This window comes from Motacilla alba, chromosome 3 (genome assembly GCF_015832195.1).
Source record: "Motacilla alba alba isolate MOTALB_02 chromosome 3, Motacilla_alba_V1.0_pri, whole genome shotgun sequence".
NCBI lineage: Eukaryota > Metazoa > Chordata > Aves > Passeriformes > Motacillidae > Motacilla > Motacilla alba.
The window spans coordinates 25,584,498-25,695,114 of NC_052018.1; the positions used below are offsets into that span (position 1 = coordinate 25,584,498).

The 110,617-nt window shown below is 38.9% G+C and overlaps 1 protein-coding gene across 1 annotated transcript; it reads left to right on the top strand.

The window, feature by feature from the left end:
• The first annotated feature begins 796 nt into the window (after positions 1–796).
• Positions 797–89,314, top strand: PRIM2 (DNA primase subunit 2). Its single transcript, XM_038132919.1, has 13 exons — positions 797–1,103; positions 1,790–1,893; positions 2,212–2,291; positions 7,685–7,805; positions 23,235–23,330; positions 24,172–24,309; positions 52,372–52,439; positions 55,219–55,291; positions 56,238–56,423; positions 76,012–76,138; positions 76,976–77,058; positions 83,742–83,810; positions 88,724–89,314. Exons 1-13 carry the CDS (start codon positions 950–952, stop codon positions 88,949–88,951), a joined length of 1,527 nt encoding a protein of 508 aa, XP_037988847.1. The 5' UTR covers positions 797–949; the 3' UTR covers positions 88,952–89,314.
• Positions 89,315–110,617: the final 21,303 nt, after the last annotated feature.

The window sequence follows — 110,617 nt, forward strand, 5'->3', positions numbered from 1 at the left end:
CTCAGCAGCACGTTTAATCTGTTGGTGCAGAGGCAGGCTGCAGTTCCAGGGCACGGTTTGTTAAAGCCGCGGTCTGTCAGATCACCCGGGAGTGTCCCGGGAACACGGGACGAGTGCGTGTCCTGATCCATGATCCTTTCGCTGCTCTTAAGAACTTGGCAGCCTAAACTACTGATTGTCCTCACTTTGTTGGCACAAACTGTATGCCAGTTCTCATTTCCCACCCTTTCACGCTCCGAACTTCCCGCAAGATCATTAAACAACCTCCGGAAAAAATTGGTAAGTAGCATTTTGTGGCAGGGGCATAAAACAACATACGGAGCTGCGGCAAAACTGCCAACACAGCAGCAAAAATAGCGAATCCTGCAGTTCTCTTGGAAAACTGACAAAATTATAAAACTGCAGAACAGTGGAGAATGTGTCAGTGCCCGAAGCGGCCGTGCCAAGTGCGGACACCTGCCAGGATCTCCCAGCGCGTGCCGGGACCGCCATGCCGGGTGTGGGCACTGCCGGAGCCGGAGCCGCCATGCCGGGTGTGGGCACTGCCTATCCCGGGACCGCCATGCCAGGTGTGGGCAGTGCCGGAGCCGGAGCCACCATGCCGGGTGTGGGCACTGCCTGTGCCGGGACCGCCATGCCGGGTGTGAGCACGGAGCCGCCATGATGGGTGTGGGCACTGCCTGTGCCGGGACCGCCATGACGGGTGTGAGCACGGAGCCGCCATGACGGGTGTGGGCACTGCCATCACGCTCCGCCCCCATCGCTGCAGCAGCCAATGGGCGCCCAGGAGGTGCGGCCCTGTGCGGAAGTAGGCGGGGCCGGCGGAGCGCGGGAAGTCGGGGCGCGGGCCGGGCGCGCTCAGGTCGGGGTCCCGCCGGGTCGGGCGGAGCGGCGGGAGCGGGGCTCGGGCGGTGGGGACGGGGCCAGAGGCAGCCCCGGGGCGAGGGAGATGGAGTTCTCCAGTCGAGCGAGGCAGAGGCATGCGCGGCTGGCTGGGGACCGGAGGGAGCAGTACCCTCACAGCCTGCAGTTTTACCTGGAGCCCCCCACGGAAAGCATCTCCCTGGTGGAGTTTGAGAGCTTTGCCATCGACCGCCTGAGGCGTGAGTAGCGTCTCCCTCCTTCCTCCCCCGCTTCTCCCCTTTCCCTTCTCCTTCCTCCCGTCCCTTCCCTCCCTCGATGAATCCTTCCTGTGGTGGCTGTGTGTAGATGGCCTGGATGTTGTGTTCGCCTGACATAAACGGGAGCTGGGCTGGCTGCTCGTGCTGCCCCGAGCTCCCGTTAAAGGAAAACGCGTTGCTTTGGGCGTTTCGGAGAGCTGAGACACATTACACAATGAGGTTTATTGTAACGCTCGGGATTGTGTAGTTTTGGTTTACTCGGAGGTGGTTTATGAGCGCGTTTCACGTTCTGTAGATGTTGTGACATATTTGATGTCTCAGTATTGTATTTCGAGTCATTGTGGCTAGCAGCCAGGGGTTCTCCTGGAGTCCTGGATCACTGGATCCAAGTTTCCATTAGAGTTGAAACCGATATTTCAACTGAGACTGGTCCATCACAGTTAGCTGTCTCCTTTTCCATGTTGACAGGATGGATCCCAGAATTGGGCCAGCTGTTCAGGACTCACGGGCCACACTTTATCCTCCCTATTTCTCACCCTTTTGCTCCTCACGCCATTAAAAGTAATTCCTGTGGCCTTACTCCAGTTTGTGCCTTTCCCAAGCTGTCATACATTTAGTTTGATTTCATCATATTGTCTCTAACATGGACATTTTCTTTTTTTGCCCAGTGCTTAAAGTAATTGAAAATCTCGGTGTGAGCTATGTAAGAACTTCTGATGTATACAAAATTAAGTTGGAGGCTGAGCTCCGGAAACTGAAGTTTCCCTACAGAGTAAGTAAAGATCACGACATGCAACTCTCTTGCACTTTATTCTCTTTATACCATTCAAGAATAACGAATAAAAGTAAAGGTGATGAAATGCTCTTTCTAAAACTGCAGTTCTGACATTTTGTCAGAGGTGTAGTTTTTCTTTGAAGGGCTTTCTTTGAAGTTTTTCTTCCTTTAGGGTAATCCCTTTCCTCAGTAAATTGGCATTTATTGTCTAAAAGATGACTATTAATTCGCTGTTGAACATCAATGGTAAATTGATTGTGAATCTTTAATCTGGGAGAGATTATTTCTCAGAAATAATAAGAATATGTTCTACAGGCTTTGGCTGAGGATGATTACGAGGCAAGAAGAAAAGATCATATCTCTCATTTCATACTCCGCCTTGCCTACTGCCAGTCGTAAGTACTTTTTGGATTATGCTGTATTCTTATTATCACTTTTAAATGTATACAGTTACTGCAGTGCTTTATTATAGACATTGCAGCTGCTTTAGAGTTGCATGGCTACTAAAGAGAGAGGTAGACTCAAAGAGGATTTTTTTCTAGGAATCCGATTTCAACTGTGATGAAAAGGGATATGTGTAATCAATTAAAATCTGGATTTTGTGATAACTAGAAAATTTACAAACTTTTGGCTCTTAAACACATGCAATTGATTTGAGTCTCTTGATAGCTTTTTTCTAAATGTATGCACATCAGTATTAATTGTTTGTCAGGCATTTGCAGTGATTGATAGCATAGTTTAGCTTCTGTATACGCTAACTGTTGATAACTGACCAAAGGCCTGACTATTTAAATAGGCCTATTATTGTATAGAGAGCACTATTTCTGACTGACTGAAAATACCATCTGAGTATGAGGTTGCATCTACTGCTCCTGTTTTTTGTCCATATTTGTTGCTGTGGCTGGTTGTACTGCAATTTTTTTATTATGTCAAATTTCAAGCAAAATGTTGACCCTGTAAAACACATGCTTTTGTAGTTTTTGGATGAAATTAGAGATTGTCAGTGCTTCATGTATGCAAGTAATTTTGTTATACATTTGTATGAACTCTTTACTTCTTATCATTGTGGGCTTTTTAGAATTAAAACTGGCAGATATGAAGTGTGTTGAACTGATTAAATTGCACTAAAGGCTGCAATACAGTTCATTTTAATTAGGTGACTGTGATAGAATGCACATTATGATACTGTGATAGCTGACATGACTGCAGTGCTGCTATGGATACAGATTTGTAAGCAAAAACAGACAGGGAAGCTGAGTAGGAGGGATTGTGGTCTATGACCTCTATATAGGTCCTATCCTATATATGTGGATATAGGGCTTTTCTTTGAAATGACTTTGGCTTCCTGCTGCAGAACATCCGATCAGAGTAGGAAGTAGCAAAGATCTCAAAAGCCTGCCTCCAGATGGATGAAACCTTACCATGACGGGCCCTGGGTGACTTTTAAACACCCTGCAATCTTCCAGATTATTCATGTCCTATCCTGTTGTCCTTTCAAAAGACATCTGGGCTGTGCTGAAGACAGTTTGTCAATGTGTGTAATCAATGAGCCTGCTAGATCCATGATGCATGTACCATGAGGAACAGGTTGTGGGTGGGGAGATCAATACCAGCTTTCACTGCAGTGACTCTGATAGTGTAGCTCGAAATCCTGAAATAAGGGACAAGACTGAATAACAGAATTGCAACTGATATCTCTTTGTATTCTACATGCATAATTTGTGATTGCAAATAATAAGTGTAATATTGCCTTCTTTCTAGTGCCCCTGTTCATTGTATTTTTATAAACTCCTTTAATCATACTAGTCCTGCTGACTTTGACGATATCTTTCTTTACATGTATTGTAAGTTTACCAAAACCCCCTAAAAGGTAGTATCTTCAAGTAGTCTGGGGTCTAAAAGGCCCCTGAAAACAAAGTGGTTTGTATTCGTGGCATTTTGAATAATCAGTTTGGCTTAATTACAAAGCCAAAATTTTACTTTGAACATTTTGCTATTATTTAGACTTTTTTTTTTTTTTTTTTGGTGGGAGGTGAGATGCTTTGAGGGTCTTGGTAGTTGATGAAAATTCTGCTCCTATGAAAGATGAGAATTTGACTGAAGTTCTTGCTTAGGCAATGAATTGCAGATATTGTTCAAACCCTGTGTTTCAGGGAAGTATCTTAAAAATTAGACTATGGGCAGGGCAGAAATGGGCAGCTTGATGAATAGGAACTGCTGTGCAGAAATGAATATAAATTATTGTGGGCCACAGAATCAGCAGGAAAGAGCCTGGCTTTGTAATCTGAGGGGAAAGACATCTTTAGAGGAGGGGTTTTGAATAGAGCTCTGGGACACTGTTTAGGCAATTTGCAGTTGCCATTTCATGTTCCCATTTATATGTACTTGCTGCATTTTGATAAAGCAGCTTTTGGTCAGCTTTTTGGCTTTCTACTTGTACTTTGAAAAGGTGGATTTAGTTCTTACTGATAACATGGAAAATAGCATTCTAAGAACTATGAGGTGTGCCAGTAGCCCAGTGTTCTCTAGTCTCTCTTGAACAGCAACTACTGTGGTGATATTTCTGTTGTCCACAGCTGGCAAGCTCCTAAAAGATAAAATTGGGAGGCAAATAGAATGTACTGTACTTCAAGTTTCTATCATACTAGGTCAGAAAAATAAGATTGGCACAAATCATTAGGTTAACTGAAGAAAGTTGTTAAAGTAGAAGTGATTGAAAAAGTGCACTTAAATAGACATAACTGCAAGCAAGGTTGAATTCACTTCCTGAGGCAGCTGTGTACATGTGTTTACGTTTTCCTGTGATAGTGCTTTTTCAGTTTTTAGTTGGTCAACAGTGCCATCCAGGGGTAAAAGTTTTTAACGATTTTTCTTTTCTAGTCTCTATCAGTCCTCACTTGTAAATTGGATTGTTTTGATTTGGTTTTCATGAGATCTGAAGTGACCAGCTGCACCATTCTGATCAGTTAAATTTGTAAGACAGTCATCATCTCTTGACTTTTCTTCTTCTGCTTTCTGACATCCAAGACTTTAAAGCTTATTCCCATATGACAGGGTCTTTACAATCTCAAGAGAACAGTCTCATCCATACTCTTCTTTCAAACCTCTTCCAATGTCACGTAGATCTGTCAAGACCAGGAAACAGAATAATCTTGTTGCATTTGCTTTCATGGCAAATGTAGATGCAAAGATAATTTCATGTGCGTGTGGTCAGGAGTGTGAATTTTTGCTTTTGTTTATTGCAGCTCTTGTCACTTCAGCAAATCAGCAGTGAAGAACCTCTAAAATCACAGGAGCATAATTTTCACTTTACTTTCTTAAGATGGAAGAAATAAATTTTACCTCTGCTCTGACAGCAAAACCCTTTTATCCAGGAAACTTTCAAACGTACTTTTATGCCTTTTTAAATTTTTTTTTGTTTGATTTGTATCTGTGTCACATAACAAGGACATAAATTCTATTTCAGACTTAGCAAGGCCTGTTCACTACTGCCTGACATTTTTTTTTCCTAAATGATAAATTAGACTTCTCTGCTAAAATAGCTCCCTCTTTGTTGAGTAGCATCTCCTTTTGTGTGTTATCTGTTCTACCCATGTTCCCCTTGCTGTCTAGTCTTTGAAACTTAAACTCTGAGTAATGCATTGGTGTTGATTGCCTAGTAAAGCAGTGATCTGGCCCATACCCAGAGTTTTCATAAATCACCGTTAAGTTGTTGGAGCTCATGTGAATTGTGGAATGTGAGCTACTAGTCTTAAATTCCAGATTTACAAGCATTTGCATGCTTTCTCTAAAGTACTTCTATGTTCATGCTTCCTAACAATTATGCTGATTTTTCCTACCCCTCCTTGGGGTAGGAAAGAGTATTTCTATTCCAACCCCAGCCCCTCAAGCGCTGTTCCCTATATGAAAGAGACTGTTTTCTTATATTATTTTTAGATTTGGGAATCTATGAACTGGTTTAAACTGCTAAGTAATCTGCACACCAGAATGTTAAGTGGCAAAAAAATGAGGAGGTATTCCTAACATCTACACGTCAGTGACCTGCTACTCCCTTAACTACCCAAGCTGCTGCTGAAGCTATCTAATGTCAGTGATATTCCTTTTCAGTTAAGTGTGGGGTGTTGTTAAAGAGTATTATTCCTTACTATGAGTTTGAGGTGAGAGTGTACAATTTTTTTCTTGTGAATAATGAGTATAAAATATGGTTTGGCTTTAGAAGTGATGTACAATGCCATAATGATGATGATCCTTGGAAAGTCAGTTTAAAAGTATTTGCTGGACATATACAGAAGATATGAGGTGTGAGGTCAGCTGTTTTGTCAGCTGTAGGGAGAATCCACCTAGGTGTGTGTATAAAAGATAAAATAGTATTTTCTTGTTATGATAACTTAAGTAGGTGGGTGGGATTACAGCCTTTGATCTGCTTTCCTGAAGGAAAGGAACAACAGACTGGCTGGTCTCCAAAGCAATTATATATAATCATGTTTGTGGTTTGTTTTGTGTGTGTGTGTGTGGTGGTGTTGTTTTGTTTGGTTCCCCCCACAGGAAAACAAATGTGCTGTAAATCAAGGAAAATGGAAAAAATTGTCACATTCCAGGATTTAACTACAGTCTAAGATGGCCACAGAAGAACTGCAACAGATCAGTCATTAAAGCATTAACTTCCATTTTAAGTTGCACTGATTATTATTACATCCCAAGCACTGACACTGCCCACAGGATTATATTTCACAGAGCACCTTAACAGCCTTTCTGTTTGGCTGTTCTGTGTAATAATTACTTTTCTTCAAACCATATTTCAAGCAGAGGTTTTGTCCACAAAACCACAAACAACTCTGTTGTGATTCACATATTCCTTATGGGAAAAGATGCATAAATATTGTAAAGAGAACATATATAAGACTGCAGTATTTCTGTGCTCTGTGAATTCCAAGGGCAGTGGCCCACAGGGTAGCTCTCAGAGGACAGTTTAAGAGAGTGGTACCCTGTGGTAGTGAGGTACAGCATCATCTGCATTCTGTGCTTGCACATGTGGGGTGGCTTTTTTTACTGGTACTCTGGTACCTACTGGCTGTAGCTTGGAGTAATGTGCTGATGCCTAGGAATCTGAGCACTAGGATGTGAAGAACACTTAAAGTACTTGGATTGGTTTCAGTGTTGTTTTATTTTGTTTTCTTACTCCTGTCCCTGTGTTGCTGTTTGTTCTTGTACTTGTTCACCTGCAGTTGCTAAGCCCCTTTTTGTCTTCTGTCAGGAGTTAGATGTTATATTTGTGTTCCTCACCCAACTTCCTTGCCATATATTTTCCTTTTGCCTGTTTCCAGACTATTTTTGCCTAGAATAGAGTTCACTCTTATAATTTACTGAGATGTATGATGTATGCATATTTCTTCAGCTGGAGATACAACAAAAATGAGAATTAAAAGAAGTAGCCGTCAAAATATATTTGCCTCATCACATTAATTGTGATGTAAATTGTACAATGAAGAAATATTGTGCCATGTTGTAGAAAAAAACCTGTCCTTTAAATACCAAGGGGGAATGTTACCTACAATTATTTTTATCCAAAACAAGTAAAAGGTATTGTCTCTCCACAAGTCTTTTCTGATTGAGTGTGCGTTACTGAAGGTTTCCTACCTTCACTTCCAAGCTTCTCAGTGTGCTTGGGTCACATGCTAAAGTCAGCATTAGTGTTGTGTTCACTAGGTTTGTGGTCTAGTTTTCAAGCAAAAAAATAATGTATATTCAAAAAATGTTTAGTTTTTTTTAAAAATTATTTTATTTGCAGTGAGGATCTCAGGCGTTGGTTTCTTCAGCAAGAAATGGATCTCTTCCGATATCGCTTCAATGAACTAACTGAAAGTTTAATGCAGAAATTCCTGGAACATGTTAACTTATCATTTGAAGCTGTAAGTATGTTACTTTCTGTATTCATCTTGCACATGTCTGTTGTTTTTTAAAATTCTTATTAAGATAGTTTTAGCAATCGTGTTTAAAAATTAGAAAGTGCAGTTATGGTTTTAAAAAACCTAACCACACAGAACTTCTAAACTTGGGGAATAGTGTGTGTGAGGATTACGTGGTGTAATTTTGTGCTACAACAAGAGAAGTTCAGTCTGCTTCAGTCTACAAACACAGCTGAAAAAATGTGTGATTACACAGGTAAGTTAACAAGGTTTACTAAAGCTGTTAAGTATTTTTGAATCAAAATTTTGGGTGGATTAGATCATAGGTCATAGGATGGTTTGAGTTGGAAGGGACCCTTAAATATCATCTAGTTCCAACTCCCTGCTGTGGGCAGGGACACTTTCCAGTAGACCAGGTTGCTCAGAGTCCCATCCAACCTTGTCTTGAACGCTTCCAGCAAAGGAACATCCATGGCTCCTCTCGGCAGCCTATTCTAGGATATCACTGCCCTCACAGCAAAGAATTTTTTCCTCCTCTAAACTTACTTCTTATCTAAACCTACTCTCCTTGAGTTTGAATCCATCTCCCCTTGTCCTTTGACCACATGGCCCTTGTAAAAAGTCCCTCTCATTCTTCAAGGCTTCCTTCAAGTACTGGAGGCCACAATTAGGTCACCCCAAAGCCTTCTCTTTTCCAGGCTGAACAATTCCAATTCTTCCAGCCTTTCCTAACATAAGAGGTGTTGTATCCCTCTGTCATCTTTATGTCCTTCCCTGGACTCATTCCAACAGATCCATGTCCTTCCTGTGCTGAGGACCCCGGAGCTGGATGCAGCACTGCAGGTGGGGTCTCACCAGAGTAAAGCAGAAGGGCAGGATCACAGAACTGTTAGGGTTGGAAGGGATCTCTGGAGATCATCCAGTCCAATCACCCTGCCAAGGCAGAGTCACCTAGAGCAGGTTACACAGGAACCAGGTGAGTTTTGAATGTCTCCATAGAGGGAGACTCCACAGCCTTCCTGGGCAGCCTCTTACAGTGATCTGCAGCCCTCGGCGTTAAGAAGTTCTTCCTCATGTAGAGTTGAAACTTCCTGTGTTTTAGTTGACCATTGACCACTACCCTTTGAATGTAGATGTCCAGCCAATTCCTTATCCATCTAATGGCTCTCCCATTGCAACAATTTCTCTCCAGTTTGGAGAGGTGGATGTTGTGGGGGACTGTGTCAAAGCTTTACAGAAATGCAGATAAATGTCATCTGTAGCCTCTCCCTTGTATGCTGATGTAGTCATCGTAGAAGGACACTAGTTTGGTCAGGCAGGACTGCCCTTAGTGAAGCCATGTTGGCTGTCCCAAATGACTTTCCTGTTACCCTTGTGCCTTAGCACAGCTTCTAGGAGGATCTGTTCCATGATCTTTCCAGGCACAGAGGTGAGGCTGACTGGTTGGTAGTTCACAGGGTTTTCTCTAAGCTTTTTAAAGATGAGTACAACATTTGCCTTTTTTCCTTCTCCTGGGACTTCTGACTGTCATGACTTTTCAAATATCACGGGGAGTGGCTTGACAACTACATCGTCCAAGTCTCTCAGGACTCTGGGATGCATCTTATCAGGTCCCTAGTTTGTGTTCAGATAAGAGCTTAGTTTGGCTTCTTCTGATAAGGTCTTACCTACCTTTTCTGGCCATCTGGACCAAATAACATCATGGACTGATGTTAAAGATAACCTTGCTTTCTTGGTGAATTGTGTGATAATTCACCCTAAACGTTTCAGTAATAAGGAAAGCAATGGCTGCACTTGTTTCTTCCATGAATTATATGTGCAGTCTGTTCTCCTCACATTATTGACTTCAGTTGAAAAATAATTGTGGTCAAAATATGTTTTTATTAATAAACTTTGCTCTAGAACCTTTTCAATCTTCTAACTATTAAGATGTGGCTTCTTGCTACAGAAACCACAGCAACTACAGTGACCTGGGGACTTCGTGCATTGTTCCTTTTGTAAACACTGACTTCTGAAAAACTATGTGGAAGAGAAAAATAAGTGCATTCAATGAATGCTTATGATAGCTGTTGAGGACGTAGTTAAAATTTAATAATCCAAGTATGAAAATCCTGTATGGATTGCTAAAAAATGTAGCTTTCTGTGCTACTGTCACCATGGGGACATGCAATGTTTGTGCATGCCAAAAACCATTTTGACTCTTCTTGTTTGTGCATATTATGCGAGTTACTGGATTTCTAGATGTGTAACCAAGATCATGAGTTAGCTTAAATAACACAAAATTAGAGGCTGGTGCTAAATACAGTAGCTACAAATTGTGGTTAAGGATTATTTATAATTTTAATAGAACTGATGTTCAATTATATAAGTTTCATTGTAACTTAGACTTTAAACATGCACATACATGTATATTATCCTATTTTCTTTTAATGGACAATTTGATTTTTGCCCATTAAGTATGTGCTATGGAGAATGCAGTATATAAGGTGTCCAGACTTCTGAAAATGCTCTCATTCCTCAGTTGTTGTTTTATCATGATAATTTAGATTAAAAACTTTTCCCCTTTGACTTAAACTCATTCTGTTTATTTTGATGAAAAACCTAGAAAATGCAAAATCTATTTAGACAAACAACTGTTGTTGGTGTTTTAGGCATATTACAAAAGAGTTCCTGTTGCTATATACTATTTTGTTTGTCTGAGTTGATTAAAGGAGAATGTCTATTGCAGTGTCTTCATTAATGATTTTAATAGTATTTTGCACTGCAGCTATGAACTGTTTTGTTGGGAAACTCCAGCTTTGTCTGTAGCTCTCATTGTAAACTTGAGTGAATAAAAATTATCGTGCAATCATCACTCCACTGAGAAAGCCTTTCTCTTAAAATACTGCTTATTAGAATAACTTAAATATACTGAGATATGTGGCTGATGTGTTGCTGGACTGAAATATCTGGTGTCAGTGCATGTTGGTAAAATAGGATTTCTGCAGTATTAAGAGTAACAGAGGCTTTCCTGTGTCTTTGAGAGACTATTAGAAATGCCTTTCAGTGAAAGGTGTGCTTGTGGAGCTGTATTTTTGTTGCTTATTCCCCAACCTCATATTCTCCCGTCACAGTTTCAGCATTTGGGGTTGTAAGAATAAATTAATGTTGGCAGGTTGCTGGAAACAGCTAGGAGTATGGCTTGATTCCATGCTACTGAATGTGCCTTCATTATGTCAAAATGATTAAGAAGGTATTACTTTCTTACTCCTGTTGAGGCAAAAAAGCATAATTTCAGTGAAAATCTACTTCCCTGCTTCTGCTTTCACCCCCTGCTTCCAGTTCTCATGGGAATTTAGGCATATCCTTCCTTGCACTATCACGTATAAAACATTTGAATATTACTAATGAATTCCATATGTTTTTGAAACAGGTGTAAATGCTATGGATCTAGGTAGAGGCCACTACAAAAGTAAGGCCACTGTAAAAGCAGTATTATTTTTCTGAAGGTTCTATTTGTAAAAGGAGACACTTCTTTTGAAAAGGAAATTAGGATGAACTATTCTCCTCATGCTTCCCTGTTAGAAGTTTCAATGTTTTCATGCCTTATTATGCGTAAAAGAAGACGGAAATCAAACTTTGTGCTCTACCTGGTAGAAAAAAAAGATGGTCTTTAGAAAAGGAAGTAAGTTCTGATGTTACAATCCATTTTCTATATGGGTAAATGGAGAGAAATTCTGTTTCTTAATCTTTCAATTGCTTATGATGCACTAAGAAACTTGTAGTTAAATTTCTTTAATCAGAAGAGAGGTGCCTTGCATTTTCTAGATACTGGTTCTGATTTCAGAACTGTAATCTGAGAAAGGTCACAGCTGCTAAAGCTTGACCTTGGTGTAGTCTGGCCTAGCAATGTTAACAATTCTAAGAACCACTGTAAGAAATGATTCTCAGTATTTATTAGAAGAGTCAACTCTTTTATGGGGCGGAGGAATAAATGGATTGTCTTCTACAGTTTTTCACTGTTGTCATCTTTTACAGCACCAACAAAGTGAACCTAAAATTCAGAATTCAGTAACTGTCACCTCTCACCTTTTCTTATTTGCATACATGCAGGAGAAAGTCATACTCACATATGTATTTTGCAGGGGTTTTGCAGATTAATTTCTGAGATTTTTTTGAATTGTGGATTGAGAATTATTGCTTTATAGAATCCAGAAATCTTCAATCCCACTTATAGATAATACTTACGAAGTTGTTAGGATCTTTCTGTATTTAGGGTCTGTGAATACTTAACAAAAAGGTCTTATTTAGCAAATTTTGGAAAGAGTGAAATTGTTAACAACTAGAGGAAAAAACCCAGATTTCAAAAGCTTTGTTCATGTGATAGTCAGCTGTAGAGAGTTTGATAGGATAGTTCTCATCTCATGGTTAAAGAAGTTTTTAATCAAAGAGCAAGACCTTTCTGTAATTAAAAATAGAAATGGAATGTAAGGAAAACGAATGTTTTCATTTTTTAATAGGATTTCTTATGTCTAGTGGCTGACATTTGTGTTGCTGATGGAGCAAAGTATGTGGCACAATGTTTATTACAGTTAGTAAATGCCTGCTCTGGGGAGTTTTACCTGATTATAAAAATGCCCTTCACTTAAAAAAGGAAGGCTGTAAACTTCATGATAATCAAGCTAAACATGATTACTTCAGTATGATGCATATGTCTGAACATGCATAGGATTATTACAATTCAAAATTTTTACAATATTTGTGAAAATAAGCCTATCTACATTTAATATAAATCATGGACATTGGAAGGTTATGCAAGTTCTTCCTTAGAAAGTTTTTGCAAAGCTGACACTGGATTAAGTTAGTCCATCTTTAGTATTCTGTAAGAAGCCTCTGGGACCTGGATTTCTTGGGAAAAAAAAATGAAGCTTGATTTGAGTTTGTATTTGAGATACTTTTTTGAACTACTAACGTGTAGATTGCATTTTAATCACTTGTAGGAACAGCTTTGGCCAGTCTCTTCTCTGGCAAGTGTGGAAGATGCCTGGACTGGTGCTGCCCAGCCTAGTGGAACATTGCTTGGGTGCTCAAAAATTTTACTATACTCTGAAATATTACAGTTTTTACCTACCAATCTATATGCCAGCGTGAGTGAGAGGTAGAGTGCATGATACTGAATAAAATGTCGAGAAAGGATGAGGGTAAAAGGAAAGCAAGAATAAATCTGTGCTTTAAGAGTATTTCCCCTGATGCATTGATTGGTTTTCTATCACAGTGAAAGGAGAATAATGGAATGGTTCTGAAGGTACTTCAGAATGTTTTTAGTCTGTTCTATACTTTAAATATTAGAAAAAAGGAAAGATTAAGGTGTTTAAGGGACAGTACTCTCATGATCCAGATAAATACGAAAGCTTTTTATGTATGGCATGTCATTTTCAGCACTCAAGGCATATTAAATAGTCTTTGTGCAAAGTCAGTCACATAGGGAGCATCAGAAATCCTTAAGCAGGACTCAAGAGGAGTAACTGCTGACATTTCAGGTGACAGAGCCCATCAAAGAGAATATGCAAACACAGGTGTGCAGTTGAGATTTACATCAATTTAGGAGATTATAGTATTAAAATCTTACTGAAAATGAGTAATTATATCAATGATGCCTGACAGTTTCTGGCAGTAAAAGGCACTAACAGATTTAACGATTTTTAAAGGGAAATTTGTGACTATTTTAAATATTGTAGTCATTGAAGAAAATATTTTAATCTCAAAGTAAGTTGTTCAGGATATGAAGGAATTATATAAAATATATGGTTTTACAGGTAAGTGATACTTGGACTTCAACTACAAAGCTGTTCTTGACATGGTCAGAAATACCTCCTTTGAAGCCCTCAATCTGACTTTCAGCCTTTGGTCTACTTTGCCTTGCATAATTTTAAATCTCCAAGACCTGCCATGTGTTCTTAGACAGCAAATGGAAGATATGTCCTTTTAGCATCTGCAGCTGTAGGTCTGTGATACATCTTGTTGTACATCTGTGATACATGTGCTGATTTGGAGCATCTAATGAACTTCTGGGTCCATTCCATTTGGTTCTTGTGAAAACTTGCCACAAAACCTGTTCAGGTTCAGCAGTCACTCTTTCTCTCTCAGGGGTTGGTCTTTGGGTCTCTTCTGTTCAGGTGGACAAAATGTTCTGTGGTTACTTTCAAAGTGCTGTGTGTGTGTGGGGAGTTTTGTTTGGGTTTTTTTTTCCCCTTCAGCACTTTCAACAGCATTTTGAAAACGACAGTAGTTCCATTTGCCTTGTCCATGAAAATATCACAGCTTTGCTTGCAAAGTTCCCTGCATCTGTATATTTAAGTCTCACAGTGGTGGTCATCATTCTGCTGCTTTTACTTTCCTTTTAACTTTTTTAAAACAATGTCGAGCCTAACATATTTCTTCTTGTTCTATCCACTAGTTGAGAAGGGTAGGGCTTTTTTTCCTGTTTGTTTGTTTGTTTGTTTCCTTCTCTTCTTATTTGCCTTCTATATGTTATTATACTTTCTTGTTTCTTATTTAAGCCTTTCTTTGTGTGATGTTTTGTCATTTCTGTTGATTGTCCTCTGCCATTTTTACAGCCTTCAATTTTAGATCAGATTTTTCTTCTCTGATCCTGTTCTCAAGAGCTCTTGCAATACCCACAGCCTCATGGCCTTTTAGTATGTGATCTGCTCCTGTTTTAATATACAGCTTAGGATATGAAGTATTAAATTTTTGTTTGGTTGTGGAACTTGGCTTAAGACATCCTTCTTCTCTTTTGAGTTAAATTCTTCTACACATGTCTCTTCCAATGGGTTTTTAAACCGAGGTTATAGAAGATTCACTGGAACTGTTTGGAACTGTTTGGTCATTTGCATGTGAAGGTGTATTCTGGTGCCTTCAGGGGTGTTTGACACAATATGACACCTGCTTTTTTTATGCCCCTGGGGTCTGTGCACTGTGATAAAGGCTGTGAAATCAGCTTAACACAGTTGGGGTTTTTTGACACAGGTGTGTTGCTGCTTCTCTCATGTTTTTTTCCTAAGTACTTTTGGATGATTTGATTTGTTGCTGCACCTTTCCAGGAACTTAACTTACATACTAGAGTATGGAATAGAGTAGAATGCAAAATTTAATTTTGAATTTCTTTTTTGGTGTTGTTCTGGTCATTGTTTTGAATGTTCTGGTTTCTTTATCTTCAGGCTGTTAGTACCTCTTTGTTGCTTCCAGAAGAAATGAAAATTAATAGGCATTATCATGTCTTAATCTGTGGTGTAAGAATGTTGTATAATTGGATTTATATTTCCTGCAATGCTTCTGTTCACTATTGTCTTTCTGCATTGTGCAAAAGAAAAAACGTCTAAGTTTAGTATATTTCATCTTGAATACATCTGCGTTGCTGTTTTCACTCCACAGAGCAAAAAAAAATTCATGTTTAAATTGAACTTTTTTACTTCTGAATAGCCTCTTGAAATTTAAAAAATATTATGACCTTTTAAATAACTTCTAGTTTTGGTGCCTTATTTTTTGGGTAACAGGCAGTTATTGCAGAATCAGATGTCCTAATTTTTAGATGCTGTTATAAAGCACAGTATTTTAAGAAATGCTTTGGATCATAGTAATGGGGAAGGAATGGCAGATGGGAATAGTCAGCTGGGGGAGCTAAAGGTCTTCAGTGCATCTGCAGGCATTTGAGAGGAAGGAATAAGAACTGCAAAATGAAATGGAAAGAGCAAAATGCATTAGCGATAGAATTTTTTTTCACAGTAGCTCTTTGATGATGTAGTTGAAGTGCTTTTTTAGCTGCTTTAAGCAGTAGAAATTAAACTTCTTTAATTTCCATTTTTATGATCAGAGTAGTCCTATGAGAGACTTTCTGATATCACTATTATGCTTTCTTCAAAAACCTTTATCTTGGTAGTAGGGCAGTTGTATAAATATTCGCAGTTCAGCTTCTTGAGAAAATGTTTTATGACTGCCTTTATTTGGTACAGAAGATCCTAAAGTCAGATGTGGATTAATGAGAATGGGGACTAGTTTGTGTCCCTATTAAGGACAGATACATTTGAGAGAATATTCAATATGTCTAACCATTAAAGGGCTGTGATGATCACTATCCATTTTGGAACAGGTGTTTAATCCAGAATGTTCTTCTGACAGGGTTTATGGCTTTTCATTTCAGGGCTATCAAATAATATTTCTTCCTTTCCCAAACAGGATGGGAAAAAGTAGAAACTGTCTGGAGTCGATACTACTGTGTGGAAACTTATGCCAAGATAAGACAATAACTATGCAAGTAGGCTGTGGTTTACATTTGCTAAGGAAATGGTTCTGAATTGTATCTTACTTTTCCACGACTTAAATCTTGTATTTGTCCCTTTGCTTGAAAACCAGTGATGCTTATCTTAGAGTTGACAGCAAAAGTCATAAGGGATGCATGCCTAAGTGGGAAATGTGCCTTACTGCCAAAAGTGTGTATTCTGTCATTTAACTTCATGCTTAGAGTCATAACAGAAACAAAATTGTATATGGAAAGGCTTAGGAGTAGGGTGGATTTTTAAGTGCTAGACTTTGTTAGATAGAAGTGAAACATATATTATGAGTGCTTTAACAAACATAGTGAATTATTCTCATCTGAAAGTAATTGGGGTGATTGCCAAGCAGCCTGGGTATTCTAGTGAGCTAACATTTTGAGGGATGGGTAGATGGGATGAGGTTTGATTAAAATATTTAAGCTTAAAATAAGTGGTAATACTCTCTCACAGAGTTTTAAAATAAAGCTTGATTAAAAAAAATTTTTTTTTTTGGTGCACTGGCAGGATGTATGGGGGCTTTACTCTTCTCTAATGGATCCTTGAGCTCTAAGCATTACTTTATTATTAGTTATGGAGAAAACAGGTGCATTTTGCTGCAGTAATTCTAGTTACATGTATTTATTTGCACATATGGTGTTGGTGATATTCTATGAAATTGTAGAATTGAGTAATAGATGTGATTAAAGAATATATAGCTACTGGGGATGTCCTTTTTCACCTTCATAAACTTAATGAACAACAGTTTGTAAATGATGCAAAATGCTAATTAAAATTTTAATTTGGCAATCATCTCAGTTTGATTAAAAGCAGATGCTGATTATCTGCAGAAATCTAAATGGACCCTTAGAAGGTCTTCCTTATTGCTTAAAATTGACTTGTAGAAGTAAAGTCAAACTACACAACAAAATTTGCAGTTACTTAGGCCCCTTTAGAGCACTGGGGCACTATGATTCTTACTAAATAGCTTTGTGTAATTCATCATTTGAGTTAAATAGGAACTTTACAGTCCACTGTAAAGGCTGAATCCTTCTGCCCTAGGTACTATATACGTTCTTTTTGGATGAAGTACATCTCTAACTGCTTTGAAAAAGTTACGTGCTTTGACATAAAAGTTGCAGAAAAGGCTGCAGTAAAGATTTGATAAATAAAAACATTATTCCTCTTAATCTAGCTGAAAGCAGCTAGACAACATTTGGAATACAGTCTGAATCCTGAGGCAGATGTTCTGCTGTAACTCTGGATTTCTAAAGTAAAATTGAAATGGCAGCTGTGCCAAAAATGTAGTGGAAAATAGGGTCTTGTACACCAGGCTCTTCAGCTTAAGGTAGGAGAAGTGGAAAGGGGAAGCACACTACTTGTGTGATTATGTGCTCTAGCACTCAGTAGTTGAGCAGGTCATACTTGACTGCCATTTATCTAAAGGCTTGGAAAAGGTGAAAAAATAGCAAATCCTAATCTTATCCTTACAGATTTTCAGTTCTTAGCAGTTGGTAATTTTGGATTCTTGGAAGAAACTTAGTATAGACTAGCAGAAAGGTGTCATCAATTGTCTTCTCTTTTTTTCTATAAATATTTTAGAGATTCTTTTGGGGAATGAGAAAAGAGAAAATTGGGAAATCAATAGTGTATTTTAAAAAATGATACCCATATGTTGTACAAGAATAATTTTTTTTGAATAATCAAGGTGTTAAGTTCTTTTGTAGTGGTTAAAGTTCATAATGTTTGAAAAATGAATTTATTTTTTTCATAACAGTGAATGCAGTAGCTTTGGAGATGTTTATATTGTTCCTTAATACAGCAGCATAAAAGCTGATAGGATGGTTTCTGCAGGATGTAATTACTCTGCAAGTAGAATTTACTAGCTGCTGTTTGAAATAAGCTTCAGAAAATGGTCTGCCAACTTTGAAACACTCTTCCTGGCTAATCCTATGATTGCATCTTGAGAAACATTTGTTAACAAGTTTCTTTAAAATTGCATCTGATGTTACTATCCAGATTTTTAAATGAAAGAAAACTTGTTGATGCATTTATCAGAGGAGTTTTCTGTTAGCGTTACAGTCATGTGTGACTCTAACTTGTATGTGGTAGTGTTTCTAGGTAATTCTATAGTAATTATTTTGTTCAGTTTTCCTTTAAATGGATATTGGGAAATGTTTGTTAGGAATGTAGGAGACTGAACCTGTATCTCTGAGTTTCTCTGTCATTGTGGTAACCATGAATGAGCTGCAGAGTGAGGCAGATCATAAAATGTTCTTTCTCTGCCCACTCTTGACTCTAAAAAAAGCCCAAACAACGTTCCATTTGATGGATAAGAATAGATAATTCCATGTGCTGGCCCTTTATATTTTTATGTATGCCAACAAGCTGAACTTCAGCTAAGATATAAAGTTGTAGTATTTTGGAAGATAAAATTTTCTTCTTAGTTTGTGCTTGTCCAAAATGAAATTAATAATCATCAGGTTTGTGAATGACAGATTTACAAGCCTCTGGAATGTTTTCTTTAAGACTCTTCATCTTTTTAATTGGTAAGAGAGCTGGGAATGGTGTCCTTTGCTAATCAAGCAATTCATTTACTGGCTGATTACACTTTATATTCTCAAATTTAATGGTAGCTAGGTTAATACTTTGGTATTCTAGTGCTAACTTAGTTTGTAGTGTGATGTGTGGCAAAGGAGAAGATTGATTAGGAAATTATTATTTTTTCTGCTTCATGCCTGGAATTGCAATTCAGCAAAGTACAGATTGACAACACTCGTTTTTGGGAAGGGTGTTGTGCCATTACAAAGTACTGAGTGCTTTGTAACTAAAAACAAATTTTAGGAACTTCACTTTCTAAGGACACCAGTGGCATGTGCACATAAATACCTGAAGCTGAGCCTTGGAAAAGGAAAGGACTTTGTGCATGGAGTTCTTGTTCCTTACTGGGAGACTTAGTAAAACTAAGTGTTGTGCATATATAGCAGTACAATGTGGGCACACATCTTTATCTCTTTGTTAAAACAGAGTAGTGATATCAATTTTATTTTGAAGTTTTCAGGCTACCTCACTGACTGTGTTTGTTTAGCCAAGCCCTGCATATTAAATTATTCATTTTTTAATTTAAATTTATGTGTCTTTGTGTTTCCAGGACAGTTCTGTGATTAAAAGTCAATGAATAAACTGCATGTAGAAAGCATGTAACCTAGAAATAATGGAACTTGTGCTGAGTACTTGCTTCTTTCCCTTCCTCTCTTTTTCGTCTTTATTTTTCCAAAGTCTCAGGAATTTGCAATGAATTGTTGAATTTCAAGCTATGCTACCTGACCCGTGTCAGTGAAAGGGAAGATTTTTCCCTGGTGTTCTTTGCTTGTGCAAAGCAAAGTCTGACACAGTGATAAGCAGCTTGCTAAACTGGCTGCGAATGAACAACTCGAAACTAGTGAATTCTTTTCTGTGAGGTGAGTTTGATCAGTTCTGTGTGGAAGGTCAGATGATGACCTGGTGAGACCCTCAGAGGACTCTGTTTTTTTTTTTCAATATTTTGAGCAACAGTGTTTTATCTGGTGAAGATCACCAAGTTCTGTCAGAAGTTAAGCAGCCTGTTTATCTTTCTAATCTCGGTTAGAATCCTAAAAGCTGTATTTGATTATATCTAATTTTTTAATGATTACTGGAATGTGTATTTGCAGGTGCTATTTTAGGATGAAATTATTAAATATGCAAACTGAAGTACTCTTATTTAAATAATTAAAAACCCTAAAAACAACAGTAAAAAAAGAAGCTTTTCTAGCTTCTGTGAACTAAGAAAAATGGGGATACATGTTTCATGATGCTCTGGATGCAGCAATACGGGCATGGCCTAACTGAAAGCTTGAGTCTGACTTTAGACTATGGGTAGTGTATTTCTTTGCATCGCACCTTCAGTCAATCTGATGTGAAAATGGTGAAATCATTAATGCAAATGGAAGGTTATTTTTCATGTTTCAATCTTTAGGGAAGCCAGTTTTATTTTTGAGTGCATTCTGGAGTCATTTTCCACCTTTAGGTAGGGGCTAGGATTATCCTTGTTTCTTCTTCCTCTTTCTGTTGGCTGAAAAGATGAAGGCAGTGTGAATTTGGAGGAGCAAAGTGGTGGTGGGGCTGCTGAATGCTTGCCTAACCTATAAGATACTTGAGCCTATAAGAAGTAAATTATTTAACAGCTTTATGTATATAATTTATGTACATAATAAATAATGTTTTGCAATTATATTAGTGTTAGTTTGAAAAATAAAATTTCTGATAAAACTGTGTTTTTGGTCACACTGTCCACAGTCTTACCTAAGTCTTTAGTCATGCCAAATTAACCTGTTTTCTGTGAGGGTTCACCAGGATCACTTTTACCCCAACAATGTTAAATTATTTGCTAGTGACATGCAAGAAAATCTAAAATGATTGTCATTACCTCTGTACAAAATTTATATGGTCAAATTACTGATAAAGAAGGATGTAGATAGCTTGTGAAGTTTGGAATAAATCCCCCTTGAAATAAAATGTAATACTGGAAAAAATGGTTTTGTTGATAAAATTAAGCTGATTTGTGTTAGAAGAGCAAATAAAAAAGGAATCCTTGCCTTTCCCTCTTCTTGTTCTCCCCTCAATATTGCTGGCCTGTCTGTAATACAATTTCTGGACTCCTTTAATAGCTCTCTGGAAAAAAAACTCTGCTCTGTTCTTGGCTTAGTTTGTTTGGTGGAGTTATTTTTATTAAGATATCCTACAAGAAATAGTGAAATTGTAACCATCATTGCTATACAATGTGTTGTACTGTTTTTATTTGGTCAGTGTATGTACATGGTCAGTGGGGGTTTGGAATGACATGGTGGACAGGCTCTCCTAAGGAAATTCTACTAAGAATGCATAAAACTGTTACATTTGAAAATGGACGCCACTATTTTTGAATTAAAGTGAAAACTTTGGTCTCTGGTAGGTGAAGGGCAGGCTGCAGGCTGATGCAGTGACTTTACTTAGACATTTATACTTACTTAGACAAGAAATAGATCATCTGGAAGGAATAATGGAGTTTTGGTACCACTGTGTAAAATTTGTGTATAGTTTCAATGTGTCATGAAAAGCAGGAGTTTTTCAAAGTCTAACAAGAATCAGATTGTTAATGAGAGTACTTTATAGAAAGTATTTTCTCGTTTCATTTACAGAAACAAATTTAATTGTTTTGATACAGCTATTTCGTTAAAGAAGAATGCTTTCTTTACACGCTGCTGAGCTTTACATTTTTACATGCAGAAATAGTATGCTGTTGTGTATTTCCTTTCTCTTCAGAGCTGCATTCTTCTGCCTTGCTGGCATCTTTATTATTTTTAAAGCCGGTTTTTCCTAGGAGAATACTACAGAGTGCATCAAGATGCAGACAGAGTAACCATAAGCCTTCTCAACACTGCTGCCTTGGCTATTTCATATGCATATATCAAATCACTGTTTTTCACTAAGCTACTTGTCCAAGTTTGAAATTAAATGGTCCTTCCTATGACTTCCAAGAGAAGCAGAGGTTTTTTTGTTTTCTTGGGTTTTTCAGTTGAAAAGGAAAAAAGTTTTGTTGAAATGCCCATTTAGCTGTATATCAGTGTTGGTCAACAAATTAGGTATTCTACTCCATTCAGAGAATAAAACTGCTTAAGCACATCCCCTCCCATGGAGAGGAAAGACATCGGGTGACTTTATCTTGCGTTTGGAGTCTGCACATCTATTGCATGTGATGGCTTGGACTTGGTTCCTGACTAGTCTCTAGAAACTACCTTGACTGCAGCCTTGTATCAGCTCACAGCAGGTACTGAGCACACACATCCAGCTCGTGGAGAGCAGTGTCACACAGCGTGTTATGTTTTGGTGACACTCCTGTCTGTCTACGTTTTGAGAAGGTATTCTGCCTTCCTTAACATTTAAAATCCTTTCAGTCAGGGACTACTCCCATTATACTTCATCAAAAGCACATTATGCGTGGATTTGGGTGCCACAATATAAGAAAGATATAAAGTTATTAGAGAGTGTCCAAAGGAGGCCACGAGGATGGTGAAAGGTCTGGAGGTGAAGCTGTTCGAGGAGCAGCTGAGATCACTTGGTCTGTTCAGCCTGGAGGAGACTGAGGGGAGACCTCATTGGGATCTGCAACTCCCTCATCATGGGAAGAGCAGGGGCAGACACTGATCTGTTCTCTGTGGTGATCAGTGACAGGACCCAAGGGAATGGCCTGAAGCTGTAACAGGAGGTTTAGGTTGGATATTACAAAAAGGTTCTTCACCCAGAGGGTGGTTGGGCACTGGAACAGCTCCCCAGGGCAGTGGTCACAGCACCAGCCTGACAGAGTTCAGGAAGTGTTTGGACAATGCTTTCAGGTACATGGGGTGACTCTTGGGGTGTCCTGTGCAGGGCCAGGAAGTGAACTTCATGATCCTGATGGGTGCCTTCCCATTCAGCATATTCTATGATGTGTATTTATGTATATGTACTATTTAAGTGTTTTTATTAGGAAATGTAACACTGTGATTTTCAAGTACTTCAAGCTGTTAAATTAGAGCATTGCTGCTTTACTCACATGTTTCAAGAACTGCAAAAGCACTAACACTTAAAGGACAATAAAGATACCATTGTTCTCACTCCTTAGAAAAAGTTAAATTCCTGAGTATAAGATTAGATATAGTTTTGTTAAATCTGTATTTAAAAATAAGCTGAAATGGTTCTTTTTGTTAAAATCTGTTGAAGTTCTTACTAACTCCCATTTATTCATCTTGATTTGTTTTAATGCATATCTAGAGATAAGCAAAGATTGTCACAAGTTTTATTTTAGAGAAATTGACTTCTAAAAAGTGTGTTTTACAGCTCTTGTTAATGCTTAAAGGGCAGATTTTAAACTACAATAATTTTTACTTCAGAGGGAAGGTTGCTTAACATTATTGACCACTAATGTTTTGCTGGTCTCTGTTTAATTAATTATTAGTGATCACTTACTGAATATGTAGCTCTTTTTCTCTTTTCAACTAAACTGATAATATTACAAGTTAAGTAATATTTTAGCTCATGCTAATAAAATAAAGAAGCCTTTGTCCTAAAGTACTTCAACAGTATTAAAATAAATTCTTAATTTTAGATTGGTGAAGACCTGAAAAATCAATTGGCTAATGAGCTGAGTGCATCAACTCCTGGCTTCAGTCTGCCTAAAGTAAAAGAACAAATGTTCTATAAGGTAAGTAAAAAATTGATGAGTCCCACAGATCTGTATTCATTTTTTCTCAGTTAAATGCAAAGTTACTAATTTTAGGTTTACCTAATAGCCACAGTAAGTCCAAGTATCTAAAAGACTAATGAGAGTTCCTCTACTTCATGTAAGTATAAGGGTGGAGGGAGGGACTGGGAAAATGAAGGAAACTTCAAACTACTAATAATGTCTTCCGTCCTCTTCTGCCATCCCTTACTTTTTCTACAAAAATGATCTTAAGTTTTGATGTTTCCCAGACAAATGACTTAATTTACCTGGCTGTCAGATTGTTCAGGATGGAGACATTGTCAAACATCTGTTGCTGAAATTAGGTTTGGTCTGATTGTATTAGTCAGAAATTCATTTTGCAAGAGAGCAAGGGGAGAGGAAAAAATTTGTAATGTGGCCCGCTGATTCTTTGAAGTGAAGCTGGTTGGGTTACAGATGAGATTGCAAAGCCTTTTGTGAATCAAATATTTCCAGATGTTAGAAACAGAAATCCATTTTCAAAAATCAGTGAGTGATGCAAAGCTGCATAATTGGATCAATACTTGTGGACACAAACTTTGAAGTGCCTTATTTTGCCTAGTTGCATGATTTGCCTAGTTGCATGACTTTCTGTAAGCAAGCAATATTTTCCCACCAAAATAATTATTAGCTATTCCTAAGTCAAGATTTAATTTCTCAGACTTTGAGTTTTGTCTGGAGACAATGTTAAAAGACAGAAAATGACTTAAAGCTTTGCTGGTCCATCTTGAATCTTAGGCCTGTAAACATTGTTACTGTGTTATTTTTCTATTACACAATGTGGGTTTTTCTTCTTTCTCAGGTTGGACTTGCAGATGCTGTGGATTTATTTAGAGCCAGAAGAGTATTTATTAAAGATGGCTTTGCCTATGTGCCCTTTAAGGAGATTGATGTGATTGTTTTAAATAACTATAGAACAAAATTGTCTAAAGCACTGGCGGTAAGTCAGATGAAGTCTGATTTTCACAACTCTTGTGGTATTTCTTGGTGACACTCCTGGACAATAACCTTTTTGGGTTTAAAATGTATATGCTTCCATCTGGAGAATAACAGAAACCTTTCTACAAGTACTGGTAGCACTAAAAAATGTTCATTGTGAGCTGTGTCCATTAACTTCAAATGGTACTCAGCATATAATGTACATTCTAAAGAAATTTGTGCTAGAGGATTTTAGCAATTGTTTCACAAAGAGATAGTAACATGCCCTTTCATTCAACATGTTAGCTCTATGCACACAACTGTTTTTTCTGCTAGTGTCTATCTTTCCTCCCACAACATTTTGCAACAGTTTTTTGTTTGAACAAATAAAACAGTTGTGGGTTTTTACTCTATGTTCTGTTGGTGAGGACTAAGATTAGCTCACTTGGTTAGAGCATGGTGCTAGTAATGTCAAGGTCTTGAGTTCAGTCTCTGTACAGGTCACCCACTTAAGAGCTGGGCTAGGAGGTCCTTGTGGGTCCCTTTTAACAGTGAATATTCAATGAACACAAATGAGGATAAGCCAGAATATGTCAGGCAAAGGTAAAGTTTTTGTTGCATGAACATTTGAGTTACCTTATCTAGTTAGGACATCTGTGGTAAACACTGTATGTGAATGTCTTTCTGTTAGTAATTCAGTGATCAGTTCAGGAATTGCTTGTTTTACGATATCTCTGAGACTCTTCACAGGGTTTAAAAGGGGGTGTTCATGTCTAATACACAAAATTTTAGTCATAGAAAATGCAGCATTGAATAACATGAAGACAGTTTGGATTGCTCTTCAAAAATGTTTTCAAAGCCTTGTATTGTTATATTACATTAATGCCAAGGTTGACCATGAGCATTTAGTAAACAAACAGTGGGAAGCAAAAATTCATGCCTTTATCAAATTAGAAAATTAGCATACTGCAGTCTTATCAATTTTGAATATAACTGGAGTTTGTGGAATTATTTAATATACAGTGAAAATTGTGATAGTCTTATGTGAGCATTTTCATTAGAACTCTTTAACAGAACTGCAACTAGAGGTGCCTGTATTTGAGTTGATGCATAATGTTTTTGCTGAAAGCTGATAACACTTGTGTGGGATTTAAAAGGAAAGAACGTATTCCACAGAAATGTAGCTAAATATGGACGTTATCTGCATCTATTCAAAATACTTTGAAGAAGCTTTGTGAACATCTGAAAATTGTGTGTTGTGTGAATAGCTGAGAAGTCTGAAAAACAGTAAGAACTGCAATGAGTAGGCCCTGGCTTAGTTTGAGGAGAAACCTGAGAACACACACTATCTTACATATTATTAATTTACTATCTTACATATTATTCATTTCACCCAGATTGCATCCTTAAAGGCAATAACTGCATTATAGGAAAGAAGTACTTCTTTATATGATACTTAGTAGTTGTGCTTTAAAAATTTGAACACTCATGACCTAGGAAAACTATCTTCTAGAGAACTGTATTTGAAGTTATTGTGGTGCTTCACATTAGTCTTGGTTCGCATTAGTCTTTTAATATATAAGCTTTGTTTAATAAAGTTCACCATGTTTTTTAGGTAAGGGATAAAAGATTAGTGATTTCTGTCCTATTCCAAAGCTCCTAATTGAACTTGTGGGGTTTTGATTACTAACTTACTAATTTAGAAACTGTATTTAGTAAACTGCTTCTGTTGTGAGAGTTGCAGGGGTCCCAGGATGAGGGAAGACATGAGAATCTTGACTCCATGTTTCAGAAGGCTGATTTATTATATTATGATATATATTATATTAAAATGCTATATTAAAACTATACTAAAAGAATAGGGAGAAAGGCTGGACAGGAATAGAAAGGAATGAGTAACAAAGGCTCATGACTGACCAGAGAGTCTTGCCTAGCTGCATCCTTGATTGGTTATTAAGTGGAAACACCTCACATGGACCAATCACAGATGCACCTGTTGCATTCCACAGCAGCAGGTACTTATTGTTTACATTTCTTTCCTGAGGCTCCTCAGCTTCTCAGGAGAAGAAAATCCTGACAAAAGGATTTTCATAAAAATGTCATGGTGACATGTTTCAGCTAATTTTAGCCGGCACAGTGCACAGCTGAGAGATGCTAGGGATAATATTGAGTCTTTGGAAATGAAGGTTGAAGTTCCAGCATGTTTTACTGAGGTTAGTCTAATGTTAACTCTGTTACACCAGAGGCTTAATTGAAGTGTGATACTTGGGAGCTGGATACTTAGTGTAGTTTTCACTGGAACAAAGCTATAAACATCAATTACATTTCAGTGAACCTGTAAGAATACACATTTTTCAAGAAAGGATTGTGTATATATAAATCCATAGAATAATCTTAACAATTTTTCTCAGCCATATCTGGACTGAAGAGGCAGAAGTTATGATGCAGTAGCACAATTCAAGTATTGTTTGTGAAAAGTAGTTGTTGAAGTACTGTTTGTTCTGGGCCCAAGTTCTGCAAGTACAGCTGGTTTAGCTGTGCTTTTTTAGGACATGGATGCTTTTTTGTGTCCTCTGCAAAAGAGCAATCAGACAAGAGAAATGTGTTTCATTTCAGGCACTCTGGTGATACAGAGGTCTTCACGACTTTGCACAGAAGTTGTGCATCATGGCCAGACTTAATTAAGAAGTAATAAAGCCTTGAACATCACCACCTGTTTTTTTTTTTAATTTGTCTCTTAATGAGTATATCTGATAACATTACCACTTTGGTAAGCATTACTTGTATGTTCTTTTGGGAGTATGTTTTAGTGGTTTTGCAGCATTTGGTTGTTCACACTTTGTTCTCAGCACTTTCTAGTGGACAATCCTTGTATTAGAATTTGAGAATTTAAGACTGTAATGGCGTGATAATCTGAATTAGGCTTACGCTATTTCTAAAGAAGAGGTTTGTAAATTCATGAATGGCATCAAGCTGGGTTGGAGTGTGATCTGCTGGAATGTAGGAAGGCTCTGCAGATCTGGGTAGGCTGGATAGATGGGTGGAGATGAGGGGTATGAGGTTCAACAAAGCCAAGTGCTGGATCCTACACTTGGCTCACACCACCCACAGGCAGAGCCACAGGCTGGGGGCAGGGTGGCTGGAAAGCTGCCCTGCAGAAAAGCCCTGAAGGTGCTGGTTTACTGCCAGCTGAACGAGATCCAGTCTGTGCCCAGGTGGCCATGAAGGCCTTGGGCATCCTGGTTTGTATCAGCAATAGTGTGGCCAGCAGGCCCAGGGCGGTGATTGTCTCCCTGTACTCAGCACTGCTGAGGTCACACCTCAAGTCCTGTGTCCAGTTCTGGGCCCCTCAATTCAAAAAAAGACATTGAGGTGTGTTCAGAGAAGGGCAACAGAGCTGATGAAGAGTCTGCAGGACAAGTCCCGTCAGGAATGGCTGAGGGAGCTGGGGTTGTTTAACCTGAAGAAGTGGGAGCTCAGGGGAAACCCTATTGTTCTCTACAGCTGCCTGAAAGGAGGCTGTAGCAAGGTTGACCTCTACTTCCAGGTGATTAGTGACAGGATAAGAAGACATAGCCTCAAGCTGCACTAGGGGAGGTTTAGGTTGGATAGCAGAAGGAATTTCTTCACTGAAGAAGTGATTAGATATTGGAGTGGGTTACCCAGGGAGGTTGTGGAGTCACTGTCCCTGGAGGTGTTTAAGGAAAGACTGAACATGGCACTTGGTGCCATGGTCTGTTTGATGAGGTTGTTTGGTCATAGGTTAGACTTGATCAAATGACAGGTTTTATCTCAGGTCTTTTGTAGCGTAATTGATTCTGCGATTCTGTGACATTGAGCAATACTTCTGGTTTTGACAATCTGCTCCATACTTCTAATGTACAAAATACCCTGGTTACAGATATTGGGGAGATGGTTTTTCAAGCGTGTAGTTTCTTACAGCTCTCATTAGTAGCATAATTTTTCAATGTTAAAGCACCATAGGTTTCCAGTGTGGGTTGTTTGTGCACTATTATTGATTATTTGTACTTGATCTATGTTTTGCTTCATGGAGCTGATTTGGTGCTACTCTAAGTAATCACATGCACAGGTTGTTGGAAGGAGTTATGCCTATGCAGGAACGATATTATGATGGCCTGCTCTGTCTTTTCCAAGGTGTTCTGCTGTTGTACACCTTATGGGAATGTGCTTGTGCTAAAGATGCTCTTCTTAGGTCTCCAAATGATTGAATAATTTGGGTGGCTACCTAGCCTTGTTATATTGCTTACTGCATTGCAGATGTATGTCACCATCCTGCATACTAGAGTGATTCTACTTGGGGTTGTAAGGGAAGAATAGAATGAGAGTGAATTGATGTGTTGACACTGAGCTTTGAAAGAAGAGTAAATAATTCATAGCACTGACTTTTAAAAAAAGTTTTATGTTGACACTGGCAGAAATTCAGTTCAGTTCAGTTACACTTTAATCACTTACTAGTCAAGCCCATGAAGCATTCAGATGTTCTCTTTCGTTATTTAAAAACAAGTTTGACATCCCAACTGTGGCTATTTCTTGAGGCTTTATAATAAGAGGAGTTGATATTAGTCAAGCCTTCTTGGCAGTTCCAAGTGCAACTGAAGATGTTAATTTTATGTGTGAAATCAATACTGCAAAAGCCTTCTTTATGTATTCTCTGACCCATTTGATAGTAAATAATTTCCTTGTGCCATTAATGATGATTAAACTGTAGAAAGCTTAAACATTTTCTGTAATGTGAGCTGTAATGTTAGCTCAACAATTGTTTTATAATGTAACACAATTTAAATTCATGGAAGTTTGCTTAATGTTTTATTCATGAGGGTTTCACTGCATTTACACTAAGATAGAAAATTATGCATCTCATATTTGGGGAAAGTAGTTTTAAATTTTGATTTATAAAAGAAAAAAAAATCAGAATATTCAGCTTAGTGTCATGGCACAGACACTAATCACAGATCTACATCAGAGCTGTATTGGACTCAGTACTGCATAAAACAGGATTGCTCCAGAGAAATCTGAAGTGAGACAAAAGGGGGAGAGGATGGAAGAAGCAGCCAACACATGGACACAGGATGAAAGGAGGAACCCACACAGAAGCAGGTGGAGAGTCCTGAAGGAACCACAGCCTGTGGAGAACCCATGCTTAAGCATGGGTTTTTTGTTTTTGTTTTCCTGGAGGACTGCATCCCATGGGAGAAAGCCCATGCCAGAGTGGGGGGATCCTGAGCAGGCAGGAGCTGTGGAGAGGAGCTGTTCTGGACCGGTCACAGCTGCCCTGGGGGAGGAGAGGGAATCTGGGGTGAAGGGACACAGTGCAGCTGATGGGAGAGGGAAGCAAAGGCCTTGTCTTGTTTGTCTTTGCTTCTCAGTACCTGAGTCTAATTGACAGTAAATTACACTTATTTCTCTCATGTTGAGTCTGTTTCACTTGCAGGGATAATTGTTCATCAATCTCCCTGTCTTTATCTGTGTGGGAATTTGGCCCTTAGGTTGGGGTGAGTTATCTGTGGCTGTTCTTCTAATATTTTGTCATGGGGCTTGTAGTTCTGCTGAGGTTGGATGCTGGAGGGAAGGAGGCTCAGCACTCTGGTTCTAGCTCACACAGCCATGTTAGCTTCTGTGTTTTCTGGGCTCTTTCTCTGGAAGAGCTCCCTGATAAATTCAAGATGCGGGGATCCTAGATACTGAAAAACCCGACTCTGACTGGGATGCCTCCCAGTAGTGTTTGAATCAAATAGATTGAATCTTTGTCATTTTACCTTAATTCAGGAAATGCTTTGTCCTAAAGTTTAGTGGTTTTTGAACAATATATTTTAAAGCTGTAAGCTGATGCTTGAGAATGTGTAAATATTCCTGCTGTGTGAGTGCTTTTATGGTGTGTTGAAGAGTTTATTTTACAAAGACTTGTAATTATCTATGCTAGCATTACTGAGCCATAGATTTATCGTACTTGTTTTTAAATACTGCCCCTTTTTTTGCCTAGCAATTGAAGTAATAACTTGGCTGGTCTCTAAATTACTGCAAAAAGGTTGCTTTTGTGAAAACTCTTTGCCAGAACATCATATAACATCTTACTGTTTGCAAATTAAAATATAACCTAGCAATAGCACTAATTGGTGCCGTAAGAAATTGATACCAATATTAATACATACAATCTTGACAGAGTGTTTTTCTTCCTAATTTAATACCAGTACTTTTAAACTTTGAATTACTATCTTTTGTAATCTGAAAAAATGTCTACAAATAAAATTGCTGGGTTTTGAGGACTCACTGCAAAAGGAAGACCTCACTGGTGTTTTCTAATTTTCTATATTTTTTCTTGATTCTGTTCCTGATTTGGCATGTAATTTTTAAACAGTTAGAAATGGGAATCAAATTAGTTGCATTACTAATATTCGTAATGATTTGTCTTTTAAAATGAAATATTAGTCAAACAAATATGCTATTTTGGTTGACTTATGTGTCCTAATACGACATGAAAAGACAACACGGACACTGCTGCTCTCCAGGTGAACAAAAAAGAGGGACCTTTATTTTCTGACTCTAACATTTATAGTTTTCCAAAAGTGACAGTGGATTGGAGGATGACAGTGCCACCTCTCCAATGACACTGAATAGACTAAGAGTCCATCAATTCTCTCCTCCTCCATGAAAGAATGCAAAACATAAGTTGTTTACAGAACTGTGTGTGAGAAAGTTTGTTACAAGAATGCAAACATCAGAAGGCTTAGCAAGGTCTTCGAAAATCAGGGTGACACTTAGGCTATAGTTACAAAGAACCTCCTAATTCAGAAAAGTATCAGTATACATAGCACCATCTGTGAAACATTTTCTTCCTAAAACACCTATATTTTTAAGCAGTGGAGCAGAAGGCTTTATGTGGTGGCATTAATGTTGAGAAAGTATGATTGATGATGGTCTTGTCACTTGAAATTCACTTCAGGTGTTGTGTTCCCAATGTTAACTTAAAGTAATTCACTGTAACATAAATGGATGATTTTTATAATATGCACACACAAGGTTAGTAAGGTAATAACTTAGGCAGTGTAAGGTAAAACGTGATTACAGTGACTTTGTCCTCTGAATCTTTCAGGTAAAGTTTGCAGTGAGAATTTTGCAGAGAAGCAGCTGGTCTTGGTTTCTGAGTATTACAAGGGCATTGTCTAAGGCACAGGTCAACTGAATAAAATGGTGATATTTTGAGTGGGAGAAGTGATATTCAGGGAAATTATTTAGAGAGTGAGTGTGTGTCTGTGTGTGTGTGTCAAGAGAAGACTGAAGCTTGTATGTGGATTTGTTACTGGACTTTCCTTTGTGGATTTTTTTTGGCCACTGTCCCATTGCTATTTTCTAAAATACATCCTTCAGTGTTTTATCTCCTGTACTAACTGAAGTACATGTGTTCCTTCTAGAGGCCACATGGATTGCTAACATAATTATAAATAATGTTAGGAGGCTAAATGAAATTTGATTGTATTCAGCATTTTTTCTTTCTATTTCTTCTCTTGTCTTCTTGCATCTTTCATACAGAGTATAAGAGTTTAAGTACAAAATTTGCAGCATAAACAATTGCTGTGGTCTCTGCATAGTCCTGTCTGGTTTGATTTGTATGCAAATGCTTCAATCTTCAAATCCACAACGATATTTCATGATAGTCAAGCTAACAAAACAAGATTTGCAGTATTTGAAGCATGTGGAAGTCTTGCCTAACTAAGTAAGTTGTTCCCCAAATTTCAGAAAAAATTTGGAATTGAATAAATTAGTTGGAAGTGCAATTTTATTTCTATGTTGTGTGGTAGATGTGGTAACCTGAAAACTCGTCACTTAATGTGGCACTATTAAATGTCATTTATTAATATGCTGGTAACAGTAATTTGTGAATGATGCCCTTTAGTCAGTGAGAAAGAGCTGCAATGGCATATGCAATTGCTGAGTAAACAAAAGTCTGGATCTCAGGATGACACTGTGCTACAAATTTGCATTTTTCCTGATATTTTCTGATAGTGGCCTGTGACCCACAGCCATTGGCTGTGTGATAGCTGTGGCAGTATCTATCTGGAGTTGATTTCATCCACTGTACTCTGACTTAGCAAGTTCATGGAGCAGGCAGAAAGAAATGGGGTGAATCACTAAAAATTGTGATGACTACCTCTCCAATTACATGATTTTTTCCCCCACACATTTTGCAATAAAATATAGAGAATGGCTGTTCTCCTTAGTTAAGTATTATGATGTCCTAAGCCAAGGAATGTACATTGCACATGTGACATTAACATGTTTGTTGCCTTTCCTACTAATGATAAAGATGGGCTGACCTTTGGGGAAGGGCTAAATTTTAAATAATTTTTTCAGGTAGAAGGAAAAATTGGAAATGACTGTCAGTAGATCAAAATCAGACTTGAAATAAATTGAACACCTGGTAGTCATCTCAGGTCTTGGCAGATTAACTTATAGAATCTTCTTAGAGGTTGGAGCACTCCTTAAAGCAGTGAGTTTCAGAGTAAAGTATGCACAAGTTTTATCTCAGCAATGCCTTTGCCAAGATGTGTTTAAAAGAAATTCTACTGTAAACTAATTTTAAAAAGCCCCACTAATTTTACTGATTACACAACTCAAGTGTTTTGAACTCTTTTAAAGAAAAAAGTAGCAATATGCTTTTGGAACTTACTGAATATTTATTTTCAGACTTAAATATAGACAAAGTAAATATTTTTAGAAATGCTTGTCACTGTCAGTGTTGCTGCAGCTAATTTCTGCAGCAACAGAATGAGGGTGGCCTCATTGTATGACTTTCCATTTTACTGCAGTTTCCCAAAGGAAATTTTATCTGTTAATGTATTGCTTCTTAAATTAATTGCTAATTTGCATACCTATGCTATAGAGGAAGTGGACTTTTTTGTAGTTCTTGTAAATGAAGATTATTTTTCAGAATAACTTTTTCCTAATAATAGGAAAGTAGGGTGTGTTTCAGAGGGTGTATATTTGAACAGAATTTTTAGAACAGAAAATATTCCTGAAACATGATTTAATTAGGCTGCAAATAAGAGTTAGAATAGTTAAACTTGGCTGTGGTAGCATTGGAATCCTGCCCCCCACCCCTTCCCAGCTGTGGCTTCATTTTGCACCTCTGGCTTGAAAAGAAGCAGGTCCCTGCTTGGATAATGACTTGTCTCCAGGAAAGCATCAGGTGCCTCTGCACTGCCTGTGCTCTGCTGCCAGGCTCCTACTGGATCATCACTTTCCTTCTAGTGGCCACTGACCTCCCTGCCTCGGGAGTGTACCGCTATATCCCGGGATGTTTGGACTGCAGGGATGTTTTAAAGTAGGATAATCATTGATTTGGGGCTTCTTTTGATTTGATTTCCTGTTGGATTATTCTGTAGATCTTACATGAGTTATGTATGTTTGGTAGAGTCAACATATGTAAATGTTTTCTATCATCTCATTGGTCTGATGGTAACTGTGTGAGGGAGGAGGCATGAAGTACTGTAATATAAATATTTTGTTGTTAAAATGGATTTTGGAAGGTGATGATGTATTTGGAAGTTTCCAGTTCCATGTGAAAATTTGTAAAATCTTGTATGTGCTCTGTAGATTTTTGCAGGGACACTGAACTAGCTGTCCAGTGTCTGAGTTGTAGAAAGGCAGAAAATAAGGTGAAGTATCAGGGAAAAACAGACCAATGAAGATCTACTCAGTTTCAATTTACATGTAGCTTGTGAAAGATTTTTTTGGCTATAATTTTTTTCTGTGTTTATGTAAACAAATTTCTTTTCATGTAAATACTAGTATTTCTCTGTTTGTAAGGATTGATGTTTAATTTAAATAATCTGTATTCTTGAGCAAATATCAGAAAGCAAAGGTCTTTTTATTACCATCTGTTGCAAGTTAAGCAAAATGACTTGGTTTATTAATGACTGCAGCCTTTGTTATGCGTGTCCACATGAAAAAAAATTGATTGAATTTGGATGTACTGCTTAGAGCTTTAAGAAACAGAAAAACCAATGCATTTTCCCTGGGTTTTTTTTTTGTAGCTGCAATGGCAAAGTGAGGTGAAGGTTGTTCTGTTATCAGATTTCTTAATACCAAGCATTATTTGTGTTTCTTTTTCATCCATCCTTTTGATTTATAGACAGTAAAAATAAAATTTAAAAATATGGTTGGAAATCCCAACACACTGCCCCCCACCCTCTCTCTTTAAAACTGAAGTGTGAATCAGGAGAACCTTCTTTGGGGATGGTGGAAATGTAGAATTACTTTTCTTCAAAGTAAGGAGAATGCCACCAGTTGTCAGAATAAATGAATAAAACTATTAATCACTTCTTACTCCAGATGACAGGCTTTTAAAGTAATTTTTGGAGGAGTTGAGTCTCCCAGGCAGTATGTAGAATGCTAGGCATGTGACACCCCTTGCTGACAGAAAGCAAATACTTGTTTTTAAATAAAAGCTGATGATAGCTCATAGTGCATGAGCAAGTAAATAAAAGAAATGTAATAGGAAAAAATAAAAGCAATGAATTTAATTTAGCATATATTTAAATTTAAAATCAGTCTCTTATTTGTCACACACAATACATTTTGCTGTGTTAGACACTTTAATAAGTGTGATTTCAAAGGCAAATTACACTATTTCTTTTGAAATATGATTCTAAACTTTACTAAAATTCTTTCTCTAGATTGTTGCTATTGAACAAATATCTTGGGGTGAATCGGCTTTTAAATTTGGTATGTTCTCTGATGTTAGTGTCTAAGAAACAAAAGGATTTGGAGAGCAGGCATCTTGATGCCCGTAGTTAGCTTTTCTTTCTTCCCTGTCAGTGCTTTTATCACTCATAGTACAAGTAGCCAATTTTAGACTAACCAGTTTTAAATAGCAAATGCAGTTGGACTTTTGATCTTAAGTTATTTCAGGAGGAATAAGTGTAGTGGTTCATTTGAGGATGTGCTTTTGCCAAAATTAAGGCTGTGGAATAATCCCTGGTTTTCATCATTAGTGCCTTTTCTAGTGGAAAGCTATTAGACATTTAGATTAATCTATATTTTTTTTTATATTCTAGAATAATTACTGTTAGAGCCTGCAATAACAACAGAGATGACTGAACTAATAATTAGAGAAGCAATAATAAAAAATTCTTCAAGCTACATGTTTTTCAAACCAGCTCCGTGTTTAGATCTGTGACTTTGGGAATTTATAATGGCTCCAAGACAATGGGTAATTATTATGAAATGAAGTTCACAACTTGGTACTCAGCTCTTAAGAGAGTTGGATTTTTTCAGGCACATTCAGGATGTGGGATACTTGAATTCGGTTGGTGCAAGGGAGAATACAGGGTGTGAACATGAACCTGTGCTCTGCTGCTGAGGGATTCAGGAGTAGATGTAGAGTAGTGGAGGATGAAAGCTCCTGTCCTGCTCAGTGCAGCGTGCTCTGCCAGCACTGCTGGCAAATCTGTGCAGAAGTTGTGTGAGGGTCATTGTGAGCACTTCTTTCAGGTGGACAACCTTTCCCCAGGCATGAATGCTATTACAAGCAGGAGAGGGATATGAGATATTTGAAAAAAAGAAATCCATTTTATTTTCTTTCATAATGTCCTTTGCCTTTGTGACAGTGTCTAGAAGCCACAGAGAGTGTCTCAGGGAAATAATCAGCTTTTGGTTTTGTGTGTTGGGTTTTTTTTTTATTTTTTATTTTTAAGATGTGGCTGACCACAGAAACATAATACTTTACATAATACTTTGTATAGTAAATGGTAACATACTCTTGTCAGACAAGTGATTACTCTGAGCTCAGGATTAGTTCTTCAGCTCTTTTCCTTACGTGTTTTTTTCCTGAATGTTGGGGAGCACTATTGAAATCAGTCACAGTCACCAAGATTTTCCGTGGTCACTGATGTGTGTTCCTTCAGCCACTTACATAGCAATAGCAAAAGCAACCACAGTGAGATCATGTGATGCTGTTGCTTAAACTTTTGGTACAAGTGTTGCAGTTTGTATTGAGTGTAGTTCACATCCAAGCAAACAGTAGTTTCAGTGTATGCCAGCAAAGTGCCCTGGCAGCAGAGAAGGTCAGCAGCAGCTTGGGCTGTACGGACAGAAGTGTGGCAGGTAGGTAGAGGGAACTGATTCCTCCTTTACACTTAATAGACCAATTTTGAATATTATGTCTAGTTTGGGGGCTCACAGCACAAGATGTTGATAAACTGGGGCAAGTTTTGTAAACTGTGTTTTCTACCTGTCTTTACTGGGGAAGTTGAACCTACTGGTCACCAGATTTTCAGCTCTTTTTTGGAAGAGCTGTTCTCCAGTGAGTTGGCCATCATCCTATACCATTCTGTTATATGTACAGGACTTCTCAGTTGTGCTTGGTGAATTTCAATTACAATTAGTCACCTGAATTTCTCCTGCTGCCAAGGAATATGGTTGTCACAACACTAGCCCAGGCAACACACGCAGTGTAGAACAGTCCAGGCTTGGCTTACTCAGGTTCAGTGTAAGTAGAATCCTTAGCTGCTTGCATTTTACAGTGAGCAGTTTGCTGGTTGCTATCACTCCAACCTTCCAACAGCTTTTCATCTATCTAATTTAACCTGGACTATAAAGTTGCAGCTTAAATATCCATTATCAAAAGTCTTGTCAAAGCCAAGGCAAATGACATCTGCTGTTCCTTACTCACAGATGTACTTGTTTTTGTGACAGAAGGCAACCATGTTGGTTAAAAACAAATTAATTATAAATGCATTTCAAGAATTCTAAGATCTGTGACTTTGCCAGGGTCTAGAGTGAGACTGCTTGGCCTGTTCCCCACTCATCCTTACTGCTCCATCAGAAGATGGATGGAGGACTTGCCTTTAAGTCATCAGGAGCCTCTCCTGATGAGAGTAGCCTTTCAGCAAAGGGGGAGAGTGGGTTCATAATTTCAGCTCTCAGTACCCTCAGGTACATCCTGTCAGATTTCACAGACTTGGCATTAGAGGACATTTCTTGCTAGATCTCTTACTGAATCCTGATCCTGCTTGGTAGTTCTTTGCTTCCATAAATAATCTTTATAAGGTGTAAATGTCTGGAAATTTATCAGTAAAGATGAGTGAAAAATGTGAAGGTTAGAATTGCTCTCAAACTTGCATTTGTCTCTAATTTGTGGTACTATTAGATGCTGAAATACTTTAAATCTAATTGATTTCTGTTTACTTTTGGAAATTTGGAAAGTCAATATGCAGTACTCCTTTTTTTTTTTTGTTCACTATATCCTGTCACTTAGCAAACATAATTAAACTATGCACTTTAAATATTACATGGAAATGCTATAGCAATTAAATTTCAGTGACCTCATAATTGGACTCAAAAGTTCCCTGTATTTGCAGGTTTCAAAAGGCAGAGCGTGGGAATTTCAAAATACTTTTGGATAATTTCTGTCAGTTTTCAAGTTAGGTTGTTTTGTCCTCTGAAGTCTTTTTTCAGCTCGTTAAAGTGAGCTCTGTGAATGCACTGTTTTCTGTGTTGGGCTCGAATTTAAGGCAACTTTCAGAAAACAAGCTCAAGCAACATATTAAAAATCAAATTCTTTGTATGAATTTTCTCTGCAGGCTGCTGCAGTTCCACAGCTTACATCCCAATTGGACATTTTTACCCACCCAGTGTGGAGTTTGGAGCGGCTTCCTCAGTTTGCTGTTTTGTGAGCTGACTCTCTTTACAAGCCGCGGTGGCAGGTTTAGTTCTGGTCAGCACACGGGTGATGCGGTGAGCTCTGGGAGCCTTCCTCTGAGCTTGCTGTGCCTTAGGCAGAGCCTGCCCGAGCGTTTTCCCTGCGGGGAACTCTGCGTTTTTTCCTGCAGGAAAGGGAAGCGCCGCGGGCGAGGCTGCGGCTGCAGTTGCCGGGCGCGGCCGGCGGAGGGCGCTGCGGCAGCGCCGAGCGGGCGCGCTGGGACGGCGTTGCCGAGGCCTCGGAGTGTTCGTCATCTGTAGCTCCATCTTTTACCTCTGGTGCTTTCAAAGTTTGCGGTGTCCTAGGCAATATTTTGTTTTGTCCATGATGTTAGGACTATACAGGTTAATCTTTCAGTCTTAGTATCAATTAAACCAAGTATCTGACCATAAATGAGCCATTACATTTTTCTTGTTTATTATGGTTGAGACTGCTTACCGTTGATTTCTATGGTCAATTCAGTGTTCTTATTTTCTTTCCCTAGTGTTTTAGTTAATTTTCTTCCTGATGTTATTGTATATTTACTAAATGGACATATGTTCCTTTTCTAATAATCTATGTTAAAAGCTTTTTGTCATCTTTAAAAGATGAGTGGTTCTTTCTGTCTGTTTATTTTTTACCAACTAATGTTGATCCTGGAAAATAATGCTATCTGGATTTACCAAAAAAAGCAGAAAACTGTTACTACTTAGTTGGATACTCATTTGTTTCGAAAACTGCTTCTGTTTGCCTGTCTTTTCAGCTTTCTGAGGTCATTGCTTGAGCATTTTCTCTCAAGTCCTCTATAACCTGAAAGACTGCAGATGTATCATCATCAGTGGACAGCTGGCTGTAAAAGTCATCCTGTGTTCAGAGCATTGTTTTTTGCTTCAGTGTGGTTATATTGATCACACCTAACCTTAATATGACCAGTATTCTAGTTTAAGATCTCTGTGTTTGATCTTTTCTTGCAAATATTGCGTATTGGATCTCCATAGATATCGTTTTACCAGCTGGATATTGAGAACATTGTCCTGCATTCAATATTGTAAGAAGAGCACAGTCTATTCCTGTTACTCTGGGCCACAGTGGCACAGGGGTTCAGTCACAGATTTTTATTCTTGTCAGGTATGAAATTATGTGTCACGTTCCTTGTAGAAAAATACATATTCCAGGTTTTAGCTAATATCTCAAGATTATGTCTAAAACTTTTCAAGGAGATGATGTAGCATCTTACAATCTTGTTCGTCCCAGACTTGTGTTCTAGTTGAATTCTCTTCATTGTCAGATGTAGCTTATGTTGAGTTGTGTGTTTCCTGCCTGGCAACAAAGGCAAGCTTAAAAAAACCAAACCACGATTCTACTATAGGCTGCAATAAAAGTAAATAAACAAGCCATGTTTGTAGAGCCACAGCCTTAAAAAATGGTTATACTAGTTGGTAACTGTGCAGCTTACTGCAGAGATAACAAAATTAGTGACACGTGGCTCTATTACCTTTCACAGTATATCTGTGTTATGCCAAGCTATGACTGAGAAGTAGATGAAAGTGGCAACAGGGTACCATGCTAACATGATGATTTTATCCTTAGGGCTTGTGGTGGTATCTCTAGTAAAAGCTCTGTGTGTTTAGCTCACGTGGAGGTATGTACATTCTGAAAATCATTCTACATAATATGGCTTTTCTGCATGTGAACTTTAATATAGTGCAAGCATAGTTCAGATTTGCTTCTACTTCAGCTCATGTCTACCTGATTTAAATGGCAATATAAATTTAGGTTGTCTCACACATCAGGAACTAGCTGAAACCCTGTTACTGTCTATGTTCTAGCTGGTAAACCAATGAAGAAATAGAGGATTGAGTAAAAAAATATATCAGTTTGGAATGCTTCTGCAGTTGTCTGCTCTAGCAGCAAGATAAAGCAATAAAATAGCTTTGAAAAACATTTGACACATTTTCTGACATAATTTCTCTGTCAGCAACGATTCCTATATAGCTCAGTTTTGCTGTTTTCCTCCTGTAACAACATTTCCTCCTGCAGTCTGCAATAGTCTTTCTCAAAATAATAAAACTAATAAGAGGCATAGTACTTCCTGAGTAGTAGAGATCTGACTTTATAAATCCTAACCCTGTTAGTGATATCTTCACAATAAAAATTCTTTTCTGTCTTTTCCTGGCCTTGCCATTTTAAGCCTTGTTTGTGAAGTTTCAGTCAGAATAGCACTGCTGTATACACTTGTGTACTGTGTTGAATTTAAAATATAGTTTAATCAACTCTTATGAGCTGGTTATGCAGCATTAAATTGGTAGGCCCCACAAGTGTTTAGAAACAGGCACCTGTTTAAAAAAGCACAGATAGGTGAAGATACTTTGAGCGCTTGTAAAGATTTTTTTCATGCCTCTTGCTGACCATGGACCCATGAAACTGCAGGTCTGTAATGAAGAAGAACAGTGTCAGATATACTTACATACTTTTATTTTAAAAAAGATTTTATTTATCTGCAAGATGAAGTTAAAGATCTTTGGTATATGAAGTGATTCTAAACCAACCCTAAAACTACACTGTATGACTTAAAACAAGTATTCTAAGTTGCTCAAGCTAGTCCTAATAAATGATATTTTTCTTACAAAAAATGTTAATGGCTATTTGTTGGTGTATCTTACAGTGCATTTAAATGCTTATAATGACTAATTAATGGAGTTTTTAATATATATGTGTGTATATATACAAATATAATATTTTTATTCTTGTGTTTTATAATTTAAAATTTGAATCAAAAGAATATGTAATTTTAGGAAAATAAAACAGACCTATCAGTGTTGTCACTGAGTTTAGAACGCTGTTAAGTAAAGTAGAAGATACGTGTCACTGATGTGGTTGGACAGTCATTATGGAGAAGACATATTCACTTGGTGTTTGAATATTGAAGTTCTGGATGTGTGTGTCATTCCTTAAGCAAGATTTGCCTCGTTAATGAACCAAGGTGAATGGTGAGAATGGTTTATGTTTTTGTTGGCTTATTTTACCTTTTCACATTACCCATCAGTCCTGAGTACTTTTCTCAAAAAGGGTAAGGATTTACTCAGTCTTTGTTATATCAACTAAGTCATTAAAAAGTCTTAGGAACACATAAGGAAGATTAAATCCAAACAGATTATTTCAAACAACCATTCCAACCTAGTTCATTCTGTGAACTTAAAGTTTATGGGGTTTTGAAAGAGATTCCGGGGGGGGTGTTTGTGCATAATAGACTGTTATGTAAAGCTCTTTTTGTTTTGAGTGGAGGGGTTTGTTTGGTTTTCTGGTGAGTGTGTTTAAGTGTACTTGGTAAACCATTAGGACTATATGAAAATTATAGTTGCATTTTCATTGAAAACACATGTAGGAATTGACAATCTTGTTACTGATTATTTGATGGTATGCAAAAATGAAGCATGCTATTTTAAACATCTTTGCTGTGTTTTGGTTCAAAAAGAGCTTGAGATATTTTAGGATTTGAAATATAATGTGTGAGTTAAGCAATGATGTTTTATGGAGACTGTCTTGATTTTTATTTTAAATTTTGTGGCGTCTAGACTTGACTGTTTAGCCTGGTATAACTTGTGTTCTATCCCCTGTTTCTACCCAGAAGCCCTAATGGAGTTCTGTGACTTTCCTTGCGTGTTGCTTTTGATCTCTGATCTCTTTTGGTCTCTTTGATACTTGTTTGGTGCAAGGTTGGCACATCTTGCTATCCAGTTGTATTTCCATAGTGGTAATAGTCTTGAAAAATATTGATCTGGCCTATGGTAGCTTCACACTGTTGAAAAGTGCTTTAGCAATGGTCAGCTCAAGAGCAAGGCAAATGTTCCCACACAATATCACTATGTGCTGTAAAAGGGGCCTAGTTTGCTGAAAATTGTGATCCTTGTCTTTATCCAAGCTTCAGACTGTCTCAGGCAAACAAAATTACATAGTCCATGTACGCATTGCCTTCTTCATCTGGAGTACTTTATAGATATAACATTCAGTGAAGAACAGCTGAAGTGGCAGTGGATGTCAGAGACAGAGCTGAAGTGGCTCTTTCTGAAAATAAGAAGTATTTGGCCTTACTTGGCAGAAAACAGCTTCTTGATAGATATTACAGAAGAGCTGGTCATCTTTAATACTGCTTCACTGGTAGTAAATGTTCTGTGGTTTTTGTTCATATATCGATTATATAATTGAAAAATATAGTAAAAGATAAATAATTGGCTAATTAAAACCTAAGAAATACAGCTGAAAAATCTGCATGACAATTTAGTGTGTCTTTTAGAGCACACGGTTAACAACATTGCAATCTCTTAGAACACTGCACGCTGGTTTTGATTTACTCTCTTCATTTTCCTTTCACCTTACACCACTTGGTAGGGCTGGGTAATGAAATTGGGCATACAGGAGTGAAACTGAGCTTGGGAAGAAGAGGAGGGTCACAGCAAGGTTGTGGTTTGGTTTTTTGTTTTTGTTTCCCAGCACCCAAATCTATTTTTATTGTCAATACATGAGCATTTCCCCAGGTTGAGTCTGTTTTGCCCGTAATGGCAATTAATAAGTAATTCCTGGACTTATAGATGTATTTTCTCCCACCTTCATGTTGAGGAAGGGAAGTGTGTGAATGGCTGGGTGGGAGTTTGGTGCTTAGCCAAGGTCTGCCCACCAAATGGTTCTATGCCCAGCTCTCACATTCTTTGAAGAAAAGAGAGTTACATCAAACAAATCTCCTCTTGTCAAGCTGTGGCTGGTACCATGGACTGAGCAGGGCACTCCCAGTAAGGTCAGGTCTTGGCTGGTGGCTTAGCTTCTATGCATAGTGGTTCCCTCTTGGCCTCAGCCTCGTGCAGTGTTCAGTGTTCATGGGTGAGTCACCTCCTGCTATTCAGGGCTATTATTTTTTATTTATTTGTTGCATTCTAATATAGGCACTTGGCATAAGCTGTCAGTGACCTCCTTGGTGATGTTGTCTCTTTGACCTTGTCTGTATCTAAAGCCCACCTGCTGTTGTTACTTGAGGTGCTGTCATTGTTCTGCATTTTGGCCCAAGTGTAAGAATGCAAAGCTCTTATGAGTTCGTCCATTCTTCTTGTTTTTGTCCCACCCTTACCTAAACCATTTGAAGAAGGTAGATGTTGTTCTTCGGGCAAGCTTACACCAGTCATCTGTCCTTTCCTCATTTTACCAGTGTATACTGGTATCATCTAAAGAGCTAGAGCTGGACAAATGTAGTCAAATTCTTATCTTCTGAGTGACGCTTCCAAGCACACTTGGACACTACACAGTTGTTTCTGTCACTTCTTGAAGGCATTAGGAACAGAAAGTTTGAATAAAGGAAAATAAGGATGTCTTGTTGCATGTGTTCTTCTATTTTGACTTCATGAATTGACCTTAAAGAAAATAGATAATATTTTAGATAAATAATTTCTCATTTAACTTTGCTTTCTAAAACAATATTCTATATAGGCTGAGGAGTGACTGTGGTTGCTCTGGCATTTTGTGGGAATTGTTTTCTGCTTTTTCCTAACCTCTTCCATTATCTCTTGCGCATAGATGAAAACAATATGATTTTCCCAGCCTTGGTAACCTTATTGTCCCTGATAATTTTCCTCCTGCTGGAGTATTCTGCACAGGCTTAGCCATGGTAAAGTCACAAGTTGTGTGAAAAGAAGCTAATTTTCTTAAGCAAAATGGACTTTAAGCTTTGGAGCCATTTTGGTGTCCAAGGGTTATGCCAAACCAATCTGCAAAAAAATTATTTAAAAAATTACTCTCATTGGTAAGTGATGTTTTAATTTTTATTTGCTGTTGCTGTCTTGATAAACTACCCAGAATATGACTGGTATGATATGTATTTGGATCCAGTAATTTCTAACTTTTAATTGTGTGTAGACCTTACTTGTTTTATACTATATTTAACAATGTCTTTGCTGAACTATGTAGAAAGTAGCTTTTTATGTACTTTATGTATGCTTTCTCTACACGGGTTATTTTCTGTTATGAGAGCGTGCTGCAAGTAATTGTGAGCAGCTTAGAGATCCTTTAGGGCTTTATAATTACTCAGCAGCCATAGTGAAACAGATTTGATGCTAGCAGCAAGAGTTCCTTGGCTAATATAAATACTTGAACTACTGATTACAGCCTCTGATCCTCTGCCAGTAGTAATTACATCCTCTATTTCTCTGCCCTGAGGGTGCTGAACTGGTGTGGCTCAGGAGAAACCAAACTTCTGCAGTCTGTTGCCAGACACTTGGCCAATGCCATTGGATATTTTCATGGCTCCCAATGGATCATAAACTGTGGTTTGAAGAATGTTAGAGTGATACAAGAGTACAAAGGACATTTGGTAATAGGTTTTTCTTAACAATATGTTCTTGCTTCAGCAAATGGATACCAGATATGTTCAAAGACTAATGTTAGGAGAGTACATTCTTCATAAAAACTCTTTTTTAGTACTTCCTGTATTTGAAGGCAGTACTGTAAAGTAGCTTACCATACCTTCTGAAATGCACTTGCAGTACCTGATGTAGTATTTATTTGGGTTGGTTTTCCTTTGCACATTCATCTGGCTTCAAACAACTTATGACTTTCAATCCTGTACTTTTGGTTGCTGGACTCCATAGTCTTTTGGTGCCCGTTTTTTTTGTGTGTGGAGTTCTTGAGGTGGCCAGCAATGTCTTCACAGTGTGTGTGTATGAGAAGTACATGGTCAGCCTGGCTGGGGTCAGGAGCTGGGAAGGAGAACATCCCTGGGGCTTGATGCCATCAGCTTCAGCTTCTCTTCAGCAGCTTGCTGTGTGCACTTCTGCTCTGAAAGGCACTGAGACACAGGCCTTCATAAGGGTCAAATGGAGGTCCCACTTCCATAGTTAAGTTCTAAGGCAGCAATATTTCTGTTTTATAAATAAGTAGCTATTTTGAAGGCTTGCTTTTCTGCTTTGTGAAATTTACTCCCGGGGGAAGTGGTTTTATGTGTATTTGTTTTTTCGGAACATTTGTAATAATTGTAAATGCAAATAATAATTAAAAAAAAAGCTTAGAGCATTGCATGTCATTGGAGTTGCTAATAGTTTTCTTTGAAACAAGTGTCCTTTTCTGTTTTGGAAAGAAAAGACTTTAATTCTTACTTAGGTCTGAGAAATTGTTACTGGCAATTGAGAATTGAAATGAAGTAAAATGTAGGAAAATGATGATAAGCAGGCTCAGATTAATGCTGGGTTTTAGCCATATGAAATTTGAGTGCCTGTCCTGTTTTTAGCTCTACTCACTAAAGATAAGAATGTAATCACTGGTGCTTGAACATATGGGAAACTGGCGCTTAAAACTCTGTCAAAGGCTGGCAAGATTTGATTTTGCTTCTTAATAAGAGATAATCAATATTTTAAAACATGCACAAATGAGCAAAAGTGTTCTAAATACCTTTTGCTTTTAAAAGGTGGATATTTTCCCAAGTTTTAGCACCAAAACAATTATTTTCAAGCAGTACCATATATTGAGAGAATTAAACAGTTGAAATTCAAATGCTGCCTTCTGAGTTTTGAAATTAAGAGATTGGTGTCATGCGGGCTGTTGTAATAAAATCTTTTCTATGTTGTTTGTTTCTAAAGATCAGGTATGGAATTCCTAAGGATTATTTAAACTTACTTGAAATAGTATAGTAAATTTGTCAAGGGAAAAAGGTAAATATATGGAGATTTGAGAAGCTCATTAAACACAGAAAAATGTTTTGTAATAGTATCCTTTTTGCCTAGATGTTAGTGTCTCTATCTTATTGTTTAAGGACTGAATTAAGAGCAGAGCCTTGATAGGAGTCAACTTCAGGAATTACTCCTGGTCTTTAGGAACAAGTGATTTAAAGATATTTTAAAAATAATTTTTTATTGAAGGAAATTTAAGAGTAAAATGATCTTGTTTCAAAAAAAAAAAATCCCTTTATTTTTCATCCTCCTGAAAAAGGGCTTGACAATCTTGTTAGAATTTGTTAGGAAAACCTTGAGTAACTAGAGAGATGGAGAGAGAAGAATGGAAACTCTTATATGTAAAACAGGAAGGCTTAGTAGTTCAGAAATATTTGATACTGTACTGTGGACTGTATTATGTATTTGATTTTCAGCAGGTTACCCAGGGAGATTGCAGAGTCCCCATCCTTGGAGATATTCAAACCCTGCCTGGACAGTCCTGGTCAGACAGCTCTAGATGCCCCCCCTTGATCTGAGGGCTTGGACCAAATGATCTTCAGAGGTGTATTCAAACCTCAGCCACATTGTGAATCACAGTTGTTGAAAACCAAATGCACGATACATAATACAGACAGTCTTTCTTGGTGTTCAGATGGGATCTTCTGTGTTTCCGTTTGTTGTCCACATTTCATGTAGTCCTGTCACTGGTCCCCCATGGAAAGAGCCCAGCTCTGTCCTATTTGCACCTTCCATTCAGATGCTTATATGCGTTGGTAGACTCCTCCAGAGCCTTCTTTCCTCCATGCTGAACAGTTCCAACTCTCCCAGCCTTTCCTCATAGCAGATGCTCATCTGTGTGGCCCTGTGCTGGTCTTTCTCTGGTATGTCCATCTCTCTTTTTAGAGGGGAGCCTAGAGCTTGGACACATAATTGATTCCCAGCAGTAAAATCCTATTACTAATAAAATCTTAAATATCTCTTCTGAAGTTCTGTAATAAAACTGATTCATAGTACCCGATTTTTATGCAGTAGCAGACTTTGATTTCCTGTAGTGCATAGGGCTTTAGTAATAGGGTTTGTAAAGATGAAACACGTAAGAGTTTTGAACTGAAGGGTTTTATGAAGGCATACATTGATGAAGCCCTGTAGTAGTATGATGACTATGGAAAATGAGCTTTTAATCAAGTATATTGGATGGGTATATAGAGAGTTGTTTCTTCTCTTTTTGATGATATAGCCTTCAGCATCAGAGGACTTTTGCTAGTGTGGTTGTTCTTAAAGCAGTTTTGGAGCACAGTGCTAGACTGATGAGGTCTGTGATGGGAAACACCTTCCATGGTTTGTGACAGTGACTTTGAGGGTCTTTAATAATTTTTCATACGTTCTAACCAATTGCTTCTTGTGTGATATTGGCTAGTAGCTTCTACCACAATGAAAATATTTTGGCTTTCTTACTTTCCTTCTCACAAATGAAGTGCAAGGGGCAGGGTGTGTGTGTGAAACGTGAAAATCATAACTTTAAGACCCTGGGGAAATCACTGCTGTCTGAGTTACCTTCTCCCACATCAGTAATGCTCCATGGATGCAAGTTAATTAAAGCATCATGGTACTGTTGAACTGAGGAATACATTCCAGGTTACTTTAGAGTACTGCTATCACCATTTAGTCTGTGAACCTGGGAGAAGGACTGGAAAAGCAACAAACTGTTCATGAATAATGCTAGAAGAAGAAACAAAAAATCTGCATGCAGCCAAAGAATAGTAAGCAGTAATGAAGAGATGAAGAACTGTTTGCATGAATCAGAAGTTCATGGTGAAATAAAATGAAATGAAAAGAAATTATCTCATTTTCCATGCTTGCTGCAAAGGCGAGTGTTTCAGTACACTGTTTATTTGGTTTGAAAATAACTAGGTATCTGGAAGTTGATACAAAAAAAGGACTCAGGACTAAATTAAAAGCTGAGAAAGCTCTCTGTGAAGGCCAAGTCAGTGGTGAACAGTTGATGAAAACACTGAAGAGCGTTCACAACTATGGGAAGCAGTATTATTTAACAGAAGATTTGGATTTTTCTGACAAGATAGCTTCTTAAGTGTCTTCTTCAATCTACATATAATTGAAGCCTGAAATACAATATGCACTATTGTAAGAAAGATGGAATCAATAACTTATTTTGGGGGGAAAATATCTAATGAGCATCTTCATAACTGTCAACTTCTGCTTTATTTTAGTATGCAAAAAAGTACAAGAGATGACTTCATTTACATGCTGTCACCCTCACATGCAAGTGAAATGATTATATGCACAAGTAATAATGCTGCAAAACCCAGCAACAGTTGCTTTGGCAATTAAACAAGGTTTAATGATTGAAAAATTTTGCTTTAAAGACTAAATATGAGACTCTAATCCAGGTGTTATTTATACCTCAGTGTGAATATGAAAGCCTAGACATTTCCAAATGGGAAAAAGAAATCAATTACTTTCAGAAGCAAGTGCCTCAGGAAAACATTAATTATTATTCTGAGTGCATTTGACAAATGCTGAACTGGAATTAGTGGACTTTGGTTTCTTCAGAATTCCTAAAGCATTAGGTAAATATCTCGGACATGCTGGCAAGGACACTTTTCACAACTCTTAATTTGTTTCTTCTCTTACGGAAAATTTTTCATTTGACAGCTTGAATTAACTGGCAAAATGAAAAGAAGACATTATATATGTAATATTTATAATTTAGAATATATTTTACAACATGATTTCTATTTTGTTATACTTGTATATAGGTTTTAAATGTTCAGATATAGCATCTAAGCAACATTGTAACTACTGTGCCCTGCCTTTTAGAGTCCAATAAGAAAATGAGGGTCCTAATAATATAACTTTAATTCTTTTGTTTGTTTGTTTTTAAATAAGTTAGTTGCTGCCTTTGATTTGCTTTCCTTAAACATAGAAGGCCACTTAGTGTTCTGTGTGATTTTCTTTTGGCTGGCTTGTGTTACTGTGAACAGGGGGGGTGTGTGAGAAGTTTGGTGGGGAGTTTTATGTAATCAAATAACAAAACAAAAGCAAACCCACAAAACCAAGTTCAGCCTTACATTGACACTCAAATCATCTGCTAGGGATTCAAGAGGGAAATTTTTTCCTGTTCTTTAGAAATATCAGAGTTGTTATATTTGTACTAAAAGCCCAGTAATGCTAGTCTGTATTATTTATTTCCTTTCTTTCATAAATTTGGTGGTACTAGATGGAAATAATCTAAATGCTTTATGTATTGAATTATATTGACCAATTAAAAAGAAAAGTTTCATAATGTTTTGTAGAATGTTATTTGCTGTTATATAGGTTGTGTGTTGTGGAGTAGATGTAACATTAATTGTTTGGTGTATTTTTATTGAGCATATTTCAGTGTTAAGTGCTGCTGAAATAACTTTTAATAGCTGAAGAAGCCTTAGCAAAAATTACTTATTAATTTTGTACAGTGCTTGAGATTTGTAAGATGCTGTGAAAGGTTAAATCCCAACTTTTTTCAAAAGAAAATTGATCAGTGTTAAAATGTCAACTGTCTAGGTACAGCAGCATACTGGCATGCAAACACTGCTCTCTCGTTCCAGGTTCCCCAGCTGCATAGCATTTGCATTGTGACATTTTCTAACAACATTAGCACCATAGCTGATGTTTCAAAATCAATCAGTTTCTGTTGGTATGAGACAGCCTGCAGCCTAGTTGGATGTTGGAGGTGTTTCTGTGGAGCATAATTAAATTGAATTCTTGGGTTCTGGCAATGTCTGCATCTCATGACTTCTTAGTGCAAAATCATACAAACCAGGTAATATAATTCTGAAATGTCTTTTAAAAAATAAATTAGGGCAAACCAAAGTAATAATAAGGCTTTTTCAGAAGTACAAAACCTTTCTAGACATTGAGTCTGAAATTTAATCTAAAGCAAGTATTTTGGTGCCTGGTGCATTAAAATGCCTTACTGGAGAATTCATATCTTTTAATACTACATTTTAGAGAATAGCCAGCTAAAATTCAAACTTTGTTTTAAAGTTTTAGAGTTCCTATTCATCAACAGTGCTTCTAATCAGGGAGAAATGCATTAAGAAGTCTTTTGCAACTATTACTTCCTCTATTTAGGCTGAATTCTAGAATAAAATGTACATGAAAACTATTTTTTGTTGCTAAAGGCAGATTGCAATGGAAAAGAGATTTTACATGAATGATTTATGTTTCAAATGTCATTGTATGGTAGAGTTTCCATTTTTATATAGAGGCATGGCCTTATATATGGACTCATGGACTCTGTGTAAAGTGGAACTGAGACTTAAAGGCCTGCTATTTATTCTAATCTTGCTGGATATTTGCAGAATCAATGTTCTAGACCAGGTTGGATGGGGCTCTAGTCTAGTGAAAGGTATCACTGCCCATGACAGAGAGTTTGGAGCTAGATGAGCTTTGAGGCCCTTTCCAGCCCAAACTGTCCTGTGATTCTGTGTTGATCCTATAAATATGTAAAGAGTACTCTGAGATGTGTGTAGAGTATCTATAACAATATAGTAAATATTATGACACAGTCTTTGAGAAGAACTAAAATGTTTCTACAGCATTATTTTTAACCTGTTCTCTATCTTAAAATGGGAATGAGGAGCAGAAAGTTTTCCAAGGCTTTTGTAGCATGTCCTGAAGATTGTTTTTTCTTTTGATCAAATGTGTACTCCAGAAGGATAGCTAATGTAGATAAACTAGGGTTAAGGACAAAAATCTGGAATTAAGGTAAAAACTTTTACAGAAAGCATCTTACTGTCTTCTTTTGTTTCTCAGTTACTCCTGGTGAAGGGGGAAAGCTGGGATCTGTTATTCTGACTTTCAGATATGGCATGGCTACAGTAAACTCAATTAAAAAAAACATATATAGTTTGATTACATAAAATTTGATATTCTGTTAGATTGACTACATTTAGAAAACATCTTAAAATGCTGGCCAAACAGATCTTTGAATAAAGTTTGTCTAGTATTAATGAGTTAGTTGGAACAAGTGTAGTGCCTATTAATGTTAAATAGCTATCGCTAAAGGCAGTCTCTGTTTCAAAAAGTTCAAGAGAAAGACCTGAATAGGTAAAGTAGTGCTGGATTAGTAGAGCAAAAAGTAATTTTATTTCATTCCACTAAAGATAATTTCTAATTGTATACCATTCCTCTAGATGAGATACTGCTGCAGGTACTACTATGATGTTATATTTTACTCATATCTTTGTTTCCATGTTTATGGAAAGAAGCTTCTACCTTCTTTCCCTCTTGCACTTGGCCACTGTGCAGGCTCATACTCAACTGGGTGATGCATTTAATGGGAACAAATAGCCCATAGTGCGTTTGTTGGGCACAGATGGGTCAGGCAGTAAGTTGGGACAGGCCCTGCAGAGAGACCTTGACAAATTAGAGGGCTGGGCGGTCACCAGCCATGAAATTTAACAAGGGAAAGTGCACCTGGGATGGGGCAACCCTGGTTGTGTGCATTGACTGGGGATGAGAGGCTGGAGAGCAGCGCTGTGGAATGGGACTTGGAGGTTCTGGATGACTGAAAGTCAAATCTGACTCCTCTCCTTTACTTGGTGGATGGTGCTGTGAGCTTGCAGTGCACGTTTCAAATTTCGTCCCAGTCTGACTTCTGCCCAGCAGCAAAGGCTGTGAAATGGATGGAATGGGTGGTCTTTCAGGAGTACAGATTTCTAATTAGTATGTATAATAATTTGATTAATTAATACTGCATGCTGTTTTTGAGTTTCCTGTAAAATACTTAAGACCTTGATGCTTATTTATACAGTGTGAAATATCTTGAAATTTCTACTTTGTTCAGAGGTAGTTTTCAAAATGCAGCCTAAGAAACATGGCAGCCACAGAATCATGAAATGCATGTTTATGTTCAGTATTTTAAGTTAGATGTATCTCAGAATTATCCAAAGTGCTATATTTGTAGCTTTTATAGGTGAAGGTGGCGACCTTATATACAAATACTAAGCAAATCTAATACATGTATTTTTCCAGTTATTTTAGTTAATACACCAATTAACTAATATAGTACAGTAGTCTGATATGTATTTGATCTGTAGATTGATATGTATTTGATCTGTAGTTGATCTGTAGATTGCTAGGTTTATTTTTGCAGAAAAAGTTGAATGGTTTAACAAGTCATATGAGTTAGAATGAAAAAATATTTTAGAACAATCAAATTGCAAAATATGTTATGCCAATTTAAAAGGAAACAGTGTACACAGAGGCATGTTTATATAAAAGTCCCATAGTGCTAAATACTATGTAAATTGCTTTTATATAAATGTAAATTATATATAATTTGGCTTCATGAATTATATTTACATTGGTAGAAGGCTGTCTAGGCACAACATCACTTCTAGTTCAAATATGCTTGGAAAAACGTATACCACTTACAATGATGTCTTGCTATTTAATTCTAATAGCATTGTAATTTTAGAAAAATGATTTTTCACTGTTTGTTAACTTGTAAATATTTCTGCTAGCTTGAGATTCTGGAAGGCTGTGCTTAATTATTTTTAATAGGAGAAATTATTTCTTATCCAATGTTGTATAAAGTTGTAACAATGCAGTGTGACTTCTAACATAATTCTTGCCTTGTGCTATCAATTTTTTTAAGCTAATATTTTATTAATTGTACTCATTTTTTTCCCAGCTGACAGCACGATCACTACCTTCCATACAGTCCGATGAGAGACTTCAACCTTTGCTTAATCATCTCAGGTAGTATAAAGTGAAAGCATAACTATATTCCTTCATACAGATTAAAGTAATGGTTTTGGTAGAATGCCTTAGGTACAGGTTTTTTACAGACCTCATCTGTGTGATTGGCTTTGAAAAAAACCCCCAAAGTAATTTTTCAATTTAACAAAAGTTTTATAAATTACATGGAACATAGTTTATAGAACTAGTGTTGCTTTTAAGTAACAAAAAATAGTTGTAGCTTTTATAAAGGTTGGGGTTTTTTTGGTGTTTTTTTTTTTTTTTAATAGCAAGTACAAAGTTGTTAAGCTCCTTTATAAACAAAACAGATTCCAAATTACAGTGCTCAGAGCATGGGCCTTCCTTGTTGCAAATACTCTATGCTCCCTGCCTGCTCTTTTTGGGAGATTTTGCTGTCATTGATGAATGGAGTACTAATTTGTTCTTTAAATGGACCTGTGTAGATTGCTGAAAATGTGAACCATTAGAGTGAATAGTTTGCCTCCCTCTTAGTTGTGTGCATGTGTTTAGACATACATATATATATATATATATATATGTGTGTGTGTGTGTGTGTATATAAGCTTTCTACTTTATTTGTAGAAGAAGGTAAGTAGAGAACTCTGGTCTCTTTCTTATATATATGATTGCTTTTTACCACTTTATATGGGAGACTTTTCTTACTGTGGTCATATGCAGGAGGACAAGGTCCATACAATTAGAGGGAGCTGGTTTAGAATCATGGAATAATTTAGCTTGAAATGAACCTCTGGAGATGGTTTAATCTAGCCCGTGCTCAATGCAGATCTGGTTAGATCAAGTTGTTCAGGTGTTTGTTTTTGTAGAATTTTAAATGTCTCTAGAGATAAAAATTTACTTAAATATTGAATGTCAGAAATGAAAGCTGTTTCTGAACGCATACATATTGGCATTAAGATCATTGAAATTATGCTGGATGAATTAGAAATGAAAGTGTTGAGGCTCTATCATGGCAGTACTGCATGGGGAATTGGGATGCAGATCTAGTTTGCTGGATCATGCTGCCTTATTTTCTGCAGTGCTCTACTGCTTGAGCAAACCCAAACCCTGACATTTTATTTTGATTTTAAAAAGTCTCATAATTTTTTATTATATAGGAAGAGTTTTATGTTTTGTTGTTTTTAGTGTAAATCAGAGTAGGAGAAATAGCTTTCATTGTATCTCTGCCTATTTACAAATGACTGAACTTTGTTCAAGAGCAATGAATGAAAACTGGGATTGCAGTTCTATTGTTACTGTTACATAACTGGGGGTACTTCTGAATGCCAATAACCTTCCATGATTTTATTACCCTGCATCTTACTGGGGTTGTAAAAATATGTCTCAGTGGTATGCCTTTCTTAATTTGAAGATCAAGAGCAATTCAGTTAGGTTTTTATAAACTGCGCTCTCTAGGAGTAATTGCTGAGAAATTGAAAATTTCTTTTGATGTATGCTTTGTTCTGTGTAAGTGGAACAGTCCTTCAGTATCACCATCAGTCCTGTCTGTGCTTTTTTTTTTTTTAATATGGAAAAAGGAAAGGTTCCAAAAGAAGGAATTTCAACAGGGATGCTATACCCCACATTTATGCCAACTGGTATTTTTGTACATTCTTATGTTACCTTGGGTATGCATGTTATACAGCTGGTAAATCACTTCCATTTTGCCTTTTTGAAAATGGAGGGACTGTTTCCAGTTTATTTTGTTTCCAGTTTATTTTGTCACAAAAAAGTGATACAAATGCTTCCAAGTTGCCTGTTTGGAAGTTCCTTTAAAATGAACAGAATATATCAGACTTGCAACTTGAAAAGCAACCTCTGGCAGTGAACAGACAGGTGACCAAAGGGAATTTAGATGCTTCTATAGTAAAATTAGTAATAATAGATGCACATGGTTTAAATACTTTAAATTATTTATCCCTTTTGTGTGATGAAAAACTATTGAGTAATCCCTAGTGGAGTACCTAGGGTCCTATCTTTTTTACCTTCTACTTTATTGCCTTGGGTGATGGAATTGAGTGTGTACTTAGCAAGACTCACATGATATAAAACTGGGGAGAATGGTTTGCACCAGACGAGTGCTCTGCCTTTGATGGACTTGGGCAGGAGGGAGAAATGGGCTGCCAGGAACCCCGAGAAGAGACTGAGAAAACTTGTTCAGCCTGGAGGAGATAAATTTCAGGAAGTGTGTGTGTGCATTTTATCAGTGCATGTAAATAGGTGTCTGATAAGGAGTAAAAAAAGAGTGAGAGTTTTCTCAGTGGTATCTAGTGATAGGCCAGGAGGCAATGGGCAGAGACTGATATACAGGAAATTCTGCCTAAACATAAGAAAACACTTATTTTTTTTTTTTTTTTTTTTGGACAGGATTTTGATTGGAGCAGGTTGCTCAGAAGGTTATGAGTCTCTGTCCTTGGATATGCTTAAAATCCAGCTTTATGAGATCCTAAGCAACCTGCTGTAGCAAACACCGTTTTGAGCAGGGGTTGGACTAGATGATCTTCAGTGGTCTCTCTGATCTAAATGCTATATGATCCCTCACCTCTCCTATCAGATGAAGGGAAAGAGCGTTCCTTTGCCGTGTTTGCTATAATGTTTTATGACATTATTTTATGACTCATAAAGCTCTAATGCTTTATGAGTCCTAATTACTTGGTTTCTAGTTTTTGCCTGATATGAAATATTTGCAGCCTATAATTGATAAATTGTTTTCTTTCTAAATTTGTAAACTTAAAAACATTTTGGAGCTGCTTTAAATGATGCCATACTGTTTCTTTTTCAGCCATTCTTATGTTGGCCCAGATTACAGCATCCAAAAGAGCACTGGAAAAATTTCTCTAGAGCAAATTGACGCTGTAAGTTGTGTTTCTGGAGTCATACACAATGTTGAAGTATAACATTTTAAATTCAAGTACTCTATGTACAAACTAAATATAAAGCCTTTATCTTCTTTTTATTCATGTTTGCTTTGTAAATGTTGAATGAAATTGCATTGAAGTTCAAGATGGAGCAGAATTAGCTGAAATGCATCTAATCAGGATTCAGATTCAGAGTGCAGTTGCAATGAAATGCTTAATTTGTTGTTCAATTTTGTGTACTTTCACAAATACTTAACATAATTGTAAGCAGAATACAACAAAATTTTCTTATTTAACAGTCTTGCAAGCCATGAAGTTTATGATTACTGTGTTGCAGTATTAGTCTTTCCAATGGTGGTTTTTGATTTTTGACTTACAGGCAGGGTTTTGAAAACGAGGAAGTAAATAAAATGGAAGTAAAACATGGGGTTTAAAACACCATGCATAAATTGTACAGGATCCATTCAAAATCCATTCCTTAATCAGAATTTTAGGAACTGTGTGTTTTCAGCATCCATCTTAACCATGATAGTGTTTCTCTGGCAGTGAATTAAAATCCCCTGCCCTTCCCCAATCCCCAAAACTCTATAAAAGGTCATTTTGCCATTTCAGATGCTAAAAAAAAGCAGAGTCAAGAAATACTGTAATGCAAGTGTGGGTATATTTTTCCTGACAGCAGTTAAACGTGTAACTTTGTAGCTGGAGACAGTCTGATAATTCCAGCTGTATTACTCTGTCCTCTGGATTTTGTTCTTGAGATGGTTGTTGGATTGGATAGTTCATGGACTCATTGTGCTATGAATATGATAAGCTCTCAGTACGTGCCTATCTTTTCTTCCAGCCATTGGCATTTCCAAATGGAGCTAATTAATAATCGCAGTAAACACATATCCTACAAATTAAATGATTAGTGTGCCTAAAACAGAAATTCTTCTCTTGTCAGCTCTCTGTGAAGTCATTCCCTCTGTGCATGCGGCAGCTGCACAGAGCCCTCCGTGACAGCCACCACCTCCGGCACGGAGGCCGGATGCAGTACGGGCTCTTCCTGAAAGGCATCGGCCTGACTCTGGAACAGGCACTGGAATTTTGGAAGAAAGAATTTATCAGAGGAAAAGTGGATGCAGATAAGGTAATTGAACAAAATGTAAATGTGGGGATGTAGTTAATGGGTATGTTGTGCTACAGATTTGAATAGATGCTTTTTGAAGTAGAAAATTGGGCAAAAGGTGCACCTTTTTAAAGGTGGGAGGGTTTTTGTTTTGGTCTCTTTGCTTGTAATTTTAGTCATTTTTTTGGGTATTGACCTGAACTATGGGTAAAAAAGGCAAGCCATAAAGAGGCTTTTATAAGTGTGGACTGGAAAAACCTTACCAGTAAATTACTAGAAAACCAGGGTCCTTTACAAATTACAGGTACTATGTAACTAAATTAATTCACCAAGCAGATCAGTGACCAAACCCAATACTGTCTGAAAGACAAGGTTAGACTTTTTTGTTGTTTATTAAAAAAAATATTAGTTGGACAGCTCTGTGTGAAGTAGTCTTGCCTTAGCAAATTTACAGTTGAAGAATGAAAGAAGAAACTGGGGACAGAGGACAGAAGAATATGTTCAAGGAAATAGTGAGAAAATACTATTCAGTGCAATGGGAGGTATTACTGACATGTTAGTCATTGACCTCACTCTTGCCAATATTTTTGGGAGTATTGTGGATGAGAAAGATGTAATGTTTAATTTTTGGAGGATTGTGGACTGCTCCTTATCTTGAACAATTCAGGTACCATGAAGCAGGCTTCCTCTCTCATCTTTTTCTGCCTGGCCTGTGGTATGTGTTAGGGCAATGTTTCAGACTTTATCTCAGTTTTGTGTGGAATATGATACTTTGTATTTAATGTTGTGAGATCTCAGCCTTCCAGAGTACCGTGAAGTATTTTTGGAGTGCTTGGTAGACAGTCTTTCCTTATCTTATGTTCTCTGGGCCACGGCTATTTATAGAAGATACAAGGCAAAAAATAAGGTTGGCTAAAATGAATTATGGTACATATGCCTCTTTCAAGACCCAGAAGATAGATCTACTTGTCTGCAAATTTTTTGGGAACGAGAAAGGGTATTAAAGGTATGATTTGAATGAGTATCTAAACTTCTTTCCATCTAGGTCCTTAAATAGAAATTGATTTAAAAGGAGATAGGTGATTTGTTAAAAGAGCCTTCAAAATGCATTTTTTTACAAAGGTCTCAAGAACATCTCAGAAGAGTGTCTGTAAATCTTGCAGTGAAATGGCAATTAATTACTAGTTGTATTGGGTTTATGTGGCCAGGTTTTGGTAGTGCATGGGGCTGCAGGGTTAGGTTATGTGAGAAGCTGGCAGAAGCTTCCCCCATTGTCCAATAGAACTAAAGCCAACTGGCTCCAAGAGGGAGCCCTGTGGACAGGGCTGAGCCCATTAGCAGTGATGGGTGGTACCTCTGGGATAACACATTTGAGAAAAGGGAGTAAAAATCCCCTTCACAATAACAGCTTCAGCCAGTGAGAGGAGAGTGAGAATATGCGAGAGGAACAGCTCTGCAGACACCAAGGTCAGTGCAAAAGAAGGAGAAGGTGCACCCGGTGCCAGAGCTGAGGATCCCCTGCAGCCTGTGCTGCAGCCATGGTGAGGCAGCTGTGCCCCTGCAGCCCATGGAGAACCAAGGTGGAAAAGAGATCCACCTGCATCCCATGGAGGACCTCATACCAGAGCAGAGGGATGCCTGGAGCTGGTTGTGACCCAGTAGGAAGCCCATCCTGGAACAGGCTCCTGGCAGGACCTGTGGCCCTATGAAGAGAGGAACCTACTGTGGAGCAGGTTTGCTGGCAGGATTTGTGACCCCATAGGGACTCACACTGGAGCAGGCTGCTCCTGACGGACAGCACACCAAGGAAGAGACTATGCTGGAGCAGTTTGTGAACAACTGCAGCATGTGGGAAGATTCAGCATTGGAGAAGTTCATGGAGGACTGTTTCCTGTGGGAGGGACCCCACTCTGGAGCAGGGGAATAGTGTAAAGAGTCCTCCCCTGAGAAGGGAGGAGTGGCAGAAATGTGTGGTGAACTCCCATTTCCTGTCAGCCTGCACCACCTGTGGGAGGAGGTAGAGGAATCAGGAGTTAAGTCAAAATTGGAAGACAAAAGGGATGAGGGGAAGGTGTTGTAAGATTTGTTTTTATTCCTCATTTCCCTCCTCTGATTTGATTTGTAATAAATTACTTTTCCCAAGTCAAGTTTGTTTTGCCTGTGACGGTAACTCATGAGTGATCCCTCTGTGTGCTTGAGTCCTTCATTGTATTTTCTCACCCCTGTCCACCTGAGGAGGGGAGTGATAGATGTGCGTGGGCACCTGACAACCATCCAGGGTCAACCCACAGCACTACCTGAATTCAGGAAAATCCAGAATTTTCAGTTGCCATATCCTGTGCTTAAAGGAACTGAAAAAATTAAACTATTAGAAATTATAACAGTATAAAGACACAAAATTGTTATTTCCGTTTTCAAAAAATATTGAGAGAACACATCTGATTCCACCTGCTTGTGCTTTGGCCAAATATGTACATGCACATGTATGAAGATATGTATACACCTTGGATCCTGTTTTCAATCACAGGGTTATGACTTTCTATTATAGTATCTCTGTTGATAGGCCCTAAAAATAGATGAAGTTTTATAATCCTGTGTTTAGCTTCAATAGTTAGAAAGCATATTGTGATTCAAACAAGGGGTTTTGTTACTGCATTTTTCACAAGCAAGCTGCTGCTTCCGTGTAATTTTGGTCCTTTTCAAGTTCTAGATAACCAGCTTCAATATTGAATAAAAGAGCAAACTGATTTTTCATGTCTCTAACTGAGGTTGGTGGCCTGTGATTTTTCACAGTAGTGTCATATGATGTTTAATGTCCTGAAAAAAGGAAGATGAATACAATTCTTATAGCTATTTTCTTCTTTTGGCATTTTTATTTTCTGGCATTCATGCCATTGTTCTTTTCCTGTAGAGTGGAGATAATTAATTACACTGTTTCATTTTACTGGAGCATTGTGAAGATATATGCATGATACTTTGTAAAGATTAAGGTTAATGATGTATTACCTATTGACTCTTACATTGCAAAGAGGGAGTGTTCAATTTGCTGGAAATGGTTATGATTTCAAAATTGTTTGTTCATTTTTGTCTTTAATGGCTGCAGCATCTATGGCAATTTTCAATCCTAGGAATTCTTGGCATGCACCTTCAGTCTTCAGCAGGAAGGAAGTTACCATGAACGCGTTAGCAGCGAACTGGCTAAGCATGGTCTCCAGGCTGAGCATAGGCATATGGACAATTTGCCCCAAAAAGAACTCCTCCTGTGCTCTGAATAACTGATTCAGGCATACCTCAGGCCTCATTGATACAAACACTGTAGAAAAGTTTTTAAGAAATTATATTTTACCTTTAGAGAGGAATCTGTGAAGTATGAATGAAGTGTGAAACCATGTAGTCAGTGGGGAGAAAAAAAATCAAGTAACACCTACAAAGCAAGAAGGTAGAGATGCTCTCTGTTGGTGGAGTGGGGGAGAATGGTCATGTATTGGCATATTCACAACAGGGTTAAATGCATAACGCAAAATAAAACATTTTCTAATTTAGGCACTGCAATTAAAATTTCTCTGCAAATTGCTAGGTTAAGAGTGCCTAAATGGTAAATTGTTGTTTTTCAGATGAAAGGTTTAACTGCCAAATAGGAGTAGATGCATTACTTCTGAATGAATGGTTGTGCCAGTTGGGTTCATAACTTCCGTGTTATTTTAAGACTGTCTTTTTTTTCCATAAATTGAAATCTTACTCTAAACAGATAATGATTCTCATGGACTCTTTCACTGTTCTTGCTTAAAAAGTAACTCCCGACCTTGTCCAAAAAAAGAACCACAAAAAAAATGGTGGGGGGATGTAACTCCAGTGTGATTTAATAATGCACAAAGGTAGTAAGATGACAAGACAAATTAAATAATTAGAGTGCAGATGTAAGAATGCTTTCATAGTTGAAAATAAAGTCCTCTAACAGATATCATTGTAGTGGAGTTTGTTACTGTTTTCAGATATTTTTTGTATGATTAACCTGTGAATGTGAACAGGAAGAGTTGAAAGATAATGCAGTATTTTGAACAAATGAAAGAAGGAATGCAGAGTCAGTTTCTTTAAGGTGTTATTCAGTTACTTCTTTAGTTAATAGCCTGGATCTGAGATTTTTATACAGATGGAAGGCTTTAAGGCAGCTCTTCACTTTTTGCTTCCCATTGCTACCTATGCTTGTGATACATATTATTTTTTCTTAGCAGTTATTGGTGTATGGTGGTACAAAATGCTCCCTTCTAGTACTCTGATTTTTTACCTCTTTGTGCAGAAGTAACAATTGCTGGTTATACACTCCTGTGTTGAAAAGTAATTCCTTTGGTGCTGCAGTTTGATGTTGCACTAGTTTTAATTATTGTTGCATAAGCTACTGAAGCGTATCTTGAAATTATGCAAGAGCATGGGGGTTCATTTATTCAAGAAATCTCTGAAACTGAAGTATTACTATATTTACAAAATTATCTTCTGTGATAGAACAGCTTTCTTGTCTGTGTGACTTCTTACAGCACTTTAGCCCCTGTGTTCTAGGGCTCTTTCTTTAGAGATGTGGTGGGCACTCAGGCTGGCAAAGCCTCTTATTCATCCTGACTCAGTCTCCCAGATTACCTTACTGTAGTTTCATAAGGCATGTTGTTTTCTCTTGCAGTTGATTGCAAATGGCAAGGAGCAGGTTGTTTTCTAGTTGTCTGAGGTATGCCCCTTCATCCCTTTTTGCCGATGAAGGTACTCATGACAGATGTTTTGCTGGAAGAAGGAAGAAAAAGTTCACTCAAATTCAACCTTGCTCAGAGTCTGCTATTGGTAAAGAAGCAAACCCTTCACAATGAAGCTTTTGAACTTGAGTTGATCATTGATATATTGTACATGTTTCTTCCACACATGGTGGTCATGTATGAGGACAGATAATGTGACAGCCATATACTGCATCAATATGCAAAGAAATATGTCTCCTACTCAGTTAAAAAAACAATAAAACTTTGGGATGATGATACATCCCAAATCATAGTTCCAGTGACTTTATTTTCCTGGCTCTTTGATTTCTTTTCCAAATGATCTGAGGAGGTTCTTTGAGTCTGGATTCAAGAGTGAGCCTTTACCTTGATTGCAAAGAGCTGGTGAGGAATGTTTCTATCAAGGCCAACCAGAAATTCCTTGAGGGTGAGCATGGACTAGGGACCTCCTGAGGTCCTGTCCAGCCTGAATTACCCTGTGATTCTGCAGAAGGGCTGAAGCCAGGTAGAAGCCCGTGTTTGTAAGAGCCAGCCACTAGAGGGAGACAAGATAGTATGGAATAAAGAAATATAATGTATAGATGTAAATTAGAAGTGTTTATGCTCTAATGTATTGTAAGTCTACACAATTATTTTAAAAGCCCTTTGTATTTAAATGAAAGTAGAAGTAGGCAGTTGGCAATCTTCAGGCCAGTGCTTTTAAGCACATACAACTGTCCCCAGTGCAATTTATAATGCTTGGATGATATGGTGGTTCTTTAAAACAACCTTCACCTGCTCAAATCCTCAGGAATATTTTCTCTATCAATCAGTTGGTTACGTTTGGGCTTCATATTTTACTTTCTCATTTCTTAGAGATTTGTGGGTTGTTTTGCTCTTAGATTTTTTTTTTCTTACTTGCCCCCTTTATATTGGGTATTGCTGGCTACTATTTTAGGGAAGTTTTGATTCATAAATCAGAAAGGGATCTTTATTCTCTCATATTTTTAATTATAATTTTCTATTTGAATGTTATGTGCTATTTTTATTCTTGAATTATTTAAACTTTACAATTCTGCAAGCCACAATATTTAGCATCTAAGAGATAAGGGTAAAATTGAAATGCCTCTATATGGATTAAAATCTCATTTAAAAAAATTGTATGTCAGTAGTACTGTAATGTAAATTGGTGGCCAGGCTTGAATTCTCCTGAGATGTATAAAGAGTGAAATAGAACTTGAAGAATATGTTCTTTTCTCTTCTAGGATATATAAAACAAAATTGTAATAAAAGTGCAACATATATTGGCAGTAAGATTTTCTGCAGTGAAGGACTCTGTCATGGTAACAAAGTGTTAATATAGTAAAGAATGTTGTTGTTGATTTGATTGGTTGTCAGGGGCCTAGATATTCACATTATTGATTAAATTGTGGTTTTGTGTTAAACTTACCATAAAATCACAAAGTTTTTTTTCCTTCCACCAATGACTAAAAATTAGCTTCAGTAGGACCACTTACTATCTGTATTTGTCTTCAATTATTTGGAATTTGATTTCATACTCTAGTTGTAGTGAAATAGACCAAGTGAATTTTAAAGATTTTGAGTGAATAATTTTTATTATGTTTTGGCAAAATTGCATTCCATTAATAACATTATTATATGTCGAACAGCAATACTTACATAGTATAACTTCATGTTTCAAACAGTATGTTTCAAAATGTGTTTTGTATTCTACAAAGTTAGCTCTTGAAATTCCTTTAATAACAGGTTTAAAGTGATTTAATTGTCAGAAGAAACATGAAAATGCATTTTTCATTTGCATGACTCATTTTTATTCCCAAATGTTCTGTTTAATGTACATTAAATCTTTTCTTTCCATGCAAGTTCAAAGAAAAATACAGTAATGTTCAGTTGTTAGGGGTCTCAAGACAGTAAGTAGATGGTCCAAAGCCTACATACTAGGCATGTAGGCTTGAACTAAAAATGAATATTTAGTTTGAATTTACCCCCAAAGGCTAAAGAAAAGAGCCAGGTAAAGAGAAGAAAGCCAAGTCTATGAAATCAGAGTATTTGTGCATAACTGTGAAGTGACTCAAACAAGATGTTGAGTTATATGTCGGGATGGTTGTTAGGAATTGAACAGCCTCTGAGACAGTGATACACTGAACACCAAGTTAAAAAATTATTCCAAGTTAAAAATTATTCATGTTGGTTTCCAGAAATCAGCTTAATATCAGTGAATCAAGCATCAGGAGATCTGCTCTTTTCATATAACTTCCCTAGTGTTTTTTTTTGCATACAAATTGCAGCCTGGAGGAGGAGAGGTGTGTTGTTCAAATGGGACTTAACTGTTTTTATAGGTGATATTCACATGAAGACGGATGGCTGCTGAGATCAGTGCCTTGATCCTGGCTGAAGAGAATAGTCTGGAGTCCCTTTTGTATTTTAATAAGCAATATGCAGAAGAGGTGTTTTGAGTGAATTTGTTTTATAGTAAAAATTTATACAACCAGCCATGAGAATTAAAAGCATGACTTCAAGCTATAAATACATGGATTACTGGTGTTACATAGTGTTCTTGTTGGTTGAATCTGGAAAAAGACTTTATTTGCCTTTGGCTGTGGTAGTTTGCTAATTAGCAGTGAGGAGTAAGACTAAAATAACTGAAAATCCTGAGGGCTTATGTTGTGCGCAGCTATTGTTCTTCACCATGTGGTTCCATATGAATAGCTGGAGCTGAGCCTGACAAGTAGGATTTTCTTGACAAACCTCTGTCATCTGGCCATGGAGTTTAGAATCATAGAATCATAAAATTGTAATGTCTTACTTAAGCTGAATGAAAATAAGCTTCAATTGCCGTTAAAATTGGGTTGGTTTTGGCTTTACAGCTATCACAGTATGTTTGTTAAGTCTGTGCGAGATTCTTGCTGTCATATATTATTATCTAAAGTTGTGTTTTATAGTTGGGAATTTGTCTTCTGTTTCCTTCATGTCCTGTGTGTCCTGGGCACATTTGCTTATGCTTGCTAGCATTCTGTTCCCTTTTCTTGTGGAGTGCTTCAGAATTTTGTAAGCTCATCGGAGTCCTGTTGGTGGATTACTGACACACTGGTCTGCTTGGTTTGGTTTTGTCAATTTGTTGTGTGTGCCTATTGACTACAGCAGTAGGAAGGAGATCTGTAGTGGATTCTGGAAGTGAGAGGACTGAGAAAGCATGCTCACAGGGGTTGCATTTGATTGTATTTCAAGAAGGAGAGTGCCTAGGGACATGGCTTAGTGTTGGATTTGGCAGTGTTAAATTTATGATTGGACTCAATCTTGAAGGTATTTTCTAACATAAATGATTCTATGTTTTTGTGATCATACTTCAATAATTTCTTGCAGAGTCTTGTTAAATTCTGCCAGATCCTAGGAAGGAACTGGGACAAAATTCCTTCCTTGCTATATCAGAAGTGGAGATGATTAACAATACCTATAAAGATATAACTGTGGCTAGAGGGAAGTCCTTATTAGCGCTGTCAGTGTTACTTGTGTTTAGTCTTGTGTACACAGTGATTCTGGAAAGACTGCAGAAAATTAGCTCATCTAATCAGAGCTAGAGATAGCTGTTTTTTCCTGTTTAATTAAGCATCGTGAGATCAAATCAAAATTGTTTCAAGTTGTTTGCATCAGATAATGATTTTTATTAGGACTTAGATATAAATAATGGTATGGAATTGCTGTCATTAAAATAACATGCCATGTTGCATTTGTGGATGTTGCTGCCTGATGTAATTAATAGTACAAGTTTTACAAAGCAGTTGATAACCATTTCTTCTTTCCTGATGGCTAAAAAAATTCTGACTTTGCTGAAAAGAGATTTACCAGTAACATCTACATTGTTCACAGTTCTCACACAAATATGTTTGTAGATATTGCTGCTCTAACCTCTTTACTAAACAAAAAAATACAGACTTGTTCTGTGGCTTTCTCTTATAGTTTGTTTTACTTTTGGTTCCAAATTAGACAAGTAAACAGATCGTGTCATAATTTCAGTTGTCACATAAGAAGTCAGATGATGAAAAATTAGATGTAAATATAAGAGTACATATTCCACTAATTTCAGGAAATTAGGATGAAAGAATTTTTTTTTCTTCATTTCTGCCCATATGCTATTTATGTAATTGACACTGCAAAGGTGCTGTTAACTTACATCTTTATGTAAACATAAATACACATGCACACCCCTTCCAAGGGTAGATGCTGCACCAGTTCCTTTTGGTAGGGGAATAATCTGTAACTTCACTTGATACTGTCTTCTTTCAGTTTGCATATAATTTCTTTTATGACTGCCACACTGGAATTTTTGAGCGCTAGAAGGCATAAAAACAAAGCAAACCCTTCTTTACGTTTTACATGAAAGAATTTATTTTAAACAATATTGCCTGACCTTTTAAACCCAGGGTGCTTACAGGATTATCAGTGAAGTTAAGGATGCTAAGGAAGAAATGTCTTTGGGACATAATTATATTTTAATCATGCCCTGTAGCTAATGATACATATTAAACTCAACTGTATTTCTGTTTATTTCCCTCTGAAACTTTCCTTTCTCAAGCCAAAAATCATCATATCAGTGTCTTACAGTTATCTAAGCCTAGGAATATTGACAAAAATCTGTTTCACTTTCATTTTATAACTGTTTTACATAAGAGAGTATTTTTGTTACAGAAACTTCTAATTAAAAAACCACTAGTTTTTGCATAATAGATTAAAAGTCTTAAAGCAGTATTTCTTAAATGAAATGAATCTGGTATAGACCCATTATTTTTTACCATAGTTTTGTTTCATTGGTGTTATTCCACTGAATCCCAACTGAAGATGAGGTACTAGAAAACATTGAAGAGTATTAGACTGTAATAGACATGAAGGCTATAGTGTGCTCATAAATATTTGAGGAATCACAGTCGTAAATTACATTAAAAATGGGTGCTCTTTCACTCCAAATTCAATCCCCTTTTCAGTTTTCCCAGTTATTCTAGTTGAAACTGGAACTCTGCAGTCTTTGTTGTAATTCTGAAGTTATGCTGGCGTTTGCCTATGATTATGCACTTTAAAGTACTTTAATTAGTTCAGTATTTTTTTTTAACCTGTTAAAAATGTATGATTTTCAGTTTTCATCTTCTGAATTATGTTAAAAAGGAAGATTTTGTGCAGTCTTTCAGCCTGTGGCGTGTCTTAGGTGTAGAGAAGAGCTTTAGCTATAATCTCTCTTCCAGGACATTAACAATGCTGGCGTAGTTTTTGTGATGTTTAACTGTGCTAGCTACCATAAAAAGAAAGAGGATCACTTTTTGTTGTTACATAGTAGACACAGAAATCTGCATTTAATAATCTAATGTATGAGCTGGTTGGTAATAAGGTTCTTGCAGTGAGGAAAGTGAAAGCAATAATTATCTTTCCTGTACTAAAACTAATTTAGATCAGAATCTGCTCTCTTATGACTTGTTTTATTCTCAGCAACACACATTGCTGTAGATATTCCTTGATGTAGTGTCTAGTTAGAACTGCATGTATAAAAATGAATGGTGAAGCCCGACCTTTAATTTTCTAAGATTCCTTTTGTAGTTTTGAATCACTTGTCAGTCCTTGCACTTCATCATAAGTGTAGATGGACTGCACTTGTCAGAAGAGGTTTCTGTTTTATTGGCCCTTGCAGCAGCAGCAAGAAAGTCATTCCATGACATTTTAAGAAGAGTAATAGACATATTTGCCTATGTGGCTGATAAATTTCTCTGTTGAGGGATAGTGAAGTACCTGTGTCGCTAAATGTAGAGCTTTTAGCAGACTCTTTTGAATAACCATAATTAACAATACATAACAATAATTAACCATACTGTTCTAACCATCTGCTGAAAAGCGCCTGCTGCACGTTGCTGCACACAGCACTGGTAATGTCTTTAAGCTCTTTGGCTATTTACCCCAAGTTCTGACGCAGGGGTTAGTGGTTTTTGAGATGCAAATCTTTTCATCCACGTCTTTTTACTACTTTCCAGGACAAGCTGAATGACACAGTGGGTGTCGTCCAGTTTTGTTCCTGTGCTTTTTGAACAGAAAAGTTTTGGTAGAATTTTTTTTAATCTTAATACTCTTAATTGAAATAATGCTTTAAAATAATTTTGTCAAACATTCAGATATCCTGGAATTGTATAAACTGTTTTCAAAAACAAAACCCAGGATTCTGAATACTTTTTTTTTTTTTAATGTCCATGTAATTGCTGTAACGTCATATAGCTGTCATATTCAGTCTATACTCAGCCAATAAATCATGGCTGTGTTTCATTTTCCGTCATCCAGAAAAGCAGCATATTGTATCAAATTGATATATCACAATAGGCATGATGTAAATAAAAATGTACTTTCGCTTTCAGAATTCATTTAGCCTTCTGCCTCATGTCTTCGAAATCTGTTGGATCTCATAAATAAAGACAGAATAGCTCTTCATACATTATTTCTTCTATGTGCAATTTATGTTTTGGAAATTTAATATACTGATTTAGGAAAGGGAAATGATGATAGGGCTCAAGTATTGCAACATTATAGGTGTTACTACTTCTTGAAAGAAGGTTGGATTCTAATTTTATATGACATGTACAATGCTCTTTAGTTGTGAAACTGAATTCCGTAGGCTAGGCTTTTATGTCTCCTTGCATACCCTCTTAAGTCCACTTACAAAGAAGAAAAACAAAATGTCCTTAAATACAGAGTTTTTGTGGGGTTTTTGAGATTTTGGATTTTTTGTTTGTTCATTTGTTTTCTGTTTCCCTGTTTTTCTTTTGGTCACCTACTGTACATGTAGGAGTGGAAACGTGGTCTTTATGTCAAGTTTTGCTGTTTAAATTCCAGTTTATTTTGTTTGGTTTGTTTTTTTTTTTTCATGTACTTAATGAATTTGAATTTGGGTCATGAGAACTGAGGCAATACTAGTGAATTCTAAAAAACTTTAAAAAAAATAAATCAATTACAGTACTTGGGCTTCTTGTACTTTGTTACCACAGTTATTTCCCTGGTTTTACAAGTTTACAGCAGGCACTGAAAGTGAGATATGTGTTACTTCTTCTGAGACAGTTTAGAGCAGTCTGGCAGTGGAGCTTCTTTATTTTTCTGTTCCCATTTTCTCTGCAGTCAAGTAATCTTTTAGTCAGAAAAAGCCTAAAAGGATAGGAAAATAGCCTTGCGTATTTTTGAAACAAGCTTTCTTTTGTTGAGTGCAGAAAGGCTCTTGTAATTGCAGTCTGGAGTTGAAATATGTCTTGATTATAGTGCGCTTTGCATAAGATAGAATATAAAATGCTCTTTGTATGTAAGAAGTTCTCTTTATTTATTATGACAGCAAGGGCTGATACCTGGTTTTCTGCGCTTCTGTTTGATCATTACCTTAAAATGTGATTTTGTCTTTAATTGTCCTGTTAATAAATTTAAAAATCCGGTTTTACAGCAGGGTTTTTAGGGAAAGAATGCCGGTGATCTTGAGCGAAACAATGCTGTTAGGAGAGTTCCAATGTCTGGTTTACTCTGTGTTCAAGAGGGTTAATAAACATCAACTATCCATGTACTGTTTTGTGTTTCATTGCCTTGCTTTTGTCATTCTTTTACAACTGCCTCAAAAAAGCTAAGTTTATATGTTTCTAGAGTAGACATAATGAATACTTATCAGCCTGAGGAAATTTATTCATTACTCAATCTCCTTGTAATTTTATATTAAGAATTATTTGATTTTTTTTTGTCAAATGATGAATAAATCCAGAAAATAAATCAAATTTTAAAAATTTGCACTTACGCTGAAGATCTGCTGCCATCTTGAAACATATGGTTGGGACTTAATATCCTTTTGTTCTGTCACTGATCCAAAAGGTTTAACCATATCTCAGTAAAAGACAGGGGTTTTTGTCACAGTTGTATCAAATTTTGATAACTACGTTGCTGTGGTTGAAGGCATGTTTTGCAGTCACTAAATCTCTTTGAGTGATGCTGCCATGTTTGAAAATCTGAGGCTTAGGGTAAAATTCAAATAAAATTATAGAACATTGTATGAGAACATTCTTATTTAAGGAATTGATAGGACTTGGACTAGCAGTAGGAAATTAGTTTTTAGACTTTGGATCCCTGGCCAGTCTTCATGCTCTTCTCTGTAAATCTGTAATACATGGTGCTGTGGTATACATGTAAGTATGGATTTCTCTCAGTTTTGATACAGACGTAGTAAATTTCTTTTCTCCTGAGTATACATTCTCTTTTACAATTGGATTGTAAACTGCCATTATGACCAATAGAAATCTAGCCTATATAGTCAATAGTGTCTAGAGAATGATTTATTTAATGAGCCTCCAGAGCAAATGGAATTGCTCCCCAGACTCCTCTGATTGCATTGACCACCATTGATGATTATGAGAGATGTCTGGATTTAGATGTTCAGAGTGGAATCTTATTTCTGCAGATGCAGTTAGTTGCTATTCTACTTCTGTTGAACATTCTTAGTTATCAAAATAAAATAGAGAGAGGACCCCCTCCCTCTATCTGCCCCCAATCCCCCCAAAATCTCAACACCCCCCCGCAACAAGCCACAAGTGATACATAGTAAATGTGCTCACCACATGCTGAGCAGTGTGTCCCCCCCAGTCCCTGAGCAGTGACCAGCAGCACCCACACAGCTTAGAGCAGTTTATGTACTGAGCATGATTTCTGTGGTCTGGAATATCCCTTAGCTAACTGTCCTGTCAGTTCTTCTTGCCAGCTTCTGGCGTACCTCCTCACTGGCAGAGCATGGGAAACTGAGAAGTCCTTGACTCTAGAGTAAGCACTAATTGTAAACAACCAAAACATCAATGTGTTAACAGCATCATTCTCATGCTAAATCCAAAACACAGCACTGTACCCGCTACTGGAAAGAAAATTAACTTTGTCCCAACTGAAACCATTAGAATAATTTAGATACAGAAAGAAATATTGCCATGTTTTGAAGTAGCTAATAAAATCTTTTGTAGGTGACCAAGCATGTGCCTAAGAAAAATTCAGTTGTTGTAGAGAAGGCTTTAAGATGTGCTGTGCTGATAATTTGATGCAGTGTCTTGAGGCAGAAGACAGCCTGCTGTGGTTTATGTTTTACTTTTCCTTTTCAAAGTCTTGGTGCACGTAAAGGTGTGAAAAAATTTGTGTACATAAATTGTGTATTTAGCTAAATTATGTGAAGGCAAGCTTAGACTGCTGAAATTAAAAGCCTACTGTATCAGATTTTAGTTAGTTCATTAGCCCCACACTTTATGCTCATATGGGTAGCATACAAGGTGTTTGCTATAAAAAGTTTTTGATTTTCTTATAGCAGATAAAACCATCTCCAACGCTAAGTGGTTCTTGCCTCATGTAGTTTGATAATCCTGGAACCGGAGGGGAAAAGGTTTTTTATACTGCTGTGAATTGGTCTGTGCTGACTGCTACACAATGCAAGCGTTTTCCAGCTCAGTTTTAGATGATGTCTCTGATCTGTACCTTTGAGGTAGAAATTGGGCTACAGGATGGTAATTTAGGACAAGTTTTTGTTGTTGGCAGATAGAGAAGTATTTATTTGTGCTCCTAAATACAACTGTGCTTGCAAAAAGATAATCTCAAGTTGAGGTTATTTCAAGAATGAGCTTAAAAAAAGAAGAGTTGCTTGGATAAAGATATGCCAACTAAGCAGTGTCAACAGTAATGATTTGAGTGACTGCCTAGGAAATGAATGAAAAAGAGAACCAATTATTTCAGCAGATACATGACTGTGTGTGATAAATTTATGAATCTGAAGCTGTTATCTACACAGACTCAACAATTTTAGACAGGAAATTACCCAATGACTGTTTAAAAAAATGTGTTAAGCCATTACTTCTTTGAATTTTGCAGACTTGGAACTAATCAGGTGGTCAGTCAAGAAGGTAGACAAAGTTAGTGCACCATTTTACTTAATTAATAGATTTTAAATAAATAAATTTCCCAGTACTGTAAGGAATAGATGCATAAAATCCTTCAAGAATATATAAAAGTGGTTTTAACTGAAACATGAAAGTTTTGTGGAAGTGTGAACCTGAGCATACAGGGCTTGGAAGACCTTTGAACAAATTATTTTCCATCTTAAAATGGAATGCATCCTGAATATCAGATGCATGCTGAATATCAGATTTGATAACAAATTTCATGGGGCGCTTAGTTATATTTACAGATACTAATCTGCAAATATGGCAAGGGATAGAGGGAAGGTAGCTGTCAGTGATGACATGATGCCTATTGTTCAGTGACTGGGGTGGCTGGGGAACATAATTTCTTGTAGCTTTGAAAGTGTATTCTGTTATATCAAACTGATAATTAAGGGGCAGACATGACCCATGCTTTCCTGCTCTGTCTGTTGAAAACTTTCCTTCGAAGGAGAGCATACACCTGCCAAATGGTCCTTTTACGGTCCATCCTCTTTCCATATCTAAAGATCTTGTATGTGTTTATGTGATCAGAACTTGTTGAAAAAAGCTTTTCCTATCTGGAGCTTCCTATCTGGAATATGGTAATATGGTATTAGGCTATACCAGTTGCAGACTTACAGCTTTTAGATGTCTGTATCTGTATCTATCCTTTTTTATTTCTACTATAATTTATAACTTTTTATATCTTCTAGTAAAGGCTATCTGGCGCAGTTCGTGTGTCTTAACTAACATTTATTAGAAAAATTAATCTTCATTACCCAGATACTCATGTGAATGTACCACATAAAAGCAAAAGATAAGTTCCTTGCTACAGTACACTTATCTATACCAAGTGAACTGTCTCCCAAGCCTCCTTAGTTCTGGCTGTGGACTATTGGCTTTGTCCCACTTATCATTACCCAGAGTTTTGTTTCTTATAGGGAGAAGTTGTCTAAGAAAGCTTCAGTGTCACCAGGATACCTGGTGTCACCGTTAGCACATTCAGTATCATACAAACGGCATGTCAGTTCATTACAGCAGAGACTGGTGTGTGAAACCTCAGAACTACCCTCTTGTCTGGTCTGAAGTGCTCTGCTGATGACATCACCTGCTGCCTACAGCCACGCCTAAAGGAAAGAGAGGTCCCTAAAAAACTCTGTCTTTAGTGATCAAGTTAAAGCTTGGAGATTTGACTTGCAGTTTTTTTAAAAACAAAAATTCACACTGCTGCTAATGCACATTCCAAGATCCAAGTGACAATTTTTGGTAGGGCTGCCTTTATCTGAGCTTCTTGGCCTCAGTGTGAGTCAGTTCATTGCTTAAATGAGATACATTCCTTGATCTCTTTCTCCCTTGCCAAAGCCGTGGCCCATTCACCTCACACATAAATTATAAATGTGTTGCAGATTCTAGAAAACTCAGAGAGCTAAACAGAAGCAAATAAGTGAGATAGTCCTGATGCGGGCCATACAATTAAAAAGTTGGAGAGAGTCCTTGTTGGCAAGTATGACCAGCAGTAGATCATCTCAATAGCGTAATGATGCTGCTTCAGTATTACTGTTTCATAGTAACTTTGGCAATTTTTGTTGATATTTTAGCACAACTGTGGGGGAATGTGTAGAACATACCCATCTTTTCTATGAAAAATTTCTTTGTTTTGTGCTTGTTTCATCTCAGTGAAAACTGTCACGCAGAGTACAAGGGAAATGTACTTGCTCCTGCAGCATCATTACTGTTGAACAAGTTCATATCAGGGTTCAATAAAACCCTCAAAATTTCATACAGAAAAAACACCAAAAATTTTTGGTGATTTTTCAAATCACTTGAGTCTGACCTTTTACAGGTTGTTGCCATAATGCCCTTTTAATAGATTGCAGTTAGAATGGATGGCAATGGTAGTTTTGTGGGTTTTTAAGCTGTTTCTCTAAAATAGTTTAAAACTAAGCAATTATAATGATCCTGCAAACATCTACATGCATAATATGTGCTGTCTATAATTTATTTTGTTGAATGAACTTTAATTGAACCACTTATATTTGGTGCATTAGAATAAATAGGAAGGAACAGATCCCTCTGCCTTCTTGTTTCTGCCAACATGTTTAACTGGGCCTTGGTGCTTTTTCTAGCAAAACAGGTTGCTCCTTGTGTTTGTTTTTTTTTTTCTTTATGAACGTCCTAGAGTAAAGGTATTAGGAAAGAATGAGGCTGACCATGGAGTTCACTCCCCAGTGTACAAGAAGGCTATTCTGCAGGATGCATATTCTAGAAGGAAACGCCCCAATTCATGGCTTCTTCCCACTATGAATGACCACACAGCCTGTCAGATACTGAACCTGCCAAAATCCTGTTTCCTTGATCAATGATAAGAAAAGCTGAATCACAGGGATGAGGGAGCTCTCAGTGATGTGTGTAACTCCACATGTGCCAACTTGCGCCACGTAGCTGTGTTGTTCTCTGCCATCTGCCACTGCAAAAGGAGAGAACCAAACAGGCTTACAAGAAAGCAGCGAGAAAATACCCAACCTGTCCCAAGGCTGTGTTGTGTTACTATGTAGCTGTTGTTTCTATTTACTGCAAGGGCTGCTTCTCAGCATAAAGTAATGAGTTAGGCACTAAAAGTAATTTCTGTGGGCATTAAGGCAAGTGATGTGAAAAGTACAGCTCAAGATTTTAGTGTACAGAGCTGTTAAAGAGGGGTGTTAATTTTCTAGGAAACTAAGCAGTACATCCTGAAGCATTCATGATTTGCTTTACCCTTGGGAAAAAATTTAGTCTAACTTAATTGCTTGCTCAAATATCCTTTGTTAAGGAGACGAAATGTGCTTCAATTCATCTTTTGTAAAGGAGGAAATATTCCAGAGCTTCTGGGTAGAAGAACAGGTGGCTACAGGATCACAGATTCTATCTTCAGTTTAACAGGTTCATGCAGAGATTGGAAATTAAAATGCAGACATCTTTGTATTTGATCTTTGCTGTTTCTCAGGAGTAACCAGACCATTTGCAGCTCCAACAGGAGCAGCAGCAGGACTTGGCCAGCAGCTGCTGGTGTCCCGTGAAGGGGTGGGGAGCTGTTCCCTAGCCCTTCCGAGTGTGAGCACACACCCAGAGAATTCTCTCTAGCGACAAGTTGATGAGCCTCACTCTGTTGCTAGAAAAAATGGTGTTCATTTGCTGTTTAACCAACCAGTTCTTTTATCTCCTGGGCAGAAAGTTTGACTAGACAGGAAGGAGTATTCCCACGTGCTTGATCCTGCTTGTGGCTATGCTGGAAAACAAAATGCTATTTTTCTCTCTTTTCTTCCCCTTCCTGCTTTTTAAAAAGTCTTCTGAAGTAAAGTCACTTTGTCAAATGCACAGTATAGATTAATTAGTCAATATTTGTTCAGAGCTTTGGATGTCTTAAGCCTTATTAGGGACAAGTGCTGAATTTTAGTCTTCTTGTATTGACTTGATTATGAGCAGCATCTTGATGGAGAAGTTTCTTTTTTACTCTTTGAGTCAGGTGCAATTTAGGATTTTATTCTCAAAGTTTGTATGTATTTTTATACACATTTATAATGTATATTTGCATATTATGTCATGGAGTTCTAAGTAAATATATTTTCAAAATCATTAAAGTGTTTTGTATGAAAAAAATACATTTATGTTTCTATTTTTTTTTTTTTGTCATGTTTAGGCCAGTCAAGAGATTTCTTAGGTATATGAAAATTCTGAAGTACTCTTTGGACATCCATAGGCCAAATAGGGAACTACTTTTATCAGTAGAATTGAGAGTATCCTTGCAGTAGGTGTGTTAGCAGTGGTATGTTTGAATGATTTTTCTCAGTATATTACATTGTCTTCTATTGATAAAATACCAGAGTCAGAGTAAAAAATTAATTTAAAATGGTTTTTGAGAAGAAAACTTAAATTATTATAGGAATTGTCTATATTTAGATGGAGAATTTGAGATTAATGCTATAATTTTGAATTGAGCAAGAGCAGAGTTGTTCCTTTTATGTATTGTCATAGTTCTTTCTTGAGGCAAAGAGAGACTGAAGAGGTGTAATTCTAAATATGATGCTTCATTATTTTATCATATTTGTGGGTTTTAGAATTTGAAGTATGTTATTTGAACAAATGTTCCTTGATGTCTTATAGTAACTAATGCAATTTAATGTGATCTGTATATTGAGTAATCTGATTTCTCTACAGATTTTATGTCACCTATTACCACGTTAAAAATGACCCAAGCTCATGTAATTGAATGGTTTCCACAGGACTTATCTAAAATGATATACTGATAGCTTTGTGCTCAGCTATAAAGACAAATGTTAGATTACATCTGTGTTCTTTGGAAGATTTCATTTTTTTTGGAGGAGTTGTTAGTCTATTGGTAGACATAAGAGAAAATCTTTTTTATACAAGAAAAGTATACATCATTTTAGAATCTGAAGACTAGAACTTCAGTGCTGAAGCAAAGTCTAGGTGCAACATTATACTTTGGGAGAACAAGAACATGAACCTGAGTAAAGAAATCTGAATTTCTATTTGTTTTTTCAGGCAATCAATTGATGGACATTTGTGAAAGATTTTAAATTACCATGTTTTGTCCATTTACTAATACTGTGGGGTACAAAATTTAGATCCTTATATCCTCTTATTTTTAAAGACATTACAGAATCAGCTGAAAAGACCTTAAATGAATGCAGTTGCACACTTCTCTTGAGTTGTGTCTGTAAAGCACATTTATGTACAAATGTGAGATCGTGTAATATAAAACTCAAAGCTAGCAGCAAGCAACTAGGTTTTTTATTTTGCTCAGTTTGGTTATGTTTGGAAAATTTATTTTGTTATTCAATATTTCTATTTGCAGAGAAGGTAGAATTACTGACCCAATATATAAGAATTTATTCTTCTGTTTTTATTCAGTTTGACAAAGGATATGCTTACAGCATTCGCCACAGCTATGGGAAAGAAGGAAAGAGGACTGATTATACCCCATACAGCTGCATGAAGATTATCATGTCCAATCCACCAAGTCAAGGGGATTATCATGGTGAGTTCCTTAAGGGGAAAAAACTCAAGCATTTACAAATAGCAGAATCTCTAGGCTGGAGAAGTTACTCCCTCCTGCAGTCTCTTAAATTGTGTATTTAGTTTCCTGACCATATTGGTCTTGAGCTATTCTCTTTAGATCAGACTTGGTAACTGCTTCTTTTACATACATTGTGTCATGCAGCTCAAGGAGACTTTAAATGTGCAGATGCTTTAAGAAATGGCCAATTAGAGGTGTTCTGAGATACGAATTCAATCGTACAGGAATTCTGAAGTTGGCTAGGGTGTTTTAAAAACTCCTACAACTGTATGATTAAATATGGGAAACCTACACTTCCTTCACTGTGGTTATGCTGATACTAAGTCGTTCATTCAGTTGTGTCTCAAAACTCACTGTGGGACAAAAAAATCCACTTAGGTGGTGGAACTTTCTAAGTTTCTTATAAGGTGATATTTTTACAATGGACTATGCTTTTAAAGACCAGTTGACCCTCATTACTTTTATTTTCTTGGGTTTTTTCCACAGCTATTAAATGTACCAACACTCATTGTTAGTAAGGAACTAAGTTAAACTCTTTTCCTGTCAGTGAATAAGAATTGTGGCCTCTTTATGGTGGGTTATTTTATGTGACTCTTGAGCCTCTGGTGCCCTGATAACTCTGCAGTAAAGTAATTATTTAAAGAAAAAAAAAGGCAATTGTACACATGGGTAATTAACTTTCCTATTAATAAGCTGTTAGACAATTAGGAACAGCTTAGCTGGTCTCTTGAGTGCCTTACTGCACTAACTCCTGAGTAAACAGCCTTGTTTGTGAGCTTGCTTATTTTTTACTGTCAGGGTGCCCATTCCGCCACAGTGATCCCGAGCTACTGAAGCAAAAGCTGCAGTCATACAAGATCCCTCCCAGTGGAATAGCTCAGGTAAGGCATGTTTTGCTTGATACTTTCATTAATAAGGCCCTGCTTTTCAATTCTACTTTCTATTTGTGTAGGAATGCCATATGCAATTTGTCACTGTGTATTGTGAAATATTTCTTCTTATAAAGGTTTTATACCAGAATTTTGGCTTTGTGGCTGCAGTGCTCCCACTGATGTGATGATTATTGTCACCACCTTTTATTGTTTAATATTGTGAGGAGGTTTATTCCAATAGTGGATACAATCCAGAATGTTTTTATACTTTGTTTTACTGCACTGTGATTAGAAAAGAAGTTTAAATGAATCTGGCAGTGTGTTGGAAAATTTATTTTAATTCTTGCAGTGACTTGTGGATCACTACTATGTAGTCAATGCACAAATGTAGTTCTTTTCTATAATAAACTTCTAAAGCCCATACATTCCTCATTATCAGTTGTACTGACTTCCTCTGAACAACAAAAGCACATAAACACCTAATGAAATTAAGGAGAAATTTTTATCAGCTTTTAAAAAACGTAAACTTAAATTGAAAAATCTATCTTGTATAGCAAAAAGCAGTGTAGGAATTGGAACCTTGAGATGTGTCCTGAAGAACTGTGTCTCCCACTACATTCTCTAGCAAGAGCTTAAGGCAGTAAGAGGATGTCATCATTTTCATTCAAAGAAGAGGTACTGGTGAGATTTAAGCTGACACCGAACAGTTCTGTGTATTAACTGGCTGGAACCTGCTTTAGGTCCTTAGGAAAAACTTGCTTTAAGTTGTTGTATTTAGTTCATATGGAGTGTCACCATTGTTTGTCAGGCATCAACACACTGTTGTACCAGATGGAAAAGAATGTGAAAGTTCCACTTAAAGCAGTCTCCCTTGGAAGGACTAATTAAGATACAAATTAAAAAGGAATAGTTTTAAAGAGTTTATTGTTCACTATAGTAATTCTTGAAAAATTCCTGAAATACTCATACATTTTTGTAGTGGTATTTTTCCTTTTTCTCTTTTTTCCCTGTTTTCTTCTGGCTCATATCAATAAGCATCAATGTATTTGACACGTCCTAGAGATACTTTCCTTTGGCTTTTTTTCACCTATATATATATATATATATATATAAACAATTGATGCTGGTCTAGGATTTTTTATCCTGCTAATCATCGGAAAGATTGGTGAGGATTTACTGGCTTAGATGCCTTGCTGTATGTGGGGTAGCATTTAGCAGAGGTTATTTTTCAGTGAATTTGCACAGTAAGACAGTATCTTGATATTTAATGTAGTTCCTTATTTAATGTGAATTGTGGTTTTATTTTTGTGTGTGTATGTGTTTAAGGGGTTTTGTTCGGTTTTTTTTGTAAAGTAGAATTTGGATTCACTAGCAGTCGTATGTTTTCTTATCAAAAGTGGCTAAGAAAAACTGTCTCCATCAACATCTGCTTTGCCCAGAAATGGATGTTGTCCTGTCCATGACTTTTGTGGTGTTTAAGTGCAATTAGGATAAAGGGCTCTTCAGTGTCCACTCCTAGTGTTAAACAAAAAATCCCACAAAATTATACACCCTCTATGCAAAACCTAATAAAAATAAAATAATGTAAAATAAAATGTTGGCTGTGCCTGGCTTCTGAGAAATTAATCTGTTACATCAGACAGTCCTTGAGATATTTAGTAGGGGAAGAAAAATAGTTGCCATCAGTCTCCAAGTTGTCTTTATTGCTGCCCCTCCTTTTTGCTCCGTTTTCATGGTCCAGTAATGTTTGTGTGACTAAGAACAGCTCAGCATCCTTCAGTCCAGACAGGGCTTTTAGGAGTCTTCTCTGATGTTGATGATGGTTGCTAAGTATCAGAAATGTTTTTTTTCCTTTAGCTCTGTGAATAGATATTAGGGGTGGATGGTTTTCCAGTCTTTCATTGGTCTCATGTAACTAGACTGGCATTCACTCAAACCATACCCTTTGACTCTTAGGCTTCCTGTTAACTCCAGGGCCAACGAGAGCTCCCTTACAAACTGGTAGATACCTATTTTTAATGAATGATTTGGAGCTTCACCTTTCAGCTATGTATTTCAATAAATGGTATGTTTTTTTCTAGGGCTCAGGACCTCTGATGCTCGTTCCTTGCTCTGTTCCAAAATTCTGGGAATGATGCATAATTTTTCAAACATCTATTTTGAGTTTAGCTATGCACTGATGAATTGGTACCCCACAGGGATTTTTTATCTTTTGGTTATAGTACTCATGTCTTCCCTCTAAACCTACAAACAAGGCCCTTCCTTGTCTTTGAAGCTTGTTCCTCATGGCTATTATGTGAGCCCCAATGGGAGCTAGTGTCTAGCCCTAATGGCTGTTGTGGTTTTACCCAAGATGTTCAGTTTTCTTGTCTTGTTCTCAGCCTTCTGTTTCTGGGGCTGTCCATACTCTTGATATGCACCCTTTCCTTTAAGGTTCATAAGAGTTTCTGAGTTTTTCCAATAAAGATAAAGCATTTGACTGCTGTATGGTAGAACAAACCCCATCCTAAAGGGCTTTTTCTCAAGACTGGGTGTGAAAAGGGAAAGATGATGTGATGATGGTAAAGAGCAAATACTGCCAGACCTCACATGACTTCAGTAGTCATTAGAAAGCGTTAGACTGCTTTCATTGCATTCATTTTGTAGTGCTGTCAGTAATGAAAAAAGGGATTCAAAGCATTTGAATATGTGAATCTGCTTGCTGTGAAGTATTTGGATCCAACCTGTTGTTCCAGTCTAGATTTTCTAAGGCTGTATCTCGTCTAGGATTGTATCTGCTGAAGTAATCACCTCAAAGTAATGCAGCAGATGATTACAGATCTTGCCTAGTTATCAAAGTGCTTGAAGCAGAGAGCTAATCCTGATGTTTATTCCAAGAACTGAATTATTTAACTTGGATTAATTTCACATTTTCCTTAGGTTGGTCTATATTTGTGATAGTAGCTTTTTTTTAAATACTTCTTGGAGAAAGAAGCATTAGCTGAGCATCTGATGTGTGGATGTGTAAGTGCATAGCATTTGAATTTATAGTGTATAATTTTTCATTTCTCTTTCTGGTATACTGCTAATTAGGTAAAATCCTGTGAAAATGAAAATTGATAACAGCTAATCAATTTGAAGAATATAAAGATTAAAGAAGATGCTAAGATATGTTTTTACATATGAGACATTGAACAAGTGCATGTAGTGACAGGAAAAGGGGGAATGACTTCAAACTGAGAGAGGGAGGTTTATATTAGATATAAGGAGGAAATTCTTTACTGTGAGGATGATGAGTCACTGGAGCAGGTTGTTCAGAGAATTTGTGGATGTCCCATCCCAGGAAGTGCTCAAGGCCAGGTTGGATGGGACATTGAGCAATCTGGTCTAGTGAAAGGTGTCTCTACCAATGGCAGGTGAATCTGAGCCAGATGATCTTTAAGGTCCCTTCCAACTCAAACCATTTTATGATTCTGATTAATACATCTGTTGTGATGCTGTACTAAATGCACTGTAATTTGTTGCCTGCACATGTTACATATAAAGAGATAGCAATGATAGGCTTTAAATTAGTTATTTCAAAATATCTGTTATTTGTTTCAGAAAGTTTTCTTGGAGAAATGACCTTCTTCCCGAATCTTGTCAATAATAATAGCAAAAGCAAAAAGTAGTAAAAATTTCTGGTTCCACAAACAGGAAAAACAAAGAGTCTAGACTAGTTCTTTTAGCTTTTCTACTAGGAATAAAAGCATTTTAGGGAAAAATACTTATGTTGATGAACATCAGATAATAGAAGAAAGCTTGTTCTTTCTAGTAGAATTTTTCTCTTAATTTAAAAATCTTTTCCTATAAGTGGTTAAATTAAAGGTTTTGATTAAGTCACTCACTGAACTTTGTGTAATATTCTTCAACAGATTTAGTGTTTCGGTGGGTTGGAGATTCCTCACAGAGATGGAAATAAATAAACCAGTCTATGCCTAGGCCTCTGGTACGGCTGTATGTTTCTATGAATGAAAAAAATCCCATCAAAACACCAAACAAAAAACAGCCAAACCTGCAAAAAAAGCCCACCACAAGACCACCACAGTGGAAAAAAAACTTAGCACTCTCCCTGTTGATCTAATATTGTAAAAGTTTTGGGTATTGCTGTCTGTAAAAATATTTTCTCTTGCAGCTAAAGTTTTCTCTTGCAGCTAAAGTTTCCAGGAAAAGTTAGAAATTAATCACACATAACTGAGTCTATCGTGGGAATATTTTCATAGTAAGTTAATTCTGCAGCATAAAAAAAACCCAAACCCAAACTCACTTTGAGTAAGTTGAAAATAGCAGCAGATAATTACAGAACTCCAACTGTCCTGCTATGCAACATCTTTACTTTGAGTGCTGAGGATCTATAAAAGCAGGTGGCTGCATACATCTGCCAAACATCATCTCAGCCTCATTAGCAGTCAGTAGAGCAGCATCAGAAAAGCAAGTTGCAGATGGCAGTGAAGAAAAAGACACATAAGGACTAGCAGGAAAAGTCCTTGAGTGTGTACCTTTACTTACAAAATAAAGCAATGCAGTGTAAATGGCTTAATGTACGAAGAGGCAAAAGATTGCTGCTGTGAATTAAACTTTGAGTGGAGGTCTGTTTTTGGGAAATACTAGGGAAAAACGGCTGCAAGCTTGCTTTCATTATGGACAGAAATGTAGTAGGAAAGATAATATTTATTAGGGATGGTAAATCTGGTTTTTTTTAATAGAGGGTTGTTAGTTTCTCTCACAGAGAGGACTCCTTTCTAGCTGGGCTCCATTCTATTGCAGTGTTTAACCTTTTTTGTTTCCTCTTAGCAACTTCTTCCCTGATAAAGCAGGGTAATCTACTAAAGCTATTCTTCTTCAAATATGTTAAATGTGCCCCTTATTCCCCTCCCTTTCATATATGCAGAAGGGGAACCCGGTCCTCCATGATGTGGCCAGTTGAAACATACATATATACTAACTTTTTTATCTCTTGGGGTTTACACTAAGAATTAGTGCATACCTGAGTTTGTTTGCTCAATTAAGGTTCTGACATTTAAATGTATTTACACCTAAATTTAGAAAATATTTATATCAGAAAATATTTATATAACTAAAATGTTATATCATTTTAGTACATGTAATCTTGATTAAATAAGAAGAATTTTGAGAAAACCTTAAGTATTTATGAGCTAGATTGAATTAGCTGACTTATTTCAACTGGAAAATTCAGGTTAGACAGGTCTGAATGCTACAGAATATCATGAATGTTTCTTTTAACTAACCAACAGACAAATAGGTCTTCTGATAATTACTCAGTATTAGGTGAAAAACACTTTTTAAGAAAGTAGATACATATAACATAGTTAGCATTTTCTTTAAAATAGAGATGGCTCTTTTGTATGGCATAAATTATATTGTAAAGAGCAAACAAGCAAATGTAGGGCAATATGAAATTGAGGTGTTAAAAATAGATGAGTTTTTTCAATCCTTAACTACTATCTTTTTCAGTCAATTTCAAGGAGAGAAGAGAAAAAATGGAATATATTTATGTACACGGATAGTGGCAGATTTCAGACTTCATTGCCTAGCTGGCCTTGGCCTTTGTGTTTTACAGAAGGTTTCACAGGAGGTGGCAGGAGGGATAGAAATGTAATCAGTTGGGCTATTACAGAGAAATAATGGGGCTAAATACTTTCCTGGCAGTGTGTTGCTGTTTTTATCCATTCAGCAAATGTAATTTATTTATATATCTGTCAATAAATACAAGGCAGCATCCGATAATGAGTACAGCAGGGATTTAAGCTGTATATTGCTGTGTTTGACACAAAGGTCAGCCTTGGGAAATGGCTTGAAATTAACATTTCTTGAAAACTATTTTTCCTTCCACTGAGGCTATCTCTTAATTCCAGCAATTTTCTCTGTTTGATAAGTAGAGAGCATACATTTTGATTATATAAAGGAGGGAGGAGGTAATGAAACTTTAAAATATTTCAACCAGCATTGCATTCTGGTGATAAGAATGGGACTTCATGCAGCACAGAAGAGATTACCTGAAGTAGAATTGGAAAGCAAATTGTATTTACAAAAGATGGCATGATTTTCCTAATACGTGTTCAAAACAGCCTATTCACTCACATATTCTGCTGAGCTTGACTAGAAATAGCTTCATTTCTAAAAGGACAAATCTGATTGAAGGTAAAAGCATTCCCCTCTCACAGATACTTGTCTAAAGGATTTGCATTAAATTTTCTTGATGGGAGCACAGTAGTAGTTTGCTCTGCATCTGCATGAACTGGTAATGTGGAAAATAAAAATACAAATCATGTCCTTGATTGCTTCATGCTTCAACCACTTGAATTGCTAAATTTATGTCTGCAATTATAGAAGAGATGTTGCAATATGATAGTTTGACAATAACTGTCACAATCATATTACCAAAATATAGATTGAACTTATTCTTGAAGTTAAGAGTATTGAAATTACATTTTAAGGGTCGGGCGTACCTTCCTGTGGTTTTATCTTGTTTTTAACATAGCCAGGGCATTTTAAAATGTCATCAGTTTTTTGTAGGATTCTCAGGTGTCGTGTGCTGCAAATGTCCATGAGCTGTTGTACAAGGCTGTCCTGGAACACCTTGTTGTTGCAAGTGTCAGTAAGTTGAATGTGTGCTGCATATGAGTGTGTCTCGTTGCTCTCCCTCCGTGCAGATCCTGGAGCTGGTGAAGGGCATGCATTACCAGCTGGCTTGTCAGAAGTACTTCGAGCTGACCCATGACGTGAGTAGCTACTGCTCTTTGTTCAGCTGTTATCACCCACTTTGTCTTGAGGAAGGCCTTGGAACTCATTAATGAAGCCCAGAGACTATTTTCAGTTTGCCCATGCATCATTAGCTGTTTTGCCTTGTTAGTTATCTTTTCAGTAATTTCAAATATTCCTTTGTAATTTTCTGCATTTATATATTGATGTTGTTAATACCCTCAATATTACAAGATGTCATGAAATATTGTGCTGTCTTCCTGAAAAGGTCAATATTGTTGAATCTTATCTATTTCAAGTCAGTTAGCTTTTTCAATATCCTGCTTTTAATCAAATTTTTACTCTTTAATACACTGAGCAAGTTTGATGTGTTTAGATAAAACATCTAAAAACTTACTAAAAATATTAAAACATTTTAAAAAAATAAAGGAAGAGTATCTAAAACCTCTTAATTTAATCTCCCAGCATTTTCATAGTACCTTTTGTTAACTTTTATTTGGTTTTTTTTCACATTTGTAGTCGTGTGTGATTATTTTTTTAAATCGAGATGGGCATTCTCGGAGCTTTCCCATTTGCTTAATTGTAAGCAAAGTTATCTTAAAATTTTCTCCAAAAATGTTTAAGATAACAAATGGCCACTCTCCATCTCCCATGTGATTTCTTGATTGAAAGAACCAGCTTTTGCCCTGGTTCAAGATTCCTTGTCATCAAAAAACCCCAGTGAAGCAGAGCTCTTCTTATAGCTTTGTTCTCTTCACAAACCATAAAAATGGAAGCACCTCTTTCAAACAGCAGACTATGGAACAGCCTTACTAAGGCTATGGATGAGGATTAGATGACCCACCCAGAGGCATTTGCCACTGACTTTTTTGGTCTTACCAGTTTTCACAATTGATTTAAGTTGAACTAGTTGTCTCCACGTATTTCCAGCAGTCATATGTGTGAATGTATAGCAAAGGGGTACCCTGAACCTGTGTCCAGTGTTGTTTTGGCAGCTGTATTTTGAGAGGAACACTTTGTCTTACGGTCTTAGAAAATGTGAGAAAAAGTCTACTAATCTGGAAGGAAATTCAAAATAATATACAATTTTAAATTTAGGTAACGCTTGCTCTGTGTAAGCTCATGTCAGTAGAAATAATATTTTCTCAAGATGACTGTAGACCCCAAGGTCAACATTCATCAAAAGATAAATCAGTACTATGCATTTTAGGAAAGCAGTCTTTCCATTCCTCTCTAGGAAATTCCAGAAAAGCATTATTTTTTATCAAATTTGTGGTAATATAAATATCTGTCTTTGCTCCTTGCACTCACAATCGTCTTTCTTTTGCCCTTGATATTATTTCAGTAAGAGAAAGGAAAATACACAGACACTGTAGTTTGAATGGCACATGCTTATGATGGCAATTTTTTTATAGAATTTAGCTGCTTAACTTGTTACCAGCCTGCTTGGACTGATTTTTCTATTCTACATCTCTATGCTTTATTAATTTTTTTTTATGGGGAGGTAAAAGATGTGTCTCTGAAGCTGGTGACCTTTACTTGCAATCAAGCCTTTGCTTTCCTGTATATCACTAGCAGAGTTTTTCATTGAAGGAAATTTCAGAAGAATCAAGTAGCATAACTTCGATTGTTTCTTTGAGTAGGGGAACAATCTTAAGTAAAATTTTCATGGAAGTAATGGACTTGCTCGCATGGAGAATTTTAATTTAAATTATGTAAAAATTTTATGAAGAAAGTGTTGCATATGTGTTGGGAAGAGCTGTTGGTGTTGCCTGCAATTCTTAAAAGTTATGATGTACATGTGGGTAAGATTGACTATGAATGACTTTGTAACAGAGACTTGTTAAACATTTTATTTCTCTAAGTTCACAGGGTCAGCTTCAGCAGTCTAGTGCTTGGCACCAAGACTGTGCTAATACATACAGCTGGACTAGAGTGAGAATGTTGAGATACATTTTTGGGGGGTGGTGATGGGGGTTGTGTCCTTGCACTTCAGAGCTATGTTCGAATTGCATGGGCTAACAAAAAGCTGCTGCTCTCTGTATTCTGTGTAACCTGGGCTCATTAACTTCAGTGTTACACCTCTCCTGAACTTTGGTTGCACTTTTTCACAACCACAGAACAAAAGCAGACATCATTTGTGTGGCCCAGTGCATGGACTGGCAGGAGCTAAGATGTAGGCAAACTCTTCAGTAAATGTGCAAAAGGAAAGCTGTGGCATCATGATTGCTCCACGTGGTTTTTCTCTAATATCACCTGTCATTTTAAAAGTTCTTAGTTAAAACCCAAAGATGTTATAGTTTCAAAATTATTATTTCAGGATTTTCAAAACAATATTTGCTATAGCAGGAATATTAAACTGGAGTTTGCATGAGAGCCAGTATGTGCAAAATATTCTGAATCCAAAAAAAGTTTTGTGTTAGTATCACCTACTTAGATCGATTATACAGTTATGTCTGAAGTGCCAGGTCTTTTTGCTTGGTTAAAAGCTTAAAGTTGTAAAGCTTTTGCATGTTAAAAGCTTAAAGTTCTGACTGCACAGAAAATTCATTTTTCTTTGGTATGGTGGATTCCAGATAGATTTACCAGTGTGAATTGGCAAAGCTGTTAGAGAAATCTACTTTCTCTATTTCCTGTAGTAAGTCTCAGCTAATGTACAAAGTTAATGATGAAGCTTTTAAAATTAATATGCTTTGATCTATATTACTTGAAAACATTGTAAAACTTGCATAAAGTTGTATGAGCAGTCTAATGTAAAAAAAGACTTCTGTTTTTATGTTCAAATTTCTTGTGAATTTCCAGCCAAAATAGAATGTTTTTATTCAAAGGAATGCTTACTGAACCCTGTTGAAAATTACAGAGAACAGAATTCTTTCTGTATCACTATATCACAAATGAAGATAATAAAAAAATCTTCCCCCTTCTCTTTTAAAGCTCTCAGAAAAACTTGATGGTTTGAAACTCTTAGTTAAAAGAGTTGTCTAAGCTTCATCTGATAGAGTTTTATTTTAGTAGCATTCAAGTTTGAAAAGGAAAAAATGGTACATGGAATCATACAACAATTTTACCTAACAACCTGTAAATAACAAACCCACAAATTAAAACTCACAAATACCATCAATCACCTCTGAAAACGTGGTTGTAGGCTCCATTCATACAATGAGCTGCTTCTACAGCTTTTTCCAGACTGTTGGGGAGAGAAGAGTTTAGAATAAAATTAAGAGTTACAAAGTGACTCTTTAATTAGTCTGAAGAGAGCTGAGATTTTAAGGTTAAAACAACCAGAGCTCATTAAAGCTTTGAAAGGGAAAGCCAGTTTCACTATATCACTTCTTTTTAAGCTTTTTACATGTAAAGAAGTAATTTAGTTCCCATGTAATGAAAATTGGAGCATGGATGAAAGCTGGCTGGGTTAAACTCATCCAGATAAGACTAAAATCAAATTCAGTGATGACATTGGGTTAGATTTTTTGGGGTTTTTTTTTGTTATGCCTTTGAATATCAAATTAGAGTGCTAGGACTGTTACTTTAAAGATTTTTCAATCAAGGTCACTGACTACAGTTGCTAATTCATGTCTGAATTAGATTTTGTTATCCATGTCACCATTTTCTAATGGAGCTAAGCTAGGCAGTGGTAATGCATTTAATCAGGATTCCATTTAGAGCACACACTGATCCTCTGCTTTATGATTATTCACAAGCAGCTGAAATTTAAATTGGTGGGGTTTCGCATATTAAATTAGCCACAGTATGTCCTCAGGAGACTCAGTGTATGTGCAGAGTTGCTTATTATGCCTGAATTGGCCACTCCCTTCTGGAAAAATGGAATATAGTGGGAGCAGAAATTTACTGGTATATGACTCTTAGTCTTCCATGGTGTGTTGTACCCCATGTTTGGTAAGTCTTCCAATGTATTTTAAGAGCAGTGGCTTTTTTAAAATGATCCTAGAATTCACATCAACTGACAGGCAGGTGAAAGGTGCAGGTTGCCTTGAAGAGGAGGTGAAGGCACCTTTTAAAGTAAGGATTTCCAACTTCTGAGCCTCCCAAAAGAAATACAGAAGTTACAACTCTGGTTCTTGCTCATTACATCAGAATAGCTTCCTTTTAAAGCTGAAAGCTTTCTTGGTTTGAAATATTTGAAGAGCATTAATTGAACGTTCATTTATCAAATAATTCCAGAGTTGAAAGAATGCATCTGCTGAAGCAAAAAGTAGTGATACAAATCTGCTGCTAGTTTTCTGTATTTTTTGCACTGAAGGCTAAATGTTCTGTGGTACTGGTTGTGCATCTAGAGTCAGGGTGCTGATGGTGGCACTGATGAAGCAAGGATAAGTTTGATCTCTGGGTCTCCTGTCTTAGTTCACTCCTTTGTAAATATTGCATTTGTGCCTCCTTGGGAAACCAGGGAAAGACGTGAAGCTCCCCTTTTCCATTTGCAGTTTCACACTGATACTTAAGATCTAGATTTATACTGTGCGGTTGCTACAACTTCTAGCAGTATTTTACACTTTCATTTGCTCTCCAGACTTCTCTCACTCCCTCTTTTGGGTGGTGAAAGTCCATTATAAGATATAGGTTCAATGCAGATAATAAAGATTCAATTAAGATGTAGGTTCATCTCTAAAGAGATGCCACTTATGTGTTTTAGATGCTTTGGGGTGTTATTTTTCTTTACTGTAGTAAAGATACTGTGAAATAATGTTTGAGTATGCCAAAGTTATTTTATTTCTGCAATGAAGGAAGAAAATTTCTGATGAAACTGGATTTGTGTTATGCTAACATTTACTGAAACATTATTTACAAACTGATGCCTTTTTCTTCAACAAAATTGGAACTTATTAAGTTGTTAATTAATCTGTTCTTGAATATGAAAAAGATGATTTTTAGAAATAAGTTTAATAACTTGGTGTTCCTTTCCTTTCATGTGCAGATTGATGACATTGGGTTTTCTTTGAATCATCCTAATCAGTACTTTACAGAGAGTCAGAAGCTGTTAAATGGTGGTAGAGAAACGAAGAAGGAATTCAGTAACTCTGGAAACTTTCAACAAAAGAATAATAGTCAGGAAAGCATAAATTCAAGTTCTACTCCCTCCTCTTCAGATGCAAAAGCTGATACCGAACTGGAAGGACTGGAAGCATACTTCACTGAGGACTAAGCAGCTGTGTTATTTGTGTTATTTTTTCTTTGTTTTATTATTTCCCTTCTCGAGCTGGATTTGTCCCTGTACTGAGGAATATGCACTTCACCACCTGGGAGACAGAAGCATTTAGTACTTTGAGAAGGCTGAAAAAACAAAAGATAAATATTTTAGCTGTAATTGCATCCAATATTTATTCTTACTGCTTTAGGAAGCTGTTTTATAGGGTGTGTTTAAGGATGGGAAATGAAACTTTCTTCACAATTATTAGGTAATTTTTGTCAGACTTAGCTTTTTTTGGTTTTCTTCAAAAAGTTCAAATATTTTTATCCCCTTTTGTGATCACTTTTCTATGTATCATCTTAATAAAAAAAATGCAAAGCAGAAGTTTTTTGTATTTTCTTTTTAGCTGTATTATGATGGTAATTAAGTAGGAGTTCTTACGATCAAAACTACCCTCTGGAGGAGTCTGTCTGTCTCTTCTACATGAGGAGCTGAGGGAAATCACCTTCCTAATTTGTACCTTGGCACTAAATTTAGAGAGCTGGTTTTGATACTTGGAAGAGAACATAATCAGAGTTTAGACACCTGTAAGTAAGAGAGTAATAAAAAAAAAGATACTCTACCAACTGACTCATTATGAGGAAGCTAAAAAGCTAAAAGCTTATTAGCATATATTTCTGTGCAGCAGTCATGCTGATGTACGAAGTAGTTTTCTTTCCGTCCAACCTCTAATCTTAGATGTACCCCAGTTCAGTTTGGAGTTGGATGTTTCAAAAGGAGTGCTGGCCCAAAGCTTGTGAAGTGCAAGCATCCAAGACAATAAAACAGTCTCTGACTTCAAAGCCTTTCAAGATCTAATGAAGAAGAGGATGTCACTGTTGGGTGTTCAGCAGAAGGAAGGCTGAGGAGCTCCCAAACTGAGTGAGGCTTTAAATGCTCTGCTGGCGTGAGGAGTGCTGCCCTGGCAAGGGGAATGGCAGGAGCTGCCACCGCTGTCACGGCACCCAGCGTAGGGGCTGATCCACGTGGCCACACACTTGATGCTGAGCACGCTGCCTTCCTTCTCTGCATGTTTTGGGAGGTTTACTTTGGGCTAGTTTTTGTCTTACACTGTGGCTGAAGTGGTCAGTAGTAGGTGCAGGTATGTGCATAATGTGCCTTTTGGGTGACTTTCTCTCAGAAGGGACCCAGTTTGCACGCATGCAGACTGGTTGGCAGCGTGAGCCAGAGCACAGCAAATGGAGGTGACTTGAGACATTGCCTTGAAGATGGTGAACATTTCAGACAGTCTTAAATTCATGTAATTTATCCTGGTTTTGGCTGGGATAGAGTCAATTTTCTTCCTGTAGCTGTTACTGTGCTGTGTTTTGCACTCAGAATGAGAAGAAAGTTGATGACACATGGATGTTTTAGATGTTGCTGAGCAGGGTGTACTCTAAGTCAAGGACTTTTCAGTGTTCCATGCTCTGCCAGGGAGCAGCTGCGCAAGAAGCTGGGGGGAAGCACAATCAGGACAACTGACCCAAACTGGCCAAAGGGATATTCCATACTGCAGAACATCATGGTCAGTGTGTAAATTGAGGGGAGTTACTTGAGAGTCACCAATTACCAGTCAGTGTGTGGTAAGCAGTTATATTGAGCTTTACTTCTTTCTTTTGGGTTTTCTTCCTCTCTCCATTACTAGTATAGGAATAATTTTTAAAATTTTTGTTTCAGTTATAGAAGAATTCTTATCTCAACCATGAGGTTTGTTGTTTATTTTTTTTTTAATTTTGCTTTGATTCTCACCCCTTCCCCTCATCCCATACCATGAGTTCGTGGAGTGTGTGAGCTTTCAGGTAAGCTTACTGATTGCAAGCAGTTAGAGATGCTTTCCTTATTTTCCCCAAGTGGAAATCAGGAAAATCCAGTTTCGGGAAGGGAAAAGGAATCTTGCAATTTCAATGGGGACCAATTGGGCTATCTTTGCTCCATGTCCCTGCACTTGATGCCATGCCATGCCTTTCGATGGCTTTCACTTCCGCCATGAAATTTTTGGCTTTTTTTTTTTTTCCTTCAGTATCATTGTCATGTCTCTCACATCCTCCCATCAAAGTTGTGTCTTCCTTCTTGTTTTTTTCTCCTGATTTTGCCCCCTCTGTGAGCTTAATTTTGCCATGGTTTGGCCCTTTGCACTGCACTGCATGGAATCCTGGTCCATTTTCTTGTAGTCACCCCATCTCCCAATTTTTTTTTTTTTTCCCTTCAATTGCATTTCCTTTGATGGTCTCTCCATTCCCGAGTGTTTGTCAGTCCTTCTTTGCTGTTTCCAGGATTTCAATGGCCATCAATCTTGACAAGCTTTGCTCCATATCTCTTCAGCTGATGCCATCCCATGCTTTTTGATGGCTTTCACTTCTGCCACGATTTTTCAATTTTTTGTTAGTATCCTTACCTTGTCTCAGATATCTTCCCCACAAAGTTGTGGCCTCCTCTTTGATTTTTCTCCTGATGTTGCAAGATCTGTGAGCTTCCTTTTGGCATGTTTTGCTCCTTTGCACGGCACCTCATTGCCTCCCAGACCATTTTCTGGTAGGCTGTCCATGTCCCAGTTTTTGGGGATTTTGGCCTTTTTTTCGGTTGCATTGCATTTGATCCTATCTCCTTTCCAGAGGCTTTGTAAGCCTTTCTTTTTGGGGTCGCAAGATTCCGTTTCCCTTCCCGAAAGGAAATTTCATTTCCTTTCGGGAAGGGAAACGGAATCTTGCGATTTCAATGGGCACCAATTGGGCTATCTTTGCTCCATGTCCCTGCACTTGATGCCATGCCATGCCTTTCGATGGCTTTCACTTCCGCCATGAAATTTTTGGCTTTTTTTTTTTTTCCTTCAGTATCATTGCCATGTCTCTCACATCCTCCCATCAAAGTTGTGTCTTCCTTCTTGTTTTTTTCTCCTGATTTTGCCCCCTCTGTGAGCTTAATTTTGCCATGGTTTGGCCCTTTGCACTGCACTGCATGGAATCCTGGTCCATTTTCTTGTAGTCACCCCATCTCCCAATTTTTTTTTTTTTTCCCTTCAATTGCATTTCCTTTGATGGTCTCTCCATTCCCGAGTGTTTGTCAGTCCTTCTTTGCTGTTTCCAGGATTTCAGTGGCCATCAATCTTGACAAGCTTTGCTCCATATCTCTTCAGCTGATGCCATCCCATGCTTTTTGATGGCTTTCACTTCTGCCACGATTTTTCAATTTTTTGTTAGTATCCTTACCTTGTCTCAGATATCTTCCCCACAAAGTTGTGGCCTCCTCTTTGATTTTTCTCCTGATGTTGCAAGATCTGTGAGCTTCCTTTTGGCATGTTTTGCTCCTTTGCACGGCACCTCATTGCCTCCCAGACCATTTTCTGGGAGGCTGTCCGTGTCCCAGTTTTCGGGGATTTTGGCCTTTTTTTCGGTTGCATTGCATTTGATCCTATCTCCTTTCCAGAGGCTTTGTAAGCCTTTCTTTTTGGGGTCGCAAGATTCCGTTTCCCTTCCCGAAAGGAAATGAAATTTCATTTCCTTTCGGGAAGGGAAACGGAATCTTGCGATTTCAATGGGCACCAATTGGGCTATCTTTGCTCCATGTCCCTGCACTTGATGCCATGCCATGCCTTTCGATGGCTTTCACTTCCGCCATGAAATTTTTGGCTTTTTTTTTTTTTTCCTTCAGTATCATTGTCATGTCTCTCACATCCTCCCATCAAAGTTGTGTCTTCCTTCTTGTTTTTTTCTCCTGATTTTGCCCCCTCTGTGAGCTTAATTTTGCCATGGTTTGGCCCTTTGCACTGCACTGCATGGAATCCTGGTCCATTTTCTTGTAGTCACCCCATCTCCCAATTTTTTTTTTTTTTTCCCTTCAATTGCATTTCCTTTGATGGTCTCTCCATTCCCGAGTGTTTGTCAGTCCTTCTTTGCTGTTTCCAGGATTTCAATGGCCATCAATCTTGACAAGCTTTGCTCCATATCTCTTCAGCTGATGCCATCCCATGCTTTTTGATGGCTTTCACTTCTGCCACGATTTTTCAATTTTTTGTTAGTATCCTTACCTTGTCTCAGATATCTTCCCCACAAAGTTGTGGCCTCCTCTTTGATTTTTCTCCTGATGTTGCAAGATCTGTGAGCTTCCTTTTGGCATGTTTTGCTCCTTTGCACGGCACCTCATTGCCTCCCAGACCATGTTCTGGTACGCTGTCCATGTCCCAGTTTTCGGGGATTTTGGCCTTTTTTTCGGTTGCATTGCATTTGATCCTATCTCCTTTCCAGAGGCTTTGTAAGCCTTTCTTTTTGGGGTCGCAAGATTCCGTTTCCCTTCCCGAAAGGAAATTTCATTTCCTTTCGGGAAGGGAAACGGAATCTTGCGATTTCAATGGGCACCAATTGGGCTATCTTTGCTCCATGTCCCTGCACTTGATGCCATGCCATGCCTTTCGATGGCTTTCACTTCCGCCATGAAATTTTTGGCTTTTTTTTTTTTTCCTTCAGTATCATTGCCATGTCTCTCACATCCTCCCATCAAAGTTGTGTCTTCCTTCTTGTTTTTTTCTCCTGATTTTGCCCCCTCTGTGAGCTTAATTTTGCCATGGTTTGGCCCTTTGCACTGCACTGCATGGAATCCTGGTCCATTTTCTTGTAGTCACCCCATCTCCCAATTTTTTTTTTTTTTCCCTTCAATTGCATTTCCTTTGATGGTCTCTCCATTCCCGAGTGTTTGTCAGTCCTTCTTTGCTGTTTCCAGGATTTCAGTGGCCATCAATCTTGACAAGCTTTGCTCCATATCTCTTCAGCTGATGCCATCCCATGCTTTTTGATGGCTTTCACTTCTGCCACGATTTTTCAATTTTTTGTTAGTATCCTTACCTTGTCTCAGATATCTTCCCCCACAAAGTTGTGGCCTCCTCTTTGATTTTTCTCCTGATGTTGCAAGATCTGTGAGCTTCCTTTTGGCATGTTTTGCTCCTTTGCACGGCACCTCATTGCCTCCCAGACCATGTTCTGGTTCGCTGTCCATGTCCCAGTTTTCGGGGATTTTGGCCTTTTTTTCGGTTGCATTGCATTTGATCCTATCTCCTTTCCAGAGGCTTTGTAAGCCTTTCTTTTTGGGGTCGCAAGATTCCGTTTCCCTTCCCGAAAGGAAATTTCATTTCCTTTCGGGAAGGGAAACGGAATCTTGCGATTTCAATGGGCACCAATTGGGCTATCTTTGCTCCATGTCCCTGCACTTGATGCCATGCCATGCCTTTCGATGGCTTTCACTTCCGCCATGAAATTTTTGGCTTTTTTTTTTTTTCCTTCAGTATCATTGCCATGTCTCTCACATCCTCCCATCAAAGTTGTGTCTTCCTTCTTGTTTTTTTCTCCTGATTTTGCCCCCTCTGTGAGCTTAATTTTGCCATGGTTTGGCCCTTTGCACTGCACTGCATGGAATCCTGGTCCATTTTCTTGTAGTCACCCCATCTCCCAATTTTTTTTTTTTTCCCTTCAATTGCATTTCCTTTGATGGTCTCTCCATTCCCGAGTGTTTGTCAGTCCTTCTTTGCTGTTTCCAGGATTTCAGTGGCCATCAATCTTGACAAGCTTTGCTCCATATCTCTTCAGCTGATGCCATCCCATGCTTTTTGATGGCTTTCACTTCTGCCACGATTTTTCAATTTTTTGTTAGTATCCTTACCTTGTCTCAGATATCTTCCCCACAAAGTTGTGGCCTCCTCTTTGATTTTTCTCCTGATGTTGCAAGATCTGTGAGCTTCCTTTTGGCATGTTTTGCTCCTTTGCACGGCACCTCATTGCCTCCCAGACCATTTTCTGGGAGGCTGTCCGTGTCCCAGTTTTCGGGGATTTTGGCCTTTTTTTCGGTTGCATTGCATTTGATCCTATCTCCTTTCCAGAGGCTTTGTAAGCCTTTCTTTTTGGGGTCGCAAGATTCCGTTTCCCTTCCCGAAAGGAAATTTCATTTCCTTTCGGGAAGGGAAACGGAATCTTGCGATTTCAATGGTGTCCTAGTTTAGGGCAAATTTGGGAGAAAATCTGCAAAAGGAGGCCCCTCCAGAAAGCAAACCCACACAGCCCCTCCCTCCAACCGGTTCGGGAAGGATTCCTCGGAGAGAAGTGGAAAGAACCTGTTTATTTAACAGGCAAAGCACCCCCCAGCACACAGAATGAACAATACCAGATGATAACACTCCTTCACCACTCTGAAAAGGATGACAAATTCAGAAAGTCTCTCTTGGGGGGTGGTTGCTCTGTTGTCAGTCCCTCCGGCGCTGGAGATGGCTGCTACAAGCCACGAGGTGCAAGCTCTCGGTGTTTCCAGGTCCCAGTCCAGAGCAGGTTCGAGTAGTTCCAAAAAGGGGAGGGGAAGGAAAAAAAGGGAAAAAAAAAAAAGAAAAAAAAAGAAAAAAAAAGGAAAAAAACAGTCCAGGGAAAAAAAATTGGACTGCTTAGCTAAACTAGCTAATGAGCAGAAGCAGAAGCAAAAGCAAGAGCAAAGCAGGAGCAAAGCAGAAGCCAGAGCAAGAGCAAAGCAAAAAGCCCAGCAAAAAGCAAAAGCCGCACTATAAACTCCCTGTCTCTGTGTCCCGCCAGCCGTGGGGGAGCGGGCAGATAACAAAACCCAAAACAAAACATTCACTCTTCAGAGCCAGTCTTGAAGGCACAGAACATAATATCCAGCATAAACAGAACACACAAATGGGGATACAAGCATCATAACGTCACCCTAGGACATTCCACCCCTTATCCCCATATCATCAACATACCACACATCATGCATTTTATTCAAGTAAAACTTTCATCCATTACCCCCAAAAATTACAAGCTATACCCATCATGCCCTCATCGCATCCCCACACCGGACCACTGAATCCAGGCCCCATACCACAGAGCTGCAGGATTCCCCACTTTCATTTTACTCACTCAAAACTCCATCTTTCACTTGCTCAAACCTTCAACACCTACCCATTTCCTTCTCCATCTTTCACTTGCTTAGACCTTTCACACTTACACATTTCTTTCTATCTCATGTCTGTATGGTTTAATGTACAGACAATGGCAGTAACATCCAACAAACAGTAATATTTGCATATCATTCTCACCCCACAATCAGATCTCCCTGAGGTACACATCGTGTTGTTCCATCTCTCTGCATTATCCACCATGTGCAACCTGGTCCCTGAGCGAAGACAACCCCACGAATGGGTTTGTCTGTACTTGAGGCAGGATTGATCCACACGGTCTTCCCTAACAAACCCCTGACATGTACCACCGGGACTTTATCTCCATCTGTTATATTCAGGGACTCAGATTGGGCAGGACCTGCTCGGTTGGTGGAACCTCGGGTGTTAACTAACCAGGTGGCCTTTGCTAAATGCTGCTCCCAATTTTTGAAAGATCCCCCACCCAAGGCTTTCAACTGGGTTTTTAACAGTCCATTGTACCTCTCCACTTTGCCTGCAGCTGGTGCATGGTAGGGGATATGGTACACCCACTCAATGCCATGTTCTCTGGCCCAGGTGTTGACAAGGCTGTTCTTGAAATGAGTCCCGTTGTCTGACTCAATCCTCTCAGGGGTACCATGCCTCCAAAGGACCTGCTTTTCAAGGCCCAGGATGGTGTTACGGGCTGTAGCATGAGACACAGGGTAGGTTTCCAACCATCCTGTAGTGGCTTCTACCATGGTCAGCACGTAGCGCTTGCCTTGGCGTGTCTGGGGCAGTGTGATGTAGTCAATCTGCCAGGTCTCTCCATACTTATACTTGGACCACCGCCCACCATACCACAGGGGCTTCACTCGCTTGGCCTGTTTGATGGCAGCACACGTCTCACAGTCATGGATGACCTGTGAAATACTGTCCATGGATAAATCCACCCCTCGGTCTCGTGCCCACTTATAGGTGGCATCTCTACCCTGATGACCTGAGGCATCATGGGCCCATCGAGCTAGGAATAACTCTCCCTTATGTTCCCAATCTAGATCTATCTTGGACACTCCTATCTTTGAAGCCTGGTCTACCTGCTCATTGTTTTGGTGCTCCTCATTCGCTCTGCTCTTGGGGACATGGGCATCCACATGGCGGACCTTCACAGGTAGCCTCCCTACCCTGGTAGCGATGTCTTTCCACTCTTCAGCAGCCCAAATTGGTTTCCCTCTACGCTGCCAATTAGTCTTTTTCCACCTTTCCAGCCAACCCCACAGAGCATTGGCTACCATCCATGAGTCAGTGTAGAGGTAGAGCTTTGGCCACTTCTCTCTTTCAGCAATGTCCAGGGCCAGCTGTATAGCTTTGAGTTCTGCAAATTGGCTCGATCCACCTTCTCCTTCGATAGCTTGTGCAACCTGTCGTGTGGGGCTCCATACGGCTGCTTTCCACTTCCGATTCATTCCAACGATGCGACAGGACCCATCAGTGAAAAGAGCATAGCGTGTTTCCTCTGGGGGCAGTTGGTTATATGGTGGAGCTTCTTCAGCCCGTGTCACTGGTTCTTGTTCTTCGTCTGTGACACCAAAACTTTCACCTTCGGGCCAATTTGTAATTACCCTCCAAAATCCCAGGGCGATTCAGCTTACCTATACGGGCGCGCTGTGTGATAAGAGCAATCCACTTGCTCCATGTAGCACTGGTGGCATGGTGGGTGGAAGGAACCTTCCCTTTGAACATCCATCCCAGCACCGGTAGTCGGGGTGCCAGGAGGAGTTGTGCTTCTATACCAATCACTTCTGAGGCAGCTTGGACTCCTTCATAGGCAGCCAAGATCTCTTTCTCTATTGGAGTGTAGTTAGATTCAGACCCTCTGTAGCTTCGACTCCAAAATCCCAGTGGTCGACCCCGAGTCTCCCCAGGCACCTTCTGCCAAAGACTCCAAGACAGACCATGGTTCCCGGCTGCAGAGTAGAGCATGTTTCTCACCTCTGGTCCTGTCCTGACCGGGCCAAGGGCTACTGCATGAGCAATCTCCTGCTTGATCTGGACAAAGGCTTGTTGCTGCTCAGGGCCCCAGTGGAAATTGTTCTTCTTCCGGGTGACCAGGTAAAGAGGGCTCACAATCTGACTGTACTCGGGAACGTGCATTCTCCAAAAGCCTATGGCACCTAAGAAAGCTTGTGCCTCCTTCTTATTGGTCGGTGGAGACATAGCTGTGATCTTGTTGATAACATCCATAGGAATCTGACGCCGACCATCTTGCCACTTTACTCCTAGGAACTGAATCTCACGAGCTGGTCCCTTTACTTTGCTCTTTTTGATGGCAAAACCAGCTCCCAGGAGGATTCGGATAATTTTCTCTCCTTTCTCAAACACTTCTGCAGCTGTGTTCCCCCATACAATGATGTCATCAATATATTGTAGATGTTCTGGAGCCTCACCCTTTTCTAGTGCAGTCTGGATCAGTCCATGGCAGATAGTAGGACTGTGCTTCCACCCCTGGGGCAGTCGGTTCCAGGTGTACTGCACTCCCCTCCACGTGAAGGCAAACTGAGGCCTGCATTCTGCTGCCAGAGGAATGGAGAAAAATGCATTGGCAATATCGATAGTGGCATACCACTTCGCTGCCTTGGACTCCAGCTCGTACTGGAGCTCTAATATGTCTGGCACGGCAGCACTCAGTGGTGGAGTCACTTCATTCAATGCACGGTAGTCCACCGTCAATCTCCATTCTCCTTCAGATTTACGCACAGGCCAAATAGGGCTATTAAAGGGTGAGTGGGTCTTGCTGACCACCCCTTGGCTCTCCAGCTCTCGGATCATCTTATGGATGGGAATCACAGCATCTCGAGTGGTTCTATACTGTCGACGATGCACTATGGAGGTGGCAATTGGTACCTGTTGCTCTTCTCCCTTTAGAAGTCCTACTGCACATGGATTCTCGGACAGTCCAGGCAAGGTGTTCAATTGCTGGACACCCTCTGTCGCTACAGCTGCTATCCCAAATGCCCACTTGAGTCCTTTTGGGTCTTTGAAATACCCACTTCGGAGATAATCTATGCCCAAAATACATGGGGCCTCTGGGCCAGTCACAATAGGGTGTTTCTTCCACTCATTTCCCGTCAGGCTCACATCAGCTTCCACCAAAGTGAAATCCTGTGATCCCCCTGTCACACCAGCAATAGAAACGGATTCTGTCCCCACATATCTTGATGGGATCAATGTGCACTGGGCACCAGTGTCAACCAAAGCCTTATACTCCTGTGGTTCAGATGTGCCAGGCCAACGAATCCACACAGTCCAGAAAACACGATTTTCCCTAGCCTCTACCTGGCTAGAGGCAGGGCCCCTCTAAGCCTGGCTGTCCTTCTTTCCTTGGACGTATGTCTTGGAAGTTCCTTCAAGGGGATCGGACATGTCATCATCATCATATCTGGCAGTTCGGCTATGGGCAACTGGAGCTGCTTTCCTTCTGGTGGGACTTCCTCTCTGAGCCCTGTCTTCCTTCAATTCACGCACCCGTTGGGCCAGAGCAGCAGTAGATCTTCCATCCCATCTCCTCATGTTTTCCCCGCAATCCCGCAGGAAGAACCACAGCTCAGTTCGTGGGGTGTATCTTCTCTCTCCATCTGGGGAACGTCTGTGTTGGGTACCAGAACCTCTGATCTGCACTGCCGAGATTTGGAGAAGGTCTTCTTTAATCTCATCTCTGAGCTTCTTATGATTCTCCTCTATCTTGTCCTCCAACTTCTGTAGACGTGTCTCCACCGCTGCGATTCTGGCGTGTGTTGGGCCATGTACAGCATCTGCATATGCTCGCAGCTTCCTGGCCATATCAAGCACGGTCTCATCCCTGTCATCCCGCTTCATTATGGCCAAAGCAGAAGCATATTCATGTGGCCCAAGTCGTACGAGTTTTCGCCACATCACAGATGTGCATGGTACCAAGTCTGGATTCCTAGTTGTTATGTCATCTGAGAAGATAATCTCTGCCACTGCCATTTCTCTCAGGCGTTGGATCCTTGTTCTATAGTCTTCCACTGGGTTTGTTGCATATAGAGATCATCTGCACACAGGTACCTTTGTGCAACACTATCCAAGACCCGTGCCCAGAGGCTGTGAGGGTCAGCCCCCCTCATCATTCCTTGGTCGATGACGGGATCATGTGACAGGGATCCCAAATGCCTCGCCTCAGTGCCATCCAGAATTGTAGCCTCACCTGCAGCATCCCAAAGACGGACTAGCCAGCTAATTATGGATTCATCAGATCGTCGGGTGTAATCCTTCCTTAGGCCACGGAGGTCCTTCAGGGAAAAGGGACTCAATATTGGCTTCCGACCTTGCGCCTGTTGCTCTGACTCCTGATTTTATGTCAGGAGGTGTTGAAGGTCCTTCTCCTGCATCATCATCATCATCCACTGGTCGATTGGTCTTGTCTGTGCACTTTCCACTTCTAGTGCTAGTAGCAACAGCCATTGGTTGAGGCTTATTGTCTGGTTTAGCTGCTGGCTTCGAGCCTGGGGTGTTGGCTGCAGCCTGGGTGACTGGGATAGCTGTTGATTTATCTCCCTGCCCCCCTGCCTCTGACTGCTGCCCTACAGTATCTAGCAGCGTGCGATAAGCATATGCCAGGGCCCAGCACACTGCAATGATCTTTTTCTCTTTAGGGTCATCCTGGTACTTCTCTCTCAGGTATTTCCCCACCTCAGCTGGGTCCTGAATGTGTTGATGGGGAAAGTCCCACACTATAGGGTCAGAGAATTCCTTCAGGATTTGGCCCATGTCCTCCCATTTCCCACCCCACTCAGGATTTTCCATGCCTGGGTCTACTCCTGGGTCAGGGGTTTCATCACCCCGTCTAGAAATCTCAGCCCTCATTCTAGAAAAGCTGCAGACCATATAGAGAAAGCTTACCAAATTAAATACCAGAAAGATGGTCTCTTTAACATTCAGAGGAAACTGAACATTCTTCAATAATGATGTAACAGATTCAGAGGAGAAGAAGGAAAGCAAAGGCTGAAAAGCCTCATTCTCTGCTCCTCCTTTAACAAACTGGATGCATAACCATAGCCATGAACCATTCATACCTGGAACAGACCCCAGCATGTTTATAAACTTCTTACAAATCATTGCCACCAAGCCCAGCAGGATAGCTATTCTAGTCACAGCCCCTCTGCTATAAAAACTACGTATTAGGGACAATACCAAAGCTATTTCTGGATAAGAAAATAAACCTAGGGACCATAGAGGTATTAAGATCTCAAAAAACCCTAGGGACCAGAAATGCATGCAAGCCCTCACCCCAAGAGACATTATGAATTCAAAAAACATGGCTATTAACTACTATATAACAACACAGAGTAATGGCAACCAAAATGCACTCAAAACAGGGTTTTTCCACTCTCTCACACTGCCCCACACGTTGGGCGCCAAATTTTGTCCTAGTTTAGGGCAAATTTGGGAGAAAATCTGCAAAAGGAGGCCCCTCCAGAAAGCAAACCCACACAGCCCCTCCCTCCAACCGGTTCGGGAAGGATTCCTCGGAGAGAAGTGGAAAGAACCTGTTTATTTAACAGGCAAAGCACCCCCCAGCACACAGAATGAACAATACCAGATGATAACACTCCTTCACCACTCTGAAAAGGATGACAAATTCAGAAAGTCTCTCTTGGGGGGTGGTTGCTCTGTTGTCAGTCCCTCCGGCGCTGGAGATGGCTGCTACAAGCCACGAGGTGCAAGCTCTCGGTGTTTCCAGGTCCCAGTCCAGAGCAGGTTCGAGTAGTTCCAAAAAGGGGAGGGAAAGAAAAAAAGGGAAAAAAAAAGAAAAAAAGAAAAAAAAGGAAAAAAACAGTCCAGGAAAAAAAAAAAAAAAAATTGGACTGCTTAGCTAAACTAGCTAATGAGCAGAAGCAGAAGCAAAAGCAAGAGCAAAGCAGGAGCAAAGCAGAAGCCAGAGCAAGAGCAAAGCAAAAAGCCCAGCAAAAAGCAAAAGCCGCACTATAAACTCCCTGTCTCTGTGTCCCGCCAGCCGTGGGGGAGCGGGCAGATAACAAAACCCAAAACAAAACATTCACTCTTCAGAGCCAGTCTTGAAGGCACAGAACATAATATCCAGCATAAACAGAACACACAAATGGGGATACAAGCATCATAACGTCACCCTAGGACAAACCTGTATGTTAATATGTTATGTCTCTGACATACGAGCAATGTTAAATATCATGTGGTAATCATCCACCACTAATCATTCAGTATTTCTTGAAACAAAAGGATTCCTACTGGTAGCAGGAAGCACAGATTCAATTAGACAAAGTCATCCAGTGAACGTGGAGTGTGTGGCTTGCAGACACAGCAATAAACGGTGACAGGAATACATTTTCAATGGAAGCAATAACCCTATGAATGCATAGATTTTTTTCATATCCATAGAGAAGAACTAGGCAAACACTTTGCTAATCCATCACAAACAAACCTGCAAGCTTCTGACATTCTCAACAAAAGCAACAGACACTCCCTATTATTCCGGGCAAGGGATTAAGAAGTTTCACTGGGAGCAATCCCTGTTTGAGGCCAGCTTGGACAGGGCCCTGCACACCCTGGTCCAGTGGAAGCTGTTCCTGCCCATGGTGGGGGGGTGGAACCAGGTAATCTTTAAGGTCCCTTCTGACCCAAATTATTCTATGATTCTATGACTTCTACACTGATAGACAGAATTCTGATATGTGGAAAGATGAATGAGTCACTAAATTTAAACCTACAAAATGATAAGTAACATAGGGAATAAATAGAATATATGGGACCTCAACACCTTCCTTTCCCACTCCCTCCAAAAAAACCACTACTGTTGTAAAAAAAATTCCCTATACAGTCCCTGTTTTGACAGTGGAGAGATAGAAAAATAAGTGACATTAAGTACAAATAAGTTAGATAAGTCAATACATCCCTGTCAAAACAGGTTGAAGTGTATTTCTGCAATTTGTTAGGACTAGAGGCTTTCAATTCTTTCATATTCATTAAGAACTGATTCCAGTTTATGCTACTGATGTCTCAGTTGTGTGTGAGGGAAAGCCAAAGTCAGTTGTGCCCTAATTTTATCAGTAGTAGTAATGAAGATTGTCTAGGCTATTTGGACTTGTACAGCTGTCTTGGACAGAAATGAAAGTGAAAGCCACCGGACATGTACTGAATTCTCCAGTGAGAGAGTAAAGAAAAGGAATAAATAACATCCTCCCTGTACTCCCAACTGAGAATCACAGCTTGAGCCTTGAGTCTCAGGACGGCAGAGAAGAAAGGCCTACATAGGTGTCCTGCATGTGAAAAAGCAGAGAGGCACAGGGGCTGATCACTTCATTCAAGATTTTTATAGGGTCTTTAATATAATACATCACATCACATAAAGGGTACAGTTACATATGATTGTGTATTACATTTATGTTTTGTTATCTTAGTGGAAAAGAATTCATATCAATGAGTTGTAACAATTGTCAAGGAATGAACAGAAACATGAGGCTTGTGGAAGTGATGGAAGAAGCTGCACAGCTGAAAAGACAATAATGAAAACAGATTTTAGAAGTAACTGTTCACATCTCTCAAGCTTTGTCATGTAACTCTGTCTGCAGAAGAGCTATTTCTGTTATTCTATGCTGTATCTTCACGAGTTTCTGTCAGGCAGGAACAGCCATGGCTCCACAGGCAAACAAGCTCAGAGCCGGAGTTCTGAAATTGCAGTGAAATCAACCCAGCTGGGGCAAGGATAAGAGGCAAACAATAACTCCCTCTCTAGTATTTAACTAGGAGTAGCACAGTCAGAATTTATGAATAACTGCAAGTTTAACAATTCTCCTAGAAATTACCTTTCTTGGAAGGCTTGTGATGAACAGATCTCCCTCACCATCTAGGAGGTGCTTACAATTATGGATTTAAAAGTACACTGTATTTTAAGTGATAAGAGCTAGGGGGGAAACTGCATTTACAGTATTTTTAACCCTTCTTGCTAGTTATACAATCAAGTTTTTCCCAAAAGGTCATGTTACTTCAGAAGAGGGGTAAAATTAATTCCCCTCTGAAGGAAAGCTCAATGGGTAAGAATGTCTTCCTTACCTAAAATCAATTTTTGTTTATTAAAAAGAATGCTTGCAGTGTGATATAGCTTTATTTGATTGTTTCTTCTGGAGACAAAGTAAAGGAAAAAAATAAATATTTCACAGAGGTGGAAAAAAAAATGTTCTGTGTCTGACTGACAAACGTATAACTTAAAGTACTGTGTACACACTTCACTGTGTCTTTCAATTCTTGCTGTTCCTGGATGAAATGACAGAAACACTATCCAGCAAATGCCTTTCAAGAGATCAAACAATGGTTCAGCTGGCCATTAGCTCCTGATCCTAAGACTTTTCCACAAAAGAAGTTATAGTGTATTTTTATGATTCTTGAATAATACAAGTTGGAACACAAAAGATAGAAGTATTTGATGAAAATATTCAATGAAACATCATGGCCAGAATCCAGTCATCTGGGTACACTTATTTAGCCTATCCAATTTATGTTCCTGCTTGACATTTTAATAAAATGAGCCCTAAACAATTGTCTCGTGAGCACTGTGCTCTCCCTGGTTCAACCCAACTTAACAGAAAAGTTACAATCTCAAAAATAATTGCAGTTCATTTCGTACAAGTAGTTAATAAAGGTAAAGATCCAAAATAGGGTTTGTGGAGGATAAAGCTACAGCATAAAACTGCCACTGTATGTGTGCTGTGCGAGAGGCAAGGCTAAAGGAGTGACAGTAACAGAAATGCACCTGGGTTCTGGTGCTTCTTTAGCCTCTATGCTCATAAAGCCTCCTCATTCACAAGCAGGAGCAACAGAACTTGTGTCTGCACATAGGATAATTTACTCTGAATCTCAGGAGGCCGCCTAGCCTAACTCACTGCTCAGGTAAGCCTGAATTTAAAACCAGGCTGTTCAAGGCCTTTTTCAGTCAGGCACTGAGTATCTGCAAAAAATGGAAATTTCACACACCTTCTCAGCCCCTGATCCAGAACCCTTATAGTGAAACATTGTTTCTTTACATCTATTGAATGATCCACTTGCTGCAGCTCATGTTCACTGCCCACTGTCTTCTCCTGTGCATGTCTGGGAAAAGGCTGGTTCTGTGTTCTCCCCAAACTGTGTTCAGATAGCTGAGGACACCCTTAAGCCTCTCTTGTGAAGAAAGAGCCCCAGATCTCCCAACCCTCCTTGCATGGCCTTGTGCTGCAGCACAGCGATTCCTCTGGCTGGATTAAATTCAGTTCTTCCAACTCTCATCCTCTGCAGGGTCCAACATCTTACCCACTGCTGCAGATGCTGCCTTCCTAAGCGCTACACAGATGGCAACAATCACTTTCTGAACTTTTCTTAATGTGCACCACCACAAGGTTGCATTGCTCACATATACCAAACTTGATGTCCAGCAGGAGCGTGTCTTTTTTCACTAAGCAGCTTCTCAGCATTCTGTCTTGAGTGCTAAACTTTAACTGTATGAATATTCTGGCGGGCCCCTTCTCTGACTGGAATTTCAGTCAACTGGTCATCCCCATGTGAGAGAAGATCCCAACCCATCCCCATGGCTGTCCATGAAAATACTGTGGGGTGTCAGCCCTCGCTGCTGACTGTTATGGACACCACTGGTTAATCTGCCACCTGTAATTGCAAGTTTACCCTCTGGACTGCTGACACTACTCTTTGGACCAGACAGGTTTTCACCCAGGAGAACTCGTTAACCTGCTCAAAATCATATGTTTTCCACTTAAAAAGTCAGATAACAGTTGCACTGAACTACTGAATGCACAAGTGCAAAGTAAGCAGCAGGCTGATTTTGACTTGTGACTTGGTGAAGACAAAAACTGTTGGAAACACTACATTTAAAAAAAAAAAGTAGAGACATCACCAAGAAATGTAACAAAAACAACTAAAAGCAAAAGACCAACAGAGCCAAGGAAATAATTTAGACACAGACAACAAAATATCCTGAATTAAAATATTTCAAGACAAAATCTCTGTTCCAACCGCAGCAATCCCTTTCCAGCAGAGAATTCTCCAGATATAGGTGGTGTCATCTGAATGACTGAGATGAGTTGTAGCAGATCTCTGCACATTTTACCCACTTCTCTCCCTCTCCCCCTGTGCTCTGATTTAACTCAATGATCATGAACCTTATTTGCTCAAGCCCATGTAACTTTATTATCATAATGACATGATCACACTGCCAAGTTTAAGAAAATGCTGTATGTTGACATGAATGAGAGACACTGAAATGGATACAAGAATTTAAAAGTGGCAGACACAATATACTTCTTGAAAAAATTGAAGCATGAATCCTCTTGTAGGCAAGCAAAATCTCCCCAACTGCATAAAAGCCATTGATGAATGTGTGCAGTGTAAGAAATTCCTCCTAAGAGGAACTTGTAAAAACACTTGCAAAAAAAGCTTAAATTTTACTTCTGTTAGTGCTATCCTTTTAGGATAAGAAAAAAAGTTAAACTTGGCATTTATATAAAAGTAGATAGAATTTATCTTAACGCATTTGCAGGGACCTTCTTCAAGTTTGTTCCCAAAAAAGGACTCCTGACAGACATCCAAGACAGCCCACCGGTGTCATTTGTCAGTTTGGAGTTTCTCTCACCCCCAGAACTGTGTTTTCTCATTTGATAATCACATGAAGGTCGTGATATTGAGTAATAATGGTAACATAGGTCAAGAAGATATTCTAGTCTCCTGCTTCATGAAGGAACATTTCACTTCCACATGGGGAAAGCATTAAGCATTAAAAAAAGGAAAACAGAAAGCAGCAAGGGCAAACCAAAACCCAAAACATTCATCTTCCCAATTCATGCTTTGCACATCTGACAACGTTTTACATCTCGTAAATATCTCTATTTCACTTCCGTGGAGGAAATTGTCACAGAGCTTTAATTAAGTCAAACTACCGTGACTTAACTGACTAGGGGACAGTACATTTGTAGAGATTTGCAAGCCAGAAGTATCTATAGTGAGTTTCACACATAACAACATTAATTACAGCCTATTGCATAATATAGAAATACCTAGATCCTTCAACTAGAGGGTCAAATACACGATTAATATATTAATTGTCCTACCCTTCTTATCTTCCTCTAGTGTTTAAACAAATCAGTGTTTCACAAGGCGTGCAGGTTCAGCCCCCACTCCTGAATACCTACAGTGCACAAGATGCACTGACATTAGGGCTGGAGCTGCAGCAGTCACTCCGGCAGGCCCCGGGCAGGTTTTAGCGGGGAACACCGCGGAGTCACCGCATTGCTTCAACAGCGGCTAATCACAGTCACCGAACTCGCACGGATCTATTTCCCCAGCGCCTCTGGACCTTGTCCATCGGATTCCGTTCGGGGCGAGATACCCGACAGACTGAAAGCCTGACAGATTGCAAACGCAGCCCGCTCGGAGCAGCGGGATCCCGCAGTCCCCGGGAGCAGCGGCGAGAGCCGCCGGTGTCGGGCTCGCCCCGGGGCCGCTCCCCGCGGGACGGGCGCTGCCCCCGCGCCGCGGCGGGAACGCGACGGACGGGCAGCGGCGGATGCGGCAGCCCCGGGCCGAGCGGCGCCGCTTCTCCGGGAGACAGGAGGCTGCAGCCGGGCAGCGCAGCCCGGCCCCGCGGGCCCGCTCCCCTGCCCTTCCCCAAGGGCACGGCCGAGGCCCCCGCCGGGACGGAGGGGAGCGAAGGCGCGGCTCCCTTCAGGCCGCGGGGGCGCCGCCTGCCCCCGGTGCCGCCCCGACCGCCGCGCTGTGCTCACCAGGAAGCGGGTGGAGCTGGTGCCCTGATCGATGGCTCCCACCAGCGGCCCCAGCGGCGCGGCCATGGGGCCCCCTCAGCGCCCGCCGCGCTCCCGTAACGGCCGCGCCGGCGCCGCGCGGGCAGCTCGCGGCCGGCGGCGCGTGGCTGCCGGGGTGAAGCCGGCGCGGGGGGGGGCGGGGCGGGGGGGCGCTGCCTCGCGCGTTGTCAGCCCGCAGCCAATCAGCGCCCGGGGCGCGGCGGGGGCGGAGAGCCGGGGGCGGGGCCCGGCTGGCGGAGGGGGCGCGAGAGGGGCGCGTCACGTGACGAGAGGCGCGCGGCACGCCCCCCGCGTTGCCCCGCCCCAGGGCCCCTGAGGCGGCGCGCGCGGGCGGGCGGGCAGCGGCGGGAGGGGCGGCGGGAGAGCCCCGGGCTGCCGAGGGCAGCGGCGGGAGGGGCGGCGGGAGAGCCCCGGGGCTGCCGAGGGCAGCCGCGGCGGGGGAGCCCCGGGCTGCCGAGGGCAGCGGCGGCGGGAGAACCCCGGGCTGCCGAGGGCAGCGGCGGCGGGAGAGCCCCCGGGGCTGCCGAGGGCAGCGGCGGGAGGGGCGGCGGGAGAGCCCCCGGGGCTGCCGAGGGCAGCGGCGGCGGGGGAGCCCCGGGCTGCCGGGGGCAGCGGCGGCGGGGGAGCCCCGGGCTGCCGAGGGCAGCGGCGGCGGGGGAGCCGCGGGGCTGCCGAGGGCAGCGGCGGGAGGGGCGGCGGGAGAGCCCCCGGGGCTGCCGAGGGCAGCGGCGGCGGGGGAGCCGCGGGGCTGCCGAGGGCAGCGGCCGCCGGAGAGCCCCGGGCTGCTGAGGGCAGCGGGAACCCTTCGCGGGTCACTCGTGCCTTGAGGCGGCGTTCTTCGGAGCGAAACGTGTCTCGCTCGTTGTCGGGGAGAGGGAAAAGGAACCCCGCGCTGTCTGAGGCGGGACCCCGCTGGGCAGGTGCCGAGCCTGGGTAGCCCTGGGAATCTTTTGTTCAGAGCGAATGCTGCCGAGGAGCTGTGCGAGGCTCATGGATGATCGAGATATGTTCTACGTGTTTATGAAACGCCGCCGAAGCGGCTTCTTTTATCTTTTAAAGCTTCACCCTGCATCATGCAGAGATATTCATTGGCTTAAAAAAAAAATGGAATCTCGGTCCTCCTTCCTTACTGGTTATTAGTAACTTTGTGGTTCCAGAAGAACCGCTGATGTTGTAAGAGCCGGGACGGAATTGCAAAAGCCAGCAATGCAGACTGAAGGGCCCTGAAAAGTTACCAGTGACCCGCGGTGCCAGTAAACCGGCCCCACAGACACCATTAAAAAGATTTGCCTTTGCCATTAATTCACGTTACTAGTAGTTGTCCAAACTTGGGGTATTTTGCTGCAATTGCTCGGTGATAAGCAAAATTGGATTGCTGCCGCTTGGGAAAGCTTTGTGAGATCTCTTACCCAGCTCTTAATTTTTTTTTTTGTTTGTTATTGCTTCAGCTGGCATGGAGGAGCCTTGGATGGGGCGTGAACAGCACTTACTGCTCATGTGTAATAGCAGGCGATTTCATTGCGGCCCTTATCCACAACGTCTGAAATGAGACAAATGCAGTCTTGTGGTGAGATTCACATCCACATTTTCAAGACTGACAGTAAAGTAGCACGTGGGCCACTTGCCAAATATTATCAAAGATTTTCTATTATTCTCAAATCTTATCGCCAAGACCGTTTTTTGTTTTGTTTTTTTTTTTCTTGGAACCTAGCTATAGCTTAGAGATCATCTTGCTCAAGAGGATGCTGCAACCCTTAGAGAAAGATCCACAGGGTTTGTCCTAGAAGGTCATAATGATCCCTCCTGGCTTTGCCAGAGATCCCCCATGTACTTCCCCCACTTCTCACAGGGAGCTTCTATTCTAAAGCCACTGCCAAGAACTGCAGTTCATAATTCAGGAAAACTTATCCAAGGCTACAGCTTCTCCATGTGGATTATGAATTCAAGGAATTAATCCCATGGGATCTTAGTTAAATCTGAATTAATTGGTTTAATTGCCAGGAAAAGTGTGGGGTTTGTGTTGTTTCTTTTTCCTCTTTTTAAAGCTGCAGTATTGCGTTCTGAGTGTATTTTAGCTTGAGATAGGATGTGACGATTTTCAGCAAAGGTTGAGGTCTCTGTAGCTCCAAGAAGGGAGGAAGCAATATCATGACAGACGTTTATGCAAAACATGAAATACCACTGTACTGTTAAGGATTACTGAGTTACAGAAATTCTCTGGCAGGTGCCATTTCCTTAGGTGTTCTTCAGCAGTGCCTGTGAATGTTTACAGACCAGGAACAGGAGGGGTGACAGCAATAACCTGTGATATTTCCTTAACCCTCAACAGACATGCAACAGGCAGAAGGGGGAAATAATTTAGTCCAAAACCACAACATTTTGACTCAGGGACAATAGTTTCTTCTCCCTAGCTCATTCAGCAGCGTGCTCTCACTTCCTTCACATTCCTATTCACTGTTTGACTGGAACATTTTTTCCTTGTAGTATTTATTATGCAATGCTATTTGCAGAGTAGGGCTGGAGGGTGCGATCCCAGGGAAGCCTGCAGGGGAAGGAAGGGTGGAGCTCTGGCCGTACCTTTATGGTGTGAGGCCAGAGGCTCAGCTGAGACACTCCTAAAGGAATTAGCCTCCTTTAAAGGAAGGAGTGTGGATATCCGTGTGCACTGATTTCTTCTGCTTCTGGCTCAGATCTCACTGAGGCAAGTCTGCACAATGCAGATCAAGTTGTTTGCTGTTCTGTTCTCCTGCTGAAGAACTTGCAAAATGAAAAAAAAAAGAAAATAAAGCTCAAGTGCTAGTTGAGAGCCTTGTATATATTATTCCTGACAGAAGGAGAGATTTTGGAATTTAGATATACTTGCTATAACAATTTCTAACCTGGTAGAAATAATGGAGG

What these genes read in the sequence shown, in the direction of transcription:
- PRIM2 (XM_038132919.1), top strand. Translation starts at nt 950, where the DNA reads ATGGAGTTCTCCAGTCGAGCGAGGCAGAGGCATGCGCGGCTGGCTGGG. An exon ending in AACTGAAGTTTCCCTACAGA is followed by an intron (nt 1,894 to 2,211) that starts GTAAGTAAAGAT and finishes TATGTTCTACAG; the next exon opens with GCTTTGGCTGAGGATGATTA. An exon ending in CTCCCAGTGGAATAGCTCAG is followed by an intron (nt 77,059 to 83,741) that starts GTAAGGCATGTT and finishes CCCTCCGTGCAG; the next exon opens with ATCCTGGAGCTGGTGAAGGG.